We start from the raw sequence: 136853 nt of genomic DNA, 5'->3' as shown, positions 1-136853 counted from the left end.
TGGTGAATCATCGTCTTTTAGGTTGTGTATTCTCTGAATCTCTAAGCTAAAGCTTTTTTTCTGTTGTGCCCTCTAAACACAAGCTTTTTTGTTCCTGAAGATTATGATTACCCCTTGAGATACAATGGAGTCTTATGAATGCCAAGGATTTTTACTAGGTTGATGGGTTCAACATCCCTACCAGCAATTTAAGGATTCTGGGTCATTAGAAAACGAAATCAGTAAAATATTATCTTCAAAGGTGATATTAGTAGAAATCCTGTTTTTAAGCCTGACATTACTACTTTTTCACTTATTTCTCATTTTTCCACTCTTTGTCCTGTGGCTATGCTTCTTGCTGTTTATGCATTGAAGTATTTTTTTTTTTAAAGAAACAAAACATTCATTGGTTCTTTTGGCAAAATGACTCACTCAGCTGGAGTTTCGTGTGTTGTTCAAGGACATTTTGACTTCAGACTGTCAGCTGATGGAGTTACATGAACCAAACCTCATGTGAACTGACTTATTCTCTAACCACACGTCCAGTCACAGCTCTGCTCACAGGTCTATTCGTGGTGAGTTTCATTCAGCCAGGATGCTTTTTGTTATTTGGCCTCAGCACTAATGTCAAATCCTTCACTACACCCCAAACCTTGTGAAATGACATCACTTCCTTATTACATCATCAGGTCTTTGCGGGCACAGAAAGCACATAGATGTCACCATCCAGTAAAGCCGATGGACACTTTGACTTTGACTTTGTGTTTGATGGAAGTGAAGAACACTGCTGCTCTGAGGGCCTGTGTGACAAGACGTGTCCATGAACATGCACAAGAACAACTGGAAGGATATTATTGTTCTGGGGCGTATGTGAATGCTTGTGCTTTTGTGTGTTTTCATGTTAGTGCATGCTAATGTTTATGCCTTTGTGTGTGTTTGACAAAGGGAGATTGGTAGCAGCTGTAGGAGCTGGGGGCCCCAGAGCTCGAGAACACATCAGGCCCAGCTGGAAGCCTCTGAGCGAAGTTGGGATGTGTTGACAGCTCCCTGGGGCACAAGAGAGCAGAGGTGGCCTTTCCTCTCATCTCCAGCTTATCTGCATGTATCTGAAGATGGCACAGCTCATCACAACAGGCTCCGCTGTAATTAACACTTGTCAAGGGTTTTCTGAAGGGTAGGTGTGTCTGGAAGGTTTGTATTTGCAAGAAAATGTCATTATGAATTAATTCACTTCAGTGCAGTACAAATATACAGCCTTCTCAGTTCTTTATTACATGTTATTTATGCTTTGCTGCTGCATTCAGGTCCTCAACTTTATGAATGTTTTTTTTATATATCATGATTCGTCATGGTTTATAAAAAAAATCTTTTGACTTGTATGCTTTGGACCCAGCTGATTAGAGTTCTGCAGGCAGAGGAACAATGCACGAGTCCATAAATAGAGCAAAACAGTGTGTATTTCTGATGCTGTTTAAATTTGGCATACTCCCACACTAACATCAGTGTTTGGATAGGGCCAAGTTTTACCAAATATGTGGTTGAATAGCCTGCCTGCAGTGGAAAGCCTGGCTTCTGTGGCCATGCTCTCAATAAAGGGGCTGAAATGACCTCATACCACTGCAGGTGAAGACCTGTTTCCTCCCCGCTAATAAATCCAACGAAGAAGAAAAACGCAACACAGTAAACAAAGAACAACTATGGGAGACATCCAGCAATCAATCATCCAGCTGTTGCACGGTAAGTGTCGATTCTTTTGACCAATCTATAGACTGCAGTGTTGTAGCTCCACCTTCAGGGATCAGTTCGGTTTAGTCTGGCACCCCAAAGGAGGCGTGCCAAAAAGTGCAATGGCTCATCTCAGTTATTTGGGGGTCTGTCCTAGGATTAATCAGTGGAAACGCCATTAAATGCATACTTCTGTGCTGAGACATATCAAACTGAACTGCTTGGTGGAAACGGGGCTGAACACTAAAGCCACGTTTCCACCAAGGAGTCTGGTTAGATCAATACAGTTTGGTACGGGTTGGCTCAGATAAACCTGGTCCCATTTGCGTTTCCACAGCCAACCGTGCCCCTTCGTGGTAGGCAGCGTGTAATCCAGATGCCGATAGCCGCATCAGTAACATAATAGCGTGACGCCATAGAAGCGCGACACAGTGTTTCCCGCTAATACATCCAACGAAGAAGAAAAACGCGACACAGTAAACAAAGAGCAATGATGGAAGACATCCAGCATTTTGTTTTCTGTGATTAGCATGTGGCTCTTTGATACAAAGTGCAATCAAGCTTTGTTTCAGAGAAGTCTGTGTGCTGCCAGGAGAAATGCAGCCGCTGTCACACGTATCGACCAATCAATGGTCTGTAGTGTTGTAGCTCCACCTTCTGGGATCGGATTGGTTTAGTCTGGCACCCCTACAGAAGGATGCCAAAAAGTGGGACGGCTCGTCTTGGTTATTTGTGGATTAGTTCGGGGAATAGTCAGTGGAAACGCAGTAAAATGTGTGCATTGACGAACCGAACAGAACCGCTCGGTGGAAACGGGGCTTAACACACTTATTCTTCTTATGAGTACCTTTTACAAACACACTTCATTATATGGAGCTAGTCCTCTATGGTTAAGGCTAGCCTTCTAATCAGATCAACTAACTACAAATGATAGTTATTTATTTATTTATTTATCACCCAAACTTCTGCTGTTTTCCCTCCTTTGTATTTTTAAATCTGAAACTTTTTCTTGCTCATCCTGGACCCACCCCATTCTCCTTTGTCTCTGGAAACAGATGAGGATCCAGCGGCCATCAGTGCCGCTCACTCACATCATTAACGGCCTTGGAAAAGTACCTCCAAGTGCAAAGGTCAGAGACAGCTGTGATCCAGGCAGTCATCCCACGATCTAGGTACCTTCCTCTTCGCTTGGCAGCCTCCATATTGATTTGATTAGTTGCTAATTAAAACTTGGCAGGCTGGGCCGGGCACAAAGGAGATCGCTCAATTAGCGGGATGTCAGAGGATCTAATTCTCTCTCTTTCACCCTCTCCCTCTGTCTTGATCTCCCTCTGCCTTCCCTGCTCTATCACACATCTCCATTCGGTTTAATGAGTATAAAGGATGAGTGAAAAGGGAGGGAGGAGAACTCTCTGAGGGAAGAGATCGAGCACTCTCGAGGAGCTAAAAGCATCCAGCCCTGTAATCCTTGAACTAATCTTTGCTTAAAGATGCAGTTAGTAAGTTGTAAAGAAAGCGGCGGACGATTGTTTGGGCCTGTTGCCTCCAGCACACCTTGATGCCTGCTTCCTTTCTTTTGTTCTGGCAAAACTATCCAGTAGCACACAAGCTGTTGTAGTTTTAGCAGCGGACCTCAGGGAGAAGGAATTATGAGCCTTGAGATCCTCTTTTCAATCTCTGCAGGCTCGTTTGAGTTTAACTTTCCTCCTCACTAACATCAACTTTTATCCAAAACAGCTACACACCTGCTCCCTAAAACTCTTATTTGTATCTTTCTGCAGTTTACAGGGATAAAAAAGGAGGTTAACTCAGTGATACTGTTTTTATTTAAGAGATATCTTCAAAGTAGTGAAGCCGGCCAGATTTGTTGTACAAGTGGATGAATCCCGCAGACCCCACTAAATGTAAAATATGTGCTCTCTTACAAAATAAAGCATGTGACCCAGAGAGAAAGAGAAGGGGACATTTGTTTGTGTTGTTATCAGTTCACAGCAGTATTCTTAGCTTTTCTAATTCTCTGCTTCCAGCAGCTCTGCGTCTCCAGAGTCATCCCCCACATGGACCCGGCTTTTCAGTCAGCTCTTCATCAGCTTAAACAGGGGAGAGTTAGCATTGTCATAACAGATTTAGATACTGTATTTGACTCTGATGTATGTCGACACTCACAGGCTCACACATGCTGACTATAGGAGGCAGAGCTGTGAGAGATTTCCTGAGGGATAAGGAGTTATTTTTGGCTGCTGTTAAACGAATAATTCAGTCAGAGAGCAAAGGGCAGATTACTTGTTTAAATCAGCCACCGTATCTAGTTTATGTGGCGTAGAAATGGAGTGAAGTTCACTATTAAACATGGTATGCAGCTAAATAGAGAAACACTTCCCAAACTGACGCCCACACACACTAACACATAACAGCTCTCTTAAATGTCTGTATTGTTAGTGTTGACTGTCATCATCCTCCTGCTCTGGGCAAACTGGACACGGCTGCTTTCATTAGGTAACTTTAAATTCTTACATAATATTTACAAGCAGCACTCTGTGTGTCTGCAGAGACCAGAGCTGACTGCAGGAGAGCTGGCCCACCTCAAACCTGAGAGAGAACAAGGTTTTTATACCCTTCCTCCATTTTGCAGCAGAGCAGCGCAGCCTAAAATGTCAGCAGTCACAAGTTGCGGCTGCCAAAGGCAATCGCTCATAGGCTGGCACTGATTAGCTTTGAATAAGCCTGAATGGCAACATGCTCTGTGGTGTACATAGTAGGCTATTGTGTGATGCGTGGATGAACACTGGGAGAATATCCCCCTGACATGCATGGATAATGCAAGCAGATTAGTCCTATCATTCATACAAAGAGACTCCAGCAGAGTATTACTGCACTGTACCTGCAAAGACTACAGTGATACATCCATATGATCCATACTGTCGTGTGAGGCCATGCATGGCCTATTTGTCAGCCCAATTATGTATCTATTTCCAAGCTTTGAAGGTTAACTCTTTAGGTGTTTCCTTTGCTAATGGGGAGCATTCATGCCATGGAGTGTATTTAACAATGGACAGCACAGAAGCCAACCTTTCTGGAGCTTTCTCTGCAAACCGGCTGTTGTGTTGATACTTCTCGACTGATGAATATGTCCCCAAATATGACCTTCACTGTTTTCTTTTTTCTTTCCTTTACTTTTTCTTCTTTTCTTTTGTTTACATCTATGGTTTGGTCACTAAACTTTCTCGATCTAAAACTGTAACAACTTATTTATTGTTGTTGTTTTTGTCTTAACCAGCTTAAGGGAAAAGTGTCTCATTTTTTCTGATTAAAGAGTGTTTTTTTTCCCCAGGCTTATTTCTTTTTTTGGGGACTATACTGTCCGACTTATGTCCCCGTAGTAGCCTAACATGACAGCTAGAGAAAAAATTAAAAAATAAAATTAATTGATTGATAAATAAAAAATAAATAGATAAATAAATAAAAATAAAAAAACAGAAGTGCTGTTATTTCAGCCTCTGCCTAAAATGCTTTGTTTTAGCTGCAGTCTCTTTAAGGCTTCCTGCTCCACAGACCCCCCTCTTCCCTCTGATTGGTCAGCTATTAGAGGCGTGTTGAGAGCTATGGGCAGACCTTGGTGTTTGAGGCTGCCCTCATATCCTGAACCAGTGAGAACCTCATTGTTTCAACAAATCTCAAGTATCATTTTGATAAAAAATTGTGAATGTCAAAATCATCCATCATCATCAATGATAATCAATCAAAAATAACAGTTAATCAATGTGTATCAATTTAATTAACACTTTGATTTTTGTGTTGATTGTTTAGCTCTACAGCTATAGAAAAAACTATGATACCAGCAGTAACGAAAAAATTCAGTTCATGGAAAAAAAGAGAATAAAAATCGAAAATGAAACAAAAATCAAACTGTCTTCTCACCATAAGTAGGCTCTCACGAATAAGATATCTCTGGTTTAATTTGTCAAAGCTCTGAGCTTTCTGCTTCCACTCCACTACCCATTACAGCAAAGATTGCTTCAGCTTCTCATGCTCACTGTGTTGAAAAAACAATCTAATGCAACATCTGCTTTCAGAAACACTGTCTCCATTACTCTAGATAATCCCCAGAAAACATCATTGATGTGATTCACAAGGGCTTTTTCAGTGAGAGCCAGTTCAGATAAACACTGAACACAGCAGAGACCTTTTCTTTGATTGCTTTTTAAGGTCAGTTATTTATTAATTTATTTGATGTAAAAAACAAAACGAAACAAAGTTCAAAACACAACAATGTTTTGTCCCTCTAGGTGTTCATATAAACACTTTATTTGATAAATTCAGTCTTTGTGTATGACAGAGAAGAAAACAACATGTGAAAAGGGCAAAGATTAATTGCCTCTGTGTGTGTGTGTGTGTGTGTGTGTGTGTGTGTGTGTGTGTGTGTGTGTGTGTGTGTGTGTGTGTGTGTGTGTGTGTGCGTGTGTGTGTGCAGAGAGTGAAGATAGTCCACGTAGATGTCATGGATATGGTTGGAGAAATGCTAAGCCATGTACAAAAGAGAAAGCCTACACAGGTGCACAGAGTTGTGAGTAAAAGGTGTGTGTGTGTGTGTGTGTGTGTGTGTGTGTGTGTGTGTGTGTGTGTGTGTGTGTGTGTGTGTGTGTGTGTGTGTGTGTGTGTGTGTGTGTGTCAGATGGCAGGGAGGGATGGGGACACGGGCAGGTCCTAGTAATGAAGGACTGATAAGTCCCTATTTCCTGGGCCTGGGTTAATTGTGCCCACAGATAAAGGGTAATAAATTGTCACGGGGTAATGGCAGGAGCCTGGGCTCGGTCCTGTTCCACATTCATCATGAGCAGCTGGGCCTGTGAGCCTGGAGAGCAGGGGAGGCTGAGGGACCTGTCGAGGCAGGCAGGAGGAGAAGAAGCCTCACAGGGAGTGAGAGGATATGATGTTTGGCGTACCGACTTACAGCGATTCTGTAGCTGGCTGTGCTGTGCTGGAGCTCGGACAAGACATAATGGAGTTTATGAGACATGAGGAGAAGACTGCTGTGAAACATCATCCAGAGAACTGTGACAAGAGTCAGTGACAAGATCCAAATAATACTGCATCACATTGAAAAACCAAGCTGAATAATAAATCAAACCACCACTGACTGATTGGTGGATGCTCCAAAGAAACACTGTTATTATTATTATTTTTTTACAGCACACTGTTGCAGCTCTAATCACAGACCCCAGCAGCAGGCCAACTGTAATCATATCAAAAGATGTCTGGTTAATTTGCCATCAGTTTGTTTGTGGTTGGGAATGGAAAACAAACAGAAGCGACAGAGAAAAGACAGGCGACATTTGAGACACAAAACGTTGACCATGACAAAAACCACGACAGCTCAACTGAAAATAGGGCATGTAGAAAGCAATTAAACAACAAACAATGAAAACGTGTCAAAAAATAATCAAAACACTCTACAGAAACACTATCCAACTAATTGGAATGACAGGTACTTGACAGGTTATTAATGTAACTTGTATAAAAAATAACTTTATGGTGAGGCTGTCTCTCTGTGGATCAGATGAAAGGAGGATGGACGGCTCTCTGTGTGGCCAAGAAGTTAAAAAAAACTTAAGGGTTTTTCCCGGGGTATGACTTTGGAGAATCTGGCAAAGTTTTTTTTCCATTGGCAGGAGATTGAACTAAAGATCTAAAGATTTTGAAAATCTGGTGAAATCTCTGTTCAGAAAGATCAAAGCAGAAAATTCACACTGGATGTCAGTGATCTTCAGGACATCACTCTGCAGTCACACTGGATCAAAATTACTTTTAGATTACAGCATGAACAGCGGCATCCACAAGTGCAGGTTGAAACTGTCTAATGCAAAGGAAAAAAAAAACATAAACATAAGGCTTTCATTCATGAACCAGCGACAGAAAGAAAGTCAAAATTTGACATTTGTTTAGGAAATCATGGACACCACTCCGAAAACAAGAAGAACATGCTTTGCTTTCTAAAAATATTTGACCACCATCCAGTGTAAGGTGCTCGCCACTACCGCCCTGAACTAACTGAATTTAGTTAACCACCAGAACACTTTTCTTTGTTTAATCTCAACTTTTAATTTGATGCTAAAATATGATTAATGCTGTTATCCATGAGCTATCAATAATACTGTTCCAAAAAAAGTAAAAATAAAAAACATAATCTATTTATTGTCAGATTAAAGTTATTCACTTATGGACCAGAACAGAAGAATGTGTGTTTAAGTGGTTTCATGTTTGTGATTAATTTCTGCCTTCTCAGAGAATTTCAGTTTTCTGGCTCAAATTTGGGAACAAATTTTGGCTTCAGTTTCTGTAAAACACAGAATCACAATTAAACTACGTCACAATGCTGGTTGGTTTTTATGACAGGCAGTGTAATAAATTTGTCAAGCACTGAATATATTATCAAATAATGTTTTACTTTCCTTTTTTAAAAAATTTTCAGTAAATTAATCCTGGCCTGTCACCGATTTAATACATTTGGCAAAACGTGAAAAGAAACATGAAATCCAAAACACCTGAGCAAGTGAAATCCTTCATAAGTAAAAAAAAATAAAAAAATCTGACAATTTCACTAACAATAAAAATCCAAAATGGGTCTCTTCTGATCCCAGTTGCTGAGAGTTTTGTCAAAGGAAGAGATGATGCATTGCTACGGTAGAGAAGCTCCTATCCTTATCTTTTCAAAACATGTTGCTGTCCTCTATTTAAAATGAGCATTTTTCTCTTCATGGCGCATTTTTATTTTAAAATTGATTATTATTTTGCACATTTTGGATAAAATGTAGTGTGTTAAAATCGTTTGCAAATCATCAAATTTAGTTCAACATTTTACACAGCTTCACCTTTTTGGTTGAGTTTGAGTTCTATAAAGTTGCAGCAAGAACCTCAACATTAAACAAATGTGGCCCTACCTCCCCTTTCCACCACTCACAGAGATAATAACACAGAAGTGCTGACTGGAGAGTGTCGGTTAGACTTTGTGGAGATAAAGATGTGGATACAGAGATCAGGAAAAAAGAATAATGCTTAAACTGATAAACTGCAGCGTGTGCATCTGGAGAATGTGAAGTGTGTGTTCTCATTAAGTGTGTGATTAGTGTGTGCATTCAGGCTACAGTGGTGCACAGTGTGGTGGCAGCTGTTGGGAAGGATAACAGCTGTCTATATGTTCATAAGTCACCACAATTATTAAACTGTTATTCCTTCTTTCATTTTGCTGTTTTCACACTTGGAGATGAATCAGTGAACAATAAGAAGTTTAAGTGATCAAAGCTTTATAGATGATGTCAGAAATCCAGTTTATTCATAGTAACTGACAGATTACAACAAAATCAAAGCAACTTGTGGCATCAGTGTGAAATCTGGTTCATTACACAAAGAGGCAATGCACAGATCATGTTTGGTGGGACTCAGTGCGCCACCTTTGCCTGCTTGACGGATCACTGCTTCAGTAGATGGGTGGTTTGAGGTTGGCGCAGCAGCTGAGGGATGATGCAACCCACACATTAAACAGCAGAGCTGCTCCCACAGAGGAGGTTGATGTCCCTGCCATGAGATGATGACACTCAGTGTGCTGTGACATATGATGTGTGTACAAACAGTGAGCACATAGGCTCCTGTGCCTTTTGACTGTTTTATGTGGGTCACACAGGGTGCACTGGGGCGCAGCAGAGAAGAAGGACGTTATTCATGCAACCCATAAAAGAGGGAAAACAATGCCCTTGAGATGTGACTTCTTGTCTCGCAGAAAAACCTCCACGTAGAGTTATGTGATGCATGCCTGTGACATTGGACAAAAGTTAGGCTCTTACATGCTCTTCATTCTCTCTACCACATTCTTTGACACTTTCCCATCTGACTATTCTCTTTTTATTGAACTCATTTTACAAACAAGGAATGTTAAAAGGTCTTTAACAATGAGGAAAATGTTGCGTCAGGCTCAAATGAAACTGCTGTGCAGTTGTGAGGATTTTCCTGTAATTTTGTTGATGGTTCTCTGAAGGGAATGAAATTAGACTCTTTTCATCACTTTCAATAATGAAAAACATATTTATTTTTTTATTTTCAACAAAACAACACAAGTGCAGAATAAAAAAAAAATCAGACCTAGATTATTGTACCACATTGATTTCCTCACTCAATAGCAATACGCCGCTGTGGAGTAATCTTTTTCAAGCAAAAGGGGAAAAAAGGAATCTGTGGGGTTTGTCTTCTGTTGAACTTGGTGTGAACTTTGGCGGACACATTTAAGCAGTTGACCAATGCCAAGCTGTCCTGACAGAGCTGACCTTTGGAGAGAAGTCCAAAGTGAGGCTTACACTGCTTATTAGCTGTCCTGCAAAAATCACTTTGAGTTAGGCCTAACCTTTGTTGGCTAAGCAGGAACTTTGCAAAAAAAAAGTCATTGTTTTGTACAGCTGTCAGACATGTGTGGATAATACAGATACATTGCATAAAGTGTGCAAGCAAAGCTGCTATCATCTGAGCAAGCTAACTAGCAGACCAAAGATAAGCCGCAGCTTTCAGAGCTTTCTTCTCTTTCATTTCAATTTTTTTTAAATGAAATAATATTAAGTTCAAATAGGAGTAAAACCAAGGGAATGTTTCACCAAAACTTAGAGGTAATAGAAAGAAGATCAGTATATCTAAGGAAACTAGGATCTTCCAAAGAGACTAGTTCCAGAGTTGTTTAAACAGACAATTTAATTTCCACAAATTGACTTATCCAAAGGTGAGAAAACACCCCACACATTCAAAGTTGAGCACAATTAAGCTAACACAGCTTACAACAGAATAACAGTCTGTGGATGGACAAAGTAAAGGTGGTTCCCTAAGTGTGGCTAACAGTAGCAGAGCTAGCACCACCACCAGCTATTGGCTGTCCTTGTAGGTAAATGTAACCCAGGTCACTAACCTAAAAGGATTGTTCTAAATTACATGTAAAAACAAATGTGTGCAAAGAACTGGTTAAATATTTGTTTATGTAAATCTCATGCTGTTTATGCAGATCTCATGTTGTTTGGTAGGTCTCACAAAACTACTAACGGCCAATCAGTGGCCTGGATTTGGTGTTAACCAGGGAGTGGTTTCTGTGAGATGGTGCCGTCGTAGCTTGAACATAGACTGTAAATAGAGTGGACAGCGTGGCTCCACTTTTTACCATTGTACAGTTTTGAAGCCAAAATATTCCCGACACAGGTGCCACTATTGTGCAGCCAGAGTCTGCGCATTCAAGACTATGAGGGTCTCTGAGAGAATCTGAGTGGAGCTAGGTCACAAAAATAAGTAGTTTTTTCTTTTTCTGTCGAAAGTCTGTTCTCGTCTTGGCTGTCCTTCCCTACGTAACTTACTATTCCTGGAAAAAAAACGACCCAAGAATGTCAGCTCTCCATCTCGTTAGACGTGACCTAAAGCCCAGTGTTTAACATCTAATAACTAATGAAAACCCGATAATATCTTCGTATCACCACAGCATACTGATAGTTTTCATAGTTTGACCACTGCTCATCAGGGGTGACTGGAGAGACAGTGTTTTTCTACTGCAGCCAGTCATCGGGGGGAGCATTTTTTGTGGCCACCTCACTCTGAGGTGAGCGAAATGATGTCCAGTCTTTGAGTGCGAGGGGCCCGACAACATCCAAAAGATGAACACATCTGAAGCTCATGTTTGGGATTTGAAAAATGAAGACAGGACACGTGTGCCCTTCTTTGTGAGAAAGCATGTTGGGGTATGTGGCTTAACATTTTTGTAAATTCCAGAGGAACATTTAAAAATCAAGCTGACTGTGTTTGTTGTGACCATTTTTAATTTTTGACCTGTTCTTTGTAATAAAAGTAAAGACTTTTGAATTTACATCACATTGCTGAGCGCACATTGTGAAAATTCGGTTTGAGGTTGTTTGACAACTAGGTTGAGTATTTAAGTACATTTTAAAGCATGCACTCCAACCAAGCAGCAACCTCTGGTCTAAGAACATGAGACAACGTGGAAGTTACGTACACACCAAGCCAAAAACAAAAACAAAAACATTTTTAAAGCAGATATCAACCCATTTACAGCCTGGTTCAAAAAACGTCTCCTGTATGTCCCTAATTTTACTATCGGGACACACTGTACGGGGGGGGGGGATTTTTTCTTGCTCGGCCATTCAAAGGATATTAAGATCACAAGCTCGCCCAATCAGAGGCACAACTCAAGGTCACATGACCGACAGGCGCCCTATGGCTGTGCGCGAAGTCCTTGCCACTACCAATATGGCTGCTATAGCCGATCTGCTTCATTTTCCGTTTCAGAAACAGACGGGTGAGACTACGTCCATGTTTTATACAGTCTATGACTCCAACTCAAGTAATTCTGTTACACAGACACTTGCAGTGTTATGTCTGATACTTGTTCTGGAGTTTCTTTGTGTACTAAAGTAATGAAGTTGTGAAATATCTTTATTCACCACTGTTCTTGCCAAACTTTTTCCTTTACTTCTTTTTGACCTTTTTGTCCCTCTTCAGTTTTTCCAAACTAAAAAGACCAGAAAGAAGACACTATGCTTATTTCTTCTCATCCGATTTAATATTGAAATATTTGCCAAGAAGAAGAGGAGAGGGGGCTGAAAAAAATGACTTATTTAAGGCAAAAAAAAAAGCTGGACGACCGGTGAAAGAAAATTTCACAGTACAAAGGAGCTGACAGTGGATTGCAAGCAAAGAAGGAGGACATGAAAAGTTAAAAAAAGAGAATAGGAGATGATGGAGAACCAATGAATGCTCAAATTCATTTGTTCTGAGCCTCTTTCTACCTGGTTGCACACACCTTCTCTCTGCTCCAGCGGCCAGTGTTCACAGCTATAAATCTTGGAGTGGCATTTTGGCCGGCGAGTCCCACGTAAACACGGCCGGCGAAATGTCAGTGCGGAAGGCAGACAAGCCTGACTTAGGAAGAGGGAGAGTCGAGGCAGTAATGTCACCACACTTTAACACACCCGCCATCAGTCTTCATGACATTTAAGAGATCCATCGCTCCATCCTTGTGGCTGCTGTGTACAGAGGGAAAGTTTGGCGAGGAGGCTGATGAGTTCAGGGGGGTTAGTAGGTTGATTCGATCACAAAGAGGTGATTGGCCATATTTAATGTTTCTGTTTCTTCCTAACCTTACTAACATCTTCCCTTTCAAAATAAGAGGCTTTGTCCACTATGGACAGGTACGTTTATTAAGTTTGTTCACCTCAGCACAGACTTCTGCTTCAAACAAATTCCTTATGAAACACTTTCTCATCTTTTAGATCCGGACTCTGTTCTTTTTAATAAAACCAGCACAACCCAACCTGTCAGATTAATATTCACTTCCCCTTTTCTCCAATAATCCTAAAAACAAACACAAGTCAAGACAGAGAAAGGTTTTTTTGGAAATCACACACACTCAAGGCAAAGGAATGGATCACAATTAAAAATGGAGTCACGCGAAGCTGTGTTACTGTCTCATCCTCCTCTGTCTCCTCTGATGTTCTTCCTTTAACCTCTCCCGTTGCTGCATGGGGGTTGTATTGATTTCTAAATGAATAATTGAGAAAGTCGGTTTAACTGCCCTTTCAAATCTCCCTCGCCTCCTATCTAATTCACCTCACCTCCTTTCCTCTCATCGCCCTCTTTCTCTTATCATTCCATCTCATCCCTTCTCACCTGTTCCGACCTTCCCTCCCCCTCTTCTTCTTCTTCTCCTCCTTCTCCTCATCTCTCTTTCCTCTCCCCTGCTCTCCTCTCATGCACTGCTGATGTGGATCCTGTTCTGTGACGGGTTGTTCGAGAGGGAATGGGTTGCTCGCATGGCTGGCCAGCCGGCCTCGCCGTATCATCCGTCAGCAAGACACGCTGTTGTTTTAGAGTTCTGCTGGGAGCTGTCTCCTTGTCTCTGTCTTTTTCTCTGTTGCCTCACTCTCCACACACACACACACACACACACACACACACACACACACACACACACACACACACACACACACACACACACACACACACATCGCCTGTCTCTCTCTGTCTCCATCTCTTGAGCTTCCTTGCAGACTCCCTCCTGTTCCCCCTCCTGACTTATTTCCACTGTACATCTTAACTCACACACACAGCTGATCAGCATTTTAAAATCGACCTCGGGCTCTTTGCTCTGAGTGAATCAATAGCTGAGTTAGACTGGGACTGAATAATCCTGAGATGTTAATTTAACAGCATGGGTTTGGGGGAGATATCTGTTTAGGTTTATATTTCTTTTACCTGGATTGTTTTTTTGTTTTTTTTTGAACATTCACACATATTTTGCTCTGTTGTATTTTGCCTCATTTTGTGCTGTTTTGATTGAGTGGACTTCAGTGGTATCTTTAGTTCTCAAAGGACCAACTTTGAACACAAGCCTGTTTTCATTTTGGAAGGAAACAAACGTTTCAAACAATGTGTACAAAAAACTGTAAATGATCTATTCGACTAAGTTTGCTGAAGCATTAGCAGTGCACTTTACACATAAAGTATACAATATGAATTATCCAAACACCCCCTTCACACAAAAAACACCCAATGAAGTAAAAGGGGTTGCATAAGGGTGGAAATACTCCAGTAAATTTTTTATGGGAATTTTAGCAGGGAAATATTGGAAATTCTCAGGTTTTGCTGCTGTCAACTTAAACAAATTTCTTTTTTCTGAAAATTCCTGGGAAATTTAGATTTTTTTTATTTTGTTTTCTTGTTCTCAACCTGAATGAGGTTTTCTAAAATGACCTGAGTTAAAACAGCATGATTGAAAGAAAATTTAGCTATAAATTGTGAATTCACTATGAATCACATAGTATGGTTCAACTACCGACTCAACTCATTCATGAAAAACCTGAGCTGGAGAATTGGCATCAAGATCCCCATGTGACATATGACTGGAGGGACCAGAGACACGTTGGTTTAATCTCTGTGACATGAATTAAAAGGAGCTCAAATTGAGAAAAGTGAGTGTGAGATACCAAATAATCTTTATTTGACCATTTCTGGTAAGCTGTGTAAATCTTTGTCGGTCACCTAATTCCAGCTACTGGTTGATCTAGCAAGTCAGGGCTGCTCCAGTCAGCGCAGCCTGGCTTCACAAGTCCAGCTCACCCTTGTTTGATGACAGCAGAGAGGAGGAAACTGAAGGATACCTCACCATTCCTCATGAATGAGAAGAACTATGTGCAAATGAATGGCGCATATTTGTTACATGTTCAGTGCTCCATCTGCCTCATCTGCTCATTAGCAAGAGTTGAACAATCTGAACTCCTGTGAATCATTTGCATCATGGTACACATTCAGCATAGAGATCCTACGTGTGAATACTGTGAGAAACCATGTTCGGTGTGAACATAACATAAATATCTACTAACCATTGTAAAATCACTGCAATAGAGACAACTTTTTTTGGAGATTGAATTTAGGAGTAGGATTGTATGAAGACCAATTTTCATTTCCATTTTTTAAGACCAAAACTTTATTTGAAAGTGCTGATAATAGAAACAGGGGGAGAAGCTGTTTTTAACACCTTTTATAAACATGTCTTCAATAGCTTTGAGATAAGTCATTAAATCTAATGAAAATGTCATAAACTGTGTAAATGAAGTACTTGTGATGTGTTTACTTGCCATTATCACCATAAAACTGAAATAACTTTATTTTGATAGCTAAACTGGGACCTTTATGACTATCTTCAGCCGACTGGTGTTGTGCTTACCTCAGACCATTCGTTTCCTGTTAGAAACTGCTTTGAAGACAGGAATAGTAATCTCTGCTGCTTTCTGTGAAGTCTTTGTGGTGTTACACTCTGAGAAATCATACGTCTTGATGGGATATTGTAACACTAATATCCATATCTATGACTAAGGTGTTGTGCCTACTTTTATTTATCCTGGTGATGGTTTATTGAATGCAAATAAAGGAAGGTCAAAGATACCCCTCCATCTCTGACGTCTCCTGTTAGTCTCCTAAACACAGCTGATACTTCACATGTGCAGAGTGGACAGTGAGAGTTCATTGGTATGCATTGTGATGCAATTTGTGTTGCTTACACACAGTTGTTGAATAACTCAGCGTACTTATGAAACACTTTTCAGATGAACACCATGTCGCTCCATGGTTTATTCTGCAGTCAAAGTCGTGAGTGATGGCTGGCCTCGGTCATAACGGGAACACTCGTTTTACAGATATTTGGTCAGTCCACTGCTGCTAAAGAGATGCTGGCATTCAAATGTGTATCATACAATACAAGACAATTTCTAAAATTCATCTTTTTCGATATAATTTCCCATTTATTGCCTATTGGTTCAGTTCAATTAAAGAATCAGAAATTTTAACAGTTACATAATTAAATTCAAAAGTTTGTTCCTCAGCAATTTTCAACCAAACTCTTTCAACAATGGCCCAGACTGTGTACAAGAGATATGTAAAACCAAATGTAGAAACAACACTTTTAAGGTTTTGATACAATTTCACTCCCAGTTTTAGGACAAATTTTGTGTAGAAGTCTGTTTATTGAAAAGTATAGTATAATATTTCTTACATTTGGTTATTCGCTCCATTGCCTTGTGCAGTGGTCCTTAAACTTTTTTCAGTGATGAACCCCCAGTGAAGTTTTTTCCTTTTTCTTTCTTTCTTTCTTTTTTTTTTTTTCCATGTACCTCTAACAAGCACAAAGCAGTTTAGGTTGAAAAAAAAAAACATAAAATACAGCCCTGTACTATTAGTGTCTGTTGGATATAATGTTCGGTTGATAAATTCAAACGTACATTAAATTTAAATATTGGTTCAGTAAATGGTGTTACAGGAGTTTTGCTTGCTAGCAATTTTTTTTATATATACATTTTTTAATCTTGCATACCCCCTGGAGTGCCCTCATGTACCCCCAGGAGATACATGTACCCCCATTCGAGAACCACTGGCCTAGTGCAAAGGAATACAAGTATATTATTAAAATCATTAAATCTTAATAAAGTACCCTTGTGTAAAACATTTTATTAACACCCTGAGATTTGTTGAGAAAAATAATTGTAATTTCAACAGCACTTAGCCTCAGTTTATCAATTACACATGTGCTTACAACTAGTCGCAGTGGTTGTACAAAGGTACAAAACATTAAATCACAGGTATTTGGAACTGATCGTAGTGAAACATCTTCTGATGCATAGCTGGGGCACATCATCAGCGATGGACCTGAGGTCATTGGGTGTTTCGGGCCTTTCGAACATCTTGCACCCTTTTTCAAGCGGCCCAGCTGAGGTTCAGCTTGTGCCCCAGCAGCATTGAGCCACGGATCTGCTCTCTTCATCCAGAGCCACCTAGAGGCTTTCTCTGCTGCCTCTGTGTTGTTACAGATGGCCCTTCTCTTGCTCTCTCCTGTGATGCCGAATGTGCAGTGTAGGCTCTGCACAGAGACTGTCCAGCAAAGCCTCTGGACCCTACCTCCACCTGCAGGCACCTAGCCTTCCAGCCTTGTCTGTGGCAGTCGTTGACTAGGCCGTCATATCACATCAAAGGCCTCCTCCATTCGCTCTTCCCACGGCATAGTGAGATCAAGCATGATGATGTTCTTCGTTGCTTCTGACACCAAAATGATGTCAGGTGGTCTGAGGGTGGTTTTAGCAACATGCTGGGGGAACTTGAATCGGCTGCCCAAGTCCACAGACAGCTGCCAGTCCCGTGCAGTATTGAGAAGCCTGGATGCTTCTCCTAATGTGAATGATCTGTAATGAAAAATAAAGTGTTGCATCAAAGTAATTTCTATTCTATTCTATTCTATTCTATTCTATTCTATTCTATTCTATTCTATTCTAAAGATTATCTTATTTTCTACATGTGTGTAGTTATTCTGAACGCATAAATAGACTCCACCATACAAACTGAGGTGGAAACAATTATTAACACATAAATAAAGTAAAGAAATCCCCTGCCTTATCTGTAACTCCTCCTCATGGTTAGGGCTTTGATGCTAATGCTATTTCATTAGCAATTAGGTAGCTGGCTTTCAACGCTGCATCACTGACCTCTCGGCTCCAGATGAGAATAGACTGCTGTTTCCTCAGACGCACAAGCATTTCTATATCCTCTCTCTTCTCAAATGTCCTTGCAACTTGTTGCATTTTTGTCACGCTGAGTCTCATATTGGCACCTCTGCATCCATTCCATGGGCCGGTTTTGGCCTGTGTGCCATAGGTTTGACACCCCTGGTTTAGGATTAACCATAAACCTTGTGCTAGTTTTTAGCCAGAAAAAAAAAAGCACCATCCCTCCAGATCTTCTCTTATATGGAAAAGTGTTTATCCCAGTATTCGTAAAACTGGGATTACTTGTAGACCCAAGTAAGGACTAATTATCTGGTGTGAGAGGAGCCAGTGTCCTGATTTATTCTGTGAGAAAACTGTGAAGCCATTAGCCACTGTACATATTTATGGAGTGTCAGCTTTATTTGGAAACCTTCAGTCTGAGCATGATGTAATTTTACAAGCCTGGAAATGACCAAAATATGGCACTTCATAAAACTTTGAAATAAAGAAGAGTCAGTCTATTCTGTGTCAGATTTCTGTTCTACTGCTCAGCGAGCGACTACTGTCAAGTCAATACTGTAAAGGTTTCAGAAATAAAATTAAAAGGAGTCATAACTTTACATCAAACAGTCTTAAATTACATAAGAAGAATTACCTGGTAGTTGGCTTCCACACATTAGGCACACACAGCAGGTCAGTGTTTATTCAGGTATGAGCCCCTGTGTTGGTAATACCAGCATTTTTTCTGTACCTTTGTGAGTTAAGATAATATTGTGCTGAGCTATAGCCGTGTTAAAGAAGCAAAGCTCTGTCTACTGCCAAGAATAATGTTTCTAATCTTATGAAACACAACACTAAACATGCTTTTTCTAAGCTAATTACAAGACATGCCTTTACACTGCAAACACCGGTGACCCAGGAGAAACTTACACTAGCTCAGGGAGGGACAACACCATCCAAACAACTACGGCTTGGTTTCAGCCCTTGGTTTTAAATGTAAGCCAAACAGAGATTAACAGCCTTTTTACCTCCACCAAGGAGGTTATGTTTTTGGGAGAGTTTGTTTGTCTGTGAACAACACAACTCAAAAAGTATCAAATGGATTTTCATGAAATTTTCAGAAAATGTTCAAAACGGGATAAGGAAGAAGTGATCACATTTTGGAGGTGATCTGGATCACCGTCTGGATCCAGGACTTTTTTAAAGGATTCTTTATCATTGTGAGATAGGGCCGTTTTCATCATATGTGTATATAACTCCACAATAAATGGTCGGATTGCTTTGCAAAACAATACTAGAAAAGGTCACCATAATTTCTGACAGATGTAAAAGTACGATCTAGATCCTGTCATTATTCTGGATACTAAGCTCTGGACTATGAAATATGTACTGGGTCATCATACTGTTCAACACTGTCAGGAAACAAATAATTGTACAAACCTACAACAAACACCGAATTGTAGCAGACAGTCTGCTGAAAGGGAGTATAACATTAAACTAGGACTAAAGAGTTGCAAGACAATCACAATATGTTTGGCGGAGGTCTGCGCTCTCTGAGTGCTTGTCTTGTAGAGGTCGCGCTCTTTGTATCGGCTGTTGTGTCTCCTGTTTTTCAGGCGCTGAAGAGGAAAACACTCTTGAGACAAGAGGCAGGACATATTAATAAGACTAATAAAGCCAGAAGAAGTGACATTAACGCTCCTTTCCATAGTAATGAACTGCTTTTATAGTGCAGTAACTCAGTAAGTACTTTTGATAGCAGAGTGATCTATACAAGTGTGTGTTTTGAGGGAACTGTCCGACCCCATGCAGCGTCAGACCTCTGATAAGAGATAAATGAGAGATTCAGCTAACAGGCTTTAAAATGTTTTACTCTTACTTTACCAGGCAGCACAATGTGACAGTTTCTGTAATGCCACATAGAAAATGGGAAACATCAATAAAGCATTTCACTGTTTTCTATTTTCTTTTTATTTTGTGGCTTCTCGATGCCGGCATGTCTCTGCAGTTGCTTCCCACTCTTCTTTTCCATACAAATACAGTATTCATGAAAGACTTGATGTGACCTCATACTATCCTCAGCTGGGTTTTTTCACCTGTGGTCATGTTCGCTCAGAGTAAAAGCCTGCCTCTTCATGCCATGCTCACACATATCTTGTACGAGCAGGTGTATAAGTGGAGTCTTGATGCACGCCTCTCCGTATCCTCTTTCATCTTTCAGCATGCCATGTGGCCTTGGCCCGCTTCTCGCTGTTAGCGTTCCTGGTGTTGTAATCTGTCCAACTGCTGATGTTTTTAGACACTTCTTCATGTAACACCAGCACCAACCTGTCACCTCTCGCTGCGACTCCCACAGCTCCTTGCTGCGAGCCCCGCTGCACCTCCTGCGCCCCAGCTCTTTTCTTACTGTCACTGAGCTGTTATTGAAATATTTAGCACCCACTCTGGCTCACAAGCATGCTCTGCCTTTCTTCTGCCTGGCTGGAAATATATTGGCTCAGCAGTATAAGTTGGAGCTGAGCAGTGTGGAGGTGCTTCAATCAGATTTGACTGTTAAGGACTGAGGGATGATGTCATTATTCTGCGCACTGGAAAGAAGATAGCAGCGATAAGTGTCATTACCAGCCAGCTGGTGATCAAAATCTCAACATTTCCATTTGGTTTAAATCTCTTAGTGGCAGCTGATAGTGGCTTCAAATAGTGCCTTCCCAAACCCAGGGTTTCAGATCAATTCTCATCTCAGTCCGAGTGTTTCCCCAGCCACAGTCGACAACATTTCAGTGTTGCTGCTGAATTTTGTAGAAGGAATAGTTGGAGACAACAGAACAATGCGTTTGGACCATGACAAACAAAGAGTCAGAGGAGCTTTTCTCATGTTTTGTGAAGCTGATGAAATGGGTGCAAACGCTTGAGCTGTCACATATTTGTGAACTGGGTACGATTCAAGCTTATGAAACAAGGAAGTTTTGTTTAAGGAAAAACTTCAGTGTTACTTAAGAAAAACTTTGAAATGTTTTCTTTTTTTTCACAATGTCAAATGCCACTTGGTGGTGCAGTGGTTGGGCTGTTGCCTCCACTTGACGTCACCCTTTTGTTTTAGTTTTTTGAAGCATATCGTCAGTGGGTGCAATTTTAACACTAAACTCGGGCCCTGTTTACGCAACAACGTGTCATCCAGAAACGCTTAAATTCAGTAAAAAAAAATCTGCGTTTACACTGAAACGCTGAGGGCCTGAAAACAATGTAGTACATATGCCAGCCCTGTAGGTGGTGCTATAACTGTCTTGTCCAGAAGCAGCTTTTGGTCGATCTCCACTGAAGCAGAGTTGAGCTGATCATCTGGTGTATCGGGGAATACTAAGTGCAAAAGTGGAGTAACAGATGAACAATTTGATGAAAGACAGTGAGTATTGCAGAGGATTGAGCAGCGCAAGCACAACACGGTAGTTTGCAACAATCGTAACAAGGGTACTCATTTTTGGACTGTTGTATGCGCTCGCGAGGAGCAGAGTGTGACGTCAGCGTTTCTACTGAAAACACCGGCTTACTGTTAATACGGCAACAGTGTCAGCAGTGTTTCAGAAAAATCCCACTCTGGAGGCCATTTTCAAAAAAATTGTGTTTTAGGTCGGCTGAAACGCTGTTTCCGTAACGCCACAAAACTTTTGCGTTTCACCCTAACACCGTTGTGTAAATGGCCCCTCAACCAAACTTTAAGTTTGGATGAGTTAAAGAGGCTTTTTAGCCTTTTTGCAGAAAACTACAGGGTGCCTTCCTGTAAGTCATGGCAGCCATGCCCTCACATGGGCAAGGACTGCAAGTTTAATGAGATTAAAAACAACTGTTGTGAAAAGCTTCCCCTCTGTACAGTGTGCTGATGGAGAAAGGAGCTATTTAAACCAAGTTTTCTTTTTTGTTTTTAAACTGGCAGTAAACACATTTATTTTTGCTGTAAAAATCAACTTGCTTTTGGTTTGTAAATAATTATGACCTTTTTTTCTTAAATTCAGCTAAGGTAAATATAGCCATAATGGTTACGTTATGGCATGACTGATTCATAACGCTAGATATAAGATGACACTTAACATATTGAAGTATAAGCACCACGAAGGATATCTCATAGTCAGACCCCTTTGAAGCTACTGTATGTTTGTCATCACTGAAGTTAAAAAAGAAAACAGTGATTTACTTGTTTTCACAGCTTTTCTGTGTCTGTTTGGATAACTGATCTTCTTTGACTTCAGTTGTGGCTGTACCTCTGTCGTATTGTGGCGTTTGCATTTGTGTTGTGGCCTTTGCAAGTTGTCAGACACCTACAGGCCACCATAGAAAACTCTTTCTAAGTTTGAAATTACAACTTCCACTTAAATGCATTAATCACAACAGAAGAGCTGTGATGACAACCGGCATGTGCGATATGTTCATACTTGTGTAGATTTATTTATCTGGAATATACACAATCTGTATTTAAGTTTCTGCACATCTGTTCCATCCTCGCTCTGTAAATAAACACTGTCTGCTTAGATCTACCCTGTGGATGACTGTGGAGTCAGCTGTATTTAGCTTTCAGAGCGGGTTGGCTTTTTCTGTGAGCCAACATTAATGAACTACGATTTGACTGCATGAGGAAGAAGGACATGACCCTGGATCTCTGAGTAAGAAACTTTAAAAATTCCTCAGTTGTATGAGTTTTAAGAAAGTAGAAAGAGCATGTGGAGAAGCTTCGAGAAGCAGCTCTATGATTGTGACAAAAGAAGAAATGAGGAAATATTTCACACCAGGGTTAGCAAAAGACAGGTTTTAACAGTTTTTCAGTGTCATGTATGTTTCTGTTGGTTTGGAGTAACAGTTGATTGACTTTTCAAACCTGGACAGACTTCTTTAGTTCGTCCATCTGTGTGTAGGCAAGCCAGCTGGTACTAATGGCCAGATGGACACTTAATGCTTCTTGGACTGACACTTGACTTGGCTGTGAGTTTCACAGTTAGATGTTCACAAGCTTTGCTCATAAAGTCTTCTTTGTTTCCACTCATCAAGTGGCTTCTGGAAGTCTGGGCACCAAGCAGGGCAAGAAGTCTGTATCACAGAATAAAGATGATAGTTGAGCTCTCGAAACCCCTTTGTTTACTTTAGTTACCTCCTGGACATTTTTTAAGAATAGGATTAATACTGTTAAATTGTTTTTCTCTTGACAATTTATTTTTTACCTACTTTATTTTTTGTCTTCATTCATTTAATGGTTATTCAATATAAAACATTATAATTTTCCACTTCAGCTCTTGTTTACCGTGGCCGATAGGTGTCAGCTGTTTTGCAAAATTAACAATACAATTAACAACCAAAGTGAAGCCACAACAGAAGCTAACCCCTTAGTGCCTGTTGTTGCAAATTTGTAACATAACCTGTCAGGTCTTGATGCAGCTGAAATGGCCTTTGTATCTCATTATTTCCTATTGATTCATATTTTACACACACCAAAGATTGTATCAGAACAACTTTGTCACAATTTATTGGTCAGGGGAAGACATGAACTTCTCATGTCTATAATATAACTTAGTTATAACTATTGTGTGTACTTTACTCACATTTATACTCTCCACTTAATTTAACATCTGTATAAACCCATAAAAACAATCAGTTTTATAATGATTAATTAATTCAGGCAGTAAGGGGTTAAGAAGACAGTTTTCCTAATGGACACGTAAAAGTTGTGAAAGTAGGTCAAGACTGTTTTCTTTTGTAAGTGAAGCTATGATAAATATATTTCCAATGCTAAGGTAAATAAAGAAATAAAAGTTATATGAAGGATATCACAAGGTGACACCTCTACAAAGCTATATTTATCGTGGATGAAGTTAATGATTTACTTACTTTTACAACTTTTCTGTGTCTATTCTATTAAAGGTCCTATATTATGCAAAACTCACTTTATAAAGTCTTTTAGTGAAATTTGTGGGTCTTTGGCTTTCCTCCCGGCCCACAAAACGTGATATTTAATAACAAAACCTGCACTTAGTAGTGCTTGTGAATGTAAAATCCTGACCTAAAACGAGCTGTTTGGATTTTGGTGATTTGCAGATGTCAGCAATTCCCTTTTTGACCAATCAGGAGCAAGTCTGACCTAATTGGTCCACCAGAGCAGATACCCCCAAACCCCCTCTCCTCCCCGCCCACTTCCCTCCCCCCTGCTGCTCCAGCATCCATCACTGCTTTGTTTTTGGCTGTAAACAGCCACATAGTTCCATGCACAAGCTTCCCATCTCAGAAGAAGACAAGACTAAGTGGTTGGAGTTCATTTATGAGTGAAATGTGCCAGCTCCACTCAGCAAAACTGTGCATCTGTGTGCTAGTCACTTCACGGCCGACTGCTTTTCCAACTTTGGACATTACAACAGAGGGCTAGCGAATAGACTGGTCCTGAATCCAGGGCATTACCAACCATCCGCTAACAAACCTCAGACCCTGGAAATGTGAGTATTTTAAATGCTGTGTGCTGTGGAGCAGATGTAAGAGCTTTTCCTCAGTGTCCTCCTGTCTCTGTGTTAGCTTCAGGATGCTAACTTTAGCTGCAGTTAGCCCTCTGTAGGCATGGTTACATGGCGGTGCTCTCAGTGGCGGTGAAGAGCAGGTTGGTATCAGCGGTGGCCCATTTACATATGAAGGTCACGCCCACTAAATCCGAGCGTTCTGAACAGAGGGGCTATGAGAGCCTGGAAACAATGCTGCTGTGCTTGATTTATTGGCTTTTTGGACCAAAACATGTTACTACCATTTCATAAAGACATCAATGATCCATATTAAACTGCAGAAAAGGAGCAGAATATTGGACCTTGAAGTAACCTCTTTTAACTTCCGTTGTGTTGTGGCTTTTGCAAATCATCTGACATCCACCAGCCCCAGTACTCGTCTCATTTAAATGACAAATCTCTTTTTCCAGTACAAGTACGCTCCTTGGCATATTTGATTTGTCTTGAAATTGATTAAAAACATCATAAGCAAAACAAAACCCCTGACACAATCTCCATAATCATTTAGTAAGAGTGTAGTGTGTGGATTTTTTACCCATCAAAAATTTTCTATTTATGCTATGGTAGGAAACATGTTGCCGCAGCTCTCTGTATACAGATAGCTCTGTTACAGAAGTGAGAGTGATGTTTATCACTGTTATTTGAATCTCTCAGTGGCTGTGGTGCTAATTAATCAAGCAGCATGTGTGTGTCAGTGAGCTGAAGTTTGAAGCTATTAATAAACATCCTTGTGTTTATCTGACATTTATCTGAGTCATTTCCTTCAAACTGCAGCAGGAAGTGTTTTAGTGTTTTCCCAACAAAGAGCAAACACAACGTCCTGCTGAATTCAGTCTGTATGTTTCATCCCCTCACATCCGTCCTAGCCGGCACACCCACACATGCATGAAAGACCTGCACGCAATGTTTTGTGCTTTCTCACTTAGGGAGTCTCTTGCTTACTCAGAGAGCACAGCAAGCGAGGACTAATTAGGTTGCTGTCCCAAGTCTTATGGGACAGTAATTGGGATCTGCTGGCACTGTAGTGTTCCTTTGATCAAGGCCCGTCAAACAAGGAAGTCTCTGGAGAACACGTCCCTCTCTGCACAGACACACACACATATACACACCTCTGCACATACATACATAGAGAGTGAACCAAAAATTAAGATTTATTTTCCACCAATTGCCTTTTTTTTTCATTTCAGATGCTGTAAGCAGTGGGCTTCGTAGCTGTATTTACGAGGGAACAGAAAGACTCGTTCCATCTCTTTTATAGGAAGCAATCATTCATTTGTAATGCCTAAACTTTCCCTGTGGCTGCATATTAAAGAGCTGTGTTATGATGTGGATGTTGGGTGAGAATCCCCATGTGAGGACAATAATTGAAGCTAATGTGTTGATAAACATATGGGAGCAACTAGCTGTACCCACAGTTTACAATTCAACTACTTTACTCCGAATGAGGAAAATACTTTGGACATGAAGCAATGGTGAAAGCCCTCAGTGGTGCTAAACTGGAGGCTGTTTAGAAGCATGTATTCAGGCTGGAGTTTTCTTACATTGTACAAAAAATATGCAGCTACTCCCAGATAATTTTGATTACTTGTTAGTGTCCAGTGATCCTTTTTAACCTGACAGAATTAGCTCTTTTTAGGATTTCCAGTGTGGTAACTTTCATACTGGTTCTGTGTACATGAAGCTATTGTCCTCCTGAATGGTGAACTATGCAGGATGACCATTCACAAAAAGCCAATCATAAAAATGTATTGGTTATTTGCTCAAGAAGCTAAATCTCAAAATTGTTGGTGATATTTCAATCCTGTTTCACACAGAGTGCACGTCACTTTTGTCTTGGCACCTGAGTCGTTTTGGAGGTTTTCAAAGTATTATGTACCACTCAATAATGTGCAGTGGTGTTCATATTTTTTCCACAGGACACAGAAATAGAAAGGAGATGCAACCTGGTGTAATAGTGTGCTAAAATGGCTCGATCAATGGAAGTTCACTCTATTTTGTGAATGTAATCACTGTGAGTAACACATTATTGCCAGCAACTCCAGATACCAAGTTTATAAGCAAACTGTTTTTTTATTTAAATTTTATTAAAGCTTGCACCAAACACTATCTTTCATTTGGAGTCATGCTTATGAACACCTTGTCTGTCAGTTGTCCATCGATGCGATCACACTGGCAAACTGTGCTGTGCTTAAGCATGCTTCAGCCTTAAAGCACGTTTCAAATGGCCAGTGTGACTGCAACCGTGCCGTGCTTGAGCAGGATTAACTTCTCTGCTTTGACACGCTTTGGAGAGGTGGGCTTTGGCACGGTTTACTTTATCCACAAGCACGCAGACAGAGTTTGTGATCCACGATGTATGATCACTGCGAGTGCTCCTCTTGACAATCATTTTAAGCAACAGTGGGGTGTTATAGGGTTGTGTTGGACCAAAATGACTTACCATAAGGATTCTTGCATAGAGTACTTGGAAGCAGTACTTGAGTAAAAGTACAAGTGTGTTACCATAAAACAACTTGGGTAAAAGTTAATGTCACTTTTTATAATATTACTTGAGTAAAAGTCTTGAAGTACCTCATTTTTATTGTACTTAGGTATCAAAAGTAATTTCCTTGTATAAAATCTACTTATGTATTAAAAGTATAGGTAAAAGTATTTTTTTTTAAGTGAGCAGTTAGAATTTGATTTGGAAATTTATTGTGGCTTTCTTACAGTAAAAGGACAATATCCAGGCACGGGAGAAAGAGGCTTGAACGTCTTCAATGAAACCTTGCAAGCTGCCGTTTCAGTGACTCTTGGCATTTCATCTGGTAGGAAGAATCTTTCACTCCAACGTCGGAAACCATTTCATGCAAACATGGCCACGGTTGAGCAATGTTTTCTGCGGCAGCACCACAGAGTTCACAGAGTTCGCCACTGTGGTCGACATGCTCAACTGATGCTACCAAAGAATTATTAGCATCAGTGCCCGCCGCAAGTGCTTCCATGATGGCATCAATAATGTGACATGCCCTGACAAACTGAACTTCTTCTTCCCACTTGGGAGTTTGGTTGACATGACAAACAAGCATTACGTCACTATCTCATATTTCTTTTAGTTTTATTTTGTAGTAATGAGTAACAAAAATGACTAGGGAAAATGTATCGGAGCAAAAGTACACATTTTATTAAGGAAATGTAGTGGAGTAAAAGTTGTCAGACATAAAAGTAACAAAGTAAAGTACAAATATGTTAAAATTTTACTTAAGCACAGTAACAAAGTATTTGTACTTCATTACATTACAACACTGACCATAAGTGAAAAAGTCTCTAAAGTTGTAGCAGTGCTCTCTGCTCTGTGTCTCATTGTGCTGACTCTGATGAGATCCCACTTCATGTGCTTCACGATGACGTAGGCGAGTAATGCGCATGTGTGATACCTGCCAAAAGAGCTCAGTATTTAGATTACAGCAGGCTTATTTGCACTGTGAAAAATTGCACTGTGGAGCTGAAATCAGCACTTATGAGAGCACAAAGAGAGTCAAAAACACCAAATCAATTAGTGATCTGGAAGACAATAAAATGCTCCTCTGGGCCCTTAGTGTTGACTGTTACTGTAAGTTATACTTTCACATTATACAGAGTTACTGATGCTTAAGTAATATGGAAAGTGTGATGAGTGCAGCCAGTTTAGTACATAGTGATCACTACAATGGAAAGCTATTTAAAGGTCATTTTCTCTTGAATTCAGTAGTTTCTATGGTGTAACTATATACCAGCCTTTAGAGTGCTCTCTGCTGCTCCTCTCCTTTGAGCTTCATTTAGTGGTCAGTCAGTGTAACTGCAAGTAAATTTCCTCAGACTCCAAGATGACCATCAGATACTTGTGGACCCCTGTTGGCATGGACTGTCAATCCTCTTTTTCTAAAACAACCCCTTGAGATGAAATAAACGCGATGACACACAGATAGTTAACGTACTACCCAAGTACTTTTGAAAATTTAAATTTGTATTGACCATGTGTCCCCTGAAGTGGACATTATGCAACACCAAGTATGTTTCCAAAACAACGTTAAAGTGTTTTAAAAACATGTTGAGAAATTTTGAAAAGCAAACAAATTAATAATCATTTATGGAAGTCCAAAAAAACAATTTTATTCTTGTTTTACACTAATCTCTAATGTTTAATGCTGAATGATCAGGCACATGCAGTCCACTTGAGTGGATGTGTCCATAACCGCATTAAAAAAAAAAAGAAAAAGAAAAGGAAAACTCATTTTCATGCCCTATGAAAAATAGAGTCTCTTAAGGAATAAAATCTTGACACAGGCTTTCATAATTCATGCATCAGAGGGTTAATTGAATGCATCCTTTAAGCATCCTCTTTAAGACCTACAGAGAGCGAATGCCCCCACCAACACTTGATATGATTATCACACAAATTAAATGGATGAAATAAGATTAAAGTTAAATGATCCTGAGAGTGCCTTAAAGTATAGTGTAGTTAATGCATTATGTTACACGTTTAAATGGACACGGCTTGTTAGTGAGGTTGTGTGTATTGAGTAGGTGGCCTAATGTGACATTAATAGAGTTAAGATCCTTCAGTGTTCCTCATGTTCAGTAGTTAAACACAACACACTGTATCAACACGAGTTGTTTTCCATAGAGTTTTATTTCCAAAAAGCAGTCAGAGAAAAGTAAAACAAGCCAGTTAAGTACAACAAAACAAATCCCCTAAGGGAAGAAAAAAACAGCTGATATAGACAGAAGGCCTGATGATATTTACAACAGCAGACATCTTTTTGGTGTTGCAGTACCAGTAAATCACTCCACAAACTCCTGGTATTCTTCAAGATCAAAACAAATAACAAAATAAGGTTTTTCTTTTAATGGAAAGAGAAGGTTCTAAAAGTCAGCTAAGGCACACAGAGCCTCCCCTGAAAAATAAAACAGCATAAAATAAAAAATAACGGGGAAAACATCAGTTCAGAGAAATTTTGTGCAACAGTTGCTCAACAATACATTCCAGCAAGAACAACAACAATCTGGCATGAGATTTTCTCTGAGAGGCAAACAGGACAAAGTTGTTGTCACAGCTGTCCAAAAACACTAAAACAGGTTATGTACTTTGACCAATAAACACCACCAAATCACTCTGTGTCCACTTATTGATACTTCAAAAACTCTTTATAGTTCAATGTCATTTTACCACATCTGTATTTACACGTACAATACCTCTTCAACATTTCAATATAAAATACCTATGTACATCTTCTTCATTTGTTAATCATTTTGTTACAAAATAGGACTTCCACAACAAGTTACATTTATTTTATTTACCTTTATCCAAAACTGGCTTTGAGCGTACATAATAATAGGTATTATGTGCAGTAATTTTTCGGAGCATGGTGGCACTAGAAGTTAAAAGATGGCAGCAAAAGCCAGCCAGTGAAAAAGAAAGTAGTCCTTTCCAATCCAGCCCCGGGAACAGTGAGAGCTTGTGAGGGGAGGAGTGATTATAATGGACACATCCAACAGAGAGGCAAGGTGAACTTGACATTAATGAACAGAAATGTCTCTTAATTAGCCTGTGCAAAAACACTCACTTAGCCCATGTGGTGGCTAAACAATGTTGACAATCACAGATTGAAGTCCTAATTGGCTTGTGATAAAACGTATTTCAAAGTAAACAAATACCCGACCACGCTTCTTGTTCAGGATGTGCTGTGGTTCAGTGCCGCCCTCAGCGTAATAAACTCCTCTCAAATGTCCACAGATTGTCTTGATGGCTGAAAAGTTTCTCCAAAGGTAGATTGAGCTGAAAAGGTGCCACAGACCCGATCGATCATGGGATTCATTTTGCAATCAAGATGCACATTAATATTCACTGTTCATTATCATCACAGCATGAAGACCACAACCACGCACTACGCTTCAGAAACACACATGAACCGTAGAACACCAAACAGCACAGCTCCTGCTTCCATGTCCTGACGTTGTCTCATGTGTTTGGTTGTGAAGACTGTTTTTGTACACCTTCTCTGTTTGGTGAGGTTGTCAGGTAGCTGACCTCTGACCTTGCAGGTCGAGGTGACTTTCTCTTGCGATGCACTCTGCAAACAGCCGTGTAAGAAACTCAGACAAGAGGATCTATTCAGACAGGACAACACTGACTAAAACACAGATGCGGCCATACAAAGGTACAGTCTAAGTTTGGGGTGTTTGCCTTTGTAAATAAAGGCGGCTTTCTTTACAAAAAAATATTCATCATGCTGCCAAGGCAGCGTCGCAATTATTTAGTCACTGACTAAAAATATCAGCATCAATATAAACTTATAAATAAATAGCGACCCATGGACTCCCCCATCCCCATTCATACAATTTTAGAGACTTCATGTATAATCATGTACACAAAGTGTTACTAAAATCACTGGAGAAAGTAAAAAAAAGATGACAGTTGAAACAAGGGTGAGAGTTTTTAAGGTCAGCTTGAGATAATGGAGATTCAAGTTTGAGGCAGGTTGGTAACAAAACCAAGTCAGACACAACGGTTCACTCTTTGTCCTCTGTCAGTCGCAACATCCTCATTTCATTAGAGAAGAACAAAACACTACACTATGTGGATGCTAAGTCTCAAAATACTTCTGTACAACAGCCACAAATGAAGCATTCAGAGCATTACAAGACTGTGTTAAATTTCTATAATAATCCAAATAGTCCTAATTGTTGTGTGAAGGCCTCTGGATTTGCATTTCTCTTTATCTTTATTTACCCAGCGTGACTGCAGCAGATGGTTCGTCCAGCCACAACAGTTCCACATCCTGATCAGGCACTCAACCGAAGAAGTTGTGCTTCTGTTTCTGATTTATTCTTAATGCTCTACACGCTGAGTCACTGGACTATCAAAAACTCATTTGAATTAATTGGCTTTTAGGATGCACAAGCATTGTCCTTCAAAGATTGGGGCTTATAAACTGGATATTTGCTTCAACTGGTTCAATTGTAACAAACTAATCATTTTTTGACTTTTTTTGGGCATAACCAAACACTCTGCTATTATCTTGTTTTGTCGATGTTGACGTACGCTAAATGAGGCACATTAAATTCAGTATCAGGCTTCCTTTTTCATTTTTACAGCTAAGGCCTTTTTGCAGCGGAGCTTTGTCTGCTGCCAGCAATCCCTCCTCACATGACCGCTGTGCCCCGTGCACGGCTGTAAAAGCTGACTTCATAATTCATTCTGCAGCAAAATAAATGCTCCAAAATTGCAACGTTTGATCACAGTAAAACTCAGCCATGAGAAGAAAAATAAATACACAGAGAAACTGAAATAGCAAAGCCAGCATAATCCCCTGAAAGGAGGAACTCCGTGGGAGGATCTGAAAATCATTTTGCTTGCTTTCTGTCCAGATACCCTTACCAACCTCTCCAGAAAGACAAAAAAACTTCTTTTTTCTTTTCTCTTGTTTCTATCTCATTCAAGGAAAGAACACCATTCCTTCTCCCCCGGAGGAAACCCTCCTTAAATAAATAAAAATCAGTGTTAAGGCCTCCTGTCCAGCTGGAGGCCTCGCTGCTACCTGATGCGCCCATCGGCGCGCGGCGCTCCCAGATGGGACTTGGGGTCTGGACTCAGTGAGCTCCAAGGGTTTTTGGGGCATGCCTGCATGACAGGGCAGGCGGTTGGGCCCACAGCGCAGACGTCAGCTGCCTCCCACAGCTCACCCACCAGGCTGTCTAACCAACGCTCCAGCTCCGGGCCGGTCAGGGCTGCGTTCCTCTTGGCTTGCTCCACGTAGCCCAGGCTGACGGGGATGTTGAGCACCGGGTTGAGGCCGTGGAAACTCTGCTCCATGTAGCTGTTCTTTGCTGGCCCGTTGTGGAGCTTCAGCGTATCCTCTGGAGAGAGACATGAGGAGGAGCAGAAAGAGGGGAGACGGATGATGTGTGAGGGGTGGATAATCAGCGGTCAGACAGAGAGAAAGAGAGGGAGGGGATGGCAGAAAAGAAGAGTTGAAGGGAAATGGAGAAAAGAAAAGGAGAGACATTAATGGTAAAATATCAAAGCAGAGAACGTGATTTGCTTCAGTGAAATCTGAAACACTGAAACTGGTTACTAATTGGCTTGAATTGATTTTCACGACTGGACTCTCTACATCCCGCTCTTTGATGTGGTTTGTCAGGCATCTGCAAGGCTGACTTTTAAGAAACAGCCAGACACAGTAAGACGCGCCCTCAGCCCTTCTTCCCATGACAGTCAAGCTGGGCAGACACAACTTTAAACAGTTTCCCCACCCCGAGTTTCAGTGAAGCTTTAAATTCCTCACTGGTCCTCTAACTGTGGCGCTAGCATGACTGAGCAGACATCAGCACTTTTTATGCCCTGGTGACAGAAAGAAGCAGTCAGACATGAGCAGCTCCACCAGGAAAAAGACCAGTCAGACTGAAGCCGGCTAGCTTAGCGGTGGCAGAGTGTGATATGAAGTCATGCATCTGTGTAGTTCTGTGTTGTGTATAAAAACGTGTGGTATGTGCATGTGTGTGAGTGTGTGTGAGTGTGTATGCATGGGTCTGCTACTGCCAATGAGAGTGGAAGGCCACGTCATAAAGTTTTACTGGCACTGCATGTAGGAGGGAGACCTGGTGCCAGACGTGGCAGTAAATTAGAGGAGGGTGGAACAGCTAAGCTGAAAGTACACACACACACACACACACACACACACACACACACACACACACACACACACACACACACACACACACACACACACACACACACACACACACACACACACACACACACACTAACACACACATACACGCACACAGTGAAAGAAAGAGATAGAAACAAAACGGACCCATGTAATTTTATATTAGATGACTCTTAAGACCCCAAGATACATAATCCCTTGATACTAGACATTTTCACTGATGTGAAAATTAAAGGCACAATCTGTAATTTAATGATGGTCCAATTCACATGATGTAGAGGTGTCTCAGCCTACAAATGGCTGCTTGTTTCGGATTTTTCTCCTTCTTACCCATAGGGGTGGGCGATATATATCGCGTACAATAGTATCCAAAATGTTGCTTTAACAATGTTCAACTTTACGCTATGTCCTTAAGTGTGAGTGTGTGGGTGAATGGTTGTCAGTCTGTGTCAGCCCTGTGATTGACTGTTGGCCAGTCCAGCGTGTACCCTGCCTCTTGCACAATGACAGCTGGGATAGGCTCCAGCCACCCACGACCCTGAACAGGATAAGCAGTTCAGAAAATGAATGAATGAATTTTACATTATCAAGTATTACTTTTTCGAAAAAACAAACAGACGGTGCTCGAAAGTCCTCATTCGCTGAATGCTTGCCTCAGAAGCGAACCAATGGACAGGGTTCAGTCACGCGACTCAGAGAGAACCAAAACACAACATGGTCACACATGGAAGAAACATGTAGGAGTCTCCCGTCTCAGTGGATGATTTATTGGCTTGATGTGGGCCCACATCCCTCGCCTGGAAATAGCTTGGAGTGTGTATTGCATCTTCACAGAGAGGGTGTTTGGAGATGTTTCTTGTGGTGGTTTTTCCAGCTCTCTGTCCGCTATATGGAATGAGCTCGTCTGTGTGGGTAAATGCACGCATGTGTGTCTGTGAACGTGAAACGGCATGAGAAGAAATGTGAACATGGTGATGTACAAATGACATCCCGTCATGTAAAGTAGATAAATAAAACAAGGCTATTTAGTCTGTTAAATAAAAAAAAAAACACAAGTCATAGACCTGATTGATGAGAGAGGGAACTTTTTATCACTTCTGCTGTGATCTGGTGCGATATAGAAAATAAAATTAACTCCACTTCCAGGGGGGGCTCTGTTGGGAGGGCGGGCGGCACCCTATACAATGGTAGGGAAACACTGTCATTGTTAAGTTGCTATAGAGTATTGTCGGACAATGTTTTACAGAGATGTATAAAGAACTTTAAAAATTAACAAGAACTGTTGTTCTGAAATTCTGTGTCCTTTTATAGTTTCCTCTTGGTAGTTAAGTAGTTTCACAGTATTTTTTGTTCAATATCGTCAGAATATCGTTGTTGGAAAATTAAAATAATAATCGCAATATATTTATTTACCCTTATCACCGACCCCTGCTTACACAATACATGTTGATGTATTCAAAACCCTTCTGCACAAGACAACAACCTCACAGGTTTGAAGCATTTACTGAATACAGAGGAGTTAGTGTCATGTCATTCAAACCCATTCTGAGCTGTGGAGCCCAAAAAGTAAGGGGCTCAGAGGATGAGTTGGCCGTCTCTTAATCAGAAAGTCAAGGTCATGAAAAGCAATGGATGGTTATTGTTTGGCCCAGAGACTTTGGGGCAAAAGAAGAAAAGATTAATGTGGTCATCTTTTTTATGTTATACATACATATCCCGCAGGTTGTGTACAGCACCAAAGTGTTGAATAGCATAAGGTATAGCCGCACAACTCACTTCACTCACTGGGTTCTCGGCAAAGTCACCAAGGTATTAACAGAGATTTTCAAGTCACATCTTATTGAAACTTATCATTTATATGAAAATAAGTCAGCCCTGCAACACAGGCGCTTGATCAAAGTAAATAACTGCGAGCTCAAGAGGATCCAGCCTAACAGAGCAGGAACATAACAGCGCATCAGTCTTGTCTCAGGGCTCTCATATCCAGTCTTCTCCATTCATCTTTTAATAAATTGGTGCATTGATGGGATTCAGGCTAAATTCTTATGGTTATTTAAAAGAAATAGTTGCCATGAGCTTGTATCAGGAAACACTCAAAGGTATATTTATTTATCTTAACTACAGTTGTATTCACAGCCCTGGATAACATTAGAAATCTTTATCAGCAAAGATGTTTCTATGACCCAAGTCTGGGAACACGGTGAGGTTTGACTCTCATGTGACTTTTGACAACATTTCAGTTTTGCCTCTTATCCGTGCTGGCTGATTGATTTTTTTGCTGTCATTGAACACTGTGTAATGTGTATGAACAGCTCACAAGGTTATTAAGGGCGACTTGATGACAAACAACCAGGGTCTGCAGAGGCCCATGGGCTTGATTAGAAAGGGCAGCAATGCAAATGCAAAGCTGTGTGTGTGTGTGTGTGTGTGTGTGTGTGTGTGTGTGTGTGTGTGTGTGTGTGTGTGTGTGTGTGTGTGTTTGTTTCTGTGAGTGCTCCTCTATGGCAATCTGTACACAGGCCTTCATAAATGACAGCTAAATAAATCCAACCTCTGTCCTTCAATTTTCTTCATTCTGCTTATTAACTCCTGATAAAAAGCACGACTTTACAAAGCAACTGCAAATATCAAGTGTGGTGAAGTTGTGATTTTCAAGAAAGTGTGTGCATCGTTTTGTCAATGCAAGAGCTTTACATTGCCAGCTTCTCCAGATGATCTTGCAGGATTGTTCAACTCATGATACCAAAAAGAAATACAGAGAGAAAGATACCAACAACAGGTAACAATGTTTTTCTGTGCTGATTTACTTTGCATTTATAGAATATTCATGGGGGAGATATTATGTGTTGGTTTTGGTCTTGGTGAGTTGGTGTAAGTATGTTGTTTTTTTTGTCATTATATATTATTATGTGCTTTTGCTCTGCTGTTGCCTACAGACAAACAGGAAAGCTAATGTTGTGGTTGACATAGATCATGGATGAGGCTTTTTTAAAAATTTTTTCTTAATCTGGTACACAGTCAGGAGTGCATACCTCGTGTTTCATTTCAAATGGTTAATGTCGTTTCTATGTTTAGCTTTCAGCCCAGGTTGGTATTGTCTGTTCAGCACAGTAAGTGATAGATGTGGGCTCAATTGAAAACAATCAGTTGAATGAGAAGCTTCCTGTGTGACCTACAGGAAACTGGTTTAGTTGGAGTTTGGAAAACAACTAATGTACTCCTCCGTTTACAATCCAGCAGAGATTCAATGTTCACAGGCTTTGAGGAGAGGCTGAGGCTGCGATTTTTCTGGATTGCACAGGTAAGGATTTTATTTTTTCCTGTGTGCTATCTAAATAATGATTTATTTGACATTTAGCGTAACTTGTGAAAGATGCTATGAGGAGGATCTGTTTTAATTGCACTCCCTCGCCACCTTCTGGCCCGGGGTCTCCACACACGGTCGTAAATTACTTTTAGTGAGGCGTGTGTTTGTTTTGGAATTAAATGGAGATTGGATCAAGACAAATTTTCTTTGTTCGAGACAACTTTTTTACTGGATACAATGCACCAAGGTAAGGGACTTATCAGTACAGTTACGTAGAGCTACAGTTTGAAACGTGACATCAAGCAAACGTTGCAGCATCCAGTTATAGTGGCATCAGCTGCCCAGTGCTCCGATGTATCTGTAGGCTAACGTGACAACAAGTAAACACTGTCAGTTTGTAAGTAGTTTAGTAGCTGTCTACATTTGGCACAGCTGACTCCTGTGTTAACCATCACTACAAAATTAGTCACAGAAATCGTTTTCAGCAGAGAAAAACAAAGAGCTGTGTGTTTTATCTCTAATCACTTCTAAACTTCGTCAGCTAGTGGTGCTGTCATAGAGACCTAGATCCTGCTCACAGCCCCTTTAAGTACTCTTTGATAAATAATTATGTGTGGTGAAGAAGAGCAATGAGCCAAGCAAGCAAATAAAAAAATCATGATGTTGAAACTGAAACAAATGGCCAGTGCTTGTTAAAAATAACTCATAACAATCACAGAGGAAAAGCTCTCCCACCTTGACGTATGGGCTGGTGCTTGGTATAGGCCAGCGGGGCAATAAGGAAGTGCATCTCAGCCACGGGACTCCAGTGATGGAGGATGCGTACGCTCCACACCCCGGGCCGCAGAGGCTGGTTTAGCGGAGGGCGGTAGTGTGTGTACTCAGCGCTGGCATCGATCAGGATGTCGTATGTTGCCGCAATGACATTGGTGGGGTCGATCCACACGACTGTAACAGTGACGTTGGGACCCTTGTTCCACTTCTGCATGCCCACGGTCTCGTCCATGGGGCCCATCAGGCCACCGAAGTTCCGAAACATGCGCTCTTTGGCGTCCCACTCTGTGCCAATCTGATGGAAAAAAGGCAAAGAGAAGAAACAGGAGAGAAGAGTGAGTGACAGAATGAGGCAAGAAGCAAGACAAGCAGAGAAGCCACACCAAAACGGAAAAGAGATGCTGGTACATGAATTCATTCCTGCAACTGCACATATAGCCCAGAGATCATAAATAACTAACAATATCTCCATACACCACTATTTGAGCATACTATTAAAATAACCAATATCTGCATTGAATTATCATGGGAAATAATCTTCAGCATGCATTTTTTATCAAACAGCAGCACACTCCAGCCCAGCCCTCCACACAGACATTATATAATGTTATAATATGCAAAAGCTTTCAGGCCTGGTTGTTCCTCCCTTCATGTTTGAGTCTATCTGTCAACACTTTCTGGTACTGTATGCCTGAGTGTATCTCTGACAAGGGATGCAAGGAGGCAGGCTGAGGAAAGGCGTATGACTAGAACCTGACCATATCCCTGCGGGGTGCAGATCAAATGCAGCCTTGTTTGGTCTCTGAGCACATTTAAAAGAGATAGAAAAAGATGAGGAAGCCAATGAAAAGCAGGATCTAGTCTTAGCGGCATTTAACCTGAAGTGAAAACTGCAGTAAAGAGGATTACAACCTAATATCAGTGAACAAATCCACACTGAGAAACACACTTTACATCCTGACATATGCAGGCAGAGAAATCTCAACCTTTTAACAGAACAAAGAGAGACAGACTTGTTACCCAGACTTTTTCAGCCTTTTAAAAGGACCAAAGGGCTGCATTCTCTGTGGCAATTTTGAGAAAGTGAGTATAAATTTTTACAGCTTTATACCAAAGTCAAATATAACTTTAGTGAGTTATGAGCCACGCAGTGCCTGTAGCTGCAGAACGCTGGAGGAGCTGCCAGCCTGCCGCACACTGGAGACCTGCCAGTGAAACAATGAGCCAATTTAAGAATATCACATCCACTAAGCTTACATAACAAACATTTAGTGTAAACACCAGGTCTGTTAGTTTGATTAGACTGAAATTTAAAGGTTATGTCTTCTGAACTTGTGATTTCATAGTAAAATACTAATTCTGTTACACCACTTGGACCTTGTACAGAGAAAACAAAAATAAACAGATACAAAGAGAAAAGGAAGAAACAACAAAAGCAGAAAGAAAGCAGAAGCTTGGCTAATTGGCTTCATCATTGCGGTTAGGACTGTAAATGGAGAGGTGTGATCTGTGTTGGTTCGATCGCAGAGATTGCAAAACGATGTGGTATGCAAAATGAGAGACATGAAGTGATCCAGATTGATGAAGGAGATGAGGTGATTGAGAGGGGGGTGGGTAGGGCACGCGTACACACACTCGCACTGGCGGTGAAAGATGTCTGAGGTGTTGGCAGAAATGTGAGAGGGATGGTGGCTTTAGGAAGCGCTCATCCTTACAAAGCTAGCTGATTAACACAGCCTCACCCTGCTGCACGATCAATGGCTGCCTGGAACTGACTCTGCATTTCATCCTCTGAGAATTGAGATTGCAATGTACAATATAAATAGACATTACTTGCATAAATGAGACAGTGTGTGCGTGTGTATGTGTGTGTGTGTTTATTAGCCATCCGTAAAAGACACCTCTCTGTAATCTCAATTATTGGACTGACCTCTACTGTTTCTGCCCTTTGGACCTCGGCTCTTTTCTCTTTCAATTACCAATCAACTCTCTTGTTCTTCTGTCTGTCGATCATTGCTTTATTCAAGGCTGACTTGCTGGCACACCCTGCATCTCTGATTGATTGGCAGCACTCTTATTCAAAACTCCAAAAAAAGAAAAGGAAGTATTGACAGAAGAATCTCACTGTAATCCACTGGGAGAAAGAGCAATGCTGGAGACAGACTAAAGTTAGACTTGTTTGAGGGGGTTTCTGACAATGCTCATGTGCTGCGTGTAGGAGGAGACCCTCTGAGACATGTTTCTGGCTCTTACACGTGGCTTCTTCCATAACGAGAAAAAGAATAAATAACATACTGTTTATAATGCACAACTGATGCAGCAGTCAAAGTTCCCTTCTTTGAGGATTTTCAGGACAGACGAGTGACTGTACACTGTTCAACTCTGAAAAACACACGGTGCTCTGTGCACACTGCCTAATAAGGTGCACATGCAACTTGTTGACTGGCTGTGTGCCTCATGACTGAAGCTCAGGTCCAACTTTAATTACCACTGGAAAAGTTCTGAAAGTAACAAGCATTAAAGACATCATAGTATATAACCTGACGCTGAACACAAACACATCACTGCCTCCATTTCTGTAAAAACTTTTCAACAAAGTTTTCTATCTTGTTAAGTTGTGCTTTTCTACATCAAAACCTCATGTATTTTTTGTGACTTGGGTACCGCTCTCTTGTTGATGAAAAAAACACAGCAGCTAATTGACAAAGTCACCAGTACGAGGAAACTCTGTCTTCCAGTATGAAAGTGGGTCAAACAGGGATTAACTTCTGGCCCATTTCACCCAGAGCTTCAGCCTATAGCTTACCATGACCTCCACACTCATCCTGTCCCTTGCTGCTTCCACCCAGTAAGCTTTGGCTTAAGACCAACACCCAATCAAGCCATATGACTGCTCACCCAGTCACAGGCTTATGACCTTCTTTCACTTACAGCTGTATTTAGAAGCACGTAGTTTAGTGGAACTAATGCTGATCCTGCAACCTCATGCCCTTTACCCTCTTTCTTTCAATTACCCCCTGTGGAGACTAATCTGTTCACTCACACTTTCCACTCACCCTTATTTAGATATCAGGAGAGTTTACCCTGCTCTACCCTCTGCTGTTGTCCTGACAAACAGCTGAAGACATGAACTTTGTTTGCTTTAGCTTTAATCTTTTACTCCCTGCATTACTCTGCACATCCAGGAAACACATGTGCACTCCCATCTCATATCCATCTCCTCCATCTGACCTGGCAACCACACAGACCTTTTCACCATTTCATCAGCTCCCCTGCACTCACACACTCTCACACCTCCTTTAAATGTGGCAGGTCAATCGGATCAGGCAGCAGTATGGACAGTCCCAGTCTACATCTGGTCCTGATTAAACCACAGGGCATGAATGCCCCTGAGGCTCTGTTCAGAGGCTTATTAGAGGCACTTCTTGTGGGGGTAATCAAACACAGGTGCTCACAAGCAGCACCAGAGGACTCCCCTGGGACCCCATTTACACTACTGAGGGACTCGGAGTGTCGATGACTGGATGCCTGCTAATAAAGACACACTGTAGAGTCCTGAGACAGGAAGGGTGAGGACCATGGAGTGCAGGGTGGGGAATTCCTTCTCTTTGTAGTTGTACAAGCTCAGAGTTGTGTCGTAAAAAAACAGAGCTAAATTATTATTAACTACTTTGTTAATGCCTTCTTACTAAGAATTAGATGAGAGCATAAACAGTTTCTTGTCAAAATTAAAGATGTGAAGTTACAGCCAACAGCTGGTAAGCTCAGCTCTACATAAAAAAGAAAACAGAAGGGAACAGCCAGCTTGGTTGAAAAATAAGAAAATAATTTGCCATTGAACACTGCTTCAGGCGCTTTGAGGCCTTTCTGTTTGGTAAGGAATGCGGTGTAACCTTGGGTCGGACTTGGAGGTGGTTTCCGGGATGAAGACTTTGTTTCCCAGCTGTAGCGTAGTTTAGTTACAGGTCATATTTAGTGCTACTCACAGCCCTGTGCTCTGAGAGATGTCATTAATGTTTAACATTAGAGAATCCTGGTCATGTCCTGCCAGTCATCTACCAATCAGAGCTAACGTAACCTCACTCTTCATTTTATTGATAGACTCTCAAGTTTGAACAGACCACAGCAGAATAACTGCTGCATGTGGGCTGGAATCAACATTATTACAAGCAGCTTAACCCGTGCTTTAGTCCATACTCTTTACGGATAGGTACCAAATTAGATGTACCTACTGAATTCTGTCTGCAGCACCAATTCATGGAAAATCAAATGGTACCATGTTTTGGTACCTTAACACATCTCTGTGACTGTGAGGGAGTAAAAGGGAAGGTGATTTTTCATAGTGGACATGAAAACAGCATTGCAAGTTTCAATGCTGAGAAACAGATATTTTTATATGTTTACATATGAGATTTTATTGTAACACAAATTAATATTTATTCCTACATAAACACACAAAAGTACTGAAAATGTGTACCATTGAGTACGGATACTGATTGCCAGGTGCTGGGCGTGGGTACTGCATTGTTTCAAATGTAAAAGTGCTCTATCACTCTCCTGTTTAGCTTTCTAATGCTCTTCTGTCCTTTTTCTTCTGAACAGTTCAGCTCCAGTGTCCACCATTACTACAAAATTAATCAAAGCAAAAATAAAAGGATGGATCTCGCTGTTAAACTTTGCTGGCTGGTATCGTGTCATCAAAGAGACTTTCAGTCTAAATTCCATGGATCAGTGTTCGGGAAAATCTAACCTGACCACTGAGAAATAGCATGTTGAAAAAAAAACAATTCTGAGTTGGAAAATTTTATCATAAATTGTTGATTATGCACAAGATAATATATAAAATTGAGACTATTTCAGTATCACTTAAAAATTCCACACAGTGCCTTTAAAGCTGATTCACCAACATCAAATTTCTTGTTCAGTTTTATTACAAGGTAAAAAAGAGCAACAACAACACACTCAGATTCTCCAAACTTGGAGGCTGAAACTACTTTTTCAAACAAAGAAAGGTGAGTTTGCTTTCAGCTTTTTTTACGAGCTAAGATAACTGACTAAAGTTGGATGCTTTATCTTATCTGACAGACTGTATTTTGAGTTGACTCTGGGGAGAAAAGACGTGTATTTTACCTGGTGTTTACCTTACTTCCTCATAACATGTGTGTGCAATACATTGTGTTCAAATGAGGAGTAAACCATCAGTCAAAGTCAGCCACTCTACTGCGTGAGATTTGCCCAACAAATGGTAATGTACCTCTCAATGTCAAGTCTTACTCGAGGGGAAATACTAATTTTAACTGTGTGTGCTGTAAGTGGTCTGACTCTAAATCAAGCTGTAAAAGGCCGATAAAGGCAGCTGGGAGGCAGCAGCACAAGAGTGAAAAGAGAGACGTATCTGTCTTCCTTTATACCTGCAGGAGGACAGGCAACATATTGTTAAGCAGACCATATGGTTTATCCTGCAAACTCTGGCACATAGCTTGAGTATAATGGGTCATATCAGCGAAGTTGAAAAATAGCACCGAGCTACTGGTTTTACACCGTGCTGTCTTATTTGAGCTCTCTCTGCTATCCTTTTGACTGACACATGGACAAACTGACTGACTGACAGCCACTGCACAGTACCAGACACTGAATGCTTCTCAGGCTGAGCATCCAGATAAAGCCTCAGCTCACATCACTTCTCTGTCACTCACGGTTTCATAGGCTAGATACACAAGCAGGGCTTAGTGAGAGGAGCTGGTATGGAGACTGGGCGTCTAGTTTCCTCTAAGTTCACTTTGAGCCTGCAGAGAGAGGTCAGACAGGGTCAAAGCGTGTCCAGGTGTATGTGTGGCCTACATGGACTACCAAAGCAAACAAATGATTCACAAGTTTGTTGACATTTGTCCTTCCCACAAAGCTGTGCCAGATAAAGCTGAGGAAAAGGGTGATTCACATCCACTCCATTAATTTTGTCCTTTTTAAAAAGGCACTCTGATGCTGTCACATCACGCCAAGCTGCTGTGTCCTAAACAGGCATTGTAGTAAACAGAAACACAGATTAACATAACAAGACAATCAGGAGAAGCATTCCAGTGTGAAGGTGAGGAGACGTTCTATTAGGAAACAACAAATAAGCAGCACATGAAGCACTCATCCCTATAAACTTGGATGAATTCAATCAATTTACATTTTACAAGGCCATTACAGGCACCAGTTTAATTGTGTGGGGATGCACTGTTATGAGTTTCAGCAAGGTCGCCATAGCAATGAGTATGAGGTCACCATGGCAATGAGCTCTATATCTCACCACTAATTATGTGCACCACAAAAGGAAAAGTATGTGGTGCTTAGGCTTTTAATGGAGCTCATTTCCTGACTCTGGCAATCGCTGACTGATGGTTTTGTGACTTATGCCAAACAAGTGACTTAAGTGTAAATGGAAGTGAAATGCTTTGTCATGTTTGCTGACTCACCTCTGCGAACTGCAGCCGGCTGAAGGTGCTGCTCGGAGGCGTTGTTAGCTTGAAGTTTTTCTTAGGAGACACCCAGGTCTCCATGGTCTCCAGCTTGCTTGTGGCCAGATTGGTGGCATGGTGTTTGACCAGGTAACCCTGGAACTGGTCCGACTGGAAGTAGAGATGCACTGACACTGGGTGGCCCATCGGGAAGTACCTGGAAGAGCAACGAGAGTGAGAATCTATTAGCAAGTCTGATACCTCTTGATTTATCTGCTGTTAAAGGAAGGGAATATCTGGATTCATGTAACGTTTCCTGAGAGCCTTGGACATGCCAATGTGTCTGCATGCTAATGCTTGCTCAGAGGAGATAAGTGGGCTGTCAGTGTGTTCTGCGTAACGTGGTGGACATTAATTCAATGACCTTAAACGAAAAAACCCAAAACAGAAAACAAAACAACAACAAAAAAAATCAGTTAAAGACAGCTGTTTTACATGTCTTGTTTTTTTGCTATGTCAAAGTGTGGATAGCACATGTTTACTTGCGTAGAGTATTTTCACATTTGCAATTGACTATTAAAGTTCATTAAACATGTAATCTATTAAGTGACTGCTTAAAAATCAAAGCAGGGTTGAGAACTTCAAAACAACCAAATTGTAACCTTTTCAAAGCTAATGATGCTTCACAAAGTGCTGGTTGCTTCAGCATATGCTTTGATTCTGTGGAAGGAATGGTTAAAGAAGCCATGTGACAGATGAGACCACAGCATCCTGCAGGCTTAAGAAATTACAGAACAGTAATGGTCTGTATTGGCAGCAGATTTAGATTACTCAGACTGCACACACACACTCACACTCAGGTTCCAAACATGTTAAAAGTCTTCAAAGAAAGTTGAAGTGGGTCATCCAGTCAGCCGAAGCCTGATAGAGGTCCTGCCCTTCTGATTAGTCTGTTGTTTGTTGGTGTGTTGATTCATACTGCACAGAGGGGGGCCCTCAGGGCAGCCAGCCCAAGTGACTTCTGGAAAAACAAAAAAGGAGCCAGGGTGGGCTCTGCTGGAGAATGCTCCACAGCTGCTCTCTGCACACTGACTCTGACTTCTTCTCGCCAAGATTTCTCATCCTCGGTCTCTTCTGCTTCCTTGAATTCGTCTCCATTCCACACACACAGACCGACACACACACTCACACATGCACACACACACAATGCCCCTCCTGGCTCCTCAGTGCCCAGGGCCTCATCAGTATTCCACTAAAGGACCAGGAGTCAGCCCGTCCCGGTAAATGCTACCCTGACAAGCAGAACAGCAAATATTTACACCCACAAGGATAGCAGTGCACACTCCCTCATCTCCTGCTCCCTTTGCCGTGCTTTCTCCCTTTATCTCCCCTCTGTTTTCCCACCTGCCTTTTCCTCTTCTCTTCTTTCCTTTCCTCTCCTTTCCAACTTTCTCATTCTGATTTCTTTCCCCATCCCTTTGTGCTCACAACCTCCCCCCAGCCCAGTCATTCCCAACAGAGAGGCGGCTGCCAGTGTGGGAGGCAGTGAGAAGGGCTCGGGGCGTAGCCGGCACAGAAGCTCCATTCAGGCTTTTACTCCACGGTTTGTCCGAGTCACAGCGTGCCTCCAAAAAGACCCAATCCCGTCTCTGTGGTCTTTTTCTTGCCTGTGCTGCAGTCTCACTGTGAGGCTGTTGGTCACACATCTGAATTCTGCATGAATGAAAAATATATGGCCACACACACCATGTGTGGCCCACTTCAGATTTCAGATCAGGACTCAAAAGAGACATGAGCCGTCAAACTGTTTTTTTTTTTACAGTTTGGCTCAAGTTTTAACGACAGATTCTTAAATTATCTGACCTGATGGGTTGATGTTCAAATCAACCAAACAGAGATAATTCATACTTGTATCATATTCAACTACACTTCACTCAACCGGAGCACAGCAGGATGAATAAAAAAAGCACACAGGCTTGTTTTTTGTTTAGCTGGATCTGAACATTGCTTGGCTGCAGCTGTGACTCATTGTAACACATTATTTATGTATGAATTCCCTGATATTTTCGCTCATATACTTCATTTAACAAACCCACTCCTACACATTTAAGATTATTCAAAACCCCTTTTGCCCAGCCATCACACAGAGAATGATGAGAAATAGTGCATTATTCATAACTTCCGCTCTGTAATACCGCAGTGATTAATTTATGACTGAACACGTCACAGACCAGACAGGCCCAGCACAGACGTCTGACAGTGTGCTAAATTATGATATTTCTATTAAGCCTTTTGATGCTGTAGACTTAAATATTATATGACAGCAATGACACAAAACACAACACAGACGTGTTGGGTTGGCTCCAGTTTCTGCTTCACGTGTTGCCATAAACTTGACACATGTTCAGGGGGTTGGAAAACCTACGAGGTTGTTCAACTCCACTGCTCTGACAGCCTGATCTTAAAAGAGAGGAACCTGAAACACACTTCAAACCGTATCAATCAAAAAATATCAGCTTCTTTCATGGAAAAACAGATTTAAAGCTTGCCTCTTCAGTTTGATCTGTTTTTCTTTGACATATATCCTTGTTCCTACTGTTTAAATCCAGTTATTACGTTAAGGTAATGTGAAGTTCATGGTGTAGACACTGAGACGACACATGACTTCTTCAGAAACCTTTCTTGTGTGGATAAAAACAAAGTAGCAAGACTGCCCCATGATAAAACATCATCTTTTTGGGAGCAGACTGAATGTTTCTCTTTCATCTGGATGCTGAAAACAGACTTTGAGGTTTCTGGCAAAACTGCCAAGACAACAGTAACAACCTCTCGAGTTGTCCCTGAGTTACTATTCTTCAGAAATCAGGCACTAGAATGCTTGAAGAGTTTCAACAACTGGTTCAAGGGTTATCTCTCTCCTCATTCTGGCTGTAGGGATAAAAGTTGCATGCTGTAAGAGAAAAAAAAAAAAAAAATTATGCGGTAGTTGCCAATATCTGCTTTCTGCAGCGCTATTAGTCATTTCAGGACGGCTTCCAAACACCACCTAAATCATCCTTTTTATTACCAACATGCCTTCTCATCTGCGTTCAATTAGCTCCATTACAAATAAAAGGCAGTGAGAGAATCTGGACTAAGCTTTGTGAAAACACCATTAAATCAGCTTTACAGGCGTTCGGGCCCTGCAGACTTCATCCTGACTCACTGTTTGTGTATGAGGGCTTTCGACCTGACCCAAAGGCCCAAAGAGCTTAATGCACCTCTAATACAAATGTGGACATTCCCTTCTGTGTACAGTTAATTTCAGTCTATATATACACATAAAAATCCACACTTACAATACGTTCTTGAGTTTATGTTAACAGGAAGCAACACATACATGTTTACAATACCCTCTCCTCCCCAAAAACTAAAGGAAATATTTCAATGGATAGACAGAATCTAGCAAAAAGACCAACCATGAAAAGATTAGGGATGCACTGATCCAACTTTTGATATCCCAATTCCAATACTGATACCTGGGTTTTGGGTATCAACCAATACCGATACTGATTTGATACCAGTGTTAAATAATAACCTGCATGCCCTACAGTTCATATTTATTTTAACTTTAAGTGTTTAAATGCTAAACAGCAGTTTGGTTAAAACAATTTTTTTTAGAATTTACAGAAATGACTATTTGATTGTTAATTTTCATGCCCTGTATACTAATTCATAGTTTAGCCTTGGTGTCAAGTTCGGACTGATCTTTTCCCACCAATACCTGATCCAGCTTTTAGAGGCTGTATCGGGGCCGATACACGATACCAGGATCAAATCGGTGTATCTGTAGTCAAGATCTAAATTTTCTATTTGTAAAATTCTGCAACTAGTGACATGTTGTAGACACCAAAAAAGGAGATTCACTGCATGCTGGGTAAACATCTATGTTCAGATTTGTGCAGAAAACAATTACGTTTAATAACAAATTAAAAGAAAAAAGCAATATCATGTTTTAAAAAACTGCCTCTTGGGTATGTTCAATGAGTGAGCTAAAGTCTACATGAACAAAAACTTCCTCACATTTAAAACTCTCTTTAAATCTTCAAACACAGAAACACACATGCAGACTGTTACTGCACTGCTCTCTTTCTCTCCTGCTGTTTGACCTTTGACCTCCCAGCTTTCTGTTCCTGCTTTAACATGTAAATGTTTGGGATGGGGGTTTGCTTGTTTGCTATAAGGAGAGACTTTTTCACAAAGACTCATTTCCTGGCGTTGATAGGAATTTAAAGGGCCCACACCCTGTTTTTCATGCAAATTCATGGCACACGTAAACACACACATGCATGTAAACTGTATGTCAGCACCTTTCGCCTAAGCTGCCACTGCGCTCCCTCTGCAGCATGTAAGTGGAACCAGCCCCAGCCGATAGATGGTTTTGAGGTTTGACAGATGGAAACATGCTTCCTTTCTCGGCTCTGCTGTACCCACATTACTTTAAGGAGAACACCCACAATGCAGCAGGGTGTGGGGGGAGTGTTGGCGCTAGATTCCTCTTATAACAGAGACTTGCTAATAAGAGGTAAACCAACTCAGCTGACACGAGGGGATCAGTTCTGTGTTACCTAACAGATCTCCTCTGGGAAACTCAGTGAAACTGCATAAAGCTCTAGTAAATCAGAAAGTCTTTCAAACTTTCTAGAAAAGAAGAATATAAGTTAACAGCTCTGATGTCGACCCACACAATAATATAGCATTGTCTCACAGTGGGTCTCCATATGTCCTTGGAACAATTGCTTTCTTCCATGCTGAGCTATATTAAACTTCTCTCATCCTGCCTCGTGTGGAGCTAAAGTCTTGGTAATGTTTGTTCATTAAAATAAACGTAGCGTTGTCATCTTTAATGCTCGCTTTAGATGTTGTGCTTGTTTGCTTGATCACTTGTGTTCAAGGTGAGGTGCTTCTGATGGTTACATGGGGCGTTCTGTCAGAAACACACTAATTAGCTTACACCTCTGCTTTCTGTTGTGCATGAGCATATTTTACTTGTCACTGTTTTTGAAATCACTTTGTGTCTTGCTGTGCAGTGAAACTAAAGGAAAGCTGACCTGAAATGCTCTTACACCAGATGTTACTGAAAACATATGTCGCAGAAAACCCACACTGAGTACATGGAGCTGAAATGTTCCATCTTGTCATTAAATATGAAACCCTAAAGTGGTTTTCCCCTTTTCATTTAACCACTTGTATTAACAGCACTAAAATCATACATAATACACTGGCCTGGAGGGACAGCTTTCAATGCCATGACCCATATAACCTCATTATATCTGAGATAAACTGACTGAGTGTCATATCATGTTACGAAACGAATCGCGCTCACCCAGAATCCCCAGCTGCTGATTGGAACTGCATTGTTATCCCTTATCAGGGATGAGGCCACGTATGAAAAAAGCTTTCAGTGTAGGTTGTTGTTTCTTATGCTGACTAAGCTAAGGTGAGGCTGGCTTTAAAAACAAGCTACAGTGCACCTGTGTGAGTAGGTGTAGGCGTGTCATGATGCTGCGGTGATGAAGTATTTGCATAAGTGAAAGTGCCTGTGTTTACAAACTAACCTGCAGCTGTGATCCTTTGGGTTTCCCTGCAGTGAGGCAGCCGCACGGGCCAGGCCCAGCCGTGAGAAAGAGTGGAAGTACGTGAGCTGCGTGTCTGACAAACTGGCCACGCCATCTGGCTCATCGTACAAGTTCTCCCAGTATGAGTTCAGGCTCGGCGTTCCCTGGGGAAACGGTCCAAACAGATAGGCATCCAGCTGGTTCACTATCTCCTGGTTCACGCTGGCTTCAAACTTCCTAGCGAAGAAGGTGGGCCGCACTGTTTGCTGCACAGAGGAAGGGAGGGATGAGACAAAAAGGGAAAAAAGGAGAAGATTAGGAAATGCGGGTGTGCCGGACGGCAGGGTAATAAATGAGATGCGTAACATGTGTTTGGAGGTGGCGTGTGGGCAGACAGAAGAAAGAGAAGGTAGGGGATGTGTATGGTGGCATATTTTTCCATATGGGTCTGTGAATAATTCTTTAACACATTAAAGTAAAAGGAGTCCAGGTTTCTCTTATAGTCTGAATAAAAGAGCTTGAAATAGCTGCTGCAACATCACCCTACAAGGCAAGCTCCACTTTAGCATTCAGAGGCTATGTTCCTTTTCTTTTCCATAAACTCCACTGTCTCTCTTTTATTGAGATGCAGAATGAGCTGCCTTAATGCATTAGATCTTATTTTTGCAGTCGTGGTTTCCCATCTGGGGGTGGGATTAAGGGTTGGAGGGTTATTGAACGAACACTCCTTTTATTAAGCATTGCACTCCTCGTCAGACTCTCAAAACACATGAAAAATACATTCAAATACCAGAAGAAGAGATACTGCCTTTTAATTTTGCACATTCTCTTTTGTTGTGCGACGAGAGCCGGAGAAAGACTTCTGTAAACAAACTTTGAAGTGCAAACTTGGTGCAAAGACGAAATGAGCGATGCTTATACAAAATAACTAATTTTCCTTGGTGTCATTCAGAAATGTGTGAAAACAAAAACAAGGTCTAAGTAGTAGACGTTAATGACTGGTGAAAGCTCCAGAGGTCACATGACTGTTTTCAGGAGTACCAAGCTAAAATGATGGTGACAGCTACTTTTTGTGCTTCACATGAGTCCCTTGTCATTAATTTCAGTCGGTCTTTAAATCCTCGTTAAGACAATCAAATTAACCAGGATATGACCCTGCAGATGGAAATACATGATAACTGTCCAAAGATCATAACCATAGATCCTAACAAGTAAATTACATCTCAATGGACTGTCTGAGGAAAGGAACATGGATGCATTACTGAAGCTGTGAGTCACTCTGACCACTTTAGTGTGGAATGAGGAGTCAGTCTAGGTTTTTGACTGAAAATGATAAGGAGTGTTTTTGGAGCCCAAACCATGTGGTTTTGATCCTGAGATGTCTCTGGATAAAATTAGTCGTGTTATTCTGTGACAGGGACTGCATTTCCCATGAGGGCTTTCATCAACTCTTGTAAAGATGTGGCTCCTGCTGAAGTTTACACAAATGGAATTCAGCTGTATTTATAAAACTTTATTTCTAAACTTTCTGCAGGATACAGAGCCAGGATTTAATGTGCTGAGTATTACAATAAAAGAAAAAAAAACTCTAATCTGCTACTTCAAGCTCACAAAAGGTGATCAGACCCTACCCCTTCAACATCGCCCTTCACAGGCCTGCTGTCAGAATTAGAGCTGGGTAATACTCTTTTAGGTGCCGACCAAGTTATGTATATAGTAGACATGCACTGATTGGTCGGCTGATCGATCAGTGCCAATTTCCTTAATTTTGGGGGATCGGTGGTTGGCCCATCTTTACGTATGACACAGATCTTGCTTTTTGCTCTGGGACCTAAAACTCAGGACACTTTATTGGTGTTAGGGCTGAATGATTTTGGAAAATGATCTAATTGCAATTTATTTGGACCAATATTGCCATTGAAATTTAGCATACGTTTTTTTTTTCTTTTTTTCAACAAAACAAAGGATGCTGTCAACCAACACAATTTTTTCCTGTAGGCCAAGCCTACGTGTTACAATGAAATCAGATAAACTGATGCATGAATTGATATGAATAACTTATCTTCCACCATTAAAATCACAGTAGAACATTGACTGATTTGACTTCAAGCCTTGTAGATATGTAATAAAATTATCATTGATTACCTTAAATAAAATCAGAGAAAGGAACAAAGCTCTACAGAACAAGAGGCCTGGTATGAACAGTAATATAAAAAAAATAAATATGAAACCTGTCTTCCATGAATCTCACACTAGATAAAGTGCAGAAATGTAAATAAGACCAAATCTCTGGCTCAACCACTGAAATATGTCAACATGTGGTGTGCACTTTTTAAAAAAATGAAAAAAAAAAAAAATAAATCTTACTAATCTCTCATCAGTAACAAAACACAAACTTTAGTAAATGCACTTTAAAAGTCTTCCTTTTTTTAATTGCAGCCTCTGTGATTTGAAAACTGCACTCTGTTACATTGGGATGTCGGTTTAAATTTGATTAATTGTTCAGCCCTAATTGGTTTGTTAAGTTAATACATAAAGATTTTATTGTTTCACATAGCGGTGCGCGATAACTATCGGACCGATAGTTATCGAGCCGATAACGGGGAAATTATGACGTCATTCCTATCGGTCCGATAATATGGCGGCTAGCCCCGATAACGTGTATCTTTGTCCTGCTCTCACTGTAACACATGAACGGCCTGCAGTGAGTGATGCGTTCAAGAGGCACTGGCAAAAAAATGAAATCACAACGCTTCCTGACTGAGTTTTTTAAGAGTTTCATGCGGAAAAGACTCATTAACTTGGTCATATTGTTGTAGTTACAGACTTGAATTGGCATCCACAGTATTTTTTCACATGTTACACATAAAAAATGCAAATATAAATTCAAAAAGGCTGAAAGAAGGACTAGCAGATGTGGGAACCATGATTTTCCGTCACACCCTAAATGCATCACAACACAGCACAGCATTTTGACGTTTTAAAACAGAAAACATGGAGTCGACTGTGTCGGACTTCTTTAAAGTTTCTGAAGAAGACAGTTATTCCAGGAAAGTTCCATGAGGAGGAAAAGGGAGCAGCTTCAATACCTTAAACCTAATCAGTCACCTGAAACGTAACCATCGCTTCGACGGAGTTTTGAAAGCACGAGGACACCCGGGATGCTAAAGACGCTAATAATGTAAAGCCGACTGCAACGAATCCACTGGGACTTACTCACTTTTGAAAAATCCAATAAAATTGCCGGACATGACCCACGGGCTAAGGTAATTTAATTTTTAATTTGTTTTGAATACAGTGTCAGGTTAGAACATGTGCCATCTTTATAGGCACGAACAAAACACTGAATGAAAATCATCATCTCCAGCTCACACACTCACACTGAGTGAGATCTTACACACACCTCCGCCCCTCCTTCCTGCTGCTCTCTGACTCTGACCCGCTCACAGCCGTCATGATGCCTTCATACTGACGGTCACAAACACAAACACCTGCACTGAACACACAACTAACAGCAGAGCTGTTACAGTATGAACGCCAGAGTCCGGACGTGTAGGTGAGGGAGGTGCGTTGTTATGATGAAGTGACATGTTTTTTAAAGGTAGTATAGTATAGTATAGTATAGTATAGTATAGTATAGTATAGTATAGTATAGCATAGTATATGGTATAAAGGTGTTTCCATTGCATATTTTGTGATAAACTTATCTGAAAAAATCACCTCATGAGAGCATAAAAACTTTTATCCAAATTTGAGAGGTTTTGCAAAATTTTGGTGTCTCTATTATTATTTTTTTTTACGATGTTTAAGTTGCAGAAAAAATAAGTGAACCTCATTTACTGTAGTGAAAAGATATTCATTTGAATCAAACCAGAAGCCAGAGTCCTTTAAGGTAGATAGATAGATAGATAGATAGATAGATAGATAGACAGGAACTTCGTTAATCCCTCAGGAAGGTTACCCCAGGAAATTCAGATCGCGACAGCAGTTGCACCAAAGAATAGAACCAGCACACAAATAGAAAAAAAAATATATAGGATACAAACTCAAGTTATATACAAGCACTATACTGTTCACAGTAGCTGCAATTATAATAGTACTTTGCTTTTGTTTATAGAATTCACGTCATGATCTTAGGTTAATACATAAATGTTCGAGAGTGTGTGTTATCGGTTATCGGTATCGGCCTGTAGAAGCTGAAAGTTATCGGTTATCGGTATCGGTTCAAGAAAAAAGTTATCGTGCATCCCTAGTTTCACATGTATTATTGAACTTCTGAGAAAAAATAAGATTGGAGCATTGGTTCTCATAAAATAAAACTGTACCATGTTCCGGTACCTTAACCTATCCATGTGACTGAGGGGGAGGGAGAGTAGGTGATTTTTCATGCAGGACATGACCACAGCATTGCAAACTTATAAACTGATAAATAATCATGTTGAAATGGAAAACTTAAAATTTTTAGTATTAAACAAATTAACATTCATTACCAAATAAAACACACAAACTACAAAAAAATGGTAATGTTGAGTACCGATACCAATTACCAGGTACCAGGCATCGGTACCACGTTGTTTCAGATGTGAAAGGTACCCGTTCCTGGTCAGATTAAGTGCCCTAGTATCCCAAAACCATCTAAAACCCTGGAAATGGAGGTTTTAAATCTGGTAATGCAACCACACTCCAACATTGACATCTGGTTGTAGAGTTTCACTGTCCAACACAGTATTTAAACAGAAAACATCTTTTGGCAAATTCTTCTTCGGTATCAACCATGAGTACAAAACTCTGTGCAGAGAGGAGTTTTCCAGAGTAAAAACCTCCTGTTGCACGTTTACTTACTCCACACTGCCAAACTTTTCCAGCAAGATTCTGAACACAGACACACACATTGAAGAGCTGAATATCAACTCTGCTTTTTAACACCAACACAAATGAAATGAGGTGTAAAAAAGCCCCTATTGTTGCTGATAATCTTATCTTACTCTGAAGGTTATGAGCAGTCATCAGAGTACAAGTGACCCTGTTTCAAAACCTGTTAAACCCCCCTAACCTTCCCTGAACTTACACACAGTGCTGCCTTTTTCTCCTTCTTTCTGTGTTTATACATTCAGTCCCTCTCACTTGATCAACTGTTCTTTGTCTCCATCCTTCGTCTGGCCTCCTCCGCTCCACCCATGTCTTTTCTCACCCTCTCTGTCCCCGCCGCTCCTCTGCTCGTGTGGTTGATAGAGCATCATGAAGACTGCCACCTCCGCAGCTTGGCTTTCACACAAAGACATCTTTTCAGTCCCAGACACAAAACTATTTACTGTTAGCTACCCAGCTCTGAACACCTTGGTGCTACCTGCCAAAAAAGACACCTAATGAAGCTGTGGTGTACTCCTGCTTTTTTCTCATGCAGGGGAGGTAACTGTGGGCTCCTGCTGTGGCTTCACACGGCGCCAAATGATTCTTTAATCCTCAATGATTGGCAAGAGATAGATGGGAAAAAGCCAGCATGGGTATTTTCTGTTTATTTTCGATTAAACTAAGGTGTCAGTGTCAAGTACAAATTTCAGCCTGTTACAGCTCACCTTCCTGCAGACCAACAAACAGATGCAGCTTTTTCTGGAACACATTAATAACCAATTATGCCCGGAGACACCAGAATAACCCTCTCCAGAATAACCCCTCCTCCAGTCTGTGCCTTCAATTTCACATTGAGGAAACTCGACAGTTGTACCTTGAATTATTTCTCTCATCTGCAAACCAAATTGGAGCCTACTTCTCCCGTCTGTATCTTTTCCAATGCACAGGTTCAAAGGGAAACTGAGATAGCGCGCTCAAAGGAATATTAAGTCCTATTAATACCAAGGCCTGGCTGGCTTCTGAAAAGGCTGCCATGTTCCCAGGGTTGGACTTAACTGATACCACGGTGCCAACATGACCCAGCGGTGGTGCCAAGGACCTGTGGTAATGTGCTGGCACTGAACTGCCAGAGACTGAGGCGAGACAGCCGGCAGACGGGCCTGGCAATGGGAGGAGTGAGGTCAGTGCGAAGGCTTTGACTAGTATGAGAAGGACAGGGGGGCTGGAGTGAGTCACGGCTCTCAAAGGAAATGACTTGAAGTGATATTAACTGTGGCAGAACGTTCCCGCTTTGTAGTGCAGCTTTTACTTTTTAGGAGCACATTAAAAGTCAAACTGTGATACCGACTTTCTCTGGGGTCCTCGAGTTGCTGCCACTCATTCTCTTCATCCAGTTTCACTATAACGGGCTAGCTTACCCTCCTCTCCCCCTCTTACTCAAGGCAAAGAGGATCTAATTACCGTTATTTCCACCCCCTTTTCCAGGGTCACACTAATCGAGACATAATTTTGCACATATTGATTGTTAAAGCTGAAGGAACAGGCTGAACGCTGAGGAACAGAGGACGGATGGTGAGGGCAGAGAAATTGGACACAGCTGATTTTTCTATAACTTGCTGGGACGTGTCCTGGTGGTTTACTTTTCTAACAGTGGGTTTGTGGGTCTGACGTTATCTCTAACAGACATCAGCATTTTATCTGGATCACACTACTTATAGGAAATTTTACTCTTTTAAATAAGATAAAGTGAAAATAAACTTCAAAATGATGTTGAGATTTTCACAAACTTATTTTCTGCGTTTATCTTCTTGCACAGGCTTTCATTTTATATTCTATGTGTATCTGAGAAAACCCCTGGGGTTCTTGACTGCTCAACTTCTACTCTTTTATTCTCAAACCGGTGAAATTCAATAGCAATCAGATACTAAATTGTGATTTCTGTGTGTCTTTTATAGTCAGCTTTTGTCCTTTATGCTATGTTTTCAAGTGTTTTTCCTTGAGCTTTTTCTTTGAATCTTCTGCAGATTTTCTCTCACCCTTGATAATCTTCCTTCTTGTTTAAATTGAGAAAAAAACAAAAATCCTGTTTTTCATTTTGTGGACACCAGTGTTGGGTTGTCACCGAAATATAGTAATATATTACTCATTACTTTTTACTCCTTTAAAAGTGATATTATTACTTTACTTATTACTCCCTGCATAGGTAAAATATTACCCTAATGATTATTTTGCTTTTTTTACACCCCACAAAATTGGTGATTGTGTCTTTTCTTTTTAAGATTTGGAGTTTTGACATGGACTCTGTGTGAATGTGGTATGTGAAATTACAGGCATGCGTGTTTTTTTCTCTTATTGCATCAAAGTTTCACGTTTTTAAACACATCTGGTTCAACTCAGAACTAGAGAGACAATTTTTGAAATCCAGTCTAAGTTGATCTAAGTTGAAAGAGACCTAGTTTTGGGACACAATTTACATTTGACAGAGATGCTGCCATCATCTTTCCCCGTGACGAAACTAAAGCCATGGGCACATTTCCAGCCGTTGAATGTTAAAGTGTACAGTTTCATTTTTTTGGCGGCAGCAGTGGCTCAGTCCATAGGGACTTGGTTTGGTGATCGGAGGATTGCTGGTTCAAGCCCAGGTGCAGACCAAGATTGGGGATTGGGCTGATAGCTGGGGAGATGTTAGCTTACAATTCTGAGCACTGTTGGGTGCCCTTGAGCAGGGCACCAAAACCCCCCAATTGCTCAGGCGCGCACTGAGTGTGCAGCGCCATCACTCTGACCTTTCTGCTGTTTGTGCATGTGTGTGTGAATATATAGCATGATTCAGAGAGTAAAAAAATAAAAAAAATATGGTATAAAACAAAAACAAAATCTTCTTCTTCTTTTTTAAGCTAGCCAGTGTTGCCAGGTAGCGGTATACAGTATAACACTAATTGAAAAAACAAGCGCACCAGAAAAAAAAAAAAAAAAAAAAACACAAACGAAGAAAAAAAATGTGATAGAGCCTAAAAGATGCTTGATTCTGCAGCAAAACTGTACACCTGGCAACCACACAGCTGTCTACCTTGCTGCTCTGCTGACATGAGCAAGAAATGAATCTGCAGATTGTTATATTTTAAACCATTAGTGCGTGAATAACCGCAGTAAAAGAGTTGCGTTTTATTTCTTGTGCGAGAAACTGTATTATGATTATTGGAATGTCAAGAGTAATTTGTGACACAACTTGTTACTGGTAAAACTAATATTATCATAACATGTAACATTGGGGGTGACCTGTTGTTGATATGCTGAGTTAATAGCCACTGATGAGATCAGGATGAAAAAAAAAAAAGCCGATGTTGGGGAAATACATGTATTGATTGGTAAATTCTGTCCTGAACATCAATGCAATCACTCCCTTCATTACTTCAGATCTCTTTTACTCATGCTTTCAAGAGAACTTCAACATCTAAGCTGGCTCTTTGAAGTCTTTGGCAGCTCTCTTTAAAAACATTTCTTATCATTCATAGGTTATGAGTTACCTAATTTGCATAGTTTAAAGAAAATAAACTTCAAACACAGATGGAAACACACACATAAATTATGGATTTTACAAAATGTTGATATTAGACGAAGGCTAATGCCTCCTCTCAGTTTTATTGGCAGCTGAAGTCTCATCATCCTAAGTTAGGAGCTTTGCCTGCAGCTCTTTCTCTGTGATGTCTTTCTTGCCAGCAGTCAGAGAATTTAAAGATACATTTCAACCTGTGCCATCAGTTGGAATTACACAAGACAGGGACTCGCTCCTGTTGATTAAATTCTCACCATCACTCCAACAAACTCCTTAAACACATTAAAGAAAAGTTTCATACGATGTATGATGAGACTTTTTTTCTACCATGCAGCCTCAGTTTGCCCCTGAGAAACTCTTTGTGTTTCATGATAGAGTTATTTAGAGCGCCTACAGAGAGCCCTGACCTGCTGCTGCCACTCGCTCTGCTTTGGCCAGCAAGTGATAAAAGGTTGCAACGAAAAGAGATTTTCTCCACATTACTGTTCTGTGGGTGTTTTTACCTGGAAGCGGTGGAAGTCTGCAGGTTTGAAGTCATTGGGGGAGCATCCACACCAATCCACAATGTGCTTGTACTGGCACTTACAGCCCAGTTTACGGTTCCAGTTGGTAATGCGCAGGTTGTTATCCACCATGCTTTCACAGTAGGCGCTGTTCTCGAGCACAGTGTGGAAAAATGACTAAGGCAAAGAAACAGACAGAGGGGGGCAGAGGGAGAGAAAAGAAGCAGAGGCAAAATTAGAAAATTGTATACCTCTTATTTTTTACACCATTCAATTTGTGGAGAGGAAATAGAGTAGCAGCAGAGAATGGAGATTCACAGAAGCTCATGATAAAAATCCAATTTCCCCACAGAGTTCACTCAGTTCTCATCCAATCCGTGTATACAGACTGTAACTCAGCTGCTGCATTTTCTCACAGATAGAAAGAAACAAGCATCTCCTTTTTCTACATGCTATGCAGTGATGCTGCAAACCTGTGCGTGAGTGGAAGTCAAAGGTTAGGAAACACCACTAACATGTAGAGGTGAAGTGTGTGTTAGTGCCTTTGTGTTACCTCGGCAGGCAGCAGCGTGTAGGCGTAGAAGCGCTTCATGTTGGTGACCAAATCGTCCTTCGAGTTGATGACATATTCGACGAACATACGATTGAGGAGGAACCAGTCGGACCCTCCGTCCACTGAGATTCCTTCGGGGATTTTACGGTCACCAAGCCTCCACATGTGAGTGTCGCACTCAAAGAAGAGACGGTCCAGACCTTGCTTACGTATAAACCTGGTGAGTGAAGACAAATAACATATATAAAAAGGCTTGGGTGAAAATGGTCAAAATTAAAAAAAATATATGCAATTAAAAAATTGAAAAACTTTTATTGATATTGTTTACTTTTTTATTAATAACTCTTTATTTTGGTAGAGGAGTCCTATTACAATCATTAAGTGACACTACAACTGTTAAGCTGAAAGTGAAATCACAAAGAATATATGTTACAAAATTAAAATATGTATGTATATAAATAAAAATTAAATATATAAATTTATTTGCTCGATAATAACTTTACAGCAGGACTTTTCCAGTTATTTTAAAGATTGTAAATTTGAACATTAAACTTAACATTTGAACAGGGGGAGCTTTCCATTGAGTTGACACAAGCTATGATACACAGATATATACAAGTAACAAAATAAAACAAAATAAAATAAAACAAAATAAAATAAATTAAAAATAATAACAACAAATACACCCTTCATCGGGTACATTGAAATAGATCTTGTATCTTGCTTTTTTGATCTTGTGCGTTTTTTTAAATATGTGTTCAGACAAGTCTTGACAAAATTAATTTGTACAAGTAAGGCCGACTCAGGGTATTAGGGCTTAGATTATATAGACATTGGCCTGGAATAACAGGACAAATGTGTTGTTCACACTTTGTAACTCCACACTTTTATCAGCAACCAGAGGAGTGGCACCCTGCATACATAAAGGCTGCTGCTGTTACGCCTGCGGACGCATCAAGTGTCAAATGAAAGGAGTCAAATTCAGGTCAGACGAGTCAATCTGCTCCCTCGACAAAGTCAAAGTTATTCCATTGACCTTGTGGCTCACATGCAGGTGATGCTTCAGGAATGCACTCATGCATTTTTATCGATTTTGGTTCTTTTCAGGCATCAACACAGAGACTTTTAGCAGCGGGTCAGTGAGTTTGGTTTTGTTGTTGATTCTGAATTAAAGCAAGAAGAAAATACAGCCTCTCTCTTTCAACACACGGCACTCAATAAAATACCGTGACTGCAAACACAAAAAGGTACCGCTGACTCAGGCTGACTCATGCATCCAAGCTGGATGTATTTTTTTTTTCATTTCACATGTTTGAGGGTATTTTTGCCCACAGAGGCGGCCCGTGATTGGTTTGTCAGTGGGTGGTGATGAGGCAGGAAGGAGAGGGTGGCAGTGGAGGTCGGTGGCTGCAGGAAGGGGCCCTCAACGCAGCAGTGACCTCGCCAGCTCACCCCACCAAGAAGGTTAATTAATAAAGCCACAGATGGAAGCTAATTGTAATTTGATTCAGCGACCAAGCTGCTGCTGCTGAGAGTGTGCGGTGTGAGCACATAGGTGATGCTGTGGGTGAGTAATAGAGCGTCAGAGTGTGAAGATTAAAATAAAGTTTAACAACTTGGCGTCTCACCTGGCGTTGTCTCTGCCGTGGGACTTGATGAAGTTCATGTCTCTGTATTTAGACAGGAAGGCCACCAGCTGGTGGTTGGTCCTGAAATAGAAAAAATGACTTCGTTTTGACTGTGAAACATATGGTGACACCTCTGGAGGTGAGTTTCCAGTACAACTGATGCTATGGGTATAATTTTGGATTAGAGGTGAAGTGTGGAAATAAAACCACCTGTTGCTGACTTCTACAGAATCAGGATCAGCGTATGCTACAAAGTCAAAAGCTAGACTTTTCTTAGTTTCATTTTCAAAGGATAAAATCAACCTTCCTCTTTTTCATTTCATTTTTCTTTTGCCAAAAAAAAGCAGTAACCTTTTTTTTCTTTTTATTTTATCTATATTTCACATTTAGTCTAATGTGCTTAAAAAATATCCAACTTAATGTTATCATTGATGCTTAACCAGGTTAGATAGCTGAATTTTCTGTCTTGCAGAAACTGTATATACCATGATGCATTGCTACAGCCATAGCATAAACCCTGGCTGGAGTAAATCTGCTGGGATAAATTCGGCAGAGTGTCTCTGCCAGGAAACTTAAAAAAAAAGCATTTCAGCTTTTATATTACAAGTTGACATTTTCCCTGTTAAAGGCGAAGAATGCCAGCAGCTGAGAATTAAAAGGAAGTCTAGAAAACTAAAAAAGTGTAGAAGCTTGTACTTTTCATGACATATAACCAAGTCAGTTAATGAAAGCAGGTGTTTTAACTGCTGTTAACCTCACTCAGATAACTGAAACTTAGGACAGCAGTTTTGTTTTATCAGAAGTGAAGAAGTAAAGTACAGACTGTTGACATGCCCGTCCCCTTCGTTTGAGAATACAGAGAAATAAGAAAAGCAAAGATGCACATGTATACAAATCATCTTTAAATGCAACTCTAACACACCTGACATCTTTCCCTTCCTTGGCACTTCTGGGCTTAAGACTTTGAACTCTCACAAACCTCACATGCATCTTTCTCTACGGGACAGTTCAAACTCCTGAGTGCAGTAACAAGAAGAAACATATTTCTAACCAGAGCGGGACTTTGATGTCAGATGAAAAACTTTGAACAATGAGTCAGGTTTTAGGGTCTTGAAGACACTGATCAATGAAAGACCCCCAGCAGCTCTCAGCGTCAGCCCCTCAGTCCCTTCAAGCCATTCAAATTATTTGGGATTTCACAAAGGATTGTGCTTTCCATGATTTTGATGAATGACTTCATGCTGTTAATACACTGTAGAGCAGTCTGCCTCCTTGCATACAGGCCAGACAGGCTAAAAGCTTTGCTCTGCAGGCTGTGCCCCAGTCAATGGCTCTAACATTTCATCTGTGGTGGAGTCTCTCATGATGGTTTGGCTTGCCTCTCTGAAAGAGCAGCGAGGCTCTGGTAAAAAGCTCAAGGATCATTGGGGGGAGGAACAAGCGCGTATTAATGTCATTTTCTCTTGAAGGAGCAATTTCACAGCCTGGGGGGCTTATCTAAGGAGGTCCTGAGCCATAAAGCCTAACTGATGATGTGCTGTTCAGACACATGCAGTCATCTCTGTCTCTGCTTCCCACACACACACACACACACACACACACACACACACACACACACACACACACACACACACACACACACACACACACACACACACACACACACACACACATGCAAACACACTGTGTGGATGCTAGTCTGAACACTAACAATACAGCGTACATGCAGAGAGACACACAAATGCTCGCAGACACACACACACACACACACACACACGCACACGCACACACACAGACACACACACACACACACACACACACAGAGCAAAGGGAATTCATGTCAAGCTCCAGATTTGCCACCTGAGTGGTCACCCTGTCCACTGGGTCTAGTTTGCTTACTGTCAGCCCTGTGGCTGCTCTGCTCACAGCGGCATTTACACACACACACACAGATTTGGGTTTCAATTCTCCTCACACCTCGGTGTGTGCCAGTTTAGATATGAAAGCTAATCAAACTTAAAACAATCCTCATGTTCCACATCATGTGAAATAAATAAGTTCCCCCTTTTACATTAAAATCCCTAAGTTGTCTTTTAAGAGAGGAGATCAATTTCAGTGGCTGACAGGGAATGGACACACACTCTAAGAAACTTGGACAGATGAGAGGAGAAACATGCTTTTATCACACTTCTCCCTAAAAAAATGTAAAAAAAAAAAAAAAAAAGATCTGACACCGCTCATAAAATCCATACAGACTTCCTATAAGTTCTTCTTTCTCTAAATTTACACCTTCAGACTTTTATTTGAAATACGTGCGTTGTAGTGCCAGACATTTATAAGAGCTTTTTCACAATAGGAATGCAACCTATCACACGTGGAACAAAGCCAAACTTCCAGATACATCAGCTTCCCGAGGCAGAGATGACAAAGTGAATGAGATTAGAAGATACGACGCCTGCAGCCAGTCATTGTCTCACAGAGCTCAGACTTCTTAAAAGCTGCTGTAAAGTCTATGAAAGGGGCTTTAAAGGGGAAAAAAGAGGTAAAAGCAAGGAGACTGTGTAGATAAAAGCTGGGAAAGACGGCTGTAGTCAGACAAAGCAAGTGTGTAACTCATCCTCTGGCCTCTCTGGACACTCACACACACATACACACACACTCATAGTATATCTCCCCCTGGACACACAGCCCCTCTGCTGGTGTGAGGGGCTCTGGGTTTGCCTTTGAGAGCCATCCATGCGGCAGGACAGACATTATCAGGGAATTAGAGGGGAAATAATGCTTGTCTCCAGTCCCACTGATAACAACAGCGGTAGTCAGGGCAGCTCGGGGCAGGGGGCCCCTTTCCTGCCAGCCCCTGAACTGTATGTCACAGTGGAACAAAACCAATGCCATTTGGGAAGTCTGTGACCAAAACACTTTAGCTAGCAATGTGCTTCAAGAAAAGTCTGGCACAGGTCCACAGTCCATGTTGTTGGCTGCAAACAACATGTGGATTAAACAAACTTGATCATGAGTTACTGACTGAGAAAGAGAGCATGAGAGCAATGATTATGTTATGTTGTTTGAAAAAAACAAAAAAAAAACAAAGCAAAAGTTGCTCTTATACGTCCTAATGTAAAAGTGTTTATCACTGATTTACAGAGATACATTGACAGGTAGAGCAAAGCATCATCATACTGATGAATTTGGTGATGATATATTATTTTCATGTACTGTAGTACTGCCTCTTGCCGGTACTTTCTTCGTGCTGCACACATAGACTGTATAAAAAATAGACGAAGCATCTGCGACGTCAACCATCTGTTCCTGAAACCATGAAATGAAGCCAATCTGTGGACGCAGCCACATTCCCTATAACGCTGGCTGTGAGTTTGTCTTCAAGTAGCTACAGGGCGCCCAGTGGTCACGTGACCTAAGCTGTGCCTCTGACTGGAAAATGAAACGTTCTTAATAACGTCTAAACCACAGAGATAGAAGAAAATTCACTCAGTGTACAGTATGTGCCGATAGTGAAATAAGCATTTTAGACCCAAGCTGTTTTTAGAACCAAGCTGTAAATAAACTTTTTAATGCTGTAAAAGTCTGTTTTTTGGGCTAAGTGTGTACGTGACTTCTGGTCTTTCTGCAGCCAGCCTCCGGCGGATTCACGACGAACAGCAACTTTTAGCACTTCAGCACAGGCTTCACTTTTACTAATTGGATGTTGCCCCTTGGCTGCATGACAGTGTTGGTCAGGAAAGTGGCAGAAATGGTGTAAAAGTACCAAAAAAGGAGTCAGAGAGATTCAAATCTGGCTTCTTTTTGCTACATTGCTCAGCTGACCAATGCTGGCATGAGTTCAGTTTTAAAAGCTAGAGGTAAAGGTTGGACACAGCTACCTGCACCTACCACACAAGCAGTCCTGTTGGGGCGCACTGGGAGGCTTACAAATTGTTGTGTCTGCAATCTGGCCAAAAGGAGATTCCTGCTAATTCCAATACGTTTTCAGTTCACTGATGAGCCATGGTGAGGCTCTGTTTACACGACAACTTTTCATCCGAAAACGCTGAAAGTCCAAAAACGCTGTAGTGAGCATGCCAGGCCCGTAGTTGGCACTATAACTGTCCTGCCCAGAAGCCGCTTTAGGGAGATCTCCACTGAAGTAGGGTTGGGTTGACCATCCAGTGTATTGGTGAATGCTAAGTGCAGATTTAGCAGATTGAGCAGCACAAGCACAACATGGCCGTCCGCGACAATCGTAACAACGGTACTGTTGTGCTGTTGTATGGGGTTGCGCAAAGCAGAGCGTGATGTCAGCGTTTCCACTGAAAACAGCGGCTTACTGTTTACACGGCAATGGTGGCTGCAGCGTTCTGAACAATCCCACTCTGGAGGCCGTTTTAAAAAGTTTGCGTTTTTGGTTGGCTAAAACTTTTCATGAAAACGCAAGGCTGAAACACAAAAATATTTTTGTGTTTGCTGGAGTTTGTTTGATAAAGGTGGGTTTCCCTGACCATCTAATCCTTTTCTCAACAGAAAGGTTTTGTTAACTCATGAATGAGTGTCATGTTCTTGCCTGAGGACACACTTGTCTCTCACATATGTCTTCATCTGGAGTCAGAAGAAAGATGAATCAAACTGAGCGTCATTAAACTGAATAGAATAAGTAAAATTGTTGCACCCTCTCACAGAGGCTTGGACTGAGGCCCTCCACTGATAAAGACCCTATCCAAAAGTTCAACTCAGTAAATATGCAGTGTGCAGACTAAGTCAAATCCAAGCAGCACTTCCAAATGCACTCGCTAAGATGCAAGAGTTCAATTTCCATATTTCCATATTGCATGGATCCAAAAACATGCAGTTCCCTCTTGTTCCCCTTCCCTAACTGCTTATTCTTGCTCTCTCGCCTCTTCCTGTCATCTCTGCCTCTCGGCTTCCTCTTTCGCTCCATCAATCCTTTCGTTTCCCAACAGATGGGGCTTAAAACCTCCACTGTCAGCTTTTTTCTAAACAACATCACCCTCATGCAAATGAGGAGGCAAGGAAAAAAAGAAAGGAAGTCAACAGTGCTTTGGTGCACAAATCACAAATACCTTCATGTATGCACTGAAAGACAGACAGATATAAAGACCATAGATATGGTGAATGTGCACACATATACACAGACATGTATCAAGACATACTGAAATGTGAGCACACAGTAGCGCGCCGGCACAAAGATGTACCAACAGGCACTGACGGCATGTCAGTAGCATTCATCTAATGGAGAAATTTAAACACAACAAGGCTGAACTTGTCGACAAACCAGGAACACATCTGACCCTGCATCTCGTCTCCAGCTGTTAGACATCAGACTCAGCTTCGTTTTACCCAGTGGCCATTACAGCTTGTCTAAATTCAACGGGTGGACATCTGGCTGCACAGAAGAGATAACTCTCTCCTTAATAGGGGGATTTTAATTGGCTGCTGCAGAGCTACATCAAAAACCCAGCAGACCCTGGGCTCCCAGAAGGACTATAAACTCCAAGAAAAAAGGAAAAGTCACTGAATTTCTCCTCCAATCTGCTTTTTCCATGACTTCACATCCAGTTGACGTAGACTTTGCAGCTTTAATTACCCTTTACAGCTTTTTCAAAGTACTGCTTTCCAGTTTGAAGATGACTTTTCGAACCGTACAGTAAACAACAAGCCGGGAAAGTCAATAGGAATTGACCCGGGGCAATTAAATCGTAATCAGTTCACCATGTAACCCATCCAATGGCGTGCAAGCAAAGGAAGCAGGGACTTGGAAGAGAAAGTGTTAACAAATGGTGTTTGAGAAAAGCAGATTCTACTTCATTGATCTGTTTGCTTTGGAGTGACTCTTATTTAACGCTCACAGTTAACCACAGGAGCTCAGATCAGTGCATATTGAATTTCCTCTGCATTGGCTGAGAGAGCTCTGCTTCTGTTGTGCCCTTGTGACTGCTTTTGTCACCTGCATTAGACGTTTGGCCCTCATCCTCACTTCATTTCCTTGCACAACAATTCATTACCCGTCTGCCTTTCTCAGGACCCCCCTTACCCTTGAGTTAGGCCCACTCTCAGTGAGATCCATCTTTGTTACCTGATGGGGTAGTCGGCAGCACTGAGGTTGATGAAGAAATCCCAGCTCCAGTCCCTCATGGCCAGCAGGTCAGCCATGCTGCGAAGATACATGGTCAGCAGACTGGCACCACCCCAGATGGTGGCCATGCGCCAGGGTGTCACTCTCACATTTGGATACTGGGCAGCCAGGGCATGCACCTGTCTGTGTAGGTAGTTGGAGCGCTGAAATGAAGCAAAAGATTGCATATGCACTTAGACTAAAGATGTCATTTGTATTTTTATGAGTTAAAGACACTTGCAAAGAATTCTTGATTGAATTAGAGAACAACAGACTCAAAGCCTTGGCTCACCTGATCCACGTGAATGTAGTAGTAGTGTGATGTGTGGTAGATGGCTTTGAAGAGGCGCTGAAACTGGCGAGAGGCTCGTCCGTGGACCACCAGAACAAACGCTATTCTAACTGGTTTGGATGGAAAGCTCTCAGCTGAGTCCTCATCCCATTGGACGTTAGCATTGGCTTTACCTGCGAGGCAGAGAGGGTATGATGTTTGAATGGATTTAATTACACCAGGAAATACAACTCATGTTTCTCATTTAATTCACACAATATTGCACGGATTCTTCTTCAGTAATATAATTAGTGATTGTTTGCTTGATTGATTATCAAATCAAACCTGATGTTAATTTGATCATCATTGAGCGGCACAATCAGAGCTGTTTCTAATTATATGAGGAACACTTCCAGTATCTGGAATGTGTGCTACAACATAGCAAGCAAATAATGAATAAAGTCGTTAAAGGTTATTTAATGTTTTTTTTTTTTTTTTTTTTTTAATTACCTCCGCCAAGGAGGTTATGTTTTTGGGAGAGTTTGTCTGTTTGTCTGTTTGTGAACAACATAACTCAAAAGTAACGAACGGATCTTCATGAAATTTTCAGAAAATGTTCAAAATGGGATAAGGAAGAAGTGATTAAATTCTGGAGGTGATCTGGATCACCCTTTGGATCATGGATGTTTTTAAAGGATTCTTTATCATTGGGCCATTTTTGCCATATGTGTATATAACACCACGATAAATAGTCAGATTGCTTTGCAAAACAACACAAGACAAGGTCACCATAATTTCTGACAGATGTAAAAGTACGATCCAGATCCTGGCAATATTCTCGATACTAAGATTTGGAATATGTACTGGGTCATCATCATTTTCAACACTGTCAGGTAACAAATTATAGTACAAACCTGCAACTGACACCAAATTGTAGCACACAGTCTGCTGAAAGGGAGTATAACATTCAAGTAAGACTTAAGTGTTGCAGCATTAAAAAACCTCTTCACAGCCTGGTTCAAATAACGGCTTGGGTCTGAATCACTGATTTCGCAATCAGCACACACTGTACAGGAGGTGATTCTTTTCTAACTCTGTGGTTTAGAAGATGCCTTATCGCTGTTAGAAAGGAAACTCAAAGCCTGCGTCCAATATGGCTGCGTCCGTTGATTGGCCTCATTTCACTGTATCAGGAACAGACTGGTGATGTCACAGAGACTCCGCCCATATCTTATACAGTCTGTGGTCAGAAGTAATGAGTGTGGGTATTTCATATCATCTGTCTAATTTTACAACTAGCACCAAAAAAATGCCTTCCTAAAAGTAAACAAAGATTACCTGATGTGCTTCATACTGACAGTGACAGGCAGGAGTTAATGTACAACACCAATAACTTCACTTTGCCCTGTTCTCTTCTCTGAGATGAGGTTCATGATTAGTAAAACAAAAATGCTAGAGCTGAGATAAACATAAATAATGAATATAACAAAGGAAGGAAGAAATGTCATACTGCCCCTTTCCTCATTAAGGAAAACATGCCCACAAAAACCATTCATCCATTTCTCATGTGATTAAGTTTGAAGTATGACACTTATAACCACTGTAGCTACTGTTCTCAGTCAAACAGGAATCATCTGAGCCATTCCTTTGGGGCTTTCAGGGTCAAACACAATGTGCAGACATTCAATCATTCCTCTAACAGCATTTGTGCATTGGATTTTTCACAAATGATAAATCTATGTATGGAAGCCTACACCCACTTGATTGTAGCCTCCAAAGCCGCTATCAAATGAAATAATTCCAACCAGCCTTTGGAGAGTTATTGCTAATTTCACATATCTTCATTGTGTGGTTTTGTACCACCCTTGACCGCTGACAAAACAAACACTTGCTCTTCAAGCCTTCGCAGCAGCAGCTCTGTACCCCAACATCATTCCACACATTGTTTGTTTTTAAATCTCCGGTTATTACAGAGAATGTGCTCACGCAGCTTATGAGACATGTTTGTTCACTGAACGTGCCGTGAGGAGATTAATGACTTTAATTTGGGACTCCAGATCCCAAGAGCCTGTCTGTGCTGAAGAAAGGAGGCAGCTAAGGGAATACCAAGGCGGTGGCTGTGTACTCCCCTGAGGTTACGCTGCCTCCAAAAGCCCTGCCCCGCTCATCTCCCTGTCTTGCCCTGAGGTCCTGTAATTACTCTAAATTTTAGGGTGAGTGTCCGACATGTCTTCACTTTACAAGTTGACAGGATGGGCTAAGAAGGTCTACTCCCCCTTGTTAAGCTAATCTCATCTATCAAATTTAAGGGCTGAAGTCTATCATCGCTTTGTTTACGCTGACCACAAAGTTGGGTTACTTCAACCTGCTCCCTGGGCTCCTGTTGGTCCCAGTGGCTGTGGCTCCTATCAGTCACTTTCATATTTCTAGCGTCCATCTCCCTCTGTCTCTTCCTCTCTCTGTTGCGTGTGTGCGGCTGCTCGGGGAGGGGGGGGATCTGCTGTGGGCCGTATCAGATTGAACGGTAATTGGTGGCCAGCTAAGAAGGTTCACTGGTTTGCTTTGCGCACGGATAATTGGCCAGTGGCTCCACAAAGCACTTTGAGAGTGTGAGCTATGCTAGCTAGCTGAACTAATGAGCACTGCTACGTGTGTCAGGACTTAAATTTTACTGTCAGTTTTGTCGAGCATGTGTGTTTCTCTGCTGAGGAGCTTTAAGTGAAGTCTTTTTTTCTCTACAGAAATGGAAATCACCTAAGGGGACCTTGGACCAATTCTGGAAGAAAAAAAAAAGAAACATGAGCCCTTTACTTGAACTCATCACTCTTCATCATCCCTTCCAACACTATCAATCTTTTTAACGGCTTCTCCCTCATCTGCTATCACCTGGCTCTCTTTTTCCATCATACTGTGTAACTTCAGGCTTTTACCCACCCTACATGTTAACTGCTCATTTAAGAGGTTAGAGCAAGAGCTGGGCTACATCCTTAAAGGCTTCTGATGAAATGCATTTAAAATGTGCCAGGGTGTCGACCACACAGACATGGCCAAGATTTCAAAAATAGATATTGACCATAGGATTGTATTTCATAAGCAAAATATGACTCATACTTGTAAATGTTTGCATATCTGGAATCAGATTTATTTTTCCAGGATAAAGACTCCATTTCCCATGAACACCATCACCCATTGTCTTAAGAATTTGACTTCAGCAAAGATGTGCATTTGTTTTAAAGCAAAAGAATGGAGAGTTGATCTTCTTTATGTTTCTATTTTTCATCATTCAAAACAAACAATAGTAATGTGGAACTTTGTCTGAGACCTGACAGCAAGCAAACTTTGTTTGTAGCGTACTTCAGTGCCCATAAGGTGAGCAGACTTTCTGTTTAGGGTAACTCACAGCCTGGTTCTCTGAGATGAGTCTGTAAAGTTAGTGAATCCTGGTATTGACAGACTTTCCAGTTTGAACAGAAAACAGCTGCATATGGATTCTAATAGGCATTATCTTGTGTTGTAGTCCACGCTGTCACTCTCCTTTTTTTCTTTTGACAGTTCACCACCATGTAAACTGAGAAATAGCACTTAGAAATAATAGGGATGCACGATATTATCGGCACAATATCGGTATCGGCTGATAAAAGCTTAAAAACACGTTTATCGGTATCGGCAGATATAAAAATTTCTGCTGATAGGCACAGCCTAAGGTGCTATTCAGTTAGGATTATTATTATTTTCCATCTGAAAAATAAGCTCCTTAAATAAAATGTAGCACTTCATTTATTTGCACTGCAGAGCTCTGTGTCTGTCACCAGGTTGTTACAGTAGCTCTAAAATAATCAAATGCAACTTGGTTATGTTTAAAAATGCATCGTACATTTAAAGTTCATGTGATCTCAAGAAATTATTTTTCTGTATTTCAATACTGAATGTCTTGAGTTTGAAGAAATAATACATTTCTTATTTATGGTAAAATCAAATGTTTTTTGTCTTGTTTTATGTGTGTTTCTTAAACAAATAATTCCGTCACAATAAGAGTAACATATAAATTCCAGTACAGGATAGACTTAGCTTTCTTTACAGTGGAAAAAAACAAACAAACTAATAATTATCGGTATCAGTATCAATATTGGCAAAAAGAGGTTTCAATATATCGGCATATCGGATATCGGCAAAAATCCAATATCGTGCATCCCTGAGAAATAACCTGTTTTGGAGCAGAAAACTTCATTCTAAATTATGAACTTTAAACAGACAAATATATAAAAGTGAGACTATTTCAAGATCACTTACATGTTGTCACAGGGACTTTCATCATATCAACCTTTAAAGTTGAAATAGTAAATATTTTAGCACTGAGCTGTGTGTTACAGACTAAGCAGACACTTAGCAGCACCAGCTTTCATTTAACTCCAACAACCAGTTAATAATGTGCAATACAACTACCAGGACGCTCTCATGGACAGCAAGCTGCTCCACCAAGGTAACAGCAAAACAGTCATTCTTTGTTAACTCACTCTAAGAGGGGAATGAACAGGGCTTACATTTCTATCCTCAAATGAACATCATCAGCTACGCAGTGTCAGTGTCTGTGTCAGCGTTAGTTTACTCGGCTGTGTTTGACGCTGAGTGGTTAATACATATTAACATCTGAAAACAGCTGCCTGCACTTTGGGCAATAATCGCCTGTTTGCGGGGAGAGAATAACCACATCACTAAAGTTGTTGGTCACAAAAGCATGACAATTAGCTTGAAAAAGCCATAAAAGTTCTTGTATAACTTGAAAGTTGCTAACTCTGTTCATTTGTCCTGTTGTGGATCTGTTTGTGAAAAAGCAGTGAAGATCCATTGTTAAAAATGTAATAATTACAGCTGCTTTCAGTATGATAAAATAATTTTTATGCGGATTGTTTCCACTGCTAGCCTATTGGCTTAAAGCTGCATTGCTTGGCACAAGTTCACTGACTTCTTAATAACTCATACTGGAGCAACACAGCCAAGTCATATCAATATGAGCTGAGTTATCAGACAGGAGACAAAGAAACTGAACGCATGATGCTAATACCAGAGCTAACGCTACTGCTAATTCAGCCAAGGCCTCAAGGGCAGGACGCCGATCAAACCAAATTGGACAATTTTCTGCTAACAAGGTTAGGACTTGAATTTGGACGGGGTTCAGAGAGAGACAGAGAGGGTACGTTGGCAGGCAGCAGGCAGGCAGACAGAGTAAGAAAGAAAAGTGATTTAATTTAGCTGTTGTGTTGTTACAGCCCAGCCACCAGGGGAAAGCCCTTTTCATTTCTTTGTCTCCTTTGATCAAACTGTCGGTTTGAGTGGGATGCTGGGTTGCTGTGTGAGATGACAGGAGCTCAGGCACAGACAAACGATACTCCTGCACTTGGAAAGGGGAGCGCACAAAAGTTGCTAAGTCACGGTGCCTCCTTGAGTTCTCATAACATGAGCGAGGGCCAGGAAGGTATCTGACTGTAGCAGGCAGGATGTATAATAGCTTTCTCCTCCTCCCCTGCTGTCCATGCTGTATTCACTCCACTCCCATGTGTATAAATGCGAGAGTGTGTATGTGCCGCTGTCCCAAACATGGTTGCTGATGCATGCTGCTCGCTTATGGTGGCATCCGCAACAGATTATGTTTACAGAATCCACAACCAGACTGCAGATGTCCATAAATTTTCAGAGAAGAAAGGCCCATGTGTGAGCCTGAGTGTGTGTGTTTGTGTGTGTGTGTGTGTTTGTGTGTGTGTGTGTGTGTGTGTGTGTGTGTGTGTGTGTGTGTGTGTGTGTGTGTGTGTGTGTGTGTGTGTGTGTGAGTATTTGTGTGCGTCTGCTCATGAAAAAGAATGGAGAACCTGTGTTCCGTGGCCAGCTTGACAAAACAAATGAAAATTGGAAACCAATTTGGAGTGAACACAAGCAGCATCCCCATTCCTCCAACAATTTACACCACTGATTATACAGCAGGAAAAAGACACTTCTGCTCTTTGATGAGAATTTCAATTACAACAGAAGGAAAAATATTTTTATTATACCATGTGCTAAAAACAGACTAGTTGGCTAACTCTTTTTGTCCTCAGCTTTGCAGATATGAATGTCTGTGTTGTTGTAAAAATGCTTCTCACTGGGGAGAGTCTGTGGAAATAATGTGAAGACAATCAAATGTCGAACAACAGAGGACAATGACAACCTGTCAGCCTCTTTTCCAGGAGGTCTTTCATTGTGTTTTATTCTAAGTCTGCGAGATTGATAGTTATCAACTCGAGCACATATCTCTAATGGCATAGTGATTTTATGAATTTACATCTTTTTGGGCAGATACTTCATGGGCTGAGGAAAACACGGTTGAAAAGAAACACTTTAAGCATCTCTTAAGTCTGGCTTCTTTTTTTATACTTCCAAATATACACTTCATCATTTATCTCACAAAACACAGTATTTAGTCTTCTTTCACTTTAAGGTTAAGCACCAATTAAAAATAAAAACATAAAACTATGAAGACTGAAAGCTTCTGAGATCAGTTTTATTTTCTCAAGTGGATTTTATCTGAGGCCAGAAGCCAACTTGAAATTTCAAACTCCTTGAACGTTTTTTGTTTTCACAACAGGAATCTGTTTTTGTCACCAGCTTACGTGTAATTAAATAAAAGAATCCATGAATTTTTTTGAACAATTTGCCAATGTCAAGAGTTGAATAAAAGTGTATTTACATTGTGCATTATTAGAATAATAAAAATGGTTCTTTTGCTTAAAACTTTAGCTTTGATTGTCTCTTTTTTGTTCTCACTAAAGTGTAGCGTTACTCTACACGCCTAAGACATGGAGTCCTGGGGGCTTTGGGGTTTCTTTGTAGCATACGACATTATAAAAAGATGTTGTTTAACCTCTAAAAATTTAACCACATATCGACTAATTCAATGAAACAGCTCTTGTGCAGAATGCAAAGTGACTGCGCTGACCTGCAGACAAAACCATTTCTATTAACTTTAACCTAATAATCAATCTTTAATTATGATGCTTAATGACTCACCCTCGATAGGGCAGTAGCGAGTGACCTTCTCGGGCATTAACTGCCCTTCCTTATGTCTGCAGTACACCTCAGCGATCTGTTGTCGGCACTCTTTGCTTTTGGCTCTTGACAGAGCAGAAATGGCTTCCTTTCCACTGATCTCGCACTTGGGTGGCTGATCGTAGGTCACCTCCAGCGGCGCAGAGGTCGCCTGCCTCCTGTGCGGGTGCTGATGCCTGTGCTGTGACTGCGCCTGCTGGGCTGGTGAGGCACGGTGCTGCCGCGAGCCTCCTGCCACACTCTGACCTCCTGGGTAGGACGCATTGTTGCCGACCACTGGTGACTGGTGGCCCACGAGCAGGACTTCATTGGAGCTGCGGCCCAGACTCGGAGAGCTCTCCCTCCAGGCCTGTTGCTGTGCATGGGCCTTCTCCTGCAGGTGCCCCCGCTGCTGCTTGCTGCTGGTGGCTCCTATGGACTGCCGGTGTGGCTGTGAGCGTGCACCAAAGTTACTATTGTCAATGTTCTCAAAGTCTTTGGGCACAGAGTTTTCATTGTTGCTGTCCACTCTACTTTTCTCCTTTGGACGATGGGAGTAATATCCATCCTGGAACGAGAAAGACAACAGAGGCATGGGTGAGTGCTAAAAAAAAGGAAGGGGGAGGACACAAACAAGAAAAACAAGATCAGAATTGAGTGAGCGTGGTGCATATCAAATGTTGGATTAACAATCAATGTGCCATGAATGAGTGGGCAGCGCTGCATTGAACCATGAGGCATGAAATGAAGCAGCGAAGTATTGAGTGAGGGGACTACAAGGTGCACCTAACTGGAGGTGAGGCAGGGCTGATGGCTCTGCCGCCACTTTCCATCATCAGATTAGACTTGGTTTCAATTAGATTCTCCCTCAAATGGGCCCGGCATCCGTAAACAGATTACCAAGGAGGGATAAAGGGCCAGAGTATGACTGTGTGATAGTGTTGGTGTGTGCTTGTTCTTCTTTAGCGGAGCCTCATGAGAATGTGGAGAAATTGTAGTGGTGTGGCGTGTGACTGGAAAGGCAGCACTTGACAGCGCAGTGTGTCTGCATATGTGAGATAGTGTGTGTGTGTGTGCGTGTGTGAACGTCTGAATGTACAATTTCCCTATCTTTCCAGTAGAATAGGCCGAAAGCGAAGGAGGGGCACAGGGGAGAGCAGAAAGAGGAAAAAGGGTAATGAGTGAAAGTGGGGAGTGCGAAGCGAAGGAGCGCTGACACGAGGCACGAGTTCTGCTTCCGGGAGTCGCTGCCTTTCTCCACTGAAATGTGCTCTGATGCATCTAACAGAAAACTAAAGAAAGCTGCCCGGCTGCCACACCACTGTTGCACACCTCAGACACAGAGGAGAGCAGGCAGAGCGGGGAAAGCGAACGACAAAGTGCAGCTGAGGAAAAATAGAGCTTACAACAACAGCGATGTGCTCCTCCATTTACAGGACACAGAAATGAGGAGAGAGGAGCAGAGGGAGTGTTAAGTGCAATGTAAGGAAGGTGAGACAGGATGGAAGCAGGTGAGGGGAGAGACACAAAAGGAGGCAAGTGAGAAGCTATTGTGAGGCAGCCAAAAAGCGTGGAAATGTCTCAGCAGCCCTAAAGCAAGGCCTGTTATCAGCCCATCAACAATCCTGCTCTGCAAACACCTTGTAGCGCCACAATTACAAAGGTGGCTGCATGACACACTTTCACACTGGGAGAGACAGAATGGGGGGTGATCGTAAAGACGTGAAACAAGAAACAACAAACTAGATAAAACTGAGGAGGAGCAATATTCTCATTGTCAGCTCCTTTTAAGCTGCTTCCTTGGCAGAGGTCTGATTTTCACAACACTGGCTACCCCGGTAAGCCTCTTCTCTCCTCACTTCCTCTCTAACTCTGACTTCTCCTTTTTTTGCTTTCCTCTCCTATTTTTCCCGACACAGCTCTCTTCACACATCCTGATTCCACCTCTCTGCTCTCCTCCCTTCAACTCTCATCCCATATGCTCCACATCCTGCTCTCCTTCTCCCATCTTCAGCTCCCAATTTCACATCTCTCACACCTCCTTTTCTCCTTCCCTTTTATTCTCGACTTCATCCCTGCTCCTGCCTGTCATAACCTCTCCCCTCCCTTCCTTGTCTCTCTGTACTTTCTTCACCCTGCCAGTTTAAATAGACCGTGTTGTCTGAATGGCAGAACCTGCTAATCCTGCGTGTAACAGCTGCTAAGGCCAGTGATCACCTAAAAAGAAATCCCTACTTGCCGAGTTTCAAAGGGAATGCTTTGGGAGGCTAATCCATGCAGTGAGAGTCGCTGGATGTTTGCAGAGGTAAAATGAGGCTGTGTGCATTCACGATTATGTGTCTACAAAGCATGCTTTTTGTGGATTTTTTTTTATTAAAAGAGAGCAACCAGAGAAGACACAGCATGTGTTTGCCCTGGAGAAACAGATACTTTCACTCAGAGAGAAGACGAGACCCAGCAAAATTGAAAAAAAAAGAAAAAAGAAAATCGAATGTGAGCAAAAGTGAAAAACAAAACAATCAATCAGTCTAGATCAAGTCTCTTTGAACAGCAGATAAACAGAAAACGTGTCAATAAATCTCTTTCCATATTTTCTTTACAGTAATAATTTATCACAGTTCAAAAAATAACCTTCTCCAAAAAGAGTACAAAGTGCCTCTTGAAGGCACAGCAAGGCCAGGTGAAGCTTGCTTCAGGCACGTTTGTGCTGCACTGCAAAGAAAGTATGATGGATACAAATTCAAGAGTTGTGATCCAGTGAATTCAGCAAATTGTTTTTCTTCACTTAGTGCAGGGGTGGCCAACCTGTGGCTCGTGAGCCGCATGTGGCACTTTGCCTTTCAGTGTGCGATCCATTCATAAAAACATTTATATAGTTATGAGTAGTGGTGTGCCGATCAATCTAAAATATTGATATACTGATGCCAACGTTGGGATCAGTGTTGATCAATGTTTGGGTGTACACATTGATACTTAAGTTTCAGTTTCTCTTCCCTAGTACAATTTTGAAACACACTAACAGACACAATAAACCTCGCTTTGAAAATTGGAAATGTTTTGATTTTCATGTTATGTCATTTAGTTTTTGTGTGAGAGGAAGTGTGTTTGCAAGACCACGTGTGTGACGTGGCTCTTTGTAGTACCACGGTCATTTTTGTGGCCCTTGGTCTCTGACTGGTTGGCCACCCTTGACTTAGTGCGAGTCTTGTCCCTCCATAGAAGGCTCAAGTCCTCATGTTGCGCCGCCATGTTTCTACAGTGGCACAGAGAGGACAAAAAAGCGACAACCATTTTCATTCTGTTCTCAGTGGTTGGTTAAAGAGGAAGAAGTAGAATAAAGGGGTTTAAAGGAGTGTAACAAAATAGTGAACTCAGGATATGAAATAATTTTTGTTCACATTATCACAGCAAAGTTTTATGCTCTTTCTTTTTTGATGCTTGTCTTTTCACTACTTTCTTAAATAACTGGATCATTATCTCTAGAACAGGAAGTAATATTAGAATTTATGATGTATTTATTGTATAACAGCACAACAAAAAGCGCAGAGTTCGCCATTTAATTTAATGATCTAGCCTAATGAAAAAGTCACCTTTCCACAATAGCTGTCCCACAAACAGGACAGACTGGGACAATAAAACAAATGCACCCTTCCCAACACTGTGTGTGTTTATGAAGCAGCTGACAGCTCTCAGTGGATCAGTCTGAACACAAACACTGAAGTCATATCTCCTGTTCAGCCCCTCAGAATCAAACTGAACTTCAAACAAAATAATACCACTTGTTAAAAACACCAGCACTTAACACCATGGGAATAATAGTTAAGCACATTAGCTTTAGCTCACATGAGCGTTAGCTGATGAGAAGGATAATTGACAAACTCCGATACAGTGGACAGTTACATACATCATGTTGAAGCAGGGCAGACATGCTGAAACAGGCGGTGTGACGCTGCCTTGCAGTAGTTTTGATTAAGTGTAACTCACATTAAATAAAGTTCGTTGCGTTAAGATGGCTTTATGTCAAACCTATGGTCTTCTAACAACAGCAGCCTTCTGTGCCCTGATGTAGGCGTGTGAGGAGACGTGCTGATCCAGACTGATACATCTTTGCTGTCAAAGGTCCCATATTATGCAAAAATCACTTTATCAAATCTTTTAGTGAAATTTGTGGGTCTTTGGCTCAGCCCACAAAATGTGATATTTAATGACAAAACCTGTAGTAGTGATTGAGAATGTAAAATTCTGACCTAAAACGAGCTGTTTGGATTTTGGGGATTTGCCGACGTCAGCATATCCCTTTTTTGACCAATCAGGAGCAAGTCTGACCTGACTGGTCCATCGGAGCAGATACCCCCAAACCCCCTCACCCCCCTACCCTCCCCAGTGCTGGAGAGAAATCTTTTCAGCAGCGGGGAGGGAATGCCAAAGTTGAAGGGCCATCACTGCTCTGCTTTTGGCTGTAAACAGCCACATAGTTCCATGCACAAGCTTCCTATCTCAGAGGAAGACAAGACTAAGTGGCTAGAGTTAATTTATCAAGGAAATGTGCCAGCCACACTCAGTAAAACTGTGCATGTGTGTGCTAGTCACTTCATGGCCGACTGCTTTTCCAACTTTGGACAGTACAACAGAGGGCTAGTGAACAGACTGGTCCTGAATCCAGGCGCATTACCAACCATTGGTCAACAAACCTCTGACCCTGGAAATGTGAGTATTTTAAATGCTGTGTGCTGTGGAGCAGATGTAAGAGCTTTTCTTCAGTGTCCCCCCTGTCTCTGTGTTAGCTTAAGGATGCTAACTTTAGCTGCGGTTAGCCTGTCGTTTTAGCCTGTAATGTTACCGTAAACAAAGTTAATTGTTTTCTAAATATTGTGCCTTCGGAGCTCGTGGCGCCACTCTCAGTGACACGGAAGAGCGGGGCGGTATCAGCTGTGGCTCATTTACATATGAAGGTCACGCCCACTAAATCCGACCGTTCTGAACAGAGGGGCTATGAGAGCCTGGAAACAATGATGCTGTGCTTGATTTATTGGCTTTTTGGACCAAAACATGTTACTACCATTTCATGAAGACATCAATGATCCATATTAAACTGCAGAAAATAAGAACAATATGGGACCTTTAAATACACAGACCAATTGTATGAATATACATCTCCCATTATCAGCGCCAGACTTGTGGGAACTGAATATTTTGTGAGGAGTACCCTTGGCCACAAACAAAAATTTGGGTCTTTTGTTTTCATGCTTCTTTGAAATGTATCTTGGGGTGCTTTTACTTTGCGGAATCTGGTTACACTCCTAGGAGTTTATGATGTGTATAAGTGAACTTATGCTGACAGGAGTTTTTGATGGTAAAACTTGACAAATGGAGGCTCGTATCCTGTATCATATCAGCTTCTTCTCATCTTGAAGGCCACTGCAGAGCATTACCAACAGGAGAACCAAAAACCTGGCTGCTAAATATTCGCATTTCTACACACTCTATCATAAAATGACCGTGACATGTTACCAATTTGCTCTGCAGTGCTTCTCTTCTTGCAGCCAGCTGAGCGATGCCAGGGAGTCACTGTCTGTCAAGGCATGTTAAGCTAAGCTAACCAGCTGGTGAACTTTTTATTTACCACACAGAGATGTGAGTGAGTTAAGACGTCTTGGCATCCTTCCTGGATGTCACTCTGTTTCTCTAAGCCCCGGGTGAAGTAAGCTTGCAGTGACACCACTACCTACACAGGCTGCAAACAAAGTCTGGGAGATGAGAACCAGCAAATGTTGTACAATCTTTCCTCAGTATGATAAATTCTAACCTGGAATTTTAGCGGTAAACTGGCTGATTATTTGACTTCTGGTCTTGGCACAAAATTGCTGTGTAGCACACTGCTCCTTTCAGTCCAACCCACTGGAATTGATTATTTTTGGGTTGAGAAAGAAAAAAAAAAAACCTAATATGTAGATTTGTTGCCACTGATTAAACCCTGATAACAGTCAGACACATTAGGCTATTTGTAAACTGGCACTGAGGAGGTTCCTGAGGGTAAATAAATAATCAAATAATCCTCACAGTGCCTCCTTCTCTCTCCTGCTCCCTCTCCAACTGTGAGCAAAGGATTCCAGTAGCTGTGTTGCTCTTTAATCTCAGGGCCCGGGCTACGAGCAGGAAGTGGTGGGGCACAGAATTAATCGTAGTTGCCGCCATTGAAGATAGGGGCTGCTGCGCTGGGCTGCAGATGGGGCTGGGAGCTGGGGGCAACTATCGATTGTTACAGGGGGATATGTTTTCTACTCCCAGGGAGTGTCGGAGAGGCTGAGCCAGGATTGTCTGGCATGCTGTGTGCTGGTTCTGCACACTCACACAAATACACACAAACGGCCCTCCCAGAGCTCTGCTGAGAAGTGAGGAAAAAGCAGAGGGGGTAAACGTTAAAATCATCCATCACTGGTGGGTACACTTAGAGAGAGGCCTGTGGGGCTTGGAGTTTCAGCATCCCCTCTGGGAATGGTTCAGTCCATTTCTCAATACAGAGCTGGCCTTTTTCACTTTCCCCCATTTCCTCAGCCACAGGGGGAAATATTTCACCTGTCCTTTTTTCTCTCCTCCTCTTTCTTCCTTTCTCTTCATTCCCACAATCTCCCATGCAGCAGAGAAAAAAGCACATATCTCTCTCTCAGCACCTGTCCAGCTCCTCCACTCTCCTCCTCCTTCTCCTCTTCTTCTCCTGGCCTGCATATCATCCCTCGCTCTAGGAGGGAAAGCGGTTCATCTGCCCCGCCCCCCTCCCCTCCTTCCTAATGCCATCATTTACTGGTGCAGTCCCATGGTAGATGTGAGGTAGAGTAAGGTAGCAGCACATATCAGTTTCACCCCACCCCCCCAGTCAGCTTCCTTTAAAAGACATCATTCCTGAGGGCCCTGAGCTGAGATAAGCTCCTGCATGTGCCAGCAGAGCATAATCTGTCAACACAAGCTGGTGCATGGACACACAACCCGAGACAAACATGCACCAAACACATAGGAAAGTTTGTTAAAAATTAAAGCTCAGCCTCTGTGTGCGATGGAGGCTGTTGAGTCACCTCAGCAGCGTGCAGGCCGGCTTCTGTTCTGACCTGCCTGCCATGTGGCTAACAAGCTCAGATTAATTACCTGGACTGAATCCCTGCAAGACTCTGAGCAAGATGTGGCGTCTGGCATGACACGGGAGACTGATGCAAAGACAGACTGAGAGCACAGCTGCTAGAGCACCTCAGGACACCTCGGGTAGAAATGAGCCAGGCAGGAGCCGGGATGACCTAAATGCTTCGAAGTCTACTTATCGCAGCTTATCAGCCGTGGAGTTTTGGTGAGAGAGTGGCTGTTGTTTTCTGCCCGCTTTAATTCACACTTAAGATTTCAAAAGCTGCGGCAAGTTAGACTGAGCTCCTTTTCCGTTCCTCCTCATGCAGCCAGAAGTAAGGAGTCTGAACAATATCTATCAGTTCAAAAACAGGGTACAGAAACATGAAAATGAATCACAGGAAGATATCATTTGATGCTTCAGTCGAGTGGATTCCAAAAGAGATTTTGTGCTCACTTTCTAGGGTTTTCATTGCATTCTATCTTGTTATAAATAATTCCTGAGTTGCTGCTACCTTTTTCTCTCCCTTTCACCCTTTGGCAAATCCTTTCAATCCCCTTTTCTCCCGAAGGCTAAAACCGGAGGAATGCTGGTCACATGTAATGTAAGTGTGTGCGTGTGTGTGCGCAAATGCACGATTAGCGGCAGCTCTGAATGAACCGGCTGGGTTTGGTATGCACAGAAGCCTCTTGTTGTGTGCCCCGCGACAAGCCCCCGAGCTAAAGTGGTGAAAAGGGAGTGTGTCTTTGTGCGTGAGTGTCTGCGGGAGCAAATGTGTTACAAATACCTCAAGGAGACAGACAGTGAGAGCTTCTGAAAACTGAGAAAAAAAGAAAAAGGATGTGTTTTCTGAAGAAAAAGGAAGAAACAAATTATTTTTAAAAAGCCCCTTGTCTGTGAATTTCTCTTGAACAGACTAATGATTGTAATTGCCTACTTATGGCTGAAACCACAGAAACATGATCAAAGCCTTCTGCAGACAATGATCCTGGGGTTGAGGCTGGTGGATGTTCACTAAAGCCAGAGGGCGGAGGTGAACTCACAAACTGATGCTGAATTTCCACTTTGGTTGGATATTCTTGTGCTGCAATTATTGAGCTATATTTGCACAAATTAAAACTGGGCAAGAAGACGAAAAACCCCAACCCTCTGCACTCTTAACCGCAGATAAAAGGAAGATAGAAAGGAAAGAGAGACTGAGTGAGTTCCTCTTTTTATTAAAAAGTCCTCTCTTTGAATACAGCACAGTTGAAAAGAAAAAAACTCCACAAAAAGACACAAGAAGTGCATGAAGAGTGAGGGAATCTCTGAGGACTTCCCTCAGAGTCTCCGTGGAATCAAAAAATAGTTTAGCTTCCCTCACAATGTGTTTTGCATGCCACTGCAATATTCTTCCGATCTTTCGCAACATGTTTTTCTCCAGACCACAGTTTGTTTTCATATCTCTGCTCCTTTGAAGCAGCTGATGGTCCCTGGTGGCCTGTTAATGTGTGGAGTTTAAATCTTTGCAGCTCAATCATCACACAGTGTAATGGACATTATATTAAAGGCTCTGCACACTCACAGAAAAACCCACACAGGTGATTTGTATTACTTTGGCTGATTAGACCCCGGAGTGTGAGAGCACCGTCTACAAACTGACTCAATTGACATCCCCCTGAGTTATGGCTGAAGGCTGTTCCACAAATTGTTATACAGTATTTTTACAGGCTGAAATCAGTGTGTATTCATAATGTTATGTTGATATAGTGGCAGCACATTTGACTGGTGGCTCTAATATAAAAATGCATATTCCATATTTTTCCTTATAACTTGCTAAGGTCCAGAAAAAAAGTGCTTTTTGAGGCTTTATTCTGTCCCCACTGTAAAAGCTTTACATGATGTACGGTAAAACAAGTACTGACCTTGGTGTTTGAGGCCCACCCTTCTAATATGACATGAACCAGTTAAGCTATCCTTATTACCTCATCATTTTCGAATCAATTCGATTCGATTCGATTCGATTCGATTCGATTCGATTCAATTCGAGTCAGACTTTAAAGCTGAAGGATCTGGCGTTATGCTGCTGCTGCTGCTTTGGCCACCATTTTTTTGTTGTTTGGTCTTGGGTGGCCCTTGTCCATGCAACGCAAATAACACGTACACTCCCCCGAACTTGCCAGGAGGTGAATCGATTCAGAGGATTTGCCAAATTGACATTAAATTGGGCGAGGAAATATTTCGATGCACTGATTCATCAATATTTTTACCCACCCCTATTCAAAACACGGGAAATCATCCTGCCTTCTCTCTTTAATTGAATCTGTACAGAGTTTTGTTATCGGGTTACATCTTTACTACTACTACTTTCTACTTGGGTTTTAAAAATTGTATATTTGTGGAGCATATGATTTTTTTTTTTTTTACCTCTGTGTTTGGAGCTGCATGGAAAGCTACAGCTAGCAGGAAGTTAGCTAAGCAGCCTATAAAAACTGGACACAAAAAACAGCTCATCCAGCATTAACACTATAAAACACACACATTACAGCACATAACTCAATGACTTGTGAATGTCACCTATTATTTCATTTTAAGACTGTGCCAGAGGTACAGGTGTAACTTGTGAACAGTGCTGCACACACCAACTGTTTTCCCTATTTATAGTCTCTGTACTGCTAAGCTAAACTGAGCAAAGGTAAATGAAGCCAAGCTAAGCTCCACTTAGAAATTTAACTACTTGCAGTTGCTTCTTTTTCTTTGGAAAAGTGCTCCAAATAAACACCAAACCAAATATTTTATCTCAACTCTTGTCTTTGAAATGTTCTGTTTGCTGTTTCTACTCAAGAAAACTTTTCAGTTTCCCTGCAATGCAGACAAAATCTGTTGCAATACCCTGTAAAAGCACTAGGAATGGAAAGCTGTTGCTTTTGGATGCTTAAGTATCAATAAAATATAAAAAATATATTCTGTTTATGATAAAGCGCTTTGCAAAGGAGCTATTTAAGCTTCCAAATTAACCGATTCTGTTTCACCTCTGAATCTATTCCAAATTACAACAATGTGTAACATTTGTTTCCTCTAGGATTAAAAACACCTATAACAATTGCTTCAGTCTTTCTTACCTGATGTAGCACAATTCCACTTAGCCATAAGTATCTGCTACATCTTTTAACCTATACGACACCACATCGCAGAAAACAGAGACACAATCTGTTAATGAGTCACTGAGCACTGAGCAGGCACAGCGCTGTGAAGAAGCGGCTTACTATTCTGGAAGTGAACTGAAGTGGATAAAATATTAATAGATTATTCTTTTCTGCTACTTCCTCCCAAAAACTGGATTTACTGTAAACAGAGTTCAGCCTTGACCTCACATTACCTTTAAGTTTTATTTTGAGTACGAACAACAACAGAACTCACACTGAGAATAATATTAGAGCTGAAATCCCCCAAAGCATGTAGCAAAAATGAAGCCAGGCTGCTTAAGGCTCAGACAAGGTTCCCCTTTCAAAATCTTTACACTGAATCCCAGAAGCTTTCATAAAAATATAAACACAGACACATGCTCTGCAAATGTATGGTTGCACTACGGTGAAATAATATGTTGCATACTGTACATCATAACTTTCATGCTGTGTTACTTCCTGGACAATGATACATGTTTTACACCTGATTGTCTGAAGTAGCATCACCAGCGTGAGATAAGTGGGTAGATCAGAGTATATCACTTTAGTCTTTCTTCTGACCATCCACACACACACACACACACACACACGCACACAGCCTTTTGAGTCTAGGTATTTCAATCAAGAGATCTCATTGGTCACTTCTGAGGTTTGAAAGTAAACTCTGCTCCCTAAACCTAATGTATTTGATTTCACCTGACCTTTTTACACTAAAGTCAATGTCCTTCAGTGGATGTGCAGCGATTGCCTTATGCCCACTAACTGTTTCAATCCTTTTTCTTGTCTCTATACCCACAACTACTGTCTGTCTTCTGTGCTCCTCAGCCTCCTCGCTGAGCCCGGAGAGTTTCCACTTGACAACAAGAATCTAAATCATATGGCTTACGCACAGTATATTAGGACCATATCTCTAAAGGGCATGAAAGCCCTTTAGCAAGCCATGAGAAGATACTGGCATCTCTCCTACTGAGTCCCTTCCCCCCCTCCTCTCTCTGATACTGTCCCCTTATTTTCCACTCTGAATAAACCCCAGAACTTTACCTCTCCGGCTTTGAATGGACCCCATCAGGCGATTTCTGAGCCATATCTCACAAGGGCATGAAAAAGCCTTACGCCTCCTCTCCTCTCGGCACACCTCCCTGTTCATCCATGAAATGACACCCCTATTTAATCAATTGTGAATCATGAAATTTTGCACAAGAGACCCCTTTTCTCCGTACTTGACAGTGATTGAACTGCACAGCCATGCAATTCCATTCACCACGGCGATGAGAAGAAAAGAGAGTGGGGAGGGGCGGCGCTCTGTGCAGTGTTGGAGAGATGAAGGTGATTTCCCTGTGACATCATGGGCCCCTGCTCAATGGCACCGCAACAGAGGGTCCCTTCTATGCATTGAAGCCACGTGGTTGTTCAGAACAGTGGGGTCTTACAGCTGGTCTATAGGCGCAGGAGAGTGTGTGTGTGTGTGTGTGTATGAGAGTGTGAATGGGCCACATAGGAACAGCCCTCCAAGCAAACATTTTACAGAGGTTTTCAAAAGACTAGGGGGTTAAGAATAACTGAGAAAAAAGGGAACAAGGGAGCCATGAGACAAAGATTACAAGTGTAGGGGGGAGGGGGGTAACGCCGGGAAAGAAAAAGAAGTTTAGAAGAAAAGCAGGAGAGAAGGGCGGGGGACCCCTGTCAGCAAAAGGCCCCCCATTTTCTGCATGAAAAGGCTGGTGGGAACGACAAGCAAATGTATGATGTAAGGTCTGTATGGAGTGTGTCAGTGAACATAGCAGAGATTCCAGGACTCTGTGTGACATAACAGGGACAGGTCACGACCCCCGTGTGACTCTGAGTCCGAGGTCAGACTGAATCAGCTTTATGTCAACGTCAAAATGACAAGCTCTGAATTCATGCATGATCTACTTTTTTCAGTACAGTATCACTAAATGCAGTCTTACAATATATATCAATATAGTTTTTTTATGAATTAGGCAGTTTTAAGGGTCTGATTGAGAATTGTGCCTGTGTTTGATGTAGGGCTACACGATTATCGCAATCGCAATCGCAATCGCAATCGTAATCGCAATCGCAATCGCAATGCAATTCAGATTTTTCTCCATGATAACCAAGCAAGTCTGTAGACTCATCATGACACAACTTTTTTTTATTAAATCGCAAGGACAATCACAATCGCAATATTGTCCACCTATTCGCAAATCGCACCTTTTTCCCAAATCGTGCAGCACTAGTTTGCAGTCAGGATGCTAATGATGCTTAGATATAGCCCAATGGAGACAGCTTTGGTTTCACTTCCTCAAAGAACATTTAATTCTGCTTTCTGGGAAAGCCAAATAAAAACATTATTGCACTTAGCACATATGAAGAAAAAAGATGAGAGGTCATAAAAATTCTCTGTTCTCTCCTAGGGAAAAAATGGTGGTTACTTTAGTGGTCTGGACACTTCTTTTTTCAACTATTTTTTGACAATTTTTTAGTGTTTTATGTTGGACAACCTATTTTAAAGGTGGGGTCTGCAGGATTTTAGTTACTTGTTAGTAAACACAACATTTAAACTAGGCTCCTCCTCCTTGGCTCAGTGCCAGCAGCAGCACACACCCATTGCCCCTGACCGTGACTACATAAACACATTCACCTGTAGCATTGCTTTTCTTTGTGGGAGAGACTTAAGAGTCATGCATGGGAATTAGCATGTTAGCACAAGCCAATCACAGGTATTTGACCCACATCTGGTTAGCAGAAAGCCAACCCCCGTTGCTCTTTGTCTCGTGCTGCTCTTCGAGTGCCCAAAAATGACTGAAAGTCAGGCCGAGCTTCACTCTTGTTTAGGAAAAAGCTTTATCTGTTTGGCGTTTGGATTCACTTTGGTTGTGTTTTTCTTCGCATATCCATTTGCTGATCAACACGCAAAGTCACCTGCACACTAAACACTCTGTGATTGGCTGAGTTAACCACACCTAGTTTCTGCCCAGAAATGTCCAGAAACAATCAAAACATCAAAATACAGGCAGAGGAGAGGGTTGAGGTGGACAACAACACTGACACTTGTATAGAGGCCCAATTGTGCAGGGATTCCAGTGAAAGTTGACATTTTATCTTTTTTTTTTAGGAAAATCTTGCAGACCCTACTTTAGAGTAAGATTTTTCTGATAACTGTTTTAAAAAAGGGAGTTGTTTACTCTTGGCTCAATAAGGCAGTCTTACCACTCAAAACTTATCACACAGAGACATGATAAAAAAAATGTCACACCTGCCTGTGTGGACTTATCGAATTTCCTTTCTGACCTTAAAACATGATTGATTGGTTCTTTGATTTAATATTTGTTTGGAGTGTCTTCATCTCCTACTACATCCTCTTTAAAGGTTTCTACAAAAATATATATATATATATATCTAAAAACAAGGTGTAATAATTGTTTTATCCAGAGTTTTTCACTTTAAATACAGTCTTTTATTTGGTGTCATTCTCTGTCTCCTAAGAGTACCTTTTTTTCTGAGATAAAACAATCCAGGAAAATTCTTTCATTTTTGATGTATTGTACTATATCTTTGTTGTTTAATGAACAGCATCTTCTTTTGGGACTATTTAAATGTTTCTTTGGAGGTCAAATGATTCAGAATCTCCTCCTGGGTCCAAACAAGCCTCAAGCCTTGCCACACTCACCAGCTCTCTGTGTCTCTCATCTGCACACAGTGTCAAGAAGCTTTTTGCCATGAAGAGGAGCACCCGAATGCATCCCCGGAAAATAACAAGAGGCATTTTTCTGGGAACACAGTTTTGCAAATGACATAATTTGTCAGTGGCCGGTGTCAGTCTGGCAATACAAAGAATACAGCCTACACCAAGGTTTAGAGCCTATCTGCTGTGTTTACTCCTGCAGAGGAAATTAATTTCTGTGCACCGTCGGACTGATAGCAGAACCGAAAGTAAGATGAAAAAAATGGGGAAGTGGAACAATCATGATCAGTCAAACAGTTATTTGTGGTTCTATGAACCTCTTCGAAGGTTTCATGTTCAATACGCTGATGTAAGCTTGAATGACAGTCATCAGATCTCTCTCGTGAGGTTATGTGGAGGTTAATGGAACTTAAGCACTGTATCGTCGAAGGTCCAGCTTTCTGTACGCAAGGACACAGTCAAGTCAACAAAGACATCATGTGCTATCACTCAGAGAATGTATGCTGAAAAGATGTACACACAATAGAAACATATATACCATTTATTGTTTTCTTAGATGGACTGATTATCATTATTACCTCCGCCAAGGAGGTTATGTTTTTGGGAGAGTTTGTTTGTTTGTCTGTGGACAACATAACTCAAATACTAATGGATCTTGATGAAATTTTCAAGAAATGTTCAAAATGGGATAAGGAAGAAGTGATTAAATTTTGGAGGTGATCTGGATCACAGTCTGGATCCAGGATTTTTTTAAAGGATTCTTTGTCATTGTGAGATAGGGCCGTTTTCACCATATGTGTTTATAACTCCACCATAAATGCTCGCATGGCTTTGCAAAACAATATGAGACAAGTTCACCATAATTTCTGACAGATGTAAAAGTATAGTCCAGATCCTTAAAATATTCTGGATACTAAGATCTGGAATATGAAATATGTACTGGGTCATCATAGTTTTCAACACTGCCAGGTAACAAATTATCATACAAACCTGCAACTAACACCAAATTGTAGCAGACAGTCTGCTGAAAGGGAGTATAACATTAAAGTAAGACTAAAGTGTTGGTGACAATCACAATATGCTTGGTGGCGGTCTGCGCTCTCTCAGTGCTTTGCTAGTTTCCTTTGGATCTTGAGTTATCCAATTAAAAACAGCTTGTACAACCTGCTTTGCAATCCTTGTGGTATATTACTCAGAAAAGCTTCCGTCTTTGTCTATTTTCAATTAACTCATAATATACATCTAAATGAATAAACAGATTAATAAATACAACCACACCACCACCAACCACATGTTTAACACTCCATTTTGTGTATTGTCGGAGAATCCAGTTATTCCCTGAAGATCAACGCACACAACCAAAGCTGGGTGTTAAAGAAGCAATCAATGAAACTGGAGAGGTGATAACAGGGTAACATTTTTAAGCTAATACAGGAAAGGTGGAAACACCAGCACAGGAAGAAGTCATGTTGAGAGGTGTCATGTGTGCATAAATGCATGATGCATTCCTGTGTAGCTCTGAGCCCCTCCAGTGCTCCAGTTTTTCCAGAGGGGATATTTTGAATCTGGTCACAGTCTCATAATCACTTCTTGGCTGTCAGACAAAACGGTTCAGGCTGTTTTGCAGGAATCAGAAGAACCCTGTGGAGACAGTCGTCGATTGGGTATCCACAGAGCGAGTTGGGGGTGAAAATCACAGCACACCAGTGTTTACTGAAGCAGAAATATACAAAAATTACTTTTTCAAAAGTGTGAATGGTCCAATTGTTGCATTTGCATTTGCCTGATGCATTTTGCATGCTGAGCAGTTAAACATTAGTCCTGAATATTATGATCATAATCAATTCATCTGAGAGTCACATCACGTGGTGAGATTTGCATTACATTGTTAATTGAACAACATACGCAAGGGAACAAATGGATCTCCTCCAGACAGCTGGGAGTCTGCTGTGAGGTTGTTCAGTGGACATGGGAAAAGAGATAAAAAGTCAAAGCTTTACAAGGATCTGGCTTTTCCGAAGAAGAAGGATGGTAATGATGTTTTGGAAGATAGAAGAGTCCCATCTCTCTGATGCAGTGACGGGGAGACCAAGATCAGAGGGAAGCAGTGGGGGGACAGTGAACGAGAGGAGCTAAGCACTGCAGCTAAATGAGTGGAGAGATCTGACACCTGAACAACTGGGGACCTAAAAATCCAGCAAAGTGGTTCTTCAGGCAGAAAAAGATTTTTTAGGTTTCAAAACTTTCTTCATTAAAGTTTAATGATCCTGAGAAAATATCTTAAAAATGAGCAGTCTTAAGTAAATGTTACAAAATGTCATAATGTCTGTTTTGTAACAACAAGTCTGCCTGCCTGACGAAATGAGGTTTTCCTTTTTAATAAGTAGAGCAACCTCTATTCAAAAGAACTATTGATTAATTTTAATCCTGTTTGAGGTCCGTGCTGACAGAGATTTCATTGCTTTAACCCAGTGTTGACTTTTACAATGGTTACTCAGAGTTTTTGTTGTATAGAAGGGGATATGGCAAGCAGTGAGAAGTGAAACCAATGTGGACTTACAAAAATCTGTTGCTGCTTGAGTGTTTTTTTAATTCAAGGTTGGGGATGGATTTTATCATAACTCATCAATCCTGGAAAATATTGAGGGTAAAATTTGTTACTTAGGCACTAGCTAGCCCAGTTGACAGTTGGGCACTAGGCAGCTGGTTGAGACTCAAGGTCTGCCTCAATCAGGGGGGTGTCCAGGGCTGGCACTGACCCCGAGCTCAGGATCTCCCTGAAAGATCTGAAGTTAATGACTTTAATGTTATGTAAAGATTTAAAGCTACAAAAGCAGATAGACAGCGAGACAGAAAACATGAAAACAAGAGGTCAGTGTGCCAGTTTCCCCAGCAGGCTAAGCTTATAGCAGCAAAACTAGGCCCGAGTCAGCTCTAACTACAAGCTTTGTCAAAAAAGTTTATGTCAACTCTTAAATGTAGAGAGTGTTTTCCTCCCAGATCATGACTGGTAGACCTCCCATACTACTTTTAGAGACTTTAGGTACAATGAGCAGACTGTGTGCTGAAAGTGATTGGCAGTGTGAGATCTTTAAGATTTGATGGTGTCTGATGTTCAAAAGCTTTGTATGTCAGAACGAGTATTTTCAGTTATATATTCCTGAATTTATGAGAAACCAGTGTACTCAACACTGGGTAGAGGTGCTTTCTTTTCAGTTTTTTTCTTTAAAGACTTGTTAGGGCAGCCTGATAAAAAAGGAATCCCAATAATCCAACCTAAAGGTAAGAAATGCATGGAATACTTTTCTGTATAATTTTGAGACTGAATGTGTTTTATAAAAAAGATTTGCCTGAATTACACAGCAAATAAAATCTGGTCATCAAGGATCTTTACTTTATAAAGGCATTTGCAAAACTGTGAAAGTTTTTCACCTGGTGTAACCGAGCAGAAGCACAAATGTAGTGAAAAATTCGAGAACAGAACATATTGGGACTGACACACCTTGGTGTGTTGAAAGGGTTTCTTTCTACTCAGACCGACCAGACAAATATGACTTAAAGTGAGCTAAAGTGGTTCCTGTAATGCTTATTGATTGTCCTAGTCTATGTAACAGGGTGTGATGGTCAATTTTATTGAATGTAGACCTCACACCCAATGACATGAGCACAGAGAGAACAGCACTGTCTGAAGCCGTCAGGAGATCATTGGTTCAGTCACTGAGTGTTACAGGCTCTAAACCCTGACTGGAAATCCTCAAACAAACCATCACCGGACAAAGCTGATCAACCACTATTCTCTTCATGGCTTTACAAATAACAGTTTGGTTAGAATTAATCTATAGTTGAAGAAGATGTCTGAATCAGGGGTGGGCTTGTTAAAGGGATGTGTAATTTCACCTTCTTTAAATGACTCCCGGACAGTAAAGGCCTATTGATCATATGATGTTAAGAAGTGTTAACCAAGGAAAGGATTTCCTTCAGCGTTGATGGTACAGGTCTAAAAGACAGGGTGATGGTTTAGTCGAAGACACAGCAGATTTTCAATTCCAGTGATTGTAGAGATACTCTAATCCAGACTGAACAGTCAGCTGACATTACCGTTCAATGAGCTTTACTGTTATCACCCCAAAAATTACAGTGTATGAGACATTTTTGCTCTACCTGGCCCGCCTCAGCAGTCAATGACTGGATGCTCGACTGTGTGTTTAAATATCAGAGCTGCACTTCCTTCTGCTCTCCTGCTCTGTCTTGACTGTTAATCTCTTGGCAGCCAACAAGTGGCTTTAAACAAATTCCAAACCCAGACCAGACAAAGCAGACTGACCTGTGGGTCACATGGTAATTTCTAACCCCTGTATTAACCAGGACTTTAAACCCACCCCTGCTGAGTGTACAGTAGCAGCTCAGGAGGGATTTCAGATCATGAAAGACAGAGGGGTACTGGGAGTGAAGCTTTGATGTTTTTGTAAGGTGGGACAGCTTTGCACAGCACTAAATGTGGGAATGCCCCATGAGGTCTTAATGTTTTCTATGAACAAAACACAATGTTTTCACGTCCTGGTGGAATCCTGGTCTCCACCTTAACTTTATCAGGAAGAACACAATATGTTTTTAAAGGGTTTACAGGCAAACAAGGCATCCAATTATCAGGCAATTATAGCTAATCAGCTAAACTGCTGAGGTGCAGGAGAACAACAAGCTCCATGCGTCCCCTTTCATTGTTGACTCTCTAACACTAATCCCACCTCAGCACAGCATGGTGTCTCTTCAAAACCCCACCAAACCCTTTAACCCTGACATCAAAAGCCAATTGTTGCTAGCAGCGCCGCCGGACCGGCCACACCCAAACAAGTCGCAACACAATCTGGTCAAATTACAACGTTCACCTCCCCCATCTCTACTCTTTAAGGGCACCTTAATATCCTCTCCGCCACCTGGCTGGCATCAAAGCCCAGAAACCCAGTGCTTAGCAGGGAGACACATCAGCAACATTTTTGGCTTTCATTTCCTCCTCGGCAGCAGGGGGGTTTCAGGGACACGCCAGCGCGCAGTGTGGGAGAGAAAAGGACGGAGGTAGACAAGAAGTCTCTTTTTCAGCCAATAATGTCTGTAATTTGTCCACAGATTGAGGAGGGGAGAGACAAAGAAAGGCCTTCAGACACCACTCACTCTGCTGAAAGCACATTTATGCTCCAGAGTATGTGTTTGTTCTAGCCTGAGTGTGTGTGTGTGTTTGTGTGTGTGTGTGTAATTAGCAGCACTGTGTTACAGCTCCTTGGCTTGGTTGCAGGTTTGCTGGACATCAGAACTCCTTCTCCTCCTCCTCATCCCATCTTCCATCCCTCAGTGGCAGATGTTACATTTGGCACGACAGTGGACCAACACAGAAGTGGACAGATGTTCCTCCACACACACACACACACACACACACACACACACACACACACACACACACACACACACACACTGATACACACAGATGGATTTGAGATGTAAAACAGCCCTGAATGAAATGCTCCTCTCACAGCATCACACGAAGAATAGACACACACACACACACACACACATGCGATCTCCTCACTGTCTCTCCTCCAGTCTTGCCTGCTGGCCTTGCATGGCCTCTGCACACCCACCATATGCTAACTGCTGGGAAAGAGCTGTAATTTGTAAAGGATTTAACCTTTTAATAGAGAAAAGATGAGGTTGGCTACAACTGAGTCCCTCTGGATTTGAAGCAAGAGAAGAAAAATACAGATTGGAGCCGTGATTTAGACATCAGTTAATTGTACTGTCCAATTATCTATGCAGTTCATGAGTTGGAGTGATTCGTCTGTTGTTTAAAGTCTGCGTGTACGCGTGCATGTGAGCATGTGTGTGTGTGTTTTCCTGATTGTGCACTTGTTGGCTGCTTCTTACTTTGGATAAATGTGTTGCATGCAAGTGTGTGTGTGTGTGTGTTTATGTGAGTGAGTGTGTGTGTTTGTGTGTGTGTGTGTGGTTTTCAAAACAAGCTGGTGCCAAGGCTTAGCTGATAGGCTAATTAAGCTCACCACAGGGAATAAATGTTTCCTCTCTGCCTGCCATTTGTCACACCTGGCACGGAAATGTCACCAGGATAAGAAACAAGCGTGCACGCACTCACATGCACACACTTACTCTCACACACACGCACACACACACACACACAGTGAAGGCAGCAGACGCACACATGGGAGAACTGCTGAGGCAACAGAGCTACTGTGTTAAAGTATGGGCTTTAAAAAAAAGGAAGACAAGGAAGAGGAGGGAGAGGAAAAAGAGAGAAATAAAACACAGATGTAGAGCAGAGAGGAAAAAGAGGGAAGTGGTGCAAATGATGGAAGTTAAATCAGAAATACACAGAAACGAAACTGAGTGGAGCGCTAAACTACACTGAATCAGTCAAAGTTAGGGTAAGGTTGGAAACTAGCAAGGCAAGACAAGCTCATGAGGAAAATGTTCAAAGAAGACATTTAAAAATCAATGTAACAATACATTTAAAAGCCAGAAAAAAAGCCAATTAAATTAAAATTTAAAATTAGATTTGAAATCCAAAAATCTAAATCTAAAAATAAAACAAGCCTTCATTTATCACTCATTACCCATCAATAACTCTGAGCCATACAAACTGTATCCCATACAACAAAAACTCCCCTTCTTCTTCCAACTTTTCAAATTTTTAGTGACCACTCACAAAAATTAAAACACTTCCAACCCTCACTGGTTCATCTGTTCTTTCTATCTTCAAATATATTCTGCGAGATGCCGGGACCACCTCCTTATGTAAATACAATATGTTGTATCTGGAGCCAAAAAACCTGTGCACTCAAACAGATGAATGGAAACAGATCTGATGAAACAACAGACATCTGTCAGTTTTTTTAAGGTCCAAGATTTGATACCCATCAGCTCCCTCTTCTTTCTGCTCTGACACACCAATGCTTGAGCTACTTGATACTGCTTTTCTCTACAGGCATGACAGTTTGTGTCAGGAACAACTGTTGTTACACCATCCTCAATAAACACCAACACATACCCTCTGCTGCATGTTACTGCACCGGAGAGCAGACCACCATCAGACCAGATCAGACCAGATGACAGATTTTATGTAAAGCCTCTGCAAGCTGATGCAAAGTTTTGGGAGGTATTGGAAGGAAAATAGATTTTGGAACCATCACTTGTGAGAAAAACGTCTTTCTCTGGAATGGATGCCTTCTGAACCAACACTACATGTCTTGACTTTACAAGCGTAGCTCTTGGTGTTTAAGTGTGTGGCACGCACACATTTGGCGTGCAGCTGACTTTGATTTTCAATGACATGAAAAACTAAGTGCTGTTCACTTAGCTCTCCACTATATCAAAGGTAACATCCCTAAATTAGGAAGTTTTTCATTGTTAAAACTTTGATGAAATCTAATTTCTGAAATGACATCAAACAAAAGTTAAAGCGAGTGCTGTCAGAGCAGGCAGCAAATGTTTTGGCTGTGCAAGTCAATGCAGACTGTGAAGACTGAGCATCAGTGATGCTGCACCAGGGTAGAGCTTGTTTCATTCATTGCTAAAATTCATGCATGCCACATGGCATTACTTCCATGGATCACTTCAAAGGGAAGCAAAATCAAAGATCTTGTACTTTCCTAAAACACGCTGACATCAGAGGTTCACAGATTCGTCCCTTTTTCATCTTTGTTCTGTAGAGTCTTCTTATCTGTTTCATGTCAACATGTCACTTAGTCATCCTTAACTAACACCAATCTTGGTACCAGCTGTCCTTTCTTCCTTCGCCTCCCTTCCTCCGTCTGCTCAGCCCCCCTTCCTTTATTGTTCATATCATCTCTTGCCTCCTCTGTGTTGACAATCGACAAGTTGCCTTCCCCATCATCTGCTTTAATACTCAAGGCGTTCAGTCCGACAGCGGCCGTATGGTCTTGTCCTGCCCAGCACGGCAGAAACATGTTGGCCCCATATGGAGCTCTCCACGGGGGGAATGTAACTGGGATGTCTGGTGTGCAAGGATGCTCACTGCATGCTGTTAATAGAACGATGGCTTTCATAGCGCTGCCGTACAGTAACGATGTGGAAACCTTAAGCAGCTTAAACTGCAAGGTGGGACTATTTTGATGACACTCTGTAGCTTCCCTGTCTCTTTCTCCCTTTTTTGATGCTCAGATTTCCAATTTCATCTCAGAGAGACGCAAGACCACTACATCAGCTGTGTCAGGAAAGTCACACACCCATTCAACTCTTCCTTTTACCTGCCACACACGGCTAAAATCTTTCTCAATTGTTTCACTATTTTTCCTTCTTTCCAGTTTTCATATGTATCATTTCTACATCTGCTGAAATGGTCAATCTAAGGGCAGCAGCATCTCACTGAGCTGTTGTTAGAGACCAATGTTCCAAGCAGCAGTGATAAAAGAGAAGAAGAGCAGAAATAAGGCAGCGTTCAAGCTTGCGCCTCTTAATCTCCCCTCCTCCGGCTCAGCCTAACTGACATTTTCTTAATTTATTCCTCTCAGGATTCCAACATTTTAATTAGGTCACTCCAAATCTCCTCCCACGCAGCGTTATTCCGAAAAACTTTTTTATTTCATCATGTTTGTCATTCGCCTCCTTCGTCTCTCATTCTCCCTCTCTCTTTCTTTTCTCTTTCGCACTTGTCACTTTGGCTCAGCGGGTTATCTTCCTAATGATGCACGGTGTTTTTTTTGCCAAAAGAAAATGCTGCAGAGGTAAATACATAATTGAATGTTGGCATTTAATAGACAAGCGGGTTTAAACACAGAAATCTCCTTACTGAGTCTCTGGTGGGAGAAAATTACAAGATGCAGAAAGAAAAAAAAACTGTGAATACCTGTCAGTTTTAAGATGTCTTCACCTCATGATGACAAATAAAGTCTGTATATATATGCACAAGTGTGTGTGTGTGTGTGTGTGTGTGTGTGTGTGTGTGTGTGTGTGTGTGTGTGTGTGTGTGTGTGTGTGTGTGTGTGTGTGTGTGTGTGTATGTAGGTCAAATTACGTGGGTGTAAGTTCATATTTTGCATAAGTGTGCTCCTGGGATCTAATACCAAGTTGGTAGAGCTTATATCATGCATGCTTATGTGTGTGTGTGTTTGTTTCCTCCTCTAACCCAAAGTGTGTATAATCTGTAAATTGTTTCTCAGTGTACCAGGAGTCCTGGCTTATCTCCAGCCTCAATGAAAACAAGAGGAAATTACTTTTCTACAAAGCGTCTGACAAGGCAAAATCTTTTACACGTTTTCCATCAGCACAGCAGGACATTTACTCCGACTTAAGTGTTTACCTAAAGGGCGCCAACATACAACTCAGGATCCACTTATTGTATACACTTTCTCTTTTATTTTACAGCCAGCCATTAAGCACCCCAACACACCGAGCTTATTACAGGCTGTTAAACACAACTGAGTCATGGTTGAAAGTCTAATGCCAGCCATCACCTTTGGTTTTGTTGGTGTAAACATCTTTATTAAATTCATTCAGACCTCTTAACACATGACTGCGTTTTCTGAGCTGGGACTTTATTTTTACTGTTATGTAAAAGCTCAACCAGAGAGCAGGTTTCAGATATGAAATCATAGCATGTATGACATGTCTGTTGGTAAAAGAAAATTAAACAACATAAAAGAGCTAAGTGTTGAGTGGATGCATAGAAACAAGTCCATACACAGGCTACGGATCTCATGTTGGGCTTGTAACGCTTTCCAGAAGAAACAAGCAAACAACTTGCTGATCTGCAGTAGTTATCAGTTGGACACAGAATCAGTTTTATTCCTTGTTTTTAATCCTTGCATGATTTCTTTTCACTTTGGACATACCTGATCCTTTGGCAGGAACTTGCTTCTTGGATTTAAGGTGACAGGACCTTGCTGTCTCCTTGTTCATAGGAACTGACAACCCCTGAAAACCTATGCACAAGTGGTAAAACCTGCAGTTCATCTAGCGTCCACTTGAGGCTGGCTGCAGAAATACTCCAGACCACACACACAAAAAACCATTTGTGCACTAAAAAATAAACACGTTTACAGCCTGGTTACCATCGACTGTTTGTCCTCTAAATCTCCTTCAAAAACACAGTTTTATTGATGAGCTTTTTACTAGAGATTTTAGCTGCAATAATGTGTTTTAATCATCAAAATGCTATTCTTATTTATTTTTGACTTTATTTTTTCTTTAACCCACTCTCTTTTCATTATCTGAATTTTTTAAGGTCCCATATCATGCAAAAATCACTTTATTAAATCTTTTGTTGAAATTTGAGGGTCTTTGGCTTTCCTCTCAGCCCACAAAATGTGATATTTAATGACAAAACCTGTACTTAGTAGTGCTTGTGAATGTAAAATCCTGACCTAAAATGAGCCGTTTGGATTTTTGGGATTTGCCAATGACAGCAATTCCCTTTTTTGACCAATCAGGAGCAAGTCTGATCTGATTGGTCGACTGGAGCAGATACCCCAAACCCCCTCCCCACCCAGTCCCCTCCCTGCTGCTGGAGAGATGCAGCTGTAAACAGCCACATTGTTCCATGATCAAGCTTCCTATCTTTGAAAAAAGACAAGACTAAGTGGCTAGAGTTCATTTATCAAGGAAATGTTCCAGCTACACTCAGTAAAACTGTGCATGTGTGTGCTAGTCACTTCATGGCCGACTGCTCTCCCTGGAAATGTGAGTATTTTAAATGCTGTGTGCTGTGGAGCAGATGTAAGAGCTTTTCCTCAGTGTCCCCCCTGTCTCTGTGTTAGCTTCAGGATGCTAACTTTAGCTGCAGTTAGCCTGTTGTTTTAGCCTGTAATGTTACGGTAAACGAGCTTCGCTGTTTTCTAAACAATGTGCACTCGGAGCTTGTGGCGCCGCTCTCAGTGACGTGGAAGAGCGGGGCGGTATCAGCGGTGGCTAATTAACATATGAAGGCCACGCCCACTAAATCAGAGCGTGCTGAACAGAGGGGCTATGAGAGCCTGGAAACAATGCTGCTGTGCTTGATTTATTGGCTTTTTGGACCAAAACATGTTGCTACCATTTCATGAAGACATCAATGATCCATATTAAACTTCAGAAAAGAAGCAGAATATGGGACCTTTACTCTCTTGTTTGTTTGTTTTTTTTCTGATGTTTCCTTTTATTTTATTTCATTTTATTTTATTTTATTCCATTTTATTTGGTGATGGTTTAGCCTTATGTGTTCCAGAATCTATTGTAGTTTTCTTCTGCTCCTCGTCACATTGCTCTTTAAATTCTCTTTTATGTCCTCTCTTTTATCTTATTTCTACTGCTCCTATGTATTCTGTAAAGCACTTTGTAACATTGTTTAAGAAGTGCTGTAGAAATAAAGTTAATTACTTTTATTTCTATCATTATAATTTATTATTTTTATTACCTTATTTCTCAATTGTCACATGCTGTATAGGGGTAAAAGTTTTCCTAAAAAGTTTAAGTTGTTAAACTTACGAGTTTTGCCCATGTCCTTATATGACTTGACTGGCTGACTTGACTGACCAGCAGGAACCCCCGCAGGCATAAGACTCTGTAGGCCCGCCTCTCACCTCATCCTAACTTGAAGAGAGCTAGGTTGAGTCACGCTTTTTCAATACGGCCCCCACCACTGACAGGCTTTAAAACTCTGTATCAGAAACAAAATGGTGCAGAGCAAAAAAAATAAATAAAAGGTTCAATTTTTTTCAAAAGAAGATTCTGTTGAAACACTGATCTGCAACTGCAGATAGATTTTTCATTTTCAGGTGGGGTGTGTGAATGTAATCCTTCACACACTTGGATAAATTCAACACAGAACTTCTCACAGTTTGTTTGCTGTGTGAGCATAAAAAGTGCCGGCTAACAAATCTGGATTTGTTTAAAGAGACAAACAAATGACTCACAGCTCCATCAGACAATAATACTTTTCTCTTGCAGGTTTTACTCACACATGGCCAGCAGGTGCGATTGAGTCTGTAATATGATTGTGATATAAATTTGAGATAAATTTTCTTTCCCTACTCATGTGCACAGACAAATTAAAAGGTGTAGTTTTGGAGTTGTGGAGCTCTGAGGGAAGGGGCACATTTAGCATCCTGGTGTGAATATCAAACTTTCCTTAGAGGCACAGATTACACCTTGAGTCAACATTTATACAAATAACAGACAGCATCACAATGTTTGTGTGCATTTATCTTTCAGGAAGAATCAAGTGGTGACACACTGAGATTGAAAAAGAGAAAAATTCATTTGACGTTCCAGGAAATATGATCAGTCACGTACTAATCTGGTTTCTCTGACGCTGAGTGCAGGAAAACGTGAGTCTGAGAAAGGCTTCTTGTTTCATGAATGGACCAGAGACAGACGGTTGGAATATTTCCTGGCTAGTGTTTTCTACTTCTGTCTCACAGACAGGTTGTGGCTGTTTAAAGTTTTGTCATCCATGTCAACCTGCTGATTCACATACAGTCACGTAATTTTGGAAGAAAGGTAAGGGAAAACAGAGAGGCAACATGAACCTGCCATTACTCCACACCCCAAAAACCATTCATGTGCTCTTCCAAGCTGTTCCCTCCTCTGTGCTGGTGCAGCAGTGTCTCTCCGCTCCTCCAGAGGAATGCCAGTCAGATCCAGTTCCACCACAGTCCCACCAACACCAATCAGACTTTCCTACCACAACTCTGAGCAGTTTATTCTGAGATACTGCTCTATTGACTGTGCTCCATGAGGATCCATAAGAATGAGTCGGACCTACAAGGCCCAAGGATTGCTAATCCATGACCTTCAGAAAAAGATAAGCTGAGAAAGTCGGCTCAGTCTTCACCACGCTGCGGCGAGGGTTTCGAGGGCTGAGCTGTAGCCTTGTAGTCTCGTGTGCTCGGGGGTTCGGCTAAGGCAGCTCGCTGCAGCTGCAGGATCATGCCTTTGCGCTGCATTGAGGAGAGATTTGGCCAGATGAGTGCAGTAATTATGTGGTTAGCCTTGGCAAGTGGTGGAGGTTTGCTGATGATCGGTACAGCCAAAGGCCCGGAAGCTGAAGGCACGACTAGCCAGCTACAGAGGTGTACTGTGTGGTAAACCAAAACCAGGCGAAAGCTAAACCCAAATGTCTGAGAGGAAGCTGTTAAAGAGCCATACAGAGCCCCTTCTGTGTGTCTGTGTGTGTGTGTGTGAGTGTGTGTCTGTGTGTGTGCACATGAAGGAGTATCTTTACTAAAGAGTGAGGCTATGGCTGAGGTTCACTGGGTTCAGTCTCACTTTAAATGTACAGGCTCTCTCTGTGTGTTTTTGTTTGGGTGTTTGTCAGATTAGGCTGAAGAGTGCCGCACAGTTACTGAGCAAAACATCTTTCACACTTTTATAAAACCTCAGCGTCACTCTCAACAAACACATTTTTTTCAGATTAACTCAGAAACATGTAAGTCTGTTCCTCTTTCTCAAACATTTTTGACATCCAAAACCAGACCAGACTTCTATTTGAAGAGTGAACTCATCATGGATATGTTAACCAGAACCATCATGACATACAACCTCAGCCCCTGCTCCCAGTGTAGTGTAGGAAAAACTTAACGATTACATCAGCATGAAAAACAAATTTTAATATAAAGTGACAGATCAAGCCTAATGCTTACACAGGGAAACCATATGGGCTTGTCACCATAGCAAAGACAGCTTCTGCTACGCTAATCACTCCAGCAAAGCAGATGCACAGACTGAGGCATTATTGGCAAAGTTAAAGCTACTTTCCCCCTTTTCACAGTGTGAAACAGCTGTCCAATATTTTCAGAATGAGAAAGGAAGAGAGGGAAATGAGGAGATAGAAGAATGAGAGAGCAGGGCTACGAGGAATGGAGCGGTGGCCGATAGCCAGACCTCGCAGGAACTGAGATCGGATCCCCCAGTGTTGAGGATTAGGTTTTCATCCAGATTTTAGGCTGGATTTAAGGCTTTTTCTTCAAGCTGAGCCCATCTGAAACTCTGTGTTTGCTCAATGACGTCACATTGTTTGTGTGTTTGTGGAAAACAAAGAGAGAGAAAAGTGCTTGTGGATATCGCTTGGTATTCAGAAAACGTTGCAGCCTATGCCAGCCGCAGAAGGAGCAGTTAGCCAGTCCGGCAGCATCAATTTGTCAGCTTACTCAGAAAATATCCTCCGGGGCCCCTGGGAGCCAGAGCGGGGCACTGGCAGGCGCACAGAGGGCCTGAAGTGACCCAGCAGGCGTTAAATACACACAGCTGTGCGCTGATATGAGAAACACACAAAGATGTTCATATCACTCACAATTAATGTATACTATTAGTGACAAGTGCATGACAATGGTGCACATTAAGTCCCATTTACACAGCTCATCATAAACACAACATAAACAAACACGAGAGCAGCGTTATACTAACAGCTGCTGTGGAGAGGGTCAAAGACAGTACACGTCATACAGCCTGTGTCCTCTGAATCATCGGCACTGCTGCAGGCTGAGACGCCATGTGGAGCGCAACACACACACACACACACACACACACACACACACACACACACACACACACACACACACACACACACACACACACACACACACACACACAGAAATACGTAATGGGAGAGAACCATCACCTTCCCTGACCTTTAATGTTCAATGCAGCATGCACATAACTACTCCCCCCAACTACACACACACACACACATGCATAAACACACACACACAAAACATTTTTTAGAGCCACAGGCCATCATAAACTCCCAAACCTTCATCTTATTTAACATGGAGCAACATCACTCCATGGTGGCTTCCTGTGCATCATATAAACAGTATGCAGCGCACATGTCTGACAGCATAAGCCCCACTGGAATCACACCGTTTGATCTCTGACACATACACTAAATGCATTATTCAGGGTGTATTGCTCTGTGGTTCACAGTGATTGATTTTAAAAATCCCATTTTGCTGCTGGGGTACAAAGCGAGCTCATTTTCAGATCACTGAGTTGCATTTCGGTGTGCAGGTGCATCCTCAGAGGCTTTTCAGAACAACAGAAGATGTGACAACAAACTGCTAAACAAAATTCTGACAGGAAGGAGTGAAAGCAGGTACAGGTAATAAGGAAATGGAGGGATTACTTCTAAACACGATGCACTCTGTTTTTAATGGCATAAACAATTTTAAACCTTGATGGCTATCACACTCATATTTAGATTGCCATTTCGCTCCATTTTTTGATTAATACACTTTTTTTCTAAAAGTGTAGTCAGAATTCCTGAAAACACTTTTAAGCCTCAAGTTCATACTTCTCAGTATGACCAGCTGGTTTCTTTTTTATTTTTGTAGTCACTTCACTAAATATGAGGATGTTTTCACACTGTTATACCTTTTGCCTGATGGTGGTACAGTGGTAACCTGCAAATCAAAGGTATTCACACCCTTAAGAATATAACATTCTATAATGTACTTTATGAAAAAAAACTCATTCATTCATTCATTCATTTTCTGAACCGCTTCTCCTGTTCAGGGTTGCGGGTGGCTGGAGCCTATCCCAGCTGTCATTGGGCGAGAGGCGGGGTACACCCTGGACTGGTCGCCAGCCAATCACAGGACTGATACACAGAGACAGACAACCATTCACTCACACACTCACAACTACGGACAATTAAGAGTGATCAATTAACCTGATGAGTATGTTTTGGACTGTTGGAGGAAGCCGGAGTACCCAGTAAAAACCCACGCATGCACTGGGAGAACATGCAAACTCCACACAGAAAAGCCCACTGGCCAAGCAATTGAACTGGGGACCTTCTTGTTATGAGTTAGCAGCAACGCTAACTGTTGCACCGCCATGCAGCCCCATATAAAAAAATTAAAAAATAAATAAAAAGGGGTTTAAATTTACGGATAAACACACTGTATTGACAAAGATTTGCAAACAGCAAGCTACAAACAAAAGTTTACAGATGTTATAGTTTACTTTCTTTCTGTCTTTTTTCTTTCAGTAGATAGATTATGTCAACTGTTATGATACAAAGGACTCCATAAACCCTCTTCATCTTTTGTTCTTGAATGTCGTCTTCTTTGTTATTTAGGTCATTGTGTGAATTTTGTGTGAAGCCAAATTCAGTTTTACACATTGTTAGCAAATAATATCTATTTTTTCAGGGCCCTTTTACATTAACTTTCCCTTCAAGTCTAAAAGGCTCTAACATTTCTCAATCCGTGGTCTCAAAGTGATGCAGATAAAGCTTGGTTAAAGTTGTTTGTGCTTTGCCTCAAAACTGGAATCAAGGAGGAAAAAAAAGACTGCCTGGCAATTTAGAAAAAAAAATCCACCTACAAACTTCACTAAAACTCTGAAATCAACCTGTGATATCTTGTTAACTAAATCTAAATTGTTGTGTAAATGTTGCGCCAATGCTTTAACTTGATTTGGAACTGAGTATCTAAACTGTATAACTTTAGTATCTTTCTACCTTGACCTGGCATGAGGCAGTGTCATAACCATCAACCCCCTAATCACATATCAATCATACTGAAACAGTTTCCAGATTAAAAAATGTGACTGACAGCTTATTTTTAAATCTATATAAGAGCACAGACTGCGGATTAGTAATGAACCTATTAAAACCATTGCTCATGTTTGTCTGTTGGACATCACGTGGTGAAAATGGTCTTTTTAATAATTTGCCTTCCCCCCTTTGAGCAACACGTCCACATCAGGCAAATAGTCACCACCTCATTACAGCTCTCTTTTTCTATTGCTGTTCAATTGTAGTCATTTGTGCCTTTTGGGCAAATAGACTGAGTGCTAAGCAAGCAGAGGTGTGCTGGGTGAATAATAATTATATGAACAGAATCTCTCTCTCAGCAGTTAAGACAATTATGTCTGCATTTTCTATACGCCTCTGATGTGCAGGAGGCTAAAATGAAGGAATCTGCTGAAGCACAGCTATTACAGTATTTACTGTAAGAGAGCTTTTTGCTACTGTTTCACATTTATAGGTCTGGTTGGTGGTTGGTAACTTGGTGTAGTCACATTTCTGGTCAGAAGAAGAAGCAAAGGCTTGTCCAAAGACAACCTGACCAAACCATGCATAAAAATTTGCAGAAAGGGTGTACTGAGACATTAGGCCTTCCTGGAAAAAAAGACGTATTCATCTATCCAGTGGATAAACTGAGAGTTACATAAAAAGATTGTTGTAGGCCTATTTGCCCAAGTAAAATGGATTTTGCTCACAGCAGTTAGAGGGGAAAATTGAGGACAAAGAGAGAAGTTGGGGAAAAAACGCTCTGAACCCCCCCATAAGCTCAACCAGCCATTCTGGGGGGTTGAGTGAGAAAAAGAGCCGTATTGTTCTTTGTTTGAGACCTTATGCACACACACACACACTCTTACACACACACAAACACAGGCAAATGGAGTGCTGACACCAATAAGGAGTCAATGATTTTCTTATGGTTCTCTTCTATGGAAAGGCAATTCTCATGAGGATGGTTAAAGCACTCAAAGCCATTTGTAAACTCCCTCCATCCTAACAGTAGCAAACACACTGACAGCACACATACACACATGGGTTCACATACAAGACCACACACACACACACACACACACACACACACACACACACACACACACACACACACACACACACACACAAGTCTGAAGCCCAACTTGGCAAGCCTCTGTTTCCTTCAACCTCTTTTCTCTTTACATCTCAGCCTGTGTGCAGGGGGGGCGATTAACCCCCGCCTCTGTTTTTTTCTCTCCTCATGCCACAAAGACTTGAAATAAAATGATTAAAAACACTTTTCTCTATTTTTTTCCTTTAACTAAATGTCCATATATTTCCATCAGCATCCACACATTTACACTCGTGCCCTCACCTTTAACAAACGTCCTGCAAACACAGCTGCCTTGATGCCCTCTGTTTTAGAAAGAGAGAGCTTATGTGTTGAAAATTGGAAGTGTTTTGATTTTTTTTTTTTTTCATTGAATTTAAAAAGCGACAACTGTTGCTGGGACATTATCAAGCTTTCCCACTTGCAGCAACAGAAGCATGAATGCCTTAAGTATGTAGCAAAAAGAGTGTTTGACATTGTGCTCACACAATCACCCATCCTAATTATCTTCTCCTCCCCTGCCTTCCCCTTCTTACTCACACACACACACACACACACACACACTCAAACACTCCTCTCCCCTATATTGTAATTTCTGTATACCTCTGAGGCATGCCGTCAAATGTAATGGAACAGAAACAGAGGGTATGGTTGGGGGCAGATGAGAGGAGAGAGTAGTTAGGAGGATGGAGAAAGGGAAGAAGTAAAAGAGGGAGGAAATAAGAGCAAAATAAGTGGAACAAGAGCAATTGGCGAGAGCAGGAGAGAGACGTACAGACAAAGAGGGAGAGAGAAAATCAAGTGAGAGCAGGTCAACTCCAGCGGCAGCGTGCAAGTGTATGCCGAGCGTTGCTGATGTGATGGCACGATGATGATGGTGTTGATGATTCACCGCTGGTAGGGAATCAGAGAGAAGAACGTATTATTATCAAGCAGCTCAATTACAGCGCAATTTCTCCCCGGCAGCGACATCCTCTGCAGGGCTCCTCATTGAAGCTGATTTGGGAGGCCTGTGGCGTGTGGGGGACCGGCGAGCGACTCAGTGGCGCGGTAAGACATTCCCACTCGAGATGGAAGAGGAGGAAGAGACAGAAAAGGACGACTGGGGAGAGGAGGAGTGGGAGCATGCAGGGATGAAGAGGGTGAGGAAGTAGTCAAGGGGAAGGAGGCAGGGAGGACTGCGTTGGTGTGTGTGCGTCTCTGTCACGACCTCACCAGCTCAGCACTCGTGGAGCCTTGCAGAAAGGACAGTGAGGATCTTGAACACACCACTGATGGAGAAAACACCTGTTCAGTAAATGAGTACCAGCTCTCCGGCTGCTTCTGGTGGTTAACACGAATACTGAAGAGCAGCTTTTCATGTGGTGCACAGGGTGTTTTATAATTCTATTTACTGTCTAAGTGTGTGTGTGTCTGTGTGTGTTTGTGTTTTTGTGGGAAAGGGAGTGTGTGGGTGAGTGATTTTTGTGATGCTGGAAAGGGAGGTTTTTACGATTTTTATGCATTCTGTAGGTGTGCGCCTCTAGCACTGAGGGGATGCTGTAGAGTGAGTAGGAGTGTGCATGCATGTGTTTAGATTTGAGGGATGCGTTTTCAGGTGTGCTTGTCTAAATATCTCTGCTCCAAGTGTCCTGTGCGGTGGATGCCCTGAGGTAGAGTCTGAACTGCTTTACTGACCTCTCAGTGTGGGAATTTCAACAAGATCTTTCGTATTACCCCAAACCTTGACTTTGATGTAAATGTTGTGGAGGTAATTCTGTTGTCAATATGGGATGAGACTATCATTATGGGTCATCCTTTGTTGTTTTTAATTGGCTATCTGCAAACCTCCATTCAGGCCACTGTGGAAGCACAGAAAACTGCAGTTCATCAAGCGTCTTCGTGAGGACACACCTGTTCAAAACCCCCAACTGTAAAGCAAAAGACACATGTTTTCGCCCTGGTACAAAACACACTTCATCTGAGTAGCTAATTCCCCTAATGGCACACACTGTACAGGGATATATTTTTACATAACCGAGAAGTTTAGAAGATTTTTACCAAGTGAGTTTTGAATTAGAGGCTGACTTAACTAACAGGTGGTGAGTACTGAGAGAATGTCTATGTATTATACCACCTGGGGAGAGCCCTGAAAGCCAAGAAGTTGCTATTTGATGTCTTATATTAGCTGTATTTTACATTTAACTCATGTATTTTGATTTTATTCAGGATAAGATTTGAGAGATTTCCTCTGTAGTCCAGAAAATGGCTGGAAGACAGAGTCAGTCTCTACTTTTAAAAGCAGTCCTAAAAGTCCCATATTGTGCAAAAATCCCTTTATTAAGTCTTTTAGTGGCTTTCCCCCCAGCCCACAAAATGTGATATTTAATGACAAAACTTGTACTTAGTAGTGCTTGTGAAAGTAAAATCCTGACATAAAATGAGCTGTTTGGATTTTGGAGATTTGCCGACGTCAGCGATTCCCTTTTTTGACCAAACAGGAGCAAGTCTGACCTGATTGGTCCACCAGAGCAGTCACCCCGAACCCCTTCCCCGCCCACTACCCTCCCTGCTGCTGCTCCAGCAGCCATCACTGCTTTGTTTTTGGCTGTAAACAGCCACATAGTTCCATGCACATCTGGGAGGAAGACCAGACTAAGTGGCTAGAGTTCATTTATCAAGGAAATGTTCCAGCTACACTCAGTAAAACTGTGCATGTGTGTGCTAGTCTCTTCATGGCCAACTGCTTTTCCAACTTTGTACAGTACAACAGAGGGCTATATAGACTGGTCCTGAATCCAGGCGCATTACCAACCATCCACCAACAAACCTCAGACCCTGGAAATGTGAGTATTTTAAATTCTGTGTGCTGTGGAGCAGATGTAAGAGCTTTTCCTCAGTGTCCCCCCTGTCTCTGTGTTAGCTTCAGGATGCTAACTTTAGCTGCGGTTAGCCTGTCGTTTTAGCCTGTAATGTTATGGTGAACGAGCTTCTCTGTCTTCTAAACATTATGCACTAGAAGCTCGGTAGTCATGGTTACATGGCGCTGCTCTCAGTGGCGATGAAGAGCAGGTTGGTATCAGCTGTGGCTCATTTACATATGAAGGCCACGCCCACTAAATCAGAGGGTTCTGAACAGAGGGGCTATGAGAGCCTGGAAACAACGCTGCTGTGCTTGATTTCTTGGCTTTTTGGACCAAAACGTGAACTCCAGCTGCTACGGCTATAAATGGTTTCATCATTACAATCACAACTATGAGGCCCTTTTTAGATCTCTGTCCATTTCAGTATCTTCCTCTATCCCTTTCTCCAGCCCCGGCAGTCTAAGCAGATTTCTTTGTAATATAAATCCTGTTCTGCTTAAGGTTCCTGCCTGTTGAAAGGAAGTTTTCCTTGTCATTGTAACATGCTGCACTCATGGTGGGATACGATTAGATTTATCTTGTCTTGATGTTGATCTTGATGTTGATAATAATTTAATGTTAGCAGGTTTAGACCTGATCATTGTTGGAAGGCTTCTTGGGATAACATTTGTTGTGATTTGGCAAATTATAAAAACAGAGTAATTGAAGATGTTCAGGTTGTAGCTGTTTGCAGGAGGCTAGGCTTTGGCCCAAACTGCCGCTCTCTGTCAGTCCCCTGGCAGACTGATATGTAAATTAGTTGCAGTCAGCATTTCTGACATAGGAAACACCATCATTCTTTATAATGCCTCTTCAGGGACTAATAAGTGAAGCCACTGTCACTGCTTTGGAGTGTTACACACTCATTGTCTTTCAGTTAATGTTTCCATTAATATTTGCTTATTTGATGATCTGGCTTCTCAATGACATGAGAAATCATTTATTTAAAAATGTTCTTTCAAGACTGCAAGCAGGTAACAATTGTAATCAACCTTTTGCACAATACTCAAGAAATCCACAAAACCAACAGTCGCTAAATGACAATAAGCAGCCTGATAAAGGAGCTGCCTGATAAATGAGCTGCACAATTGATAGATGCTAAAAAAAAATCTAAATAAATCCATAATTTAAATCTAATAGCTAAATCCAGCCTGTATGTGGAGCTTTCATCATTTCCAACCTGCATCTACAAAGGCAGTAAATTGCTCCATTAAAGGCTCACAGAGATATGTTGTGTGGTTGCTTTTAGCTTCAAATCAAAATAATCCCAAATAGGAGATAATTCCTACCAAGCAGTTTGTTTGCATTTGCTGAAAAGTATGTTTAAGGAGTGGTGCCTTGCCCTTTTCCTGGGAAAAATTCAGAACTGTGTATTTTTCCCCCTTTTTGTGCTGAATGAGTCTGTTTGCAAAGTTGAACATGCACACAAATCCATTCTGTATTTGTGACCTTTAAAGCAAACCAACAACTAACTTCAACATTTAAAATGCTGATTTGTTTCCTATTGCTGATAATGATTTTTTAATAACGCTTTTAATTTCTGTATCATAAATCTTTTTTTTCTTTTTTTTTTCACACAATCAGCACATTAAATGAATCTGTGAAAAGGGGACAGATATAAATGTATTTGCAATGGAAATGATGATGCACAGCATGATGCCAGGCAGGGCTGAGAGGCAGCGTGATGACTTTCTGTGAATATGACTAAACTGTGTTTTAACCAATGTAAACACTGTGTGTTATTACAGCTTTCTCTGTTAAAATCAGTGGGGTTAGTTTTTAGAAATTATTGTCTGAGAGAAACATATGTTTTGTGTGTGTGTGTGTGTGTGTGTGGGGGGGGGGGGGGGCGCCATGACCGACTGTATGATATATGGACAGAGTCTCTGTCACATCACCCATTTGTTTTTGACAGAGAGTAATGAAGCTTATCATTAGCAGCAGTGGTATTGAAATTACTAACCTAAGAGGCGAGCTTTGAGCCTCCTTACTAACAGCCACAGGTTGCTCACCTGTCAGTCAGGTAAGTTGCAACTCCGTGTGTGAAAACTTCTGCTCTTGTTAATCTAAACTGCAGAGTTACACACCAGTTCAGTGAGCACAGATAGGGACATTAGGTTTTTCGACCCAAGCTGTTTTTTGAACCAGGCTGTAAACATGATCATTAATGCTGTAAAAGTCAACTTTTCTGGCTTTTTCTGCAGCCAGCCTCAAGCAGACACTGGATGAACTCCAGTCTTCAGCACTTCAGTAGAGGTTTCATATTTTTAAACCCGCCCTCACTTCCAATAATTGTCAAGTTACACTCAAACAAATGCATTTTGGGTAGAGCTTGGAGGGTTTAAGGTAAGGGGTGTAGCCATAGCCTCCTTAGAAAAGAAAAGAATAGAATAGAATAGAATAGAATAGAATAGAATAGATAAATTCTTTAATGTCAACCGAAGTGGAAAATTAACTTTGCACAAGAGACAGACCGCACTAAAATACAAAAAAAAGTCATACACAAAAAACATATATTAGACACAATATAAAAGTAGAGGTAAAACAAAATGTAGTTAAATAAGTAAAAAAACATAGAATTAAAACATTCATTTTTGTGGGTTCGTCCCTTCGGATGGCGGTGGCGTTAAGAACAAGATTTTTTTTTAAATCTTAGCACCTCTGGGCATGGTTGGTCCGTGACATTCTTGGATTAAGTACACAACAACACACTAATATGATGGTCTATGAAAAATAAAAACCAGTGATGATACACCATCACCACCGGCCTCTCTCAGAGCACTGCTGTGGGGTGGCAGTATATTGTTTCTTGGTTTATGACTTCCAGGTACCACACAGCATGGCAAACACACAACACAGGTACAAAGTAATATCCTCCTGTAATCATGCGTCAGTGTGAGCAATGAGACCAGTACAATCACATTGTTTTTGGGGCCGTAGGGAATCAGGATTATGGGCAGATTCCCTCAACTATCCTCTTCAGAGTAATCCTAAATCAGGGCTCCCATTTAGAGATGCTTGATAAAACCAGCTTGATCAGTGTCTGGGCATCAGCTTACCTCTAAATCCGTAACTTCACCAACAGAGGGGAAAATAACAGACCTGATCCCTGCATGTGCAGAGTCCATTTGGACTCAGGTTAGTGTCCAGGAACAGTCTTAAACCACAGAGTCTCTGCCAGCCTGGGCCCAAGCTACACTAACAAGCCTTCAAACCAGACTGGGTTCCCCGGAGGATTACGCTGGGATTTGAGTCAACGTCGGATTTGTTGAAGGGATGAGACGTTTATCTTTTCTTTGCCCCCCCCCCAAACATTTCTTCTTCCAGCTTTCTTCTGTCTTGCATATCTGTCTCTCTTTCTCTGCCTGTCTCTATCTCCCTTTCTCTTTCCTCTCACTTTCTCTCTTAATCACAGATAGAGACAAGTCATCTGGGCTGTTGGCATTCAGCTCCAGCAGTGAGAAGAGGAGAAAAGAAGGAGGGGGTGCTGTCAGTTGTTCTCCTCTCGCTCCAAAGAACTGGAGGGACAAAAGATTTCTCTGACAGGCGGGATCGCCGTATCTCTGCTTGACCGACGTGTCATCACCCCATGTCCTTACCATCCTGTGTACTTTTTCTCTTCCCGTCACTGTCTTATTAGAATAGTACAATACATGGGGATTAGTCGTGTATGCTGTGTTGAGGAGGAGATAGCAAGACATGGACTCATGCTTAGCGTCATGAGTGTATGTGGGTGTGATTACATGTTCATGTGCATTTGTGTGTAAGTTGTAGATCAGCATGTTGCATGGCTGTGTGGGAGCACTGTAGCAATTCAAGAGAAGAGGCCAATCTGCTGTTCGCTGCTTCCCCAATGACAGGGCTGTCAAGTGTCTTTCCCTTTGATGTGACCATTATAGTTGAGAGACAAACACATCCTACTGTCTAATGATCCCTTACGGAGGACTATTCATGGAGGATGCTGTAGGGGCTACAATATATGATAAAGGTAAAAAACACAATGTGATCAAGCCTGAAAGTTCTGCAACAAAGAGGATGTATGGCTGCCACAGCAGGAATTCAAACTATATGGAAATGTGTGCCGCTTCTCATCATGTCACTTCCAGCTTAGCGACAGACACGATGGGGAAAGAATCACTTATATTCTCAGAGAGTAAAAGCATACGATCCATCTTGAAGTCTCAACAGAGTCTGAGTACGAAAATGCAATGTCGATAAAAGACACTCACAGCTCCTCTGCTGGCTACGGTAACTAAGGTTGGATTTGAGCTGCAGTACTTTGCATTTTGAATGCTCAAAATATGTAGGAGTCTATTGAAAAGCTGCAAACCTCAATACAAAGGTTTATAATCTAAGTTAATGTCATTATAAGTCATTTATCTCAACAGGTGGAGTTAAATTGTGCATATTTGCCTGTCAAGATGTTCTCATTGTGTCGATTAAAATCCTATAGAAGTACAAAAGAATTCTAGGAGAGCATTTCACAATCTGGTATTTAAAGATGCTGTAAGAAGGATCTGTTTTAGTTGCTCTCCCTCGCCACCTTGTGGCCCGGAGTCTACGCACACTGTTGTAAATTACTTTTAGTGAGGCGTGTGTTTGTTTTGGAATTAAATGTAGATTGGATCAGAACAAATTTTCTTTGTTCAAGACAAACTTTTTTACTGGATATAACATGCCAAGGTAAAATATTTATCAGTAGAGTTACGTCGAGATCCAGTTTGAAACATGACATCAAGCCGGCTCTATGTTTGCAACATTGGCAGCCCAGTGCTCCGATGTATCTGTAGGCTAACGTGACAACAAGTAAACACTGTCTGCACCGGCAGCCTGGTGCTCTTAGACATGTCCGTAATGTGCAACGTCGTTAAATCCTGGTTAGCCATGTCCTGCCAGTCATCTACCAAGCAGAGCAAATGTAACCTCACTTTTCATTTTATTGATAGAATCTCAAGTTTGAACAGACCACTGCAGAATAACTGCTGACTGTGGGTTGGAATGAGCATTATCACAAACAGTTTAGCTCCTGTGTTATAGAGTGATACAGCCTGAGCTAAAGGCTAATTAGCCTTTATCACTCTCCTGTTTAGCTTTCTTCTGCTCTTCTGTCCTTTTTCTGTCTGACAGTTTGGCTCCAGTGTCCACTGTCACTACAAAATTAATCACAAAAATATTTTTTAGCAGGGAAAAAAACAGATCTTTGTGTGTTATCTCTTCTCGCTGACGTGGTGTTGTCATAGAGACCCAGACGTGTCATGGATCAATCTGGTCTTGGTTGGCCCCGAACCGGAAGCCAAGAAGTAGCATTTTAAAATAACCTGTAACCAGCAATATTAGCACTGATAATTTCATTTTAAAATGTTTATTATGATCAGGCATATATCTAAAGGGGAGACTTTTTCAAGATCACTTTCAAACTCCTCACAGCCCCTTTAAAGCAGTAAAGGTAATAAAAAAAATAAATAAAAAGTTTGAACTTGTGAAAAGGAATACAAAAATGTTATTTAAAATCAGTGAGATCCAAATATTTTCCATTCATTCACACTTTAAGGGTTGATACTGTAACTTTCAAACTTCACTCTTTTAGTAACCTCTTGCTTTGGGGGATCTTTTAAGAAACAGTTAAAAGATTAATTCTCTAACCCCAAACTAAGACAAACGGCTGTGGCATGATCATGGCTATTTCATCACACCACAACTACTCAAAGCTGCAGAGGAAACAAAAGTTTATATATAATATTCTTTGTCATTTTTACTTAAAATTTGTGAGATGAGTCAGTAATCTGACCATGTGGGTGATTGTCAGTTAATGGATTTTCTCAAGAGTTTAATACCTTAAGCTAATCTGCTCCATCAAGACTCTGCAAAAGTTTGATAAGATCTTGCCCACAGTCTCACGAAAAACCCCAAACTGTCCTTGGTTTGATTTGAAACTTTCTAAACTCTGAGTGAACTCTGGTTCCTGACTGAATAGAAATCGTCTACGGGATGCCTCCTTTTATTTCTCACCAAGCTCAACCTTTTTAAAATGTAGAGCAGGCATAGATACAGACATCTTTTAACAAAAACAATAAAATGTCAGTGTTGCTTGTGATGAGAGCCAATAAAAGAAGGAGACATTTTCCAAAGTATTTGGTTGGTGTTGTGGAAAAAGGGTTGAAGCTTGAATTTCAAAACCACCAAGTGACATGACCCCGATGTATTCATGTGGCAACCATAATCAACAATGAGACTTGTACTGATGTAGCCATTTTTATGTCACCTTACTCACACACTGGTTGCTTTAGGGAATATCAGGATTCACTAATCTCATTCATACACGTTCACACACCACTGACCAACAGCAAGAGCAATTGGGAGGTTAGTGTCTTGCCCAAAAACACTTCAGCATATAACTGGGATCAAACCCCTGATATATTAAGGATATTCAGCCATTCCTTCTTTTTCCTTTATCATTTCAACGGGACAGCTTTACAAGAGGAAAGGAAGCCAAACACTGTCCAACAGTTTCTCCACTTGCGAATACGTTAAGACAGATGCTCCAGAATGGTGAGAAAACAACAATTCTAATGACAGCAGTGTTTTCTTTTTTTTAATCCTGTCCTTTAATTTTATAAACACAAGTTGAGGTTAAAAAGACTTTCAACTACCACACTTAACAGATTATTTCACAAACAATGACAAGCCATGACATCAGGACCACAGGGATGATATTGTTCAGACCCATCAAACCAAGACAGCCCCGACCTGACAGAACACGGTATCTGACACCAATATTTGCAGCACATCCTTGTAGTCTTTTGAGCTGAAAACCCCTCCATACACTGGACATGTCTGTCTACCACACATTACAAATGCTCAACTTGAATGAGATCAACACCAAAGTGTTCCTCCATTGCCCCATGGTCCAGTTATGATGCTTACATGTTCATTGAACTTTGGACATTGTAAAGGAGTAAATATTGAAACTCTCACCTCTTCAGAGACACACAGTCCTATTACTAAACAAACTGTAACACAATATGTGGTTTGACTCCTCCCTTTCAGATTCAGGATTAATTTTTACAGCAATTTGAGCTCCAGGGGTGCCTATGTTGTAAACAGACCAGCCTTTGCATCCTGAGTGCATCAGTGAGACTTGGCTGTCCATGCCTCTGTCACCAGGTAACTGGATTTCCTAACTTTGGCCACTTTAGGTAAGTATACCTGACCATAGCAGACAGTCTCACCAGATGTACAGCAAGATGCTCTGACCCAGTCCTGTTACAATTTGGCTCGACTTCCGTCCCTTTTGTTTTGCTCATTTGATTTTCTTTTTAAAATGTTTTTTCAAGTCTTACACCAATCAATCAAACACGCTTTATTTGTATAGCAGCATTTGCTGATTTGCTCAGTTCAAAGTGTCAGTTCCCCTGAGAGTAGGACAGAACAAGTAAAGACTATGGAAAGATAAAAAGAATGATACTAGAAAACAGTTTGGTCTTACAGATATCAACATTTGAATCTGCCAAAGCAGACAGCGCCATCAGCTTTGCCTGAAAAGCTAAAAGCTGCTTTTCCAAATGTTTAAATCCTGTGCTTTGGAAAACTGCAGGTTCATGACCAAGGACTAAAGTCGTATTTTTAACTGGGTTTAGTGTAAAGATATAATATTATAAAGCCATTCTTGGAAAATTATAGCTTCACAGAGGCAGAGTCACATTATGAGTATCAACCCTGCTTAAGTGCAGCGTTCTTTGAATGCTACACTTTCTGATTCCTGAGGGCTTGTCAGTTCCTCATTTTATCTTTTATAGAGTAGGGAAAATGATGGTAAAATACTTTTTATCTGTATATTTCAATAATTAACAGCCTCATTTGTATGGGTTCATATTAGAGAGTTGGGCACCTTGAAAATAAAAGCTGATCATACAGTGCTTTGAATATTATTTTTATCAGCTCTTTCATCGTTCAGATCCCTTTCTCCTGAAAAGTGGACCTAAAATGGCATCCATTCAAGTGTCATACACGTCTCCTGAAATTTAAACCACTAAACTCTCCCACCGCTGATTTGTGTTAAGAAAGAGCAGAATTTGGATTTAAAAATGACATCTTTTTATGCAGCAGATACGACAGCTCTAAATGTCGCTGCTCATTGTCAGCAACAGTGTTTTACAGTTTTTGCTGATCTCTGTGTAAAACACAGCAGATCTATTTAAGGAGATAACCCTAAAACCTCTCAACAGCGAGAGTCGAGGGATTGACCGGATGACCCCTCCATATGCTGACGGGCTCGTCTAAACCGGTGCATCCTTTTAGCCCTGCGTGAAATACAACCAAGTTCAGATAAAACTAATTTAACCCCCCGCACCTCAGCCCCCTCTTTCTCTATCTTTATGTTTCTCTCTCTGTCTCTCTCAGAGATGTCTGCTAAGCCTCTTACCTACGGGATTATTGGCAACGTTAGGTATTATATAGCTCCATTCATCTGGATGATGCGTTATTAATGTGTTGGGGAATGAAACCATCTGTAACAGCGGATGATAGTAGGATGAGGGGAAGATTGTGGGAGAGTGAGGCAGGCTGCGGCGCTAAGGCAGGAGAGATGGCTCGGCTGTCGCTGTGATGACGGTGTGTGTGTGCGTGTGTGTGTGTTACTTTGTGTCCACAGAGGTCTGACATAGAGTGATGCAGCTCTAATTGGTGGTAATGGTGAAGTTTGTTTGAACAGACATGACAGGACAGAGACGCGCAGCAGTTATGATCTTTGATTTTGCAGTTGAACAGATGAGGCTTACAAAGGCATCAAGCTGAGCACAAAGCACACACAGACATGCAAGCAGATACACAGACGGAGTGATGCACAGGAGGGAGTGCTAGCTGTCTGTTAAACCACTTTCAGATCTGCACATTACTCTGATGGGTTGTCAAAAGAGGACCCTGAGATGTGTTTTCAGCCCTCATGACCCCTTTGAGACGGTGTACCAGTTATTGACATTTCTACATCTGTTGATCTGAGGCTCAAATGGTTGTTTGCAAAATATCCAAAAAGAACATTAAAGTGATTGTCCAGATTACCCAAATATGAACCTCAGCAGGTAGGGATGGGTACCTTTCACATGTGAAACAATACAATGCTGATGCCTGGTACCTGGCAATCAATATCGGTACTCAACGGTAACAATTTTTGGTACCTTTTTGTGTTAATGTGGTGATATATATTACTCTGTGTAATCATAAAATCTCAAAGTTTTACAATTTAAAGTACTTTTTTCTCAAAATATAAACTTGCAATGTTGTGTTCATGTCCAGCAGGGAAAATCACCTACTCTTCCACTCCCTCACAGTCACATGGATATATTCAGGTACCTAAACATGGTACCGTTTGATTTTACGTGAATTGGTACTCGGTACTTTGGATGGAATTTGGTCAGTGACTATAAAAGTACCTTATTCTGTATCCACCCCCAATTAACAGGTAATCAAAACTGCCTGATTTGTCTGATTAGCAGTGTGAAACATAATGAGCTGAAAACACTTTGTCGTAACTGTGTCTTTTTGCTTGTAGTGATCCAAGTGATCCTGGAACGTCTTGATGCTTTTTTCTTTATTATTTTATTGACCTTGTGTTGTACAAGAGTAAGAAGCATTTGCTAATGGAAACAATCACAGACCCCATCTGTGAAAAAATATAAATAAAGGAAAATTTTCTTGCTGAAAATTGCTTTGCCTGACATTGACATGTTTGTAACAGGCATTATAAATTATTCAAGTCACTATAGATTTTTTCTTCTTCCTTTGATCATCCACATAAAGACATCAGTATGAATTTGAATCTGTTTGACTCATAGGAGCTTTTAAAAAAGCTGCTAACTACATAACTACCAGAATGCAGCAAAGGTAATAAGTTGTATGAGCGAAAACAACCAAAACCAAGAGTATTTATCTTTTTTTTTTGCTTAGTGAATCACTTTCAAGGTCAGCACACAGTCAAATTAGATATTTCATTCATCAGCAGCAAAGAAAAACCCGCCAATCGATCAGACATGACACAAACTAAAAGCTGCTCATGTTCAAAATTAGAGATATCTTTTTTACTCATCTCAACAGCAGAGACACAACAACTGATTGGTTAGTAAAGTTATGGCATGTTGACAAAATCTGAATCAATCATCATGATGTCGGTTAAAAAATAAACAGTTTGTGTCTGCCACCATAGTGCATTTAAATTCTGCTATAAATGTCCTTTGTCAGCCTCATCTTTTTTAAATCATGTTTTCTACAAACAAAAAAGTAGTATTTAAAATGTGAAAGCTAACAGCTTGTGTTCAATATATGATCTATAATGATATTTTCATCCTGCATATCAAAATAGCTCCTGAAGAACACATTAATCCATGGAATAGAAAATATTATCATGTATATTAAACTGAATTTTCACAAAACCACGTTTTTTTATTAATAACCAAAAAAGCAGCAACATGACATCAGTATTACATCTCTGCTATCAGATGACCTCTTCTTAAATTACCGTCAGTTAAAACCACGTATCTGCTCTCCAAGTCTTAATATTTATTTTAAAAAAATGACATTAGCTGTATTCTTCTTGACTGCACCGTTTTGAAGCTGTAGAACAAGCTGTCCATAATTCTCTATGTTCAGACCAAACACAAACTGCTTTCATTAACTTCATGTGGCAGTTATCCATTTGCTCCATTAAATACATCACCACAATGAAACTTGCCCCAGTCTTATCTCTAAGAGAGAACATAATTGGCAGGACTGTGTGAGTCATGCTGGTGTGTTTCCAGCTCCTGAGTGTAGTGTTTCTTACATCCTGACACTTGTTGAATAGTTAAATGGCTGTTCCTCCCTCACACAAAGTCAGCAAAGAGGACAGAGGAGGACAAGGAGAGGAGGGCTGCTGCTCTGAACATATTACACATGAAGAGGCCAGGGGCACATTCAGCACCTGTGCAAGAAAAAGTGTTTCACATGGAAGTGTCGGAGCTGTGATGTTTGAGCTGCCATGGAGACCCGAACTTTCAGTCTACAAACGACACATAGTCTGAAGTTTTTAGATTCCACTGACACTGACATGTTGCAAATAAGGGGGATCCAGGACAGGGTTTTAGAAGTGTACTGCATTATGATAATAATAAAATGTTTTGAAGGTTTTGAAGGGTGGTGTCATGTATACAAATTACACTTCAACATCAAAGTGTCTTGGGTTTTTCAATGTGTCTCTTTCAAGTCTGAGGTGCATACTTCCTCAGATCTCAACCTGTTCCCACCTCTCTCAGAGACTAACAGCACTTGAAAAAGAAGCTCCCTGTCTGCAGAATCACAGCGACAGATGGATGGAGTGATGATATGCGGGCTGTACTTTATTTACCCCTCATTACAGCTCGTAAAGAGCATCACTGTATTGATGTAATGATTGGGATGTAAATCTAGAGATCACACATTGCATCTCCTGGACTGTAATTATGTTTGCTCCAAAGTCTATATCAGGAAGAATGTTTCACACTCTGAGACAATTTTACAATTTCTTATCAGAAGTACCAATTTAAGTGCCAATTAAAACTGCTAGAGTGACTTTCCTGCGATCGAAAAACCAACACTGACACTGACTTGAAATGGCTGGGAAAATTTAAAAAAACACTGCCAGTAGCGCAATTTGAGAAGGAACTGGATCTGAAACAAGGGAGAAAGGTGATGAAGGCGTTTTTGTTACCAAGTGAAGGAAAAGGCTAATAAAATGAAAATGGAGATATGAGCAGCACCCTACATCCCAGAAAGTTACAGGTTTGGTCAGTGATACTAGAGCTTTGAATGAATGAGGACGCGCGCAAAAACGTAATTTGAACACAACACACCACCCTGAACTCATGTTACAGTATCAAATAATGCTCTCAGTACAGAATCGCTTTATATCACACTACAACTCTCTCCTTTGTCCAAGTCATTAATATTTCAGGAGAAGTGTATCTCCATACACTGATGTCCTCTATCAAAGAAAACTCCCACTTCTATCCTGGACTCTGGTTCAACGCCCGGGTAGAGCTGATGAGCAGCACTTAAAAGAATGTGGTGTAATGAGATGAAAATAACATTTAGAGGTTGTGGGACTGCCCTGTACTCTACTTTTCCTCTCGAGTTGGAAGGAGTGACTACATTTGTAGGTGATCCGGATCACTGTCTGGATCAAGGATTTTTTTAAAGGATTCTTTATCAGTGTGAGATAGGGCCGTTTTCACCATATGTGTATATAACTCCACGATAAATGGTTGGTAAATGGTTTGCAAAACAATACAAGACAAGTTCACCACTACTTCTTACAGATGTTAAAGTACGATCCAGATCCTGACAATATTCTGGATACTAAGATCCAGAATATGAAATATGTACTGGGTCATTATAAGTTTCAACACTGTCATGTAACAAATTATTGTACAAACCTGCAACTAACACCAAATTGTAGCAGACAGTCTGCTGAAAGGGAGTATAACATTAAAGTAAGACTAAAGTGTTGTGTGACAATCACAATATGCTTGGCGGAGGTCTGGGCTCTCTGAGTGCTTTTCTGGTTTACTCATATGTCGATACTGTGGATCAATCAGTTACTCATCCCATTGATGAAAGGGTAAAAAAAAAACTCAAGTAAAAGCAAAAAATAAAAAATGTGTTTTTGAATCCCAAATTCTGTATTGTTTTCCTTAAAGCTAGCTTGTTTCTCACACACACTTTGAACTAAAAACACAATCTGTATCACATTGAGGTGAGCTTCCCTTACTGTATTGATGAAAAAACACACATCCAAAAACAATTTAGCAAAACGGATGTCATTACTTCTTTCCTGTTGTCACATCCCTTGTCCTTGCAGATCAAGCCAAGAAGAAGAAAACTTTGCATACCTAGTGAGTGTGCACGTGTGCGTGTGTGTGTGTGTGTGTGTGTTACTATAAATATGTTTTTTGTGTTTGCATATGTGGAGCAACTTCCCCAGGCCTTACGTAGCTACATTCCTAATTTAGGCTCTTTGTATGACTGCTGCCGTGTGTGTGTGTGTGTGTGTGTGTGTGTGTGTGTGTGTGTGTGTGTGTGTGTGTGTGTGTGTGTGTGTGTGTGTGTGTGTGTGTGTGTGTGTGTGTGTGTGTGTGTGAGTCAGCACCGTGACCATGCACACAGTCAGATGAATCACATTGTGGTTGTCGGTGGTGGTTGGAGAAAAGAATGGCAGCAATAATAGATTTCCGTAAAGCTCCTAAATACAAAACATATGTTGCTTGTACTGTACACGATTACAAGTCCAGTGATAATCCTGGCACGATGAGAGTGTTTACTAAGTTATTTCTCTTTCAATCCCTTTAATGTTTGACATCCAACAGCTCAGTTATTTCCATTACATCCTGAACAGCAGCTTCAAAGACTCTGCTGTTTGTATGAGTTGCCATAAGTTTTCTGAGGAAAAAAGTTTTCTGAGTGATATGAGAACATTGATATGAAGCTAAGGTCTCATATAACTCAAGAATGACACAATTTGAAATGAAGTTTGCATTTCCTACACCAGTGTATAAGATCTGTCACAAACTGCTAAACAAAAATCAGCTGGAACTCATTTGTCCAAGCCAGTGAGGGGAAATAACAGAGGTGAACATCTTTATGATAAAACGTAATACAGTGTGTAATACTCTGTGGTTTAGCTTGTCATGTATGTGGGGGGAGAACTAGGCTAAACGTGCGCTTTCAGATGATTTGTAATGCCATCTTTGCAACAGGAAACTGTGAGGAAAACTCAGTGCAGTGGAAATTGTGTACATCAGAGGTAATGTTACGAGCAGCACTGTTACTAACGGGGAAAGTTTTTACAACATGTGTGAGTTGAACACCCGCTGTGCTCATGGGGATCATGACACTATATGACTACTGTGTCTGGAGGAAAGAAAGTGCTGACAACCAGATGTGGAGCGTGAAGCTGGATGCTTTTCAAAGCTTTACTCGGTCTCCTGCTGAAGGTAGAATGGTTTTATTCTGGCACATTAGCAGTTTTTCCACATCCATCACAAGAACCGCCTTAATAAGCACCTATTAATAATAATTGTGATGCCATCTCCTGTAATAAACTGATGTCAGGGAAAACAAGACAGGGTAATTAATAAGTGTTGGAAATTCTGAGGGGGGATTTGCAACAGGTAGCCACTGTCAGCAAGAAATCCACACAGCTTTTTTAACGTCACAGATTACATCTGAATCAGGTGGTGGAAACGCAAACGAAATGCTGGGATGTTTTGTTGGACTGGAGAATTAAACATCTATGCTTTCTAGTGGCTTTTTCCCCCAGAGACACAACAGGAAACAACCACTAATGACAACTGTAGCTCCTGCCTGCTGGGATGACACTCCCACAGCTATGCATAATGTTTCCATCCAACACAAGTTATCACACAGAAATCCTGCTATTGTCATACTGTGGCTGCTGGCTGCTTCTATTCTGGATCAAAGTGCTGCTCTCCCCTCTGTCAGCCACGGTGCCTCATATAGCATCAGTTGGCGCTTATGCGTCTCCCCTAGGCTGGACAACCCTGCCTCGCCAAGCCAAGGCGCACAGACACACACACACACAAAGAAACACACTCATCACCCACGAGGGTAAAAGAATGAAAATGCGGTGATTAACCAGCTGAGGTAATGCACGTGGCCTGTGGCGACCAGTTGGATGTTAGGAGTCCTGGGGCCACAGAGCTGCAGAGAGCGCGTCCACAATCTGACAGGCAGGCAGCGGGCGAGCTGACAGGCTGGTGGACTGACTGGCATACAGGCTGTGTGAAGAGCCCAGAGGCGTTGGGGATGGAGATGAAATGGCTTCTTTAAAAAGGTCATGGGTGCAGATCCACTGTGTTTTATTACAGAAACACATTTGAACAAATCTGTGTTGACGCAGCTTGAAGAGGTTCTACAACAGCCAAGCCACTGCTTTTGTTGTGTCAGTGTGTTTTATCAATTTATGAGTATTCTTGAGAGGAATACTGAAACAATACAGTTAATACAAACAATACCCTGAAGTGTCAGAACTTACAATCAAAAACTAACACAACAGAAACCCTGCAGGACAGTAACAGGTATTTCATCAGTGGATGCTCCCTCTGATCATAAATAGGCTCAATTAGAAACATCCTCAGGGTGACTTTGGTCAGAAGAGACACCCGCAGGTGGGACAGACATCGCTTCCAGATGAAGTGAGGCAGTCTGCAGAGGAGACAGATGATACAGTGCACGGCTCCAAGTGACTGACTGAGCAAGGAGGCCACAGTGTATCGTACTACATCAAAGCCTGTTATCTGCTGGTTGCATGGTGGCTGAGGACCGGGCTACACCTGAATGGCTGGCAGCTTTGGGAAGGGGAAAACGCTGCACGCTTTGCCAGAAACCACTGCGTCCAATTTCTTTAGGGCAGCCGAGCTGCTTGAGAGACCATGCGAGCATGAGGCTCTTTTTTTTTTTTCAAGAATTTAATTCCAGACATCAGGTTGTGGAAATTAATCACATGCTGCGAGAACACAAAACCTGCTCGTGTAGCCTGCAGGGCAAAGGGAGCAGTCAGGGAGTTTGCGAGTAATAATTTGGATTTCGAGGAGGATTCAGTTTTGACATTTTAGAGAGAAATTATTTTATAAGCGTACTCCCTCTGAATGGAAGCAGTCCCACAGGCAGTCTGTTGCTTCATTTATCTGTATTGTTTGCAGGGTGATCATTATTTTGGCTGCATGTTTTCTCTGGAACCACAGACTAAGCTATCTTGACCTTTTCGTCTGATGTTGCCACAGCCAATGAAACTGTTTGTTTCCACAGACAGTGTATGACTCTGCTCTTTGTACACTCATCAGAATCAGCTCTACAAATGAGGTTATGTTTCACTTTGGCCTTGCTCAGACAGTGCTGCTGAGCCATGCAGCTACTGTATTTGACTTGAAATACCAAATCAACCGTGGCAGGTACAACTCCTGTCAGTGACTCTGCTGTTCGGTCACCTCCTTAGCTCCTACCTTATGCCCTGCCATGCTATCATCCTGCCCTGGAGTGAACTACACGCTGAGTTCAGATTTCATACTCAGCTCTGGCATTTAAAGCGGAGTGTGTTCATTCAAACAGCGCAATGTGGGTGCCTGAGCTCATCAGCTGAGGATGCTCGTCTCACAGCATCGGTGGAGTAAAAAGGAGCTCGGGCTGCATCTGTCTCGCTTCATTCCTGCTCCCATCTCTTGGAGAGGCAGCCCCCGCTCAAGTGACAACAATCATTCATTCATTTGGAGGCCCGGCTGTGTAGTCTCCCAAAAGCGCAAGCTGGGGATGTTTTGACCTGACAACCAACCCCTCCAGGAACCATCCCCGATGAGACAGTCGCGTTTTTAGCGGGGATCTGATGTGGATAAAGCAATAGCGTCAGTGTCTTACCGGCTGCTGTATGTGGCGAGACGTCCCTTTCCCCGGCGGAGGAAGATGCTGCCGCTGCCGCTGCTGGACCCCGTGCTGGAAATAGTCGCTGCCAGCGGCTTTGTTGCCTGCGACCCGGTCCCTCTTCTCCCGCACGTTGGAGCCTCCGTTCTCCCGGTCTTCGCCGGAGTCCAGGCTGCTGAAGTTCCACACAATCAGCGTCTGCACCAGCAGCACCGTGAGGGCTGCTATCAGGGCGGACCGCGACCGGCGGGCCAACCTGCGAGCACACAAGCCGCCAACCATCTTCGCACCGGGCTGCACGGAGCTGGAGGAGCGTCTGTGGCTCTGCGCAGCGCGACGGGAGGAAGCAGTGGAAGTAGAGGGAGGACGGGGAGGAGGTGGAGAGGGAAGGAGGGAGGGAGGCTGAGCTCTACGGTGGCGGAGGCGAGGATCCTCGCTTCGAGGAGAGGTACAGGGCCACCGTGTGGTGGAAGTGGGTGAGAGGCTGTCGAGAGGCAGATGCTCCAGGCTGCTGCTGGGTGAACCACAGTCTGATGTCTTTGTGGGGGAAGCCAGAATCATCCTACAGTAGCCCGTATCCTCTCTGGTGGTGACCAAATGCCTTCATGTGTGGACATTTATACGTCTCAGTGTGTTTGTTATGAGGCAGAGGGCCAAAGAGACTCGTAATAGGCCTATATATTCCCCCGGGCACCCTTTCACTAATTCAAACAAGATACTGGAAATGTTGTTGGGCCCAAATCGAAAAGATCATCTTCTTCATACACCTCAATTTATGGCTCCCAGCTTGAATCTAATAGGGAGATGAATGTTTCTTCACTTGCCTCCAAGGACTGAAGTAACAGCTGTGTGGAGAAGCCGGTGTGAATTCAGAGATTTACCCCCTGTGATGCCACCAGTGATTGGTGTGCCTGGTCATTAGCTCCTGCTCTGTGGTGGATCTGTTTTCTTGGTGACTCAATACACAAGGTTGCTATGTGGCTCTCTTTTTTTCCTTATTGTGATTTTGATTCACTGCGAATAACCCTTCACATAACCACTCATGCTATGTGATATCACTCAAAGCATCTTCTCTTTCTGTTTTTTCACCCCTGTAATTAGATGTATTTTATGGTACATATTTTGAAATAACATCACCAGTAAGTCAAATGTGTCATTGATGCTGTCACAGTTGACATTTTTATTAGTTTTCAAGTGAAAATTTGATCATAGCACAAGGCCAAGAAGACTCCATGACTGGCATGAATTACATCTGAAACTTAATACTTTTTAAATGTTATTTTTTGTATCCTAATGCTCTCAATGCTTAATCTTTTATAGAACAAATATATTGAGGACAATTTTTGACCAACCTCATTATATATTGCTACCATATATTGTCTTTGATGAGAATGTGGCTTCTTAATGGCAGCAAAGTATTAAAAGACACTTTCAGCTCTCAGAAATCCTTAATGATTATTTACAGCTTTTTCACTATGGCATGTCAGATATCTATTAATGTAAGAATGGCAATATTATTCTTAATTTTTTGTGTCACTGAGATAATTTGTAAAAGAAAAGACAGATGAAGACTTGTGTAATACAACATGATAGGACATAGATTAAAATCTGAATGCTCAAATACAAACCATGTGAACAGTGCATCACAAACTCCTTGCAAATTAACACCTTAAGTCAAAAACTTGTCACATTCTGTTCTCACATATCTCAAAAGTCGAAGAAAATCATGATTCATTTTGTTCATCTCAACTGCATATGAGTTATAAATATGAAAAATGACACAACATCCTAAAAGAGGGGTTTAATTTACTGTAAAAGGAGCTGGCCTGCTACTTCCTGAAAGTACGTGTAGGAAGCTTCTTAAATAACTCAAGACTCACTCTGAGGTGGGTTTATTTTTAGACCAATCAGACTTACTGCTGAGGTCTTTGGAGTGATTCAGAGATGCTTGTTAAAAATTGCTTCCTGAGCTCCGTTGACACACAAACACCCACAGCAACAGTGGTAGAAATCTTCTCTGGCAGAAACACAGCGCTCAGCTTCACCTATAGCAAGAAGGTAGGGTTTCTGCATCTTGTTCTGTGCTGTGTGGAAGATAGTGATGCTCCCAAGCCAAAGTCCAACTGGGCCAGTTATAAATGAAGAAGTGCAACTCTTCCAAGAATAATGCTACACTCGGACTGTAAGTCACTATATTTTTTCATAAAAGTAAAGCTCCCACACTTTGTTCTTGTTGTTAAAATTAGCTTGATGCTAAATCTAAATGTGTGACTAAAGTCCTCACAGCAATGACTGCTGAGTGTTGTCAGAGAAGGACTGAGGTATGTCTACTAAGTGCTCCACATCAAGCTCCGAAATGACCAATCACGGGCCTCCAGAGGTTATGTCTCATGGCTGCATCACACCATCCATCACGGTTCAGTGCATCTCTGAGAGCCAACTCATCACATCCAATGTTACATTTCACAAAGTGATGAGGGGGACGAAATGTAGTCACCGTGATCAGCTGTTGGTTACATTACACTTGTCATTTAGAAAATGATGATCATTTTTATGATAAACGATACGTTTTTGTTTATCATGCATGATATTTCTATATAAAACCATGGCTGTGGTTATCCTGCTATAGAATAGAATAGAATAGAATAGAATAGAATAGAATAGAATAGAATAGAAAAGAATAGAATAGAATAGAAAATACATAATTTATCCCAGAGGGGAAATTCAGAAGGGGTCACATCAGCAATCAAGAAAACAAAAGTAAGAAAGTGTATAGAAAGTGCAAAAAGGTCCATAAGAAAATAGATGCTGACAAAGCTGTCAGCATCTATTTTCTTATGGACCATCATTCTCCAGTTCAGCCAGCCTCCACCTCTACAGGGTCCAGGACTGAGCTTCTTCAGTCATGTTCCATCTCTGTCTCCTGGATCCTGTCTGCTCACAGCAGATGAAGCTCTTCCAATGTGGTGTTTGTGTCTGCTGTTGGCTCCGTTTGCCATGTCTGTGAATAGCATGATGCTACTCTGCTTTCTGATATTTCCTCTGTTGCTGGGTTAGCACAGCTAGCTCGTCCATCTTATTGGAGATAGATCTTATGTTCCCAATAACGATGGATGGAAGAACAGGTCCATGTCGTCACTTCTTAGCTCACACCTGAGAACCACCACGTCGTCCTCACCTCCTTCTACTCACCTTGTAGGGAAACATCAGGCCTTGCACCAGTTAGCATTGAAATGCTACAGGCTGCTTATAGCTGATTTCACATGGAAACAATGCAGCTGTGGTTACATGTAGGATCTCCTGACAAACTCAGGAGCAAAAATAGTAAAAATATCACTGAAGACAAAACCAGTTTGGTGTCCATGAACAACAAATAAGCCATAGAAAGTAATGATCCACTCCAAATTCAAAGATGAAAGACAAGAAAATAACAAGAAACGGACAAAGAAGAGAGAGCTGCCATAACAGGCAGTCACAACCAACAGGGTGGCGGCAAATAGCAACATTTTACGTCTGATTTTTTAAATTTATAATGTAACAAGAACTTGAAAATATTTCAGTCAGCAAATGGTTCTTAAATCTACAACTTTAACAAAAGCAATTGAACTGATGTCACACAGCAGACCATAATCACCCATGGATTACACTCATCTTCAAATGCAGCTTTAGGACTGTCATATTATGCAGCAGGTGTCTATTAAATATGAGCTTGTTGCAGTGTTTTGGTTTCCTGTCTTACCCAGTGCAGACACTCTTCAAAGCAAAAGGCCTTGGAGGGTGGCTAGTGTGGAAAATCCCATGTGAAAATTATCATGTCCATGTGACACGTGTCCAAATTAGCTTTTTTTTTTAACAGTGGAGTGTCTCAAAACTAGGTTGTGATATAAATTTTTGTCCCTTTAGTTATTTACATGCAAATATAAAGACATAATGAATGTCATAAACTGCTCTTTGTATCATCAAAGGTTTAAAATGATAAACTGAGAATGCCTTACGTTTACTCTGCAGCTAAATCCTAAGATTAATGATGTCAAACTCACCCTCAAGTTAGGATAAAGTCCACATCAGCCTGACAGCTACAGAAATGTTGTGGTTGTTTTTTTTTTTTTAAGATGGGGTAACTATTGCAGCATTTCAAGGGGGAGTTCGGAGTCTGAGAAGCTCTAACAATACTTCCAACCTTCATCCTATTGTATTGTTTGCCTTGAATTTCCCTGTAGCTGACTCATAAAAGAGAAAGATTTTTGATCCTTCCTAGCTTTCAGATATTCATAATTAATTTTTTAAAGCCCCAAGAAAGATACACTTTTATTAGTGTGAAATATCTGCTGGTTTTAAAAGCCTGAGTCTTATTTGAAAATGTTAGAATTTCTTTTTTTTTTTCCTCAAGGGTCTGTCAGGAAAAAGATGATGTCATACACCTCTGCAGCTCTCAAACTTTATGTGTTTTTTTTGGACGTGCAACAAACCATATCCATACATTTCCACAAAATCAATTTAAAAATAAAAAACTAAAATAAAATGCACTTTTTTCAACAGAATTTGTTTTTTTATTTTTTTGCTTGCTTATCTATAATTCTTTTCAGTCTTATGCTAAACTGCAGAAACTGCGCTCAGGAGCTTTGACAGTTTTCTATAAAGGATGACTAAATGTATCTACTCCCTTCATCAGTTAGTTGGTATTTGAAACATCTGCCATTTAGTGAAGCTTCTTGATGCGTTCATCGTAGTTTAATGATCATTTTTCACTGGCAGATACTTATCAACATTGGCCAAATTGATCAATCTGTATTTCTCTAAGCTTCTTGATTAGAGGAAAACAAAAAGTATGCATCTTCATTGCATGGACTCCATGAAGAAACCCTGAGTGACATCTGTGACTAAGTGATAAACATGACACATCACTGATCTCAATGTTTAAAGGTCCCATATATGCTCCTTTTCTGCAGTTTAATATGAATCATTGATGTCTTCATGAAATGGTAGCAACATGTTTTGGTCCAAAAAGCCAATAAATCGAGCACAGCAGCATTGTTTCCAGGCTCTCATAGCCCCTCTGTTCAGAAGGCTCTGATTTAGTGGGCGTGACCTTCATATGTAAATGAGCCACCGCTGATATGCCCTGCGAAGCTTGTTTACTGCAACATTACAGGCTAAAACAACAGGCTAACTGCAGCTAAAGTTAGCATCCTGAAGCAAACACAGAGACAGGGGGGACACTGAGGAAAAGCTCTTACATCTGCTCCACAGCACACAGAATTTAAAATACTCACATTTCCAGGGTCAGAGGTTTGTTGGCGGATGATTGGTAATGTGCCTGGATTCAGGACCAGTCTATTCACTAGCCCTCTGTTGTACTGTCCAAAGTTGGAAAAGCAGTTGGTCGTGAAGTGACTAGCACACACATGCACAGTTTTGCTGAGTGTAGCTGGCACATTTCCTGATAAATGAACTCTACTTAGTCTTGACTTCTTCCGAGATGGGAAGCTTGTGCATGGAACTATGTGGCTGTTTACAGCCAAGAACAGAGCAGTGATGGCAGTGATGGCTGCTGGAGTAGCAGCAGGGAGGGGAGTGGGCGGGGAGGGGGTTCAGGGATATCTGCTCCGGTGGACTAATCAGATCAGACTTGCTCCTGATTTAGGTCAGGATTTTACATTCACAAGCACTACTAAGTACAGGTTTTGTCATTAAATATCACATTTTGTGGGGTGAGAGGAAAGCCAAAGACCCACAAATTTCACTAAAAGACTTAGTAAAGTGATTTTTGCACAATATGGGACCTTTAAAACCAGTTTGTGTGAAATCTTCACAGACTAAAGACTAATCATTCAAAACAGATATCTGTGTGATGTTAGGATACATCAGCCTTTTATTCCAAAAAGAACAGGAGCTTTTAATAAAAGCTGCTTGCACTGTGAGAGTTCTTCTTTTAGCAGAGATGACACACAGGGGAAAGTTACATCAGATTCTGTGTTGGTAAATGAAAGAGAGACTGCCTACTCGCAGCATTTATCATGTTTACTCTGCTGTGTTGAATAAGTGATTTAGCTTTAGGCTACCAAAGACTACAGATGGTATAAATGACTATTAGCCAACAAAAAGAGACATTTAAAGAGCCTCAAATTGTCTGCAGAAGAAAAACTTCATATCTTTGTTCCCTCTGTTGCATTTGTTCATCAGTTCTGTGTTCAAAGTAGTCACGGTTAAATCAGTTCACTCTCAACTCAGAACTCAGGGACGCTAAGTGTACTGTTTTTATACAGAGACGAGTATACACTCAGCATTTTATTTAACGACACCAAAGAAACACCCTGACACTCTAATAAAAGCTCTCGGTGGTCAGAACAATTCTTGTCTTCTTTCCTTTTGTTTCTGAGGCATTGAGGTGAATAAAATAGGATCACAGAGCTGGCACCAACAAAAGATAAAGCTCTGTGACATGATGATAGCAGGTTATATGAAAGAATGCTTTGCACAACAAGATAATTGAGGGAGCAACAGAAAGAAAATTGCCAATTGCAAATTTTGACATCATACTAAGTTTTGCATACATCATGCCTCAGATTGGAAAGTGAAATATACACCGCAGTGGATGCTGTTTGACAGGAAAAGAAGTTATAATTTTCAGCACCACACTGTGGTTTCCAGCTCACAGAATGTCTCTCCTGACACCGAGACAAAGCACATTGTACAAGGGCCAAAACAACAGCTCCGCATGAGACAAAGGAAGATATGGCTCTCAGAGGGTTAGGAGTTGACCTTGTGTTTCTCCCATCATCAGGGCAATTAGACATTCCTGCCATTGTCTGAATAGCATCTCGGCTTTTACAGTTATTTTTTGAAGCTGTGCAGGAAGGATCATGAAATAAAAAAAACTGTATTCAGAAGGTGACAAAAGTTGAAAGTTGAAAAAGCACACAGTCATCCATGTCTGTGCCTTATATCTGTGTTCTAATTGGGTCCCTTTAATATTTTAGCTTTTGATTTGCAGCAAAATGATTAACTTGGTGGTATTTCTGCAGGCAAACAGAGCCAAAACTAAAGATAAGACTGCAGACCACAGACAGATAAATGTTGCTTTGAATTATGAATGTCTTTTTATGCATGCAGACACTGCAAAGATATTTGAGGATCTAGTTAAATGTTAATTCACACCTCATCAGTGAGAGTGTGGGACAGGAGGAGAAGAGAAAGCCTGCAAAACGACGACTGAGATGGAGGAGAGGATGAAAAAAGAGACACGTGTGCTGCCATTAATGAGAGCTAAATGAAAGAAGAGGGAGATGAAGAATGATTAAAAGAAACAAATGGATGAAATTAGAAAGAAGTGGGGAAGTCAGAAATGAGAGAGAGAAAACATAATCAAAGCATGGCAAGAAACAGCAACAAATCCTCTAAATTAGCAAGAGCCAAAAGAGAGATAGATGATAGAGCCATAGGAGGACAAAGAGAAGAAAAACAAAATGATTTTATGAGCTCTAACAAAAGAGAATAAAAGCCAGAGTAGAGAAATAAAATGAGATGGAGAACAGCTCATGTTCCTCTGGCAGCAGAGCCGTGTCTTCTCCTCTCATTAGCTGGAGCTCTGTTGCTTAGGGGACCGAGTGGGCCGAGCGCCGCCACGACAATGGTTACCATTCCCTGCGGCAACAAATGCTGATTTTAATTAGAACCGACCTTTTTGTCACTGGGAGAGACAGACATACACACATACACACACACACACACACACACACACAAACTCAAACACACACATACAGAGACTGACCAGAGTAACTCACCGTCCTCACAAACAGCTTTCCCATGTCTTCTGAGGAACAAACAACGGAGAGACAGAGAGGTAGGGAGGGAGACAGATGAGCAGCCAGCTGGTGAAGTCACTCTGGGACAGGAGGGAGAGGAACTTGGGTGGGCGCTGCTCAACATGACGGCTGAAGCCTTAGGCGTCCTGCTGTAGGACACTCATGCATTCAGTGTTTTATGTAATCAGGCAGCGTGCTGACTGGAGCGCAGTAGAACACAGCGAAACACAGCTGCAGACAGGTGTCCTTGACAGCGATGCCCCAGGGGACCAGAGGGAGCCTTTTTTCTCCCACTGTGATGCGACAAGAGACTGAGGCAGCAGCGGCTTACGTTTGTGGCTGATGCTGCTGTATGAATGGGGGGGTACATTGACTTTTTAATGTAACTTCAAAGATGAGCTGAAAGATTCTGACACTATTTAAACTGTTCATCAGACTGCTGAGGGCATGACTGCTCTGTCATGCTTGTGTCAAAATGTTTGTTAGCATTAACTCTTAACAGTTAAATGTAACTCTCTTGAACAATTGAGGGATGAGCTTTTTTTTTTTTTTTTTTTTTTTTTGTGGTTACTTAAACCCTGCACATAAAATACCTGCATCACCTAGCCGTGCTCCTTGGTGCGAGCGACTCAGTCGCAAGGTTGCTAAATCCAAGTGATAGTAAAGTTGCTTGTAGCAGTGTGCGTGAAGTGGTCGTCAGTATGTTAGCTAGCAGTGTCACCCACAGTTAGCTTGTACACTATGCCCATCAAGATGTCCCCACTCAGCAACACGATACGACTACAGGCTAAAGCAACCTTGAACTGAATTAACCAAACAGCTTAAATTTGAAAAATCCAACCGTTACAGACCGTTACAGTGCAACTGGTGTTTCGGGGTTAATAGCTACCATGCTAACTGGTGACTTTCAGCAGACTGCAGCCTTGATTAACAGCTGAGAGTCACCACTTAACAGGGTCACACTTTACACTGATACACCAGCAACGTCTGCATGTGTGTAATTAAATGTGCCGTCTTTATCCAACCTCATTAACAAGGTTTGACTGCAAACAAGCAATAATAACTGCTGATACTCAAAATACAGATTTGACTTTATTCAATGAAAAAGTTGGTTTTAGCTGAGGTTCTGACCAAATATGTACTCAATATGGACAGTAAACAATGAGTGAACCTATAAATTATGATATACAGAAACTGATTTTATGACCAAAGTAAAATTAGGGAATATTATGAAACAATGTTTACATCCTGGTCTGTCACAGTCTGATAAGTATTCGCGGATAACGCGGGCATGAGCATCAAGAGTTGTGTTTCCTCTCTGGGTACACGCTAGGTTTCTCTGCTAAAAACATCAGTCCAACTAATATCTGTCCACTGATGAAATTAACTTAAAAAATGTGTTTTTTGGTGGTTAACTCCTCCACATCAGTTGACAAACCATTATACTCCACAGTGCTTTTGCGCCCAAGTTGCGCGCACATCCACTGTTGTTGATAAACTAATAATCCCTCTATAAACATACTGCTCCAAATTTTGCTCAAAAAAAACATATACACTCCAGCTACTACATACTATTAAGGTTGTACATACAACACTATTCATTTCGTAATTTGGTTGTTGTTGATACCGTGAAATGAAGCCAACCCGCGAACACAGCCACATTGGTTATGACCATAGACTGTATAAAGCATGGCTGTAGTCTGGCCGACGTCACCCGTCTGTTCCTGAAACAGAAAATGAAGCACATAGGCAATAGCGGCCATATTGGTAGTGGCAGGGGCTTCGCCTACAGCTACAGGGCGCCTGACGTCACGTGACCCTGAGCTGTGCCTCTGATTGGGCAAGCTTGCGCTCATCATCTCAATCCCCGAGTTTGAAAAAAAACACACACACACCCCCCGTACAGTGGGTGCCATTAGTGAAATTAGCGACTCAGACAGGAGACGCATTTTGAACCAGGCTGCTTTGAAAACAGCTTTTTTTGGCTTGGTGTGTATGTGACCTCCGGTACTTCTGGAGCCAGCCTCAAGCTGACACTCGACGAACAGCAGATTTTAGCACTTCGGCATTGTCTCATATTCTGAGACCAGAGGTTGCCGCTTGGTTATGACGCCAGCTTTAAGCTTCCATTCGACCAGCTACAGGTCACCCATCAGTCATGTGAGCTGAGCTGTGTCTCTGGTTGGACAATCAAACGATCCTGATAACTTTTAAACCACAAAGTTAGAAAAAATTTCACTCACGGTACAGTGTGTGCTGATAGCAAAATCAACGTTTCAGACCCAATCTGTTTTTATGAACCAGGCTATATGTTTTTTAATGCTGTAAAGGTCCAGTTTGAAGGCTGGGTGGGTACGTGACTTCTGATCTTTCTGCAGACAGCCTCAAGCTGAATCTCCATAAACAGCAACTTTTAGCACCTCTGCATAGACTTCATTTTTACTAACCAGATGTTGCCCCTTGACTTAAACCAAGCTGAATGGTGTAGAGTCTATAACCTTATATCATCTGGAGAAGTGCTGTATGTCATTTTTAACTGCTGATTCTGCCCATGTGCATAAATGGGTGTTTCTTGAGAAAATGGATGTACTCCTGGATACCAAGCTTTTCTCACATCAGACAGCTTATCCTGGAGGAACACAGCGCCTCTTATCAGGTACAAAGCTGAAATCCCCACCAGGGAAAACAGACCATCCAGTACAACGCTAAGCCACAGCTTCAAAAGGGCAAATGGATAAGGAAAAATGAAGTCAGCCGAAAGACATTTTTACAAGACAGTGCTTTTACATTGTGTTTCTTCTCGAATGTGAATCCATCAAAAATGCATAGACGCGTTCACAAACAGCGGTGACTTTGTTCTTTTTGGAATGAGACTGATTGCAGTAAAAAAAAAAGGCTTCATGTATCTTTCTTTTATCTTAAGAAAATACTGTTCAGTATCTTAGTGTGCTCCTCAAACTTCAGTCAGTGGACTACATGAGGACATTATTACATATCTCTAACTTATTGTTTTTGCTATATAAGAAATGTATCTGATGCTGTGTATGCTAGCAAACATTTCAACATTTTTATTCCAAGCATACTGAGATTTCCTCTGCCTTAGTTGAATAACAATGTTTATAACTGGCACATTGTTAATAGTCAAAGAGCAGCACAATCTAATTTGAGTATTCTCTGTGCTCCTTCAATCCACCAGTGTATTTGTTATATTCAGAAGCTGTGCTGCAGATTCATTTTCCCTCCATCGGGTGATTGACATTTAAAAAGAAAACACTTTCCAGAAATCATGAAAACATGGTTGTTAATGTGATTACTGCAGTTTCAAAGCTGTCTTTTCCTTCCTGCATTATTGTTCCTACACTTGAGGGTGTTGTAATGTGTACTTTCTGTATCAGGAATCACATCAGAGCATCACATATGAAGCAATGCAGGGAGTGTGCAGACTCTTTTTCCTGTTGGATTGGTTTAATTGTACGTCCTCTGCCAGCATGTGACATATGCATTTACTTTCCTATAATTTTTCTTTTGACTTTTTCCCAAGAAAATCCTGACAGATTCAGTCCATCTCATGGAAAGCCTGTTTGAAATGATTGCTACTGAAATTACAGCAGCTACATAAAAGTAACCTGCTATTTAAGCTGAAAAATTGCCCCTGACAGCATCATTCCTGTAAAATATAATTGTAGAACGTACAGTTACAGCTTTTCAGACAGGGAATGAGAAAGAATTAGAAACATTGTGTTCAATATACAAAGGGCATCTGTAGTTCATGTCCTGTTCACAGAATTTAATTTGTATTGGAGGAACATAATCATATGTAATCTGTGCTCATTTTTAAAGGTTTAATGGGGCTTGACTGCAAATACATCAGTGCGTTTAGTTTTCTCATGCGTGATGGGTAAGAGGAAGTAAGCAAAGTGACATTGGTGTTATTCTTTTGAAATGCCGAGCAGTTTATTCCATGCCTTCTGTGCACTAATTATGCCATGATAAGTGCTCGTGATACCAAAACTGAATGTCTGTCAAGCATAGTAAGCAGGGGTGAGCATTTTTTTTTCAAGTTCTTAATGGAAGTAGAAATAAACTGGGATAATCTATGCAGAGCTGGATATCGGTGAATTCAGTGAGTGATGACTTTGATTCTTGGAGTGGTTGATGCAGCCTAGAGTTGTCTTTTGCTCTCATAATTGAGATGGTCTTTTTTTTCCTAGATGTGATTTTCGACCACGGAACATCATTTCCTTGCTTCAGTTTCCAGAAAGCAGCTGCTCACAGTGTTTTTCAGTGTTGACAGCAGTTACTCAGAGGAGTTGGTTGCATTGAAATCAGGCTGTGGTTTCCAAACATGCCAGCCATCAAAAACATTTTTTTTTTTTTTTAAATTTTGCTCTGGTTCACTTTGTGAGAGCTGAGGAAAAAACAAAAGCTATACTTGCAGCAGTAGCACAATGTGGCTGTAAGCTAAATGCATCAACATGCAAATGCAGATGGGTCTCATTAGACATCCTA

General features: G+C 41.3%; 1 protein-coding gene across 1 annotated transcript; it reads right to left on the bottom strand.

Annotated features, from left to right (window-relative positions):
• Positions 1-28939: 28939 nt before the first annotated feature.
• xylt1 (xylosyltransferase I) lies at positions 28940-124874 on the bottom strand. The gene is made up of 11 exons (XM_074682156.1): positions 124537-124874; positions 73628-74213; positions 66611-66783; positions 66280-66482; positions 60192-60272; positions 58564-58780; positions 58011-58187; positions 49101-49366; positions 43522-43720; positions 37025-37358; positions 28940-32170 (listed from the first exon to the last, which is right to left on the bottom strand). The coding sequence occupies exons 1-11, from the start codon at positions 124819-124821 to the stop codon at positions 31848-31850; spliced, it is 2844 nt and encodes a 947-aa protein (XP_074538257.1). The 5' UTR covers positions 124822-124874; the 3' UTR covers positions 28940-31847.
• Between the last annotated feature and the right edge of the window lie 11979 nt (positions 124875-136853).

This window comes from Halichoeres trimaculatus, unplaced genomic scaffold (assembly GCF_033239565.1).
Source record: "Halichoeres trimaculatus isolate MK-OKI-2021-1 unplaced genomic scaffold, fHalTri1.1 fHalTri1_scaffold_2, whole genome shotgun sequence".
Lineage (NCBI taxonomy): Eukaryota > Metazoa > Chordata > Actinopteri > Labriformes > Labridae > Halichoeres > Halichoeres trimaculatus.
The sequence above is the reverse complement of the archived record's forward strand: the minus strand, read 5'-3'. Positions and strand labels throughout refer to the sequence as shown.

Coding starts and splice junctions, on each gene's coding strand:
- xylt1 (XM_074682156.1), bottom strand. CDS start 124,821: ATGGTTGGCGGCTTGTGTGCTCGCAGGTTGGCCCGCCGGTCGCGGTCC. Junction 58,781..60,191: donor CACGGCAGAGACAACGCCAG/GTGAGACGCCAA, acceptor TTCACTCACCAG/GTTTATACGTAAGCAAGGTC. Junction 37,359..43,521: donor GCCGGCTGCAGTTCGCAGAG/GTGAGTCAGCAA, acceptor TTTTTCCATCAG/ATTGGCACAGAGTGGGACGC.